This window comes from Vulpes vulpes, unplaced genomic scaffold, assembly GCF_048418805.1.
Source record: "Vulpes vulpes isolate BD-2025 unplaced genomic scaffold, VulVul3 u000000689, whole genome shotgun sequence".
Taxonomy (NCBI): Eukaryota; Metazoa; Chordata; class Mammalia; order Carnivora; family Canidae; genus Vulpes; species Vulpes vulpes.
This window is the reverse complement of record NW_027325772.1, coordinates 5,577-148,473: the sequence shown is the minus strand read 5'-3', so window position 1 is coordinate 148,473 and position 142,897 is coordinate 5,577. Positions and strand designations below refer to the sequence as shown.

Below are 142,897 nucleotides of genomic sequence, written 5' to 3'. Positions count from 1 at the left end.
GCAGAAAGGAGCAACTTCCCAGGCCCCTGGCAGCCCCCATGGCTCTGTGGGGTCCCCTGGGTGATCTCCCCTGAACTTGAGCCTTATGATTCACCTCTCAGTCCCCAGCCCCCCTGAGATGGGTCCACCTGCCTCCCCACTTCCTTCCTGAGCACCAGGGGCCGGCTTCTCACTCAATCTGTTGTCTCTGCCTTTCCTGGAGCTGTCTGTGTCCAGTAGTGGGGAGGGCCAGGCCCAGCTGATGCAAACATAGTCAGGGTTCCAGACTAGAAGGTCAGGGGACAGTTGAGGTTGATTGGCTTTGAGGGAAATGGTGCTGCCGGGGACTGGGTCTGAGGGACATAGGGGTCCTTGCTCAAGTGCAGGAGGTTCTCTTGCCAAATTGAGGAAGGATTGTGGTGTTGAGGGGACTTCCAGTGCAGCTGCTTAGGCACAGCAGGGCCTGAAGGACCCTTCTGCCTAGCCCAGGCCCTGGGCTCCTATAGGTCCTCCGAGTGGAGGTCCACCATGAGGCATTGGGTGAGCAGGGCAGGGGTCCCTCTCAGGGCTTCCATGTCTGTCCTGGGGGCTGAGCCAACTTGGCCTAGGAGAGGAAGCCAGAGGAACCAAGAAAGGTGCCAGAGGGGGGCCTTCCTGCCTCTGCTGCAGGCAACTGGAGTGCTCCTGGAATCTTCTCAACTTGTAAATTACTATCCCTGCCCCCATAAAAATAGCTTAAGGAGGGGCTCTGGGGAGGCTCCCTCAGGTAAGCATCTGCCTTTGGCTCAGATCAGGATCCTAGTGTCCTGGGATCAAGCCCCGCGTGGAGAACTCTACCTCTGCCCCTATCCCCACTCGTGCTCTATCTCTCTGTCTCAAATAAGTAAATAAAGTCTTGTTTAAAAAAATAGATTAACGACATTGCAAATATTTGGCGAATGGGAGCAATCTCACTCTAATGACTATTAGCAGGAATCCCTGGGTGGCTCAGCGGTTTAGTGCCTGCCTTCGGCCTAGGGACGTGATCCTGGAGTCCTGGGATCAAGTCCCAGGTCAGGCTCCCTACATGGAGCCTGCTTCTCCTTCTGCCTGTGTCTCTGCCTCTGTCTCTCTCTCTCTCTCTTTGTCTTTCATTGAATAAATAAATAAAATCTTTAAAAAAATAATAATGACTATTAGCATTTTGGCTTCTTTTCATCCATTCTGCTTTACTCTGTGTGGGAGAGTTTTCACAGACCCCGGGGCATCCCGGTACACTGACAATGGCACTGCGATTTTTCACCTACTGTGTCATGGATTCAGTACATGGCAGGTGCCACTGAGAAACAAGGCATGGTCCCTGCCATCAGGTAGTTTCTGTCCCAGAAGAGAGATGGGCTAGCAGACCCACAGTTAGGATCTGGTGTGGCAGGGGTGCCTGCAGGATGCCGTGGGAGTGCGCTGGAGGAGCTGTCCCCAGAGTCCCCAGAATCCCACCAGTCGCTAGAGAGAAACTTAGGATTGCCTCCTGGCCAAGGAAGGGGGACAGCAGCTGAATCCGAGAGGTTCCTACCATTCAGCCTCCTCCCTGAAACCCTCTGGACCTACCTGGTGTTTTGTTAGGGGCAGACTTTTTTTCTCATCAACGGTAATTTGGGCTTTTCACGTTTTCCACTCCTTCTTGTTCACTTTGGCCATTTTGCCTTTTTCCTAGGAAAGTATTCATTTTTCCTAGATTTGCAAAATCTCCATTTTTAAATTTATCTATGGATTCCTTCGTGACCGAAGAAATAAATGGTTTTTCTAAGTTTTTCATAGTGGAAAAATCGTATATTTTCCATCTAAGGGACATAAGGTCTGGTATATATCAAGCCAAGCTGATCGAGGACATTATTTCCTGTGTTTCCTTTGTAGACTTCGTTTTGTTTTTGTCTTTTACTCCAGTTTCAATAGAGGTTTATTACATCTCTCGCTCAGATTTTCTTTGTAAAGTTCTTGTACTTTTAGCATTTTTGCTTTGCTGCTTTTTTTTAAAGGATTTATTTATTTTTTCATGAGAGACACAGGCAGAGGGAAAAGCAGGCTCCCTGCGGGGAGCCTGAGGCAGGACTCAATCCCTCAATCCCAGGACCCCGGGATCACGCCCTGAGCCAAGGCAGATGCGCAACCACTGAGCCACCCAGGCATCTCAGGTTTTGCTTTTTATATTTAACTACAACTTTGTTGGCAGTGCACACAGATTTTGACTGTCCTGGCATCACAGAGTGTGCCTTTGTCTCATCCCCTGGTGTCCCTCTTTACCCGGTGGGTGGTTTCAACCTGAATCTCCATCTTGCTGTTACAAGCAGGGACACTCTTCTCTTTTATTGGGTTTTATTTTTTGCACTTGCTGGTATCTCTCAGTATCCTTTTATATTCAACATTATCATGTTTTTAAGTCTATTTCATATATATATCCTACCGCTGAATTTGGAAACCCAAACTGACTGTCTTTTTGATGGGATAATGCACTCTTTTCAGAATCTTTAATGGGTTTCATTTCCCCCTTCTATCAGGTTGCTCCTGATTGTCCTGTTCCTCTGCTGTCCTGCTACCCCTTGCATTTCATTCGTGGCTTCTGCTTTTCCCCGCGGCTCCTGATCAAACATCCCCTCTAGGATGTGCAGAAGGGAGGGATGCTTTTTCTCAACACTCCTCCCCCTGGAACTCATAAAACCCCATCAGTCTCCAGATAGCCGTGGGTCTTTTATCAGCTTAGAGAAATCTCTTTGTTGCATGAGTATTGGGGTCTTTGCCTTTTTCTTTCATTTGCACGTTAGCTCTCTTGACTGGCGTCTCCAGCTTTGTAGCTTTGCCCCCTCTATGTCTTGTCTCTGCGTAAATCTGTTCTGAGATAATTCTCCTGCTTTCTTTTCTCTTCCAGGCCACAAATTTGAGTCTGGAGAGGGACTGTCCTCACCTTCAATGAGTAGTACATGATATATTTTAAATTCTAAAGTAGTAGTCTTTTTTTTTCTTTTGTGTCTTACTTGAATCTCCTGAGAATTACCTTTTGTTGTTGTTCCAGTAGTCCCTGTGTTTTCCAGCCCCTCTATCTTGCTAATAGCAAGATTTTTTTAAAAATTAGATAATGTACTTTCACGGTTTTTAAAAATCAAAGCAATAGGATGCCAGGGTGGCTCAGTGATTGAGCGTCTGCCTTTGGCTCAGGTAGTGATCCTGGGATCCTGGGGTACAGTCCCACATCAGGCTCCTCGAAGGAAGCCTGCTTCTCCCTCTGCCTGTGTCTCTTCCTCTCTCTGTGTGTCTCTCATGAATACATAAATGACATCTTTTTTTAAGATTTTATTTATGTATTCATGAGAGACACACAGAAAGAGAGGCAGAGACACAGGCAGAGGGAGAAGCAGACTCCACCCAGGGAGCTCGAAGTGGGACTCGATCTCGGGTCTCCAAGATCACACCCTGGGCTGAAGGCGGCACTAAACCGCTGAGCCACCCGGGCTGCCCTGAAATCTTTAAAACATAAAATAAAAATAAAAGCAATATTAAAAAGTATATAGTAACAATTCCCCCCCACACACCTGCTTCTGTGCCCTGTTCTCTCCATCAGCTCATAAGTCACCACTTTCATTAATTCTTTCTCGATTCTGCCAGAGTTTCTTTATGCAAACACAAACCTGTATGAAAACACATTTGATTACTTGCTTTTCTGTCTCTCTTCCGTAAAGGTAACATGCAGTACACACAACACCACATCTTGCATCTTCTTTGCCTTTTTGATTTAACAATATATCTTGGAGACTGTGCATAGAGAGTTTCAGTCTCCTTCCTTAGAGCTACATGCTTTTCACTGTAAGGATGTATCAGAATTTCTTCAACCAGTCCGCTGGTGATGGGCCCTTGAATCGTTTCCCATCTTTTGCTATTATGCACAATCCTATAATAGATAATCTTTCACCCCACGTGCAGATAAATCAAGGATAAACCCCAGAAGTAGGATTGCTACGTGGAAGGATAAACGATGGATATTTGTTAAATTTTGCCAAATTTCTGTCCCTTTCCTGGGGGCTTATACCAATTTACATTCCCACCAACACAAATGTGAGTGTCTGATCCCCCACAGCCTTGCCAACCAAGTGTCAACAAGATGTCGTTTCCTGCTGATCCAATAGTAAAATATATGATCTTAAGATGGCTTGAATTTGCATTTCTCTTTTCAGTGAGAGTGAGCATCTTCTCATAGATTTAAGGACCGTTTGTTTTCCTTTTTCTGTTAACAACCTGTTCAGAGCCAGTGCTCATTTTTCCATTGACTTATTGGTCTTTTACTTACTGGTTATTAGGAGGTTTTGCCACACGAAGGAAAACAGCCCTCTATCTCTTACAGGAGTTGTAATGTAAGTTTCTCTTCTGACTTTGCTCATGTTATTTTCTGGCCACGCAAATTACTTAAGATGCATTTATGTGGTCAAAGGTATGGCTTTTAGAGTTTGAGTCTGCTTTTTTGTTTGTTTGGTTTGGTTTTGTGTTAAGATTTTATTTATTTATTCATGAGAAACACACAGAGAGAGGCAAAGACAGGCAGAGTGAGCAGCAGGCTCCCTGCAGGGAGAGCCCGATACAGGACTCAGTCCCAGGACCCCGGGATCACTGCCTGAGCCAAAGGCAGATGCCCAACCACTGAACCACCCAGGTGCCCTTCTGCCTCTTTTATTTTTAATATAGAGTTTTGCTTATGTTTTTCTCTTTAAGTATTTTTATGGTTTCGCTTTTTATGTCTGAATCTTTGATCGATTTGGGGGTATATCCGAGTGGACAGAGTAAGATGTCAACCCGCATTCAATTATTTTTCTGGATGGCCATCCAGCTATCCTGCCACCTTTTACTGACAAACTCCTCTTCCCACCCGGATTGGTGATTGGTCTTTAGCACGTCCTGACCCTGCTGTATTAGGGTCTTGCAGCCCGGGTAGATTTGGTTGTTCTCTTTGCTCCACCTCTCTCCAGGCACTGTCCTGTCAGAGGAGTGGGGTTCATGTGTCTGCTCACTGGGGCTGGGATGAGCTGTTGAAGTATCCCCACTAGGCGGGGCCCTAGAGCAGAGGAATGGGGGTCTCTTCTAAGACACCATCAAGAATTCTCCCTGCCTGCTGCCTCCTTGGCATCCCCAGCCTGTTGGGCAGAGAGTGCTGAGCCCACCTGTTTGACTCCCTGTCAGCCCCTAGGGGTCACCCTGCTTTCCTCCTAGGGTCCTATGGTGGCCTGGTCTGCCCCGGGGTCTCCTGGGTTCCAGCTTCTATCTCAGGCCATCTACTCATGCCAGCCAGCCCTGCCCAGCAGCTGGCACAGCCCCTTCCTAGAGGGTAACGTCCGGGAGAAGAGAAGAAGCAGGACATGTTTAAGCTTCCATGTTTCCAGAATTCCTAGCGCCAGAGCTGCGTCATAAAGGAGAGAAATTACTACCAGGGGTAGGGGAGAGCTGGAAGGGATAAGAAACAGTGAACACCTTGGAGTAGTAACCATGAGAATGCAGAAGAGTAAACAAGTTCAAGGGAGGTTTTTTTTTCTCTTTTTATTATGAAATTTTTTTTTAAAGATTTTATAATTTATTCATGAGAGACACACAGAGAGACACACACACAGAGAGAGGCAGAGGGAGAAGCAAGCTCCCTATAGGGAGCCTGATGCGGGACTCGATCCCAGGATCCCAGGATCATGACCTGAGCCAAAGGCAGGTACTCAACCACTGAACCACCCAGGTGTCCCTATTATGAAGACTTTCAAACATACAAAGAAGTGAAAAGAATATTATAATGAATATAATTATACCTATTACTTAGATTTAACACTTCTTGCTGGTCAACTTTGTTCTCTCTCTCACTCTCTTTTTTTTTTTTTTTTTGCTGAGAAATAATAAATTCCAGACTTTATCCTATCTCATCCCTAAAAAACTCAGCCTGTATGTCTTTTTTTAATAAGATTCTATTTATTTATTTATTTATTTATTTATTTATTTATTTATTTAATTGAGAGATGTTGAGTGAGTGAGAGAGAAAACATGAGCAAGGGGAAAGAGGCAGAAGGAGAAGTAGGCTCCCCGCTGAGCAGGGAGCCCTATGTGGGCCGGGGATTCCAGGATCATGAACTGGGCCAAAGGCAGACGCTTAACCAACTGAGCTTCCCAGGTGCCCCAGCCTGTATGTCTTAAAAATGTTTTTTTTGATAATCACAATACTGTACCCATTATTATATCTAACAAAATTAATATTAGTTCCTTCATATCAGCTAAGATGCAGGCCATAGTCAAATGTCCCTCATTGTCCTAAAACAAATCTCTCCTAGTCAGTTTGTTTGAACCAGAATCAGCTCAAGGACCATGCATCTCATTTGTCTCTTAAATCTCTCTTGCTGGTTCCCTCCCTCTTCTCCTGCCTGGACAGGGACCAGAGTGGTTGCCCCATAGGACATCTATTCTAGATTTGAATTTCTGCTTCCTTGTGGTGGGGTTCCCATGTTCCCCTAGCCCCTGTGTTACCTGGGGACTGATAGGTCCAAAAGGCTTAGGCTGGTCCCCAGGCTCGGGGACTCTAGGTCTCTGCTTGAACAACCGAGATGGGGCACCTGGATTGTTCAGTGGTTGAGCGGCTGCCTTTTGCTCGGGTCATGATCCCAGAGTGCTGGGATCAAGTCCCACACTGGGCTCCCTGCAGGGAGCCTGCTTCTCCCTCTGTCTGTGTCTCTGCCTCTCTCTCTGTCTCTCGTGAATAAATAAAATCTTAAAAAAAAAAAAAGAAAAGAAAAAAACAAAAACAAGATGATGCCAAGATGGGAAGGAGGAGGGGAGGAAGGTGAACTTGGTTTTTGGGATATGCAGCTTGTAGTTTGTACCAAGGACCCCCAGGACTCCACTCAGGTTTTTGCTCCTGGAGATGGTCTTGCAGGTAGTTAAGCTACCAGATCCGGCTGGGCTTCCCCGGGACAGGAGAGTGAGAAGCAAATGGGAGACCCAATATCAAGGAGTTAAGCGGAGGAAGAGGAGCATGGCTCACCAGCCCAGGAGGCACCAGAGGGGGAGGAGGGAGAGGCCTGTAAGGACTAAGTCCTGGAGGAGAGTCAGACCCTCCAAGGACCACAGCTGTCATCAAAGGAGTTGTAGGACCCCCGGGCAGTGGGCTGGACATCAGAAGCAGGTCGGCAGACACACACACACCTTCAACAGGTGGGCTCCGGAAAGGAGGCAGGATGAGCTGGCTCCAGGAGCACACATATTCTTTTTAAGATGGAGAGTCCTGGAATTTGCTGCCATGCCAAAGGGCCAGCAGCCATCAAGGGGGAGGGTTAGTTAGAGGTTTGTGGAGAGGCAGCTTCTGAGCAAGAGGCAGTGGGATCCTCAGGGACCCATATTGGGTAGGGGGCCTTGGTATTTGGGGGCAAGCTCAGCCTCTGGTGGGGATGGCCGAGGGCCTCTGGATCAAGGTGCCACCAGTGGGCCTCTGTTCTCTGGCCCTCTCAGGAGCTGGCTGAGCGGAGCTTTGGAGCAGGACATCTCTCAGACTTCGGGGACTCCTCTCTGCTTTCCTCTTCCCTTTGCCAAGGCCATCGCCTGCCTGGGAGGGGCTGCAGGGGGACTCTGAGAGATGGTGATCAGCGCAGGGGGAGAGGCAGGCCTGCCACCTGCTTGTGGGCAAGGGGAGGGCTGTGGGGCTGGGCAGCTGGGTGTGGTGAGAGCCAGAGCCCCTCTTGCCCCAGAGGTAGGAGACCACTTCCCCTTTCCTACTGTTGTCCCCCGTGTCTCTGTTGTGATTGGGACCTGGGCCCCGAGAGCTGTTGGTGCCTAGTCAGGGCCCCATTGATGGGCTGTCACTGGGTGTTGCCTGGACCTCCAGGAGTCGTAGGCAGGGTGGCAGGCCCTGCTCTAACCTGCATGAGCTTCCCCTGGAAGGCTAGAGGGCACAGAGGGACTGGCCCTGCCTGGCTTCCAGTCTGATCCTGGCTTTATCCTAGCACTGGAGGGGCTCTACAGGGAGAAAGTTCTAGAGTTTGAAGGGGCCTCAGGGCCACTGCGTGTGGTCCAGCTCCCACCACAGGGCTGTAGCATCACTGACAGGGGGTTGGACTTTGCCTGCTCACGTCCAGTGAAAGCCCCTTCCTACCTCCTGAAGCAGCCTGTGTCTCTGGGGCAGCCCCTCCCAGGGGCCCTGCCCTGCCCCCATTTGGCCTCTGGTCTGCAGTCTGGAGCCCCACAGTGCGATTCTGCATCTTCTCTTCCTCTGACAGCCCCCTCATGCTGAGAGCCTAAACATCCAGCTCCTAGGTCTCACCTCTGTACCCACTAGGGCTACTTTGTGTGAGATCCCCATCACCCTGGCCAGCCTGGGACTCCCCATGGACTCACAGCCAAGACCAGCAGCCTGCAGGTGGAAATCCCCGCTCCATAGAGCCTGGCTCCTTCCTCAGCTCATCTATGCCCCACATGACCTCCCAGCCCCTGTCCCAAGGAGGGGAGGGCGCCTGCCTCAGCAGGTCCAGCTGGGGCAGGTTCGGGAGATGTGTCTGGTCACCCACCTTCCCCTGTCTACTGCCTCCATCCTGGTCTCCCAAAGAGACTCCTATGCTGAACCCCCACTCCCAGGAAGTCCTTGTCCAAAGCTAACTTGAGTCTCCTGTGGTGTCAGGTGTGTTTGTTTGTTGTTTGCTGCTGAAATGTGGCTTGGAATTGGCTTTTGTACTCAAGCAATAAGTACTTTTGGTGGATTGGCTGTGTGCTTCAGGGCACTGGGCCAGCAGCTAGAGGTCAACTGGGGTCAAGTACATCTTCCTGGGTCCCCCTCTCAAAAAAAAAAACCCTGCCTTTGGGTCAGATGAGGTAGGCAGATGAGTGGACAACTCAAGGCGGAATGCTGCCGGGCCCGAACAGAGGGATGAACAGCATGTCAGTGCGCCAGACGTCTCTCCTGAGGGAGAAGGCCTCTCCGGAGGCTTGGAGCAGAGCACCAGCAGAGGAGCAGGATTTGGGTAGGCAGGTATGAGAGCAGAGAGTTCCAGGCTGAAGGACCCACTGGAGCAAAGGTGCAGAGATAGGAAGGTGGCTTTGTGTTTGGGGGAGGGTCCATGGGCCGGTGTTGGTGGAATATGGGATGGCTGCGGTGGACAGAGAGAAAGGAGAAGTGGGGTGGGGGGTTCCTGTCTCAGCCACACAAGCGCTTGCGGGGTGAGGGAGAGGAGTGAGGATCTGGTGTATCCAGCTCCTCCTGTTCCCTCCATGCCTGGGACCTGCCCCTGATGATCTAAAACTGTACCACTGCTTTTCTGACACTTTGTCTCCTGCCAGCAGTAACGACCACGGACAAGGTGCTGTGCTGTGCATTTCACTTCTCACCCTGCTCATCTCTCTCCCTGCTCCCTGACCAGGGGAGGGAGAGAGGCTCCCCAGGCTGCCCAATAGGGATGTGGGTCCCTTTGTTCACTGCTGCATTCCCCAGTGCCTAGAACAGTGCGTGCACCGGAAGGTGAATCTTTGTGGGACAAATGAATGTGTTTTCAGGTGCCTTCCTAAGGCCCAGGGAGATGCCACCTTGACATGACCGGCTTCCCCTCCTGGGAAGTTTACAGCTTAGTGAAGGCATCACAGGCAGTTCTGTGATTAAAAAAGGCAGGCCGGGGGGGGGGGGTGCTGATTGTACAAAATTTTGAGAAAAGTTAAAAGAATAAATAAATAAATAAATACCCCATCCCTATAACTATACTGCCCGGAGGAGATAACTATCTCTGTTAGCATTTTGGAGGGTTTCTAAAAATACAGATTTGAAACTATATACTTGCTCCCCATGTCGAAGTCTGCATTTCCCTCGTAGCATTAGATCATCCTAGAAACAGTGTTAATCTTCTAGTGCTCTTCTGCTACCTGGGTTTTTTTTTTAATTTTTTATTTATTTATGATAGTCACAGAGAGAGAGAGAGAGGCAGAGACACAGGCAGAGGGAGAAGCAGGCTCCATGCACCGGGAGCCCGATGTGGGATTCGATTCCGGGTCTCCAGGATCGCGCCCTGGGCCAAAGGCAGGCGCCAAACCGCTGTGGCACCCAGGGATCCCCATGCCTGGGGTTTAAGAGTGTCGTTATCTATCCCTCTGGCCAGCTGAGGGTGCTAGGCGGCGGTGGGCACGTGGGCAGAAATCTCACGAAAGGTCTTGAACCTGACACCTGAGTCCTGAAGAAGGAACTGGAGTGGGCCAGGTGAAAAAAGGGGTGGGGATGGGCCTAGGCAGACTCTGAAGGAGCCAGGCCCATAAAAGATATACAGCAGGGAGGGTGGAGCCTCCAGCAGCCCCAGGCTCCTAGAGCATAAAGTTCAAGGCAGGGGGCCAGGAATGGCAGGAAATAAAGAAGACAGACAGGTGACAGGCCCTTCCGGTGCCCTGTTAAAGGCATAGACTTTGCCCCGCAGGCCGCAGGGAGCAGTGCGGTGTTGAGCATGACCAGAGTATGTTGTGTGCGGCCGCACCCTCCAGCCCACCTCGCTTTCCTTTGGAGGGCACGAGGGGCTCATCTTTCCTAGCTCCTCCTTCCTTCCTCCCATCTGGCTTGCCTCTCTCCCTTCTCTGCAGTTGATCCCGAGGTCTGCAGAACCCACATTCAGGAAGTTTCAGTCCCAGATCAGAGGTGGTACTGATTGCAGTCCCAGAGATTTCAGGGACAGGAAGGAAGGAGGGGTGGGGGCTGTAGAGTGCAGCAGGGCCCTGCCCCTCTGTGACCTGAATGGGGAGGAAAAGGAGGAATGGGGCCCATTTCTCTATTCCTGCCCAACCTCTGATTGGCCCCCTGGAGTGCACAGTGAGTGCGCAGCTGGGAGAACTCCAGATATCGATATTTTATTATTGCTAATAAATAATGTAAGTGCCCTAGGCATCTGGGACATTTCATATTTGACGATGCCCCTTCAGGAATATTTCCTCATTCTCTCTTCACTACAATTTCCGGAGCGGGCAGGGCAGACATTGTGCAGCGGCGGAACTGAAGCAGGGGGTACTACTCCAACTTGCCGAAGGTCGCCCAGGTGGGAAGTGGCTGGGTCGGGACTGGGTGACCCCGGAGCTGCCCTGACGGTCACGCCTCCTTCCTCCTCCCACAGGTGGACGACCCCCCAGAGCCCGTGTACGAGAACGTCGAGAGGCAGCCCCTGCCCCCTTCACCCGGCACCGCCTCGGTCCCCCGCCCCCCCGCATGGGAGACGCACACGGACGCGGGCAGCGGGCGCCCCTACTATTACAACCCAGACACGGGCGTGACCACCTGGGAGTCGCCCTTCGAGGCCTCTGAGGGCGCCGCCAGCCCAGCCACCTCTCGGGCCTCGGTGGGCAGCTGCGAGAGCCTCGAGACAGACTGGGGCCAGTATTGGGATGAGGAGAGCCGCAGGGTGTTCTTCTACAACCCGCTGACGGGCGAGGCCGTCTGGGAGGACGAGCCGGAGGATGCGCAGGAGGACGAGCCCGAGGGCGACCTGGAGGACATGCAGCCAGGCCTGAGCCCACTGGACCCCGGGGACCGGAGGGTGAGGGGGCGGGGCCTGGCCCGGGTGGGCGGGGTGACAGGCCTCAGCCCCGCCTCCTGCCCCCGCCCCCGGGAATGAGGGGGAGGGCGGCCGGGCCGGGTGGGCGGAGTAACAGGCCTCAGACCCCGCCTCCTGCCCCCGACCCCTGGATGAGGGAGAGGGGCGGGGCCTAGCCAGGGGGCGGGGTGACTGAGGCCTCAGGCCCCGCCTCCTGCACCCCGCAGTCCCCTGGACTGCTAATGCGGGGCGTGGCCTGGTATGAAAGGGCGGGGCCCAGGGTCCCTACTGGCTAGGAGAGCCTCTGACTCCCTCTCCTGCTCCTTGCAGCCCCTAACCCTGAAGCGGACTACCCCGAGTCGCTGACCAGTTACCCCGAGGAGGACTATTCCCCCGTGGGCTCTTTGAGTGAGCCTCGGCCCACCTCTCCGTTGGCCGCGCCCCCCGGCTGGTCTTGCCACGTGAGCCCCGAGGGCCAGACACTCTACACCAACCACTACACCCAAGAGCAGGTATGGGCAGCGGGCAGATGTGCCCGGACAGACCCCCGGTCGCTCCTCCACCTCGTCCTCACTAGTAGTTCCCCTTAACACCATAAACCGCAGCTCCTGGGCCAGTAGCCTGCACCTGACCCTCCAAACTCCTTGGGGCTGAATTGGGCTCTGGTACAGGGAAACTTTGCCTGCCTCCCATGAGGTGGGCTGAGAGCCCTGACCATCCTTCTTCCCACAGTGGGTGCGGTTGGAGGACCAACATGGGAAGCCCTACTTCTACAACCCAGAAGACACCTCAGTTCAGTGGGAGCTGCCCCAGGTAACCAGCTGGGATAGGGAGAGCCTTGGGGAGAGAGGAGGGGATTATATATGACGTCGTCTCTCTCCTCAGGTTCCTGTCCTTGCCTCTCGAAGCATCTGCAAATCCAACCAGGACAGTGAGACCCCAGCCCAGGCCAGCCCCCCTGAGGAGAAGGGAAGGGAAGGAGCTCCTAGGCCCTGGCAGGACCCCCACAGAAGACACAGGGGCTTCCTGAAGGTTGTGGGGGCCGGGACAGACTTGGGCATGTCTCCCCCACAGGCCCCAGCAACTAGCCTGGGCCTGGGTCTGGGTCATCCCCCACCCCCCAGGGATGGGTGAGGTGGGAACTGGGAGAAAATCTCTCCTCCTGGGCTGAGAACTGGCACCCCACCTGCACCAGCGGCAAGGAGGGTTCAGTGGTGACTCAGGCCCAGCCTGTAAGGAGTTGCTGGCTGTGGAGGAGACTAGCCTCTGCCCTCTTGTGGCCCAGCCCCTTAACTGCCTCCTCTTTCCCCTTGGCTTTCTAAGATCAAGACTCTGGACAAGGCCATGTGCTTCATTGCACCAAGACGGTGGACAAGGGGAAGCGGCTCCGGTAAGAGGTGGCTGCACCCAGACCACGGCAGAGTGGGCCTTAACGATGACATTTACCGAGCGCCTCCCGGCTCTTGTTAATCCTTATAGCAACTTGCTAAGAAGTCCCATGAGGACACTGAGGCACCTAGAGGTAGTAACTTGCCCAGGGTCCCTTGGCTACCAAGTGTTAGAATTGGGAGTCCAGCCCTCACCGTTGGATGGCCCAAGTTGAGCTGTGTTCTTAAGCTCTGTGCCCTGCTCCTGGAGGTGGAAGGGGCCTCAGCTCAGTGCCAAATGCAAGCCCAGCCACCCCCCACTTCCCCACCTCCACCTAGGGAGAAGCACTGGAGTGCCTCCTGGACGGTGCTGGAGGGTGGCGTCCTGACATTCTTCAAAGACTCGAGGGCTGTGCCTTTCCCTTTTCCTCTCCTGGATGGGCAGGCAGCAAAGGACCTGTGAAACCAGGACCACTGGGTTCCAGGAACCCTTGGATGCCCCTTTCCCATTCTGGCCCTTGAGCCAAGGGAGCCTGGTGGATTGGAGGCAGGGGCTGTGGCAGGCCTGTCTGAACTGAGGGCTCCCTGTAACTCTGCTTCCCCCAACTCTTCTCCCACAGAGGCAGCCTCCCAAGCTCTCTACCCCTGAGTACACAGTGGAGTTGAGGGGGCCCTCTCTCTCCTGGGCCCCCAACAAGAAATCTAGCAGGAAGAATGTGCTGGAGGTGAGTGGTGGGGGTTGGGAGGAGAGGGGGCTTACTGGTAGCTTGAGATCCTCACTAGGCGAGCCCCAAGAAGGGGAACCTGGGGAAAGAGGAACTGGAATTCCCAAGACTCAAAGCCAAAGTTGTGCCCACCTTGGGGATCTGTCCACAGTGTTTCTGGCATCATGGATTCTGCAGTTCTGTCTCCAGGAACCCAGTTTCAATCACCAGAAGATGACCAACAATCCAGGGATGAAGGGGGCGAGACTACAAAAATGGGAGGTGTTTTGAGTGTGTCACCATATCTGCGAGTTCTTTCCTTGTGGCCTATGGGATGTGGGTCTTGTTAGCGAGGCATTTGTTGCCTTTATACTGTCTTCTTCTACTTATATTTGTTGTAATTTATATTGTTTAACCTGTATAAAATCTGTTTTCTTTTTAGGTATGGTTGAGGTAGGGGATCTAACATTTTCCCCCTACAGAAAGATCCAGTTACTTTAAAATCTTTTATTGAATGGTTCATTCTTTCTTAACAGATCTAAAATACTATTTTTTTTGTAAGATTTTATTTATTCATGAGACACACACATACAGAGGCAGAGACACAGGCAGAGAGAAAAGCAGGCTCGTCTCAGGCAGCCCAATGTGGGACTTGATAGCCAGACCCGGGTTCACCCTGTGAGTCAAAGGCAGATGCTCTACCACTCAGCCACCAGGGCGTCTCTAAAATACTTTTCTTATCGGTCCAGTTTCCTTTCCCATATCACACAATATACTTAGTTCCAATTGCTTTATAATAACCTATTTTGATGTCTGGTAGAGTTAAGCTCCTGCTCTTTGACCTCCTTTTTCATACATTTCATAGCTAGACTTGCATATCCCTTTACCATATGTAGCTGGCCAGTTTTTATTAAAAAAAAAAACTATATTGGGATTTCAATAGGATTGCATTGAGTTTGATGAGAATTGACATGTTTGCAATATTCTAGGAACACGGTATCATCATATATTCATTTCTTAATGTCCTTCAGAAGAGTTTTAATTTTTTCATCTCAAAGGTCTTCCGCATTCTTTGCTGTAAGTTTATTCCTAGGTACTTTATGCTTTTTATTGATATTTTTAAATCTTTTTTTAAAGATTTTATTTATTTATTCATGAGACACACACAGAAAGAGGCAGAGACACAGGCAGAGGGAGAAGCAGGCTCCATGCTGGGAGCCCGATGTGGGAGTCGATCCCAGTTTCCAGGATCACACCCTGGGCTGAAGGCAGGCGCTAAACCATTGAGCCACCGAGGTGTCCTTCCTTTTATTGATATTATAAATGGAACCATTCTTCCATTTGTTAATTAGTTATTTGTGGAACATGAAGAAAGCTACTGCATTTTTTGGGTTGAGCTCTTGATTTTGTGTCTAGCCATCTTACTGAATTTTCATATCACTTCCAGTAAAATTTATTTTTTTATTTTTTAAAGATTTTATTTATTCATGAGAGATACAGAGAGAGAAGCAGAGACACAGGCAGAGGGAGAAACAGGGTCCATTCAGGGACCCTGATGTGGGAATCGAGGGATTCCTGGGATCATGCCCTGAGCCAGGGCAGGCGCTCAACTGCTGAGCCACCCAGGCATCCCACTTCCAGTAAAACTTAAGTTGATTCTCTTGGGCCTTTGAGGTTGTCCATAAATTCATATGCAAATATGTTTTGTTTCCTCCTTTCCAATATTTAATTTTTCCTATTGCATTGAGATGCCTGGAATCTTTAAAAGAAGTTTTTTCCTATTGCATTGATTAGGACCTCTTCAACGTGATGAATAGTAACAGGAATAATAGGCATTCTACTCTTGTCCTTGACTTTAAAACAATGTTGCTATTTAGGTTTCTGGTAGATACTTTTCTTTTCCTATTTCTAAGAATTTTTATTAGGAATTACCTGTTGGATGTCATCTAAAACAGTCAATAAAATGTATTGCCAGCTGCACACAAGATCCCAACTTGGGACTATGGAAGAGTCAAAGGACAACTAAACAAATAGAATTCCTGCCCTCAAAAAAGGCTGAATAAGACTCAAAATACAAAGGAATGAATACAGATTTGGAGGCTTGGTCATTGAGAAGGGTAACTGTGATATGTTTTCTTCCAAAACAGATTTATTCTCATAGAGCAGCAACAGTGGAAGACAAAGAAGGAGGCTCAAGGTAAATTGGCAATTATTAAAGCAGAATTTCAGAACTAGATTTTAGAACTCCTATTTCACTCCCCTTGTTTTACACCCAGGAAACTACCAAAGGCAGAAAGAATATTGATTTGGTCTAATGCTTTGCCTGGATCCAGCCAAATTAGTTTCCCAGACAAATCTGAGTTAAAATGGAACTGACACAGAGCATCTACTGTCACTACTCCTTTAAAGAAAAAGGGTGGAGAGGGGTGGGGTGCACCTGTTCCTGCTGGTAGTGACCATCAGGCCTGGCTACAGAGTCTTGGGCTAAGAGGGCTAGTCTTCAAGGCTGATGGAAGGCAGAAAAATAGGACTCCTTCGTGTAAAGTGGCAGGAAAACTTCCCTCCTCCTCCTAGTTTTTGATCCACCACTCTCCATTCCCTTTGCCCAGACTCCAGAGACTGTTAACTGGGAGAGGCCTTAGGTAACAGTTTGTCTCTTCCTTTTATACTAAAGAAATGGAGAAGAAAGGGAAGGTAAATTGCCCCATGGGCATACTGCTACTGAGTGTCAGAAGATGGTTCCTTTCCAGAGGGGCACTTCTCCTCTGATTATACTGTTCTTGGGCTGCGAGCTACATTTTATGTCACAACTCCGTACATACATACTGTCAAGACATAAGCAGGTTTTTAAAAATATTTTTTAATTTCTTCATGAGAGACGCAGAGAGAGAAGCAGAGAGATAGAGGGAAAAGCAGGCTCCTTTCATGGAGCCTAATGTGGAATCGATCCCACGCATGCCCTGAGCCAAAGGCGATACTCAACTGCTGAACCACCTGGGCGACCCAACATAAGCAGTTTCTAAGACAAACTTACTATACACTCTGACTTTTTCTATGTTGTTTGTATTCAAAAATAATATTTTAAGTTACTGCTGGCTGTGACCTTTAAGCTGATTTCACGACTCACTAACTCATTAGCCACAGCCTGCAGTGAGAAAGTCAGGGAGTTAGGTAACTTTGTTGGTTGGACTCGTGCATTTATTTGGTGTGAATCAACTTGTAGGATAGAGCAGCTAGGAAAATAGAAACACCTCTCTCTCCTCCTCCCCAGCAAATGATGCCTATGAGACAAAGTCCAAAGGGGAGCAAAGTAAACTGCTTCTGGAGAGAGTAAGGTGCTTCTGTGTTATACTTGCACAGTTTGTTCACTGCACGAGGGCACTTGGCCAAGGGCCCAGGTGAGCTGGATGAAAATCTTGCTTATACTCAATGCCAACCCACATTTAACAAAGGCCTCCCCAGAGAAATTGTGGGGCCATTATGGACAGACATGGGAAAATTCTGGAAGTCTAGCATGCATGAGATTATTTTCAGGATCCCGGGTCTGTAGTGATTTTGCTTCCTGTGATTATGGACTGAGATGTCCTAATAGTACCAGAGATACACATTGTGAGAGGCATGGGAAATGGCGTGAATCACTAATTGTCTGCATATGTGTTTCCTCCAAGGCTCTTCTTTCATTCTCTGCTGCATAAGAGATGTTCAATCCAACGTGAGAGTCAGGTAAATCTGAGGAAGATAACGTCCCGTGGCTGGAGAGAGCAGGGGAAATGCAGAATTAACAATCTCCTTTCTGTTTTCTAGGAGGGCTTTTTCTGGAGAAGGTGGCCACTTTGGTTTTGGGACATGTACAGACCTCTCAATGCCACACAGAAGAAAAACATGGCACAGAAGCTACACGACAGGGATTCTTCTGATGAGGATGAGATTTTCAACAAGGAACCAGGGTACCTGATTGGGGACAATTTATAATTCTTTTCTAAAATGAGTTAATTATGAAAAAGTTTAATTGCTCCTTTACAGAGCGCTCAAACTCATGCACAAAATATATGCCCTGTCTTGGCATAGGGGGTTTTTCATTCTTACAAGCTATAGATAATTCATATTGGGGTATTTTGTTTCTTTTCTTAAAAAAAAATCCCAACCCTTGGATAGCTAGCAGGGAGGGGTTGGAGGGCTAGGGTAAAGAAAAATGTGTGAGGGTGGTAATTACCCAAGACTGCCCACATCAGTCCTTTATTTCAGAAAGTATATTTGTGGTGCCACTTACCCATTCTCATGGACCACCCTACTGGCCTCTCCTAACTCCACTAAGGGTCAGATGTGTGCTACCAGGCTCTCTCCCAACGCCACCCACCACCAAACCTACTACTGCCTTCCTCAACCAACACAGATAAAGAAGCACAGGGATAATGAAGCGCAATCTGTGGAAGAAGCAAAACTCCCTCCACTTCTGGGATGCCAGGGTGGCTCAGATGGTTAAGCATCCAGCCCTTGGTATCAGCTCCGGTCATAATGTCTTACAAGGAATGGATGCTCACCACTGTGGGGCTAGAAGTGGTGAGCGTCAGGTTACTTTACCACAGCTGCTTTCCATACATTCAAAGCTGCTGCTGCCACTCAAACGTCAGTACACTTCGGGAACCCACTGCTGAAGTCCCTGCAGCCCTCCATTGTCCCAAGCCTGTGACTGGCAACATGGAGTCCCAACATGTAGCCTGCACATCTGCTACTGCAGAGGAGGAAAGAATGGTTTCCACCTCCTTTTCACCTCCTAGATTTCACACAGGTACATTTTATTGGCAGAAGTCTGCTGTCAAGGGAATCTGTGAAATGTGGTTTGTGGCTTCTAGCACCTTCAAAGAAGGGGATAGATGTGGGTAGCAAGAGCCAACCAATACTATCTAACAAATGGGTGGGTGATAAAGTCTTTCTAAAACGAAGGTGTTGTCTCCATGGAGTAGTAACATGGTGGAGAGCTAGCTATGTCAGAAACACAAAAGGTGTCCTTCTAGCTGGGCAGCAGGTTAAGGTACCAGATACTGGATGCCAATCACATGCAGTCATCCCCAGAAGTGATTGGAGAAGCACATGGAGTTGATTCTTAGCTTGGCCTCCAGAATGTTCTCACTGGAATGAAAGCTGCATGGACTAATGGCAGTGAGGTATCTGAGAAAACATAGCCCCCATTCTAAAGGGCTGCCAGAGGAAACGGTGCCCATAGGGAAACAGAGTTTCTGAAAATGTGGCCTTGTGGGGATCCCTGGGTGGCTCAGTGGTTGAGCGCCTGTCTTGGGCCCAGGGCATGATCCTGGAGTCCTGGGATGGAGTCCCGCATCGGGCGCCCTGCATGAAGCCAGCTTCTTCCTCTGCCTGTGTCTCTGTGTCTGTCTGTGTGTGTCTCATGAATAAATAAAAAAAAATCTTTAAAAAAAATGTGGCCTTTGGACCTCTAAACTCAAACATCCTTGGGATGCTTATATAAAAGGCTGATCCCGAAAAATAAGCAAATTAATTTTAAAAGCTGATCCTGAACATCTCCCCTGTCAAAAACAAACCAAACAAGGCACTACTTAAAGTGGTCCAGACAGATTTCCATAGTAACAGAATATTGCCCTGGCACAGGGAAAAGGGTTCATCGTGAACGGGACTCAACTGGGGCAAGTGCAGAGGTGACTGAGTATTGCACAGGGAGATTGAGGGACTAGGGAAGGGAATGAGTAGGGGCTCCATAGAAGTGAAAGATTACAACAGGCAGGAAGGGGCAGGAAGGGGGTTAGCCCAGATGGAACCATCTGGATTTGCTAACTGACACTCACCAGGCTAGACTCCTACTCTCTCACAGAAGCTGGGACACAGGGGCCCTATCTTCAGGTGGTGGCTGCAATAAGCAGCAAATTCTTTAGACAGCCTTGAGTTTCAGGGGCAGGCACTTTAGGGGACACTGGGGTCTTACTAGGGCAGGGCTCAAGAGCTGCTCAAAACTCTGTTAGCCTTTGCTCCAGGCTTCCCGGGCTTCAGGAACGTTGGCCCCGCCCCGCGGCTCCTCCCGCCCCGCCATTGGCTCCGCGGGCCGGGGGCGGGGCCGAGCGCCCACCCGCGGGGATGGCGTCAGGCGCCCCGAGCGCAGTTTCCGGGTGTCGGTGGCGGAGAGGCCGGCGCGTCGGGTCAGAGGCGCAGAGGCTGCAGCGGCCAGGAGCGACCCCCGCCCCCTCCCCGCTCCCTCTGGTGAGTCCGGGGGCGGGGGGTCGGGGGGGAGGGGCGGCGGGGTCGAGATGCGAACGGGCGGCGGGCGCGGTCCGTGGTCCCAGCCCCCTGGTTCCTTTGCGCCGTCCCGCTTCAGGACCCTTTGCCTTCCCCGTTCCAGCCCCGCACCCTGCCCCCTCGGAGCCGAGCCTTCAGCCCGCACAGCCCCTGCTGACCGCCCCCTCCATCTTCTCCCGACGGGGACCCGCGCCCAGCACGTACCCCCACCCCTCACCTCTGGTGTTGCTGCTGCAGCCACACCCTTGAGCCCTGGTAGTCCAGTTCCAACCCCCAGCGCAGACACATCCTCCTCCGCCATCTGAAGCATCACGTCCTCACCCCTCAGCCCCTGTGGCAATCCCGGTGCTCCACGCCAACCTCCTCTGAGCCCCACCGCCTTGGCTTTCCCCTTTTCTGACTCAGCTTTCTTATCCCAGTCCCCCAAGGTCTGCTCAGCCCTAACACCCCACCTCCACCCCCCCTTATTCAATGCCTGCCATCCAAGCGGATGCCCTGCTGAGCTCACCCCTTCTTGATAGCTCTGATCTCAGCCCTATCCCAAGTCTTCGATGCATCTTCTTGTCCACACGGACTCAACCCCTCACTTCCCAGCCCACCACATACTTTCTTTCCACCTGCAGCCATCCTGAGAACACTTCATCTTTACAAAACTGTCCCTGACTCTTGCAGCCCCAGTTCCTACCACCCCAACCCAATCTTCTTAAAATGAGGCCTCCATGCCCCCATCTCTTCCACTCAGCTCTGTGCCCATTCTTCCCTTAATGCGGTCCCCATGTGATCTGAAAACTTAGTGCAGTCTCTTGCCAGCCCCACCTGCTGCCCCCCAACAGCCAATCCAGGTGTTTTTTCAGAGCCGGATAGTTACTGAGTAGCTCGATTGGTACAGGGCCTCAGATGGTAAGTAATTGTGGAGGAGTAGAGATCTATGTCCCGTGGGTCAAGAGGTTTTCCTGAATGTCTGGTCTCCTGTACCTGTCCTCAAGGATTGTGTTTCTAGCATTCATATTATGTTACTTCTGTTGGCTGCTGCAATGGTACCTTATCATCCAAATACCTGGAAGGTGAGGGATGGCTACTCATTCAGCCTGGGACAGTGGAAGCTTATCACTTCCTTTTGGACTGTAATCTGTAGAAACTCAGGGGGTTGCACTCTGTGGGGTTGGCTGTGGTCACAGACCCATGCCCATGAAGGTTTTCCTGTCATTTAGAAACGACCCTCCCCCCGGGGCTCCTCCCAGCCAGAGCTGATTGCAAGTTAGTCCCAGTACTGAACACAGGGAACACAGTACTAGACGTGATGTTACATGTTGTGAAGAGTGTAGGTGAGTGGATCCTGGGGAAGCTGATGGGTAGGTGGCTTTGGAGGCTTTTGAATTGCTTCCTCTTTTTGTAGGTGCTGGATCCTTGAGTTTTGACCATTTTGATTGCCCTTGAACTGAGAGAACCAAGTTCCCCCAGAGTAGCTAGACATTCTTGAGGCACCCAGGCCCATTTCTTTACATTTATAATTTATAATTTCCTGGGCTTTTTGGATACACATCCCCTCTAAGTTCTGGTGATCAGGCCCCAAGGGATTGGCTGTTTGACAGTAATTGTAAAGGGCCCCAAAGAGGACCCATTGTCTTTGCTTGCCATTTATAGTCTCACTTCTTTGAAAATTGAATGCCTGTCTACCTTCAGTATCCCTCCGTAAAGGTGTCTATCCTCTTCCCTTTCTTCTGCTTCCTGATCTCCCTCTGTCCTCCATCTCCCTCCTCCTTCAGCTCAACCCCCCCCCCCCAAAAAAAAAAACCTCTTCTAAAAACCTAAAAAGCTAAAACCCTCTTCTTCCTGTTTGAAGGGCTATGTCTGGCTTTTGTGGAAAGCAGATTCAACATATCGAAGGGACATGAATACACAGACGGCAGCTTCGACTACGGCATCTTCCAGATCTACAGGCATTTCTGCTGCAAGGATTACCGGAGTCACTCAGAAAACATTTGCCACGAGGACTGTCAAGGTCTGGCCAGGGCCCCAGGGTGGGAAAGCTCTACTCACAGAACTTCTCTTCCTATTCAAGGCCTGGGAATGTCCCCAGAGGGACTGCCCATGGAGTCCAAGAATGTTTTTGCTGAGCAGAGGACTTGACAAGTGGCTGTAGTGCCCATCCACTTAGCAGATTCTTTGGTGTACAGGATCTAGAAACGCTCTGCATAGTTAATAGCAGAGCAGGAGCAACAGCAGCAGCCAATATTTTTGAGAGTGTGTCATATACTAAGCACTTTACCTGCAGAGCCCATCTCACCCAGCGTGTCATGTGATGGAAACTATTATGATGCCCGCTTTACAGATGAGCAAACTGAGGCTCATAGAACCAGTGCCGAAAAGCAGGCTGGTGGCCCTGAAGGCTCCACTCTAACCATCAGGTAATAACTTTGGCCAATGTCTGATTAAAGGCCAAGTGCAAACTGCCCACCTCAGAGCCGCTCCAGGAGGCTCCATAGGTCCATGACTTGGACCTTCTCTCCTCTTTCATACTCTGATTCATATCCCTAGACTCTTCATCTGAAGAGCCTCCCTGATCAGGCAAGATTTACCTTGGTCTCTATGCTGCCTGTTTTGACATCTCCTTTCCCTAGAAACCCTCAAACGTGGCATGAACTACCATCTACCCTGACTAGGAAGTATGGGGGTAAACAGTTGTCCTGTCCCTCCTGGCCTCACCCCCAGCCACTCCCTGTCGCCATTGTGGGGATGTCTAAATAGGCCTCTGGGAGGGAGGCTTTGCCTAATCTGGAAATACTCAGCCCCTGGGGGTTACATGCCAGGGCAGGGGCAAGCCGAGCGAGCTGGAGCAAGCCTTGTCTGCCTCAGTCTTAGTCCTCTGTTCTCACAGGTGCTCTCTCTCTCTCTCTCTCTCCCTTCCAGACATACTGAGCCCCAATCTTCTCTCAGCCATCAGCTGTGCAAAAAAGATTGTGTCTGGAGCAGGGGGTATGAAGAACTGGTGGGGAGGACACTGTGGGGCTAAGGTAGCAGCCAGAGCCCTGGGAAGGTTGTAGTGACAGAGAAAGGCACAGTAGGCAAGGACTAGACCCTTTTATAGCCTAGAAAAATGTGGGAGAGTAGCAGGGCTTGGAACTCTGACTTACAATACCCAGGACCTGGGTCTTTTTCTGATGTACTAAAATTATTTTAGAAGGGGGTGTCTGGGTGGCTCAGTCAGTTGAGTGTCCAACTCTTGATTTCCACTCAGGTCATGATCTGACAGTCATGGATTAAGCCCCGAGTCAGGCTCCACACTCAGCACAGAGTGTGCTTGGGATTTCCCCTCTCCCTCTGACCCTCACCCGTTACAGCTGTGTCATTCTCTCTCTCTCTCTCTCAAAATAAATAAATAAATAAATATTTGGGCACCTGGATGGCTCAGTGGTCGATCATCTGGCTTCAGCTCAGGTGGTGATCCCCAGGGCCTGGGATGGAATCCCACATCAGGGAGCCTGCTTCTCCCTCTGACCATGTCTCTGTCTCTCTCTGTGTGTCTCACATGAATAAATAAAATCTTAGGAAAAAAATAGATCCTTAAAAAAATAAATCAATAAATAAAACTCTTCTGGATGCAGTAACAAAGTAACTCAAGTGAGTTGAGGGAGCTGTTTCCTGAGGGCACAAGGTGTCTCACTGAGCTTACACAGGTGCAGCTAGACCTCAGAAGGTAGTGGAAGCAGAGCTGGAAAGTGTCAGCCAGCTTTTCCTGGCAAGTTTCTGCCTCCTGGTGCATTTGCTTCACTACTTTCTTGGTAGAAAGCAGCATTCTCTGCTCCACATTCCACAGCACACACTCTGGCTGCCACAAGTGGATGGGCTGAGCAGCAACAGAGACTGCCTAGGCTTAGTCCCTGTCCAAGTGCCTGGGATAAAGAACCTGATTGGTTCAGTTTGGATGCAGATCCCTGCTTGGTTCCATCAGCTGGAGGCCTGGGTGAAATTGAGCTATACCGTCACGGTTGCCACAGGGTCCCCTCTCGCTAATTGGCAGCAACATTTTCTGTAAATGTAAATATTCCTGTCAGCATTTGTCCAGGATGGTGGATTTTAGGATGTTTACTTTACTTTTCTGTACTTCAAACCGGATATACACAGAATACAACTGGCTGTATATACAACTGGCCAGTTGACTACAACTGGCCACCAGGCGTCTGTGAGGATGGAGGGAGTTAAGTGCCTTGCCTACTCTAGAAACACCATGCAGAAGGGACACTGATGGCTATTAGGGCTGACCTGTTCTGGAGGGAGAGTCAATGGTTGCACCTGAGATTGATTATTTATTTATTTACCTTTTAATTTATTTAGAAACTCTCAGCCTTCTACAATGGTGTTCTCATACTTCAGAGGAAGAGAAGGACTTGAAAATGTGGAAGCATATCGGTTGGGGAAAGTAGAGGACAAAGACTACAGATAGGGGAAATTTAAGGGACGAAGCAGAGGGCCAGGGGGGTCAAAGCAGAGAGCTAGTAATGAAGGGGATTCTGAGCACTGCTCTAAGATCTGGGTCATGTAGGTGCAGAAGGAGGTTACTGGGTAGTAAAAACAAGAACCAATCTGTTTTCTCTCCACAGGGTAACATGGAATTTGCACTGTGCAGGCCGGCCACTCTCCTACTGGATGACAGGATGTTTCTTGGGATGAGACAGGACACAGGGCTGTGGTAGAGTCATTCCAGAGCTCCTCTTCTCACTCAGGAATTCATTTCTCCTTCCTCTTGCCTCCGCTTCACGTTATTTTCTTTCCTTCCCATTTAGGAATAAACCTGACCGGATCCCCCAGGAATAAATGGTTGTCTCGGGCTTCCTCCTTGTACCTGTCTGGACCCAGGCCTCTGGTTCTGACTCTCATTTGCAAACCAAGAGGACCACAATGAAGAAGTTGTTATATTTGGATAATTATTAAAGCATTCCTTGTGCAAAGGATGTGTTGATTTATTCATTTTTAATTCTAGGTATATTCCAGTAGCTAATCTAAGAGTGTGGCAGGCACTCGAAGAAGGAAAATAAACCACAACTATTGTTCTTGAGGTGTTTATAAGCTACCCAGAGAAGCGGAGACATACTCAACTAATGGGTATAATAATTGAGTGGATATGTACAATGAATACAATGGATAATGAGATGGGTAATAAAATCTACAATTTTTGGTTTAAAACAGTATCAGGATCCTGGTTATTCCTCCAAAGCCAACTATTTTCAGAGTAAAAGAAGATTCCGAAGAAGATAATGTTTGGGGCTAAAGGTCTTGTATATTGAGCTGGAGAAAGTAGTGCTGGCTGGGGTCAAGAGATGGTGCCAGGTGCCAATGATTTAGGGGTGCTTTCAGAGAATGGGCTAAAATCTAGATGTTTAAGAAAATAAAGGCATGTTTATTTGGGATCTGAATGTGCTAATGCGGAGAAAAACGTGCATAAGGGCAATGCAAAGACAGAAAACAGGCCGTTGGAGGATTGTCCTGCACATAGCTAACAACACTGTTTGACTAAACTGTCCCACTTGGGCCACTGATATCCCTACTTCTGGGCCTTCACTTGGACTTCACAGACCAGTAAAACATCAACAAAGTTAAGGCGGGGTTAAGATTTCCAACTTTTTATTTTAAAGCTCAAGTAAAAGCACTCATTAAAACTATCCTCTAGGGATCCCTGGTTGGCTCAGGGGTTTGGCGCCTGCCTTTGGCCTAGGGCGTGATCCTGGAGTCCTGGGATCCAGTCCCCTGTCGGGCTCCCGGCATGGGGCCTGCTTCTGCCTCCTCCTGTGTCTCTGCCTCTCTCTCTCTATGTCTATCATAAATACATAAATAAATCTTTAAAAATAAATAAATAAATAAATTAAAAATAAATAAATAAATAAAATTATCCTCTATCAGCAACGCCTCATAAAACAATTTTGTAGCATGAAAAATGAAGGTCATTTTTTTAGGATAATAGATTTTGTTTTATATATATATAAATTTATTTTCTCTCTCTCTCTCTATATATATACCCTGATTATATGGTCCTTTTCTTGTTTTGCCAAGGACTGGTGAAAACTTCATCAAAGACCAGCTCCATTCTAAAAACCACTGTTTAGAAATCCCAGGACATTTTTTTTTTAAAGATTTTAAGAATTTATTTATTCATGAGATACACACAGAGAGAGGCAGAGTGACAGGCAGAGGGAGAAACAGGCTCCCTGCAAGGAGCCTGATGTGAGACTCAATCCTGCACCCCAGGATCACACCCTGAGCCGATGGCAGATGCTCAACCATTGAGCCACCCAGGCGTCCCTCATGGAAGCACTAAGCCAAAGTATTCTATCTTTAGTGATCATTTCCCACACGGAGTTGAGAAATCTAAAAAAAATTTTAAAGATTTTATTTATTGATTCATCAGAGACACACAGAGAGAGGCAGAGACATAGGCAGAGGGAGAAGCAGGCTCCCCCAGGGGAGCCCGAGGTGGGACGGATCCTGGCATCCCGGGATCACGCCCTAGCCCTAGCGGAAGGAAACCCCCAACCACTGAGCCAGCCAGGCGACAGGAGCAATCTAAATGTTTAAAGGTCGGTAGGTAACCACTAACTGCCTAGTACTCTAAATCTTCTCTGGCAGTGCCGCTGACGCCAGTCGCTGTAGAGATGACCGTACCCTGGGATCCTGGAAGCTCACCCTTTGGACTCTACCCTAAAAATACACTTGAAGAGAAGAAGGAAACTCTAGGACTCTGGCGCGGTGGGGCTGCGGGAGGGAAGTCGAGTTAGAGACCCGCCCAGAGTGGGGGGCCAGGGCGGGCGGGGGCGGGGCGGTCCCCTCCCCACTCCCGCCGAGCCGGCCCCGCCCCCCGGCCCCGCCTCTCTTGAAGAAGCGCGGGGGCACCTTGGAGCAGTGACTGGAGGGTGGCGGAGTCGGTCTCTTGCGCTTCCCACCGACAGTGATAAAACCTTGCTGGTGTGGGAGCTAAGTTCCGGACCCTTGGCCGGCCGAGGCCTTGCCCGTGAGCCGAGCCAGGATGGAGCGGGGAGGGAGAAGGCCGCCCCCTCGGTGACCCGGAGCCCTGGAGACTGGCCTTAGCCGCTCAGGCGCTTTGTAGGCTCCGCTGAGAGGCACCCGGGTTCTAGAGGGGACCTCGGCGGTCTCCCAGCCCCAGGAGATGTTTGAGGGGCAGCGCTCCACAGCCAGCGCCTGTTGCCTTCTAATGCTTTTGGAATCTTAGGGTTGCAGAGGAAAACCTGTTCGTGAAGTGAGAAGTGCAGAGGCTTTAGGGAATATGAGGGAACTGGCAGTTTTGGTTTCTGGGCGTGAAATTTCATGTGCCTATTTGGTGTGGGACCACCCCGCAGCGCTCTGTTCACAGCATTCTCCCAGCTCGGCCTTCTGTATTCCGGAGGAGTCTTCCCAAACGCGGCCGTGGCCCGCCCTGGTTTCTGTGCCATCATCAAGCTTTATTCAGCAAGGGATGCTCACAGAGCACAACAGGCATGTCAGGAGAAGCATCTGTTTCAGAATTCTCCAGTGAAGGTGGGTCAAGTAGGAAATTCCTAACTCCGCTGGTACAAAGTGCTGAATTCTGTGATAACAGACTAGCACTCACAGAGCACTCCTGATTTACAGGATGCTTCCAGGTGCATTGCTACATCGATCCTCTGGTTTCCTTGGGGGGACGTGTTGTTTTTGTGTTTTTGTTTTACTTGTTTTCCTTTTTTTAGATGAAGAAACTCGAACTCAGGATAGTTAAGTGGCTTACTTAGGGTTCATGACAACAACTGGAAGCGAGAGATCAAACCCCAATTGATGTTAAATCTGGTGTCGGGGATCCCTGGGTGGCTCAGCGGTTTAGCACCTGCCTTGTCCCAGGGGGTGATCCTGGAGTCCCACATCGGGCTCCCTGCATGGAGCCTGCTTCTCCTTCTGCTTGTGTCTGCTTTTCTCTCTTTGTCTCTCTCATGAATAAATAAATAAAATCCTTTTTTAAAAAAAATAATGAATCACATGTCATTTTATGCTGCCTCTTAATTTAGGAAATCTTCACAAGAAGAGTGTTGCTTGTATTTACTATTATGTGAAATTTTTTGTTAATTTTATTTATTCATTTGAAAGAGAATGATACCATGAGAGGGAGCAGACTCTCTGCTGAGGAGGGAGCCTGATGCAGGCAGGACTTGATCCCAAGACCCTGGGATCACAACCTGAGCAGAAGACAGGTGCCCAACCCTCTGAGCCATCCAGGCACCCTCTTTATTTATTTAACACAGGGCCTTGGGTTATTACTCCTGCTTTCCAGAACTGTTATCCAGTTTACTTATGTGTTCTTTAATACTTTGACAACTACACATAGTTCCTGCTTGGGCTTTTGTTGTTGTTTTTTGCCTTTTATAAATACAGAAAAAAGAATAATGTCTGAAATCAAATAAATCAAGGAAAGGTCTAAGGCACCTGAGAACGTTTTTCAGTAGCATGAAGAAAATTGGTTGGCAAGCTTATCCAAGGTGACAGCTATCTCTCCAACTCGGGGGCTCAGGGCCCTACTGAAGCTTCCTTGTTGTCCAGAACAGCTCCACCATGCCTCACTATTAGCCTCCCCTGCAGCTCTCAACATTTAAAAGTTTGTCTTCATTTTTCCTTCCCAGCAGGCAGCTTCAGCTAGAGAACGTAGTTTTATTTTCTTATCACTCATTCTTTCATTCATTTGCTCTATCAACAACAGAATGTACTTGGTTCTAGGAATGAGAACAGAATAAGATATGGTTCCTTCAAGCACTTAAGGAGCTTATAAACTAGTGATAGAGAAGGATGCAGGAACAAACAGTGAAGAATTAATAGGGCAGCCCTGGTGGCTTCCTGGTTTAGTGCCGCCCACATGAAGCTCCCTGCATGGAGCCTGCTCCTCCCTCTGTCTCTCTCTGTCTCTGTCTCTCTCTGTGTCTCTAATAAATAAATAAACAAACTTAAAAAAAAGAATTAACAGTGCTGGGACACCTAGGTGGCTCAGTGGTTAAGCTCAGGGCGTGGTCCTGGGGTTGTGGGATCCAGTGCTTCATCGGGCTCCCCAAGGGAGCCTGCTTCTCCCTCTGCTTATGTCTCTACCTCTCTCTGTGTGTCTCTCATGAATAAATAAAACTTTAAAAAAATTAAAAAACAATAGTGCTATGACTTTATTTGCATTATTTAAATATTTATGAATAGGTCAATATACTACATCCTGCCTAAAGTTGACATAGGCATTTAAGACGAAACTAGTGGATGTAAGAAATTCACCGCAGAGTGTAAGTTATTTAGAGAGTTAACACTGGAGGAATTTGCCTTCTCAAAGGAGCTATTTAATGCAAATAACCTCTAAGTGTTTCATTGCTTATAAAATTTATACAAGTATGTATATTCCTTGTTCTAACAGGTTAGTAACTTGGGGGGAGGAGTGTTGCAGATTAAGGTCCTTTGTCCGTGTTAGGTCCATCTTGTCTGCTCTTCAGGTTGTGTTCTCAGACAGGAGCTACAGGATGGGACAACAAAAACAATTTACTTCCTTTGCTCACCTATAACCCTATCATTTGCTTCTGGAGGGCTTCCTTGCTTTCACCATCACTCTCACCACTAGAGGTGAAGGAAATCTTCCAATTAATCAGAGGCCCTAGAAATGATGCAGAAAAGTTCTGTAGCTTAAAAATGATAAATAACATTCATTTAGGGCTTACTATGAGCTCATTGCTTACAATGTTGTAGCCTATTTAATCTTTACAATCAGTTCATGAAATAGGTATTGATAACTCTCGGGTGTATCCAAAACTAGCCTATGTGGCAGGTTGTGACACTTGTCGGTCTCTCTCTCCTGTCTTTAGCTTCATCTTGGCACCAAACATAAAGCGGTTCAACATCAGGCCCTGGCCCTAAACAGCTCCCAATGCCAAGAATTGGCAAATTATTATTTTGGTTTCAATGGATGGTCAAAAAGGATCATCAAGGCAAACTTTATAGATTTTCTTTGACTAATCAGACTCACTTCAACATTGAAATATTGGACATTAGAGAAGAGAGAACTGGGAGTGGGGAGATGTGAGAGTCCTCTAAGTGGAAGGACCTGAACATTGGCCTGCCACCTAAAATTAATAATACTCTCAATGATTTGGGTGGCGGTGTCCATAATTTTCACCAATATTTGTAGGGTGTAGAATAAAAAACAATTGTCTATATCTAATAGTTCATTTGCAAGTCTTACTTGATTTTGAAGCTATAGGATACTTCAACTGTTAGCTAGGTTTGCTGGAGTTTAGTTTTTATTTCTAATAACAAAACATCTTGAGATCCTAGGAAGGACCTTTAACTGAAAATCCCAACAGCTTCAGGATCTTTCTGACCTTGAAGAAAGGGAAAATGAAGATACCACGGAACCCCTTCAGAAGCAGAGCCTGAAATTCTTCTGTGCTTTAGAGGTGGTGTTGCCATCCTTTGAGGGCAAGAGTCTTGGAGTTGGCATGGTCGAGGAGCCTTTGGATAAGCTGCAGGAAGGTCTGTTTACAGTGGAGGTAGAGTGGAGTGGAGGTAGAATCTTTCTAAAACTCATCTTTTCAGATATATCATCAAGTCTTTCCCCTTGCTGAGCTACTAAAGCCCTGGGTGGAGTTTTTCTGTCCTACAATACAGTTCTTTTGTTTTGTTTTGTTTTTATCATAGGCAATACCTGAAAGAACCTTTAGCTTTAAAATTCAAAAGCTGATTTTCTGCCACGAAGTCTAGGAAGAGGGAAGTAATATTTTTCCTATTTGTGGTTAAGAATTTGCCTTGTGCTAAAATAGTCCTAGTCCTTCAGGGATCCCTGGGTGGCGCAGCGGTTTGGCGCCTGCCTTTGGCCCAGGGCGCAGCGGTTTGGCGCCTGCCTTTGGCCCAGGGCGCCATCCTGGAGACTCGGGATCGAGTCCCACGTCGGGCTCCCGGTGCATGGAGCCTGCTTCCTCCTCTGCCTATGTCTCCTATGCCTATGAAGGATGGGTCCTTCAAATACAGATCTCTTGTAGCCTTCAATTATGCCAGCAAAATTATCAACTAGAGATTTAAATAAACTCTTGTGTAATGTTCAGTCCTTTCCCTCCTATAAAAGGGCTGCTGTGTAAAGAAACAAATACAGAATCCTAGAAAAGGTATTCCGATTGATACTGTTTTTTTTCCAGAGTTCATAGCACTTAAGCTCTGGGTTGTTTGTTTCTTTGTTTGTTTGTTTTTGATGATTTTATTTATTTATTCATGAGAGACACACACACATACAGAGGGCAGAGACATAGGCAGAGGGAGAAGCAGGCTTCCTGCAAGGAGCCCAATGTGCGAGTAGATCCCGGGGACCCCAGGATCATGCCCTGGGCTGAAGGCAGACACTCAACCGCTGAGCCGCCCAGGTGTCCCTAGGCTTAGTGTTTTAAGGCAGGGACAGGGCTATTAGCAAATAGGCTCCTGTGGGTGATGCTTAGGAAGAGACCCGGTCATGTGCACTAACACCAAATGTTCCTTGCTGTGTGATTCCAGCCCTTGATGCACAGGAGAGTAGGTAGGCTCTGTAGAAGTAGAGTTTCAACTTGTCCATTTGAAATCTGTGATGTGAGATTTGTGCCACCTTTTTGGCTTGCACCTCCCTTCTGGTACTTCAGGAACTTCTGGGAGAGATCAGGGCAGTAAGAATGTGCCCTTCCAGGATACGCCTACAGCAGAGCCATTCCACCAAACTCTCGTGTTATGCCTGCCCTTAGTTGCTAGGATAATGATCTAAGAATCATGGATGCACTTTCCTTTTAAACATACAACAATAAAAATTAGTTATCTTTCAGCTATAAATTTTAAGTTCATTTTTTTTTTTGGATTTAGGGCCATTATCATTTCTGATGAAAAGGAAAACAACCCAGAAGCTTCCTATAAAGAAGGCTATGTCTGATGCATTCCAGAAACTCTTGGTTGTGGTTTTAGGTAAGACTTGCTTGATTGTTGTTTTGTTTTGTTTTGTTTTTGCTTTTTTTTTTTTTTTTTTGGTCCTTAAAGTACTTCATGTTCCTTGAGCATATAAACTCATTTTGAAAAGTTAGTTGGATGAAAACACTTCATATTCTTTTATTCACCAAATGCTTCCAAAGCGGCAGTCTCAAATTTTTCCTTTTTGTATGTGTGAGACAAATGACAGCAAATATTTTTGTCCCCAGTGTATAGATATACAGTGACTTGCCTCCACATAGGAAGTGTTTGATCCTATCTTCATTCTTGATTGCTTGCCCATAACACAAAGTAGTGATACAGTGATTAGAAGCTTTGGGTATCTGTTGTCCATGTCTGTCTCTTGATTTCTTATGCAATTTTAGGTTTTAGAGTCAAATTTGTAGGTATTTATTCTCTCTAGGCTGCTATTTATCTGCAAAGTAAGGTAATTCAACTTACATCATGGGGGATATTGTAAGAGTAAATGAGATGACGAATATAAAAAGGTTAGAACTATCCCTGGAACATGGTAAGCAGACAAAACATGTCAACTTCTTACCATTATTGTTTTCCTCTTGGATAATTTATTAGATTATATTTCTTGAATCAGTTCAGTTTCAGTTTTTATTTCTGGCACTGACATATTCAGTAAATATGATTCTGATGTAATGATCAACTATGTTTTTGTGAACCTTCAAAGTGGTCATCCTATTGAATAGTGTTGATTGTATTCCCTATTGAGTTCTACTTACAGTGTTATGAATGTGCTCAAAGGAAATTTTATTTTTTAAATATTATTTTATTTATTTATTTTCTTAGAGAGGGAGGCAGGGGAGGAGTCGAGGGAGAGGAAGAGAGAGCTAATCTTAAGCAGGCTCTACGTCCACCATGGACTCCAATGTGGGGTTTAGTCTCACAACCCTGAGATCATGACCTGAGCCAAATCAAGAATCAGAGACTCAACAGACTAAGCTACCCAGGAGCCCTTTTTTTTGTTTTGTTTGTTTTTTATGGGTTTTTTTTTCTTGCCAATTTCATAATTAGTAGAGAGTCCCCAAGTTGCTCCACTGCTTCAGAGCCTTGAGTGTTAAAGACTAAGAAATCCAGGCAGCCCTGGTGGCTCACCCATTTGGCGCCACCTTCTGCCCAGAGCCTGATCCTGGAGACCTGAGATCCAGGCCCAGGTCCAGCTCCCTGAATGGCGCCTGCTTCTCCCTCTTCCTGTGTCGCTGCCTTTCTCTCTCTCTCTCTCTCTCTCTCTCTCTCTCTCATAAATAAAATCTTAGAAAAAAAAAGACTAAGAAATCCTAGCTAAGTATTAGAAGCTTTGTTTGCTTGTAAGAATTCACCCTGACCCTGGATTGGTCACAGGTTTCCAGCTTGGGCAGCTCTTCCAGTGAAGATTGACTTCCGCGCTCATCAGATGGAATCTCCATTAGCTGTCAACTCTGACTGACAACCTTTAAGAACCAAACTAAACGTTTGGGTTGTTGGCCTCACCCTAATATGCCGACCCTCGCCCTAATATGCTGTGGTATCCATATACACATTCAAAACTCCTTAGGCTAAAAAGTCTTGTAGCTCTACTTTGCCTTAAGGGAAATTGTATTGTCTATAAGGTACATAGGCCTGTTTCTGCCAATAAAGTGTTCAGATGCATGCCCGCCCCCTCTCCAAAGTATTGTATATTGTATCTGCAAGGAGAGGAAAACTGGACTCAGCTGGATTGAAAGCAGCAGGGAAGGGATCATCTCAATAGGCTTCCAGAATAGAACAATGGTGGGTGGGATGGGGAGTTATTGTCGAATGGATACAGAGTCTCTGTTCGGGCACATGAAAATGTTCTGGAAATGGTTGCACAACAATGTGAATGTACTTAATGCCACTGAACTATACCCTTAAAAATAGCTATTACGAGAGACAGGGTCACAGATTTAGAAAGATACTTAATCCAGCCTCAAGATTGGTGTTGAATTAGGTAACATCTAGAAATCTCTTGAAGATACGTACATTTATGTCTGTATCTGCATATCTATGTAGGTAGGTAGGTAGATTATAGGTAAATAGAGACATGTTTTGGTGAGGGGGAAGATATGCTTTGGGGAGGGGATCTGGACAAACTGCTTTTATATGTATTCTGGAGAAAGATCTAAGGATATACAAGAATCTTTAGTATAAAAAAAAGGAAGGGTAATGAGAGAGAATAGAGCTATCAGATATTCAAGCATACGGTGCAGCATAATTTTTTTTAAGTGTGATTGATTTATCAGTAAATGAGATGGAGGGACCTGTGGGTGGCTAGATGGGTCCGACATTGGACCTTTGATTTTGGCTTAGGTCACGATCTCAGGGTCCTAGATCGATCCCTGAATTGGGGGTTCCACACTTAGCAGGGAATCTGCTTGGGATTCTCTCCCTCTCCTTCTGCCCCTCCCTCTACCAGTGCCCTCACATACATTCTCTCTCTCTCTCTGTCTCTGTCTCTCTCTCTCTCTCTCTCTCTCTCTCTCTCTCACACACACACACACACACACACACACACACACACATCTTTTTAAAAACTGAGATGGAGGACTGCCTTGGTGGCTCAGTGAGTTAAGTGTCTGCCTTTGGTTCAAGTCATGATCCCAGGGTCCTGGGATCAAGCCCCACAGTCAGACTCCCTTGTTCAGTGGGGAGTCTGCTTTATCTCTCCCTCTGCCCCTCCCCCCTGCTTATGTGCTCTCTCTCTCTCTCTCAAATAAAGTCTTTAAAAATAGTTATGATAAAAACAGAAGTGTGAGATGACAAAACTTCTAGGAAAATGCTTTTATTTTCTGCTTTTAAATTTCAAAAGAATGTCTAATGATGGGTTCTATTATTGTATGCAGCAAATTTTATTTTTATTTTTTTATTGGAGTTCAATTTGCCAACATATAGCATAACACCCAGTACAGCACATTTTAGAACAAGAAAAACTCTGAATTGATCCTCGTTAGCTTTATTACAGAAAGTGGTAAAATACCTGTGGAATGCAGACCCTGTGAAGAGATTACAGATGCCCGAACCCATCGGAGCTACATGATTTAATTCAAGCACCTGGCTATTAAAGCTCAAGGGTTCCACAGCCACTATAACCATAATTTAAAGCAACTGACAGGATTTGGAAGACTATGGTTACCTCTGTCATCTTTTGGGAAATGTGAAACCCTGAAACTGCTTTTGAGTGCAGGGAATTTCTGGGGCTTTTCTTGAAGCCTTCGCGCTTGGCTCTGACCCCTTATTTGAAATTTGGAGAGCTCATTGCATCAGAGTGCTCCTAGAATTGTGGACATAGAAGAGGACACAGCCTTTTAGATCTCCCCTCAAACAGAATCTCAGGGACTTGGGAACAGAGTAACTATGGCCTTAAGTGAGATGATGCTACAGCATTTGAAAACCTTTATGCACATTGGGACACCTGAGTGACTCAGTGGTTGAGCATCTGCCTTGGGTTTGGGACCTGATCCCAGGGTCCTGAGATGGAGTCCCACATCCCTCCCCTCAAGGAGCCTGCTTTTCCCTCTGCCTATGTCTCTGCTTCTCCCTGTGTGGCTCTCATGAATAAATAAAATATTTTTAAATTGTCTTTCAAATAAGGTATATTACCCAGATATAAGTATCTCAACACATCTCGTATGAAATATTTTGTTGAAGAACTTTTCTGTAACCCGAACCCTGAATTAGGGATTAAGTTGACAAAATAAAATGCCAATGTTCTATATATTGAATGTTAAAAAAATAATAAAAGGAGCAAAGAATGTGTTTCATGTCATTAAGAACTTAATTTGGAGCTAGAATTCTGATTATTTAACCCTGAAGTTGCAGCCTTTGTTATGAAGGGAAGAGAGTAGAGAAAGAAAAGATGGTTAGTTTCTGAAAAAGTATTTGACGTTTTGCCTGTGCAAAAATTCTTCTAATTCAATTTAAATCAAGCCAGTCAAGGAAATTTCAGACTTATCCAAGTTTACACTTTAAGAAGTCTAGCTTCCTGTGAACTGTGAGAGAAAGAGATTCAGTACTGATGCTATAGATTTCAGAAACCTGACTCTAACAACAGATCCATTCGTAAATAAGACCAGTTTTGGAATTAGTTCCATTTAAAACCATAACTATGTGCTAGACACTGGGAATAGGATAAAATCCGTTCTCTAGGGCAGCCCAGGTGGCACAGCGGGTTTGTGCCCCCTGCAGCCTGGGATGGGATCATGGAGACCCGGATCCACTCCCGCATCTGGCTGGATGCATGGAGCCTGCTTCTCCCTCAGCCTGTGTCTCTCTGACTCTGTCTCTCTGAATAAATAAATCTTTAAAAAAAAGAAAAAAAAAGGACGTTCTCCAGAGCTTGTGCCAGACCATAAACACGGACCAAAATGAAACAGATTATAGAAAGGACAGTGAAGGAAGTAAACGGGGTGCTAGTTACAGTGTTTCCAGAAAGTTTAACATGCTGACCTCAACATTTTAAGTGCCTTCTCCAGGCGTGCACACGGGGCAGACCTCTGAGAAATGGTGGTACTTGTTCTAGATTGACAGGTGTGTTGAGTGTAGGTGGGACGGGGAAGTTTTCCATACTAATGTAAGCTGAGGGCTAGTCCCTTGGTTTCAGACTCTCATTCCCAGAATGAATTGCTCACCTCTCCCCTACCCCATGCCCCCAAGCCCCTCCCACAGGAATTTGGAGCCACCACTGATTCAGTGGTAGGTGGCCTCCTCCTAACACAGTAGTGAATTAAAAATCAGACATGCGTATTGAGAACTTAGGGGAAATGGCAGCATTTCAGAGTAACTGTAAAGTGCGCGCCCCTCCCCACTGTCCCCGCGCTTATTCTTCACGTCAGCCTCTTTTCTTAGAAGCAGCATAGCCAGGGGGAGGAGGAATGTGTCTGGGATTTAAGCTTTGAAGAGGACAAGTTCGATCCGCCAGAATTGGACTAGCATTTTGAATCTCCCGGGACGCCAGGTCTTCTGCTTCCTTGGGAAACTGCTCCACACCCCGACCCTTACAGCTCAGAGCGCTGGAGTCTGGGTCCATGCAGACTCCAGCAGCCCAAATGCTTCCCCTTAGCTCAGCGGGAGGTAGTGGTGGCCTTTGCAGGGGAAGGGAGGCTTGGCCTGGGGATTCTGGGGAAAAGGCTTGAAGGAGGGGCCTCAGGGCCAGCCGCACCCCAGCTGTGCCAAGCTACTAAAGGTGTCATAAATAAAGGGTGGGACGTAGGCGGGGGAGGGGCGCGCAGTTGCTAACAATGGGGGCGTCGCTGGGCTCCCTGAACACTTCCGTTTCTCTGGGAGACCGAGCGCCCCACTGGCTTGGGTCTCTGCTCCCCAGAGTCTCCTAGTATCATGTCCAGGCTTTGCTTCTGCGTTTTGTTACTTCTCTATACCTGGCAACCATTGTGGTTGTTGGGCCAGGCAGCTCCCCTTCGGGAGTGGGCCCGTCGGACCTCCATCCATCGGAGATCCCAGGAACCCTGGTCTTCCCACTCCTCTGACCTCCTGCATGAAGCACTCCAGGAACTTACCCCCCCCCCCCCCGCAGAGCCGGGGGCTTTAATAACTTGAGGTCCTCTGCTCCAGCCCAGATATCGGCCCCGCCTAAGCAGTTGACTGAGACTTTGGTTCCATTCCTGGACACGGATTCAAATGGTGAGTTGCCCCCAGACACAGATCAGTATCTGAATGACAAGCCAACCCTGCCCGAGTGGCTCTTACAAGTGGTTCCAACTTTAGGTGATGAGAATCAGACCATAGTTCTGCCTCCTCCACTCAAAAGTAAGATGAAAACTGGAGATGAGCCAGAGGACCACCAGTCATTGGAAGTACTTACTCCACCTCTGGACACTCAGAGTTTAAACCAAAGAAAGTTTTTTGTTTCATCCCCAAACCTGGAAAGATCTAGTTCAGCATCGAAGGCTTGCCAAAGTTGTTATTGGAACTCCAATCCAATTTGCAAATAAAGAGCTCCTAGAACAACTGCAGGACGATTATTCAGATTCTGGTACGGATATCATATATCCTGAGGAAAACCGACCAATGGATTTCCCAGGGGGACCAGATCAACCCCCAAAGCTCCCTGAGGAGCTTGAAATTTCTTCACTCCTGCAGGAGACCCCTGCAGGACCTCTGCAGTCCACTTTAGAGGAACCTGAACCTTTTCTGCCTGGGGTGGAGGCCCAGGCCAAGCATCCAGAGTCCCCTGAAGAGACAGAAACACCTCCACTTCTTCAGGACGCTCTATCTCAGCCTCCAGAGATCCTTAAGGAAGCTGGACATTCTGTAGGCCCACAGGAGGCCCCAGGTGAACCTTCAAGTACCCCTGAAGTCCAACAGGAAGCCTCAGCTCAACCTACAGAGGCACCTGAGGAAGTAGAACCTTCGACCCCTCAGGAGGCCCCTGCTCAGCCACCAGAGGAGGAGGTACCACCTCAGGAGGTAAATGTGCCATCTCTGAGTCAGAATGAAGCTCAGCGGCCAAAATTACACAATGTCACTGTTAAACCTGTATATTTGGCACTTACTGTAACTGTGACTCAGCCTCCACAGCACCCCGAGAAGGCTGAGCCTTCTCCAGTCCCACAGGAGGTCCCAGCTCAGCCTGTAGAGCTCCCCGAGGGGGCTGGGCCTACTCTAGTCACACAGGAGGCCCCAGAACAGGCTGTAGAGCTCCCTGAGGAGGCTGGGCCTACTCTACTCACACAGGAGGCCCCAGAACAGGCGGCAGAGCTCCCAGAGGAGGCTGGGCCTACAGTAGTCACACAGGAGGTCCCAGCTCAGCCTGCAGAGCTCCCCGAGGACTCTGGGCCTACTCTAGTCACACAGGAGGCCCCAGCTGGGCCTGTAGAGCTCCCTGAGGAGGCTGGGCCTACTCTTGTCCAGGAGGAGGCCCAACTGTAGTTTCAGAGTTTCCCATCGAGTATCTACTTCAAAATCTACCTCAGAATGATGAGCTAATCGCTCCATTTAGAGTTCAGTATACAACTTACTTAAATTTGCCCAGTGTTACATATAAATCTGTGGGTGTGGAATTTACCCTAACTCGGGAGCCTACAAAACATCTTGAATCTCCTACAGTCCAGCAGGGGGCCCCACTTCAGCCTCTTGAGCAAACTGAGAAAGCAGAACCTTCTTCACCCCAGCAAGAGACCTCAGCTAAGCCTCCAGAGGAGGTTGAGCCTTCAAGTGAGCCGGAGCAACCAGCTCAGCCTTTGGAGCCTCCTGGGGGGATTGAACCTTCCCTAATTCAGCAGGACACCCCAGTTCAGCCTAATCTAAGCGAACGGGAACCACCAGCTCAGCTTTCTGAGCCTACTAGGGAAGTTGAAGCTTCTGTGACTCAGCAGGAGACCCCAGCTCAGCCCCCTGAGAATCCTGAAGAGGTAAAACCTTCCCCACAAGAAGAGGCCTCAGCTGAGCCTGCAGAGCTCCCGAATGAGGGAGAATCTTTAACCCAGCAGGAAACCCCAGGTCAATCTCCAGGGGAGATAGAATCTTCTGCAACCCTGCAAGAACAAGCAGCTCAGCCACCAGAGCTGCCTTTGGGGGAAGTTGAACCTATTCCAACCCAGCAGGAGCACCCAGCTCAACCTCTAGAGCATCATGAGGTGACAGTTGCACCTCCAGGTCACCATCAGGTTCAACATTTAAACCTGCCCCATATCACTGTGAAACCTGCAGACGTGCAGGTTACTGTAACACCAGAACCCACTACAGAGGCAGGACCTTTGCCAGTTCAGCATGAGTCTGTCGCTCAGCCCTCTGTGCCCCTTGATGTGGAACCTTTTGCAACCCAGCATGAAGTCCCAACTCTGCCTCCACAGTCCCCTGAGGAGATTGAACATTTGCCATTTCAACAGGAGACTCCGAGTCCCCAGAATCTCCCACGCAGGAGAAACCTCCAACACAGCAGGAGACCCCTGTTCAGACCCCTGGAGAGGTTAAACCTTCCACAACCCAGCAGGACACCTTGGCTCAGGATTCACAGGCCCCTGAGGAGGGTGAATCACCTTCAACTCAGGAGGAAGCCCTGGCTCCACTTCCAGGGACTCAGGAAGAGAAGGAACCTTCTCCACCCCAGCAGGAGGCCCCTGCTGAGCTTCCACAAGTCCCTGAGGAGGGTGAACCTTCCTCGATACAGGAGGAGAGCCAGGGTCATCATGCACAGACTCCTGAGAAAGCTAAACCTTCTTCCACCCAGCAGGAGGTCACAGCTCACTCTCCAGAGCATCATGTGGTAACAGTTTCTCCTCTAGGTCAGAGTGAAGCTGAGCTTTTACTCTTCCCCAAAGTCACTGTTAAACCTGTGGATCTGACACTTATCATAACTCCAGAGTCCACTAATGAAGTTGAAACTTCTCTACCCCAACAAGAGGCCTCAGCTCAGTCTGCTGTGTCCCGGGAACAGCTGGAATCTTCTGCAATCCAGCAGGAGTTTCCAGAACAACATCCAGCCCCTGCTGAAAATGTTGAACCTTCTCCAGTCCAGCAGGGAGTCCCAACACAGACTGGAGATCTTCCAGAGGAAACTGAACTTTCTCCAAGCCAGCAGTGGAGCTCATCTCTGCCTCAGATGCCTGTTGTAGGTGTAGAACCTTCTCCAGTCCAGCCTGAGCACCAGGCTCAGCCTCCAGAGTCCTCTACAGATATTATAGCTCAGCCTCCAGTACATCATGAGGTGATATTCTCACCTCTAGGTCCTGGTGAAGCTCAGCATCCAATGTTGCCCAATATCACAGCAAAACCTGTAGATCTGGAGGTTTTCATAACTCCAGTGCCCACTATGTTTGAACATTATCCAGGGCAGCAGGAGGCCCCTGCTCAAGCTCCAGTTCCCCCTGAGCAGGTTGAATTTCCTCCAGCCCAGTCCAAGCTTCTTTTCCAGTCTCCAGAGACCCCTGAAGATGAATTTCCTCCAGGACAACAAGAACTCATAGTTCAGACTCAAGACCCTCCTAAGGAGATGGAAACTACTTCAGCCCAACAGGAGGTCCCAGCTGAGCCATCAGAGCCCCCTAAGGAGATTGAAACATCTGCAAATGAGTAGACAGTCTCAGCACATTCTCCAGGGCCAACTGAAGACGTCAAACCTCCAGCCCAACCAGAGGTTCCAGCTCAGCCTCCTGTTCCCCAGCAGGTCCCAGCTATATCTCCTGAGCCCCCTCAGGAGGCAGAGCCTTCTCCCACACAACAGGAATCCCCAGCCCAGTCTTTAGAACTTGCTGACAAAGTGGAACCTCTTCCAGTCTCTCAAGAGACCCCTTCTCAGCTTCTACAGTTTCCGGAGAAGGTGGAATTCTCTCCAGTCCTGCAAGAAGCTCCATCTCTACCTCTAGAGCCCCTTAAGGAGGTAGAACTTTCTCCAGCCCAACAGGTGGCACAGACTCAGCCTTCAGAGCTCCCTGAGAAGCTAGAGTCATTTCCAATTCTGCAGCAGTCTTCAACTCAGGCCCCAGAACCCCGTCAAGAGGCAGAACCTTCTCCAGCTCAGACTCCAGAGCAATCCAAGGAGGTTGAACCACAACTTCCAGTCAATAAGGAGGTGACAGTTCCACCTCAAGGACAAGATCAAGCTCAGCATTCAAGCTTGCCCAGTGTCACTGCTAAACCTGTTGACCTGGAGCTTACTGTACCTCCAGAGCCTTCTACAACCCTGCAGCAGACTCCAGCTCCTCCAGAGGATCCAGAGTTGATACTTGCACATCCAGAACATGTTGAGGCTCAGAGTCCAAATTTGTCTGAAGCCAGAGTTCAACCTTTAGATCTGGAGCTTACCATAACACCAGAACCCATTACAGAGGTTGAAACTTCAACCATGCAAGAGACTCCAGGTCCTCCTTTAGAGCCACCTGAGGAGTTTGTAGTTCAGCCTCCCATGTATCGGGAGGTGACAGTTCCAACTCCAGGTCAGGATCAAGCTCGGCATCTATTGTTACCCAATGTAACGGTTCAGCCTTTGGACTTGGAGCTTACCATGACTCCAGAACCCCCCACGAAAGTTGAACATTCTACAACCGTGAAAAAAACTACTGCTCCTCCAAAGGACCTGGAAGTGACATTTGCACATCAAGAGCAGGTTCAAGCTCAACATCCAATCTTGACTGAAGTCACAGTTCAGCCGTTGGACCTGGGGCTTACTATAACTTCAGAATTCACTAAGGAGATTGAACTTCCTCAACCTATGCAGGAGACTCCAATCCAGCTTCCAGAGCCACGTAAGGAGGTTACTGTAGCTCAATCTCCAGTATATCAGGAGGAGACCATTCCAACACCAGGTTGGGATCAAACTCAGCATCCATCATCACCCAATGTAACAGTTCAACCTTTGGACCTGGAGCTTACTGTAAGTCCAGAACCCACTACAGAAGTTGAACATTGTACAGCCTTGAAAAAGACTACAGCTCCTCCAAACGACGTGGAGGTGACATTTGCACATCTCGTGCAGGTTCAGTCTCACCGTCCAAACCTGAGTAAGGTCACAGTTCAACCCTTGGACCTGGAACTTACCATAACTCCAGAATCCACTACAGAGATTGAACCTTCTGCAGCCATGCGTCTAGAGCTGCCTATGGAACTTGTAGCTCAACCTTCCATATATCAAGAGGCAGCAGTTCCAACGTCAGCTCAGGATCAAGCTCAGTACCTGTGGTCACCAAATGTGACAATACAACCTTTGGCCCTGGAGCTTACCACAACTCCAAATCCCACTACAGGGGTTGAAGAGTCTACAACCCTACATCAGTCTGCAGCTCCTCCAAAGGACCTTGAGGTGACATTTCCACCATCAGAGCAGGTTCAGGTTCAGCATTCAACCTTAAATAAAGTCACAGTTCAACCTTTGGACTTGGGGCTTACCATTACTCCAGAACCTACTACAGAGACCACACCTTCTCCAACCATGCAAGAGACCCCAACTCAACCTCCAGAGCCACCTAAGGAGGTTGTAGTTCAATATCCATTTCATCAGGAAGTGATGATTCCAACTCCAAGTTAGGGTGAAGGCCAGCATCCAGAATCACCCAGCATCACATTTCATCATGTGGGCATGGGGCTTACCATTACTCCAGAACCTATTACAGAGGCTAAACATTCTGCAACCACGAAGAAGACTACAGCTCCTTCTCCAGCGGGCCCTGAGGTGACACTTGCACATCCAGAGCGTGTTCAGAGTCAACAGCCAAACCTGACTGAAGTCACTGTTCCACCTATGGACTTGGAAATTACTGTAAGTCACCAACCAGAGTCATCTGAGTCGGTTCTCCCCCCAACGACTCAGCACTCAGTGGTGCATTTTGCAAAATACTCCCCAGAAAAGGCATATACAACTTTAACTGAGCAGCCGGAACAGAACGTTACCACAAACGTCAACATATGTGAGCTCTGTACCTGCAAAGATGAGACGCTGTCGTGTAGTGGTTTCAGCCCAAAGCAGAGGCTCCGCAGAGTGCGTGTGCCAGAGCCCAACACGGACAACAACACCTTCACCATCTTGTAAGAATTGCCTTTTCTCATTTGCTCCCTGCCTCCTGCTTGACACAGCAGCCTTTCTTTGAGGTCTTCCTGGGCCTTTGTCATCTCCCCAACCATGTTGACTGACTCTCTCTTTTTACCTTTTCTTTGTCAACTCTCCTTATCTTCATTTCCTGTTTGCTGTGGTTCCCACGTCTGCACTCGTTTACTTGTAATTGTCCTTATTCTTTATCCAGTTTTTTTAGCCCCATGATTTCATCCCTTAACCTCTACTCTCCCATCTTTATAGCAACATGTCCCTCTTTCCATCTCCTTGGTGATATACAAAAATGTGGTTAAGAGTAGAGATTCTGGAATTAGACTGCCTGGGTTTGAATTGAGTTCTGTCACTTATTAACTTTTGATTCAATTTCCTTATCTATAAAATGGGATAATAGTTACTACCTTGTGGGACTATTGTGAGATTTGGTGAGTTAATATATATAAAACACGTTTTCAGTGCCTCACATATATGTGAGTGTTAGCTATTATTTGATTATACAGCTATGTTTAGAACTCATCTTTGTACCTTGGTTTTCTATTTACAGCCCCCATTTTGTGCCCAGCCCAGGACTCAGTACTGTGGCAGCTATGCAAGTATGGCATTGTCTTTAGAATATGAAATAATAGGTGGGAAGAAAGGAAATAGGCATAGAAAGACAGGTGACCTATGATTAAGTACAGACTATAGGTGCTATAAGGCATCAGAATCTGTAATCAATGGGTGTAGGGGTCAGAGAAAGCTGCATGGATAAGCTAAAACTTAGCTGAGATTTAGAGTGGCTATGATTTGTTAAATACAGCAAGAATAGGGAGTATGGTCTACGAAAAGGCACAGCTGAAAGAATGATCAGGAATGAAGAATTAGCTTAGGAGGGCAGCCCCAGTGGCTCAGCGATTTAACGCCGTGTTCAGCCCAAGGTGTGATCCTGGAGACCCGGGATTGAGTCTCAAATATGGAACCTGCTTCTCCCTCTGCCTGTGTCTCTGCCTTTCTCTCTCTCTGACTGCCATGAATAAATAAATGAAATCTGAAAAAAATAGCGTTAGCTTAGGAAACAGTGAAAGATACGATTATGAAAACCCTTGACTATCAGCTAGAAGGGTTTGAAAGTTATGCTGAGATATAGAGAGTCATTGAAAGTTTTCCAGAAAGACATATGTATCACCAGAACAAGAGGATTGTTTTCTATTCCCTATGTACAGAGATCTAAAGAGGAAAGCTTGATCCAGGGAAACCAGAAAGAATGGTCTAGCAAAAGCTGGGAGTAAAGTGACAAGGGGCCAGATCAGAATGACTGTGATAGGAGTAGAAAGAAAATCCTGAGAGCACCACAGAGGAGAAGCAACAGGCCTGCGTAACTGCTGAGGGGAGTAGTGGGTAGGGTGCATCCAGACAAGAGAAAAATCAACTATAACTCTCAGAAATTTCTGTCCCGGATGAGCAGGTGGAAATACAGCAGTTGGGAAGGACAGCCAGGTGGAGGGAGATACATTCAGGTTTAGGCATCTTTTATCAGGGAACATAAAGCAACCAGAAGGCTTTTTGGTTGACTGGAAATGGCCACTAGGCAGATGGGCAGATGGCTATCTGTTTGGCCTTATTTCTGGCTCCCCTGAAAAAAATGTGTATGTAAACGGAATAGGGGGGGATTCCTGGGTGGCTCAGCGGTTTGGTGCCTGCCTTCGTCCCGGGGCGTGATCCTGGAGTCCAGGGATTGAGTCCCGCGTCGGGCTCCCTGCCTGGAGCCTGCTTCTCCCTCTGCCTGTGTCTCTGCCGCTCTCTCTCTCTCTCTCTCTCTCTCTGTCTCTCATGAATAAATAACACCTTAAAAAATGAATAGGTAAGTTGTTGCTGAGGGAAGAAGATAAGTTAAAGGTAAGATTCAGTCATATACGGAATTAGTGATTAAAACTGAACTCAGGCATTTCATAGCTTCTTTGAAATACTTGCAATTCATGGATACATTCTCATTTTTTTTTAATGTCACAAGTATATAGGATAAAATGTGAAAATCCCACCAGACCCCCCCTACCACCCATAAGATAACTCCTGTTACCATTTTGGTGTCTGTCCTCCCCATCACTTTCCTTTGCAATTTTTCCCCTAATCAGGTAATACTTTTTATTCCTTGCTCAGTGATTTGTTGCTTTTCCCTGTGTAACATATCTAAGAAATCTCTCCATATTAGTTCCTCTCATTTCTAACTTCTCCTAACAGCTGGAGAGATTTCAAAAGAAGTCACTGGGCCAAACCTTTGGTGTTCCTGGCATAGGATTTCTTTACCTTTGTTTCCTGGCATAGGATTTCTTTACCTTTGTTTTATACTTTCTTTTTTTGCCATTTTTCTGTTGAATTATTTTCTCATTGATTTAGAGAAAGAACCATTTTAGACACATAGAGGTGATTTGGAGAAAAATACCTATATTCATAAAGTAATTAACTGGCATTATCTATCCAAGAAATTAGACAGATAGGAAGTTCCGGTTCTAAGGAGATGGCTTGTTTACACCAATGGCCCCACATTTCCTTATTAATTGTGCAAACTGGGATGCTGATAGCTATGGATATTAAGAAGCTGGTATTTTCTGCATTTTGAATATTCCCCCAAGGCTGCCAATGATTCTTTTACTTATTCTGTTCATTCTTTCCTAACTAGTCAAGGATGTGAACTGTGTTTCTTCACAGAAATTTCCAAGGAAACTCTATTTCTTACATTGAGGAAAATACATGGAAGCCATACCGTTGGACTGAGAAATTGTGAGTATATTTTCTCCAAATACGAATACAAAAAACTGCGTCCTAAGATCCTTCTTAGTCAAGAATTTTGAAGTCAGTATCTTGGAGGAAAGGTATTTCCCCCTCCATATCCCAAATCAACCTCTTTTGATGGCAATTCTATTTTTATCTTGAAAATTGAATTTGACAGGCTCTCTTTAAAATTTAGAGTCAATCTAAACTTATTTTCCATTATATAGGAATACATGATGATATCCTCAATATATCAAAATGAAAGAATAGATAAAGTGAACATCTTCTTTGTCTTCTGATCCCCTACCACTGGGATAGCCACTACTCTGGATTTAGTATATATCCTTCCAGATCTCTTTCCATGCATTTGTCTACATACATATTTATAGACAACAAAATAGGTTTGTTGTGGGATTTTCTTACCTTGTTTTTGTTTTTTGTTTTTACATAAATGATAACTTCCTACAACTTGATTCTTTTGCTTATGCTTATGCTTATAAAAGAATCTTTTGATTCTTTTATGTTATGTCTTAGATTTCTTTTCTTTTAGTACATAGATAGGGGGTTACCCCATTCATGTATATGCCTGTGTAATATATTTGAAGTATGAATGTATATAGTAATTCTCCTATTGATGAATGTTTAGACTGTGTCCCATTTTCTTGTCACATGCGCTGCTGTAGTGAACTGCCTCAACCATGCATCTGTGTGTATGTGGGCAGGTATTTCTGTAGAATAGATATCTAGAAATGGAATTGTTTGACTAAAGACTACGTAGATGTAAAACTTTAATTGCCCTCAAAAAAGTTGTGCCAACTTAAACTCCAACCCATAGACCATGACAGCATTCACATCCTCATACCAGCCACTACTGGATATTCTCCATTTCTTGGCTGATCTGATGGGTGAATAAAAGGGGTCCCATGTGAATTTGAAGTTTTCTGATTACTTGTAAATTTAAATACCTATGTTTACTGAACATTTGTATTTCTTGAGTGAATTTTCTGTCCTTTGCCAATTTTCTGTTATCTTTTTAAAAAATTGATCTGTAGAAAAAGTCAATGTAGACACAAGTGTTTTTAGAAATAAAATATTACAATCAAAGCAATTAACAGGTGTTTTAATGAGAGTTTTGTGTCATATCATTAGTGCAACTTGAGCAGAGAAGTCACAAATGACTCCTGAATTAACAATAAAAGACATAGTAATCATAGCAGTCTAAAAGTAGGGATTATGATCCCTCTAAAGTAGATTTCGCCCCTCAGTCTGATATCTTATTGGTAAGGGAGAAATGCTAGAACTAGGCATTTGTTTTTTATTTTGTGAATTTCTTAAATACTATGTGTAGTTTATATTTCTCCATGATAGTGTCTGACTGGGAGATTTTATTTCCCAAACTTATAAGAAAACTGAAAATAATTGTCACAAGAAATAAATAACGTTAGTTTTCTTTAGGGAATGGAGGGGAATGGGTGGGCTGAGGACAAGGGTAGGAGAAAAACTTTGCGTTGTGTACTATATACCTTTGGAATTTTGGGCCATGTGAATATATACTACATATTTTTAAAAAATGAATTGAAATTAAAAAATTAATTTTTAAAAAGCATGTGTTTGGGAATTTATATACTAGACCACGAATGTGGTAAGTCCTGCAGATGTCTGGTTCAGCTTGAGGGTTATACCTTGTAAACAGAGGTTCCTAACTATGGATCACTGCTCTCCTGGGGCAGGATTTTAACCTTTGTTTCTATATATATAATATATATATATATATATATATATATATATATATATATATATTTATATATATCTATTGGATGATATCTGCCAACAGTAGAATGAATAAAGTGTGGTATAGTCATAAAATGGAACACTATTTGTTTGAACCATAAAGCCACATAAGTAATCTCAAATTTTCTGATAGCCACTTAAAAATTAAAAGTAAAAAGAAAGAGATGACATAAATGTTAATATATTTTGTCTCGCTCTTATATCCAAAATATTATTTTGACATATAATTATTATACCCATTATTAGTAAGATAGTCTACGTTTTATACTGTCTTCAAAATATCCAATATCATTTCTACATGTAATCAGTATAAAAATTATTGAGAGTTTATGTTCTTTTTTCCATAGTAACTCTTTGAAATCTCAATTTGATTGCTAATCTTTTATCAAGAATACTTGATCTGTATTTAGATTTCATAAAAATTACAGTTGAAAAAGTGATATCACATACCTACATTGTTGCAAACATATTTAAACATTTTCTAATAACTGTTGAGTATCAGTTTTTTCATTTGTATTTTAAAGTAAATAAAATTAATTAAATTAAAAATTCAGCTCCTCAGTCACCCTAGCCACACCCAAGTATTCAGTAGCCACATGTAGCTAGACATGCAATACTAGGTATTGAAATGAACCAACCTCAGCTACATGCAACAACATAATGAATTTATAAGATAATATTGAGTGAAAGAAGCAACATAGAAAATAACACCTGTGATTCCATTTATATAAAGTTCAAGAAGTGACAAAACTAAATTATGTTGTTTATGGCTGACATATGATAGGTAAAACTACATTTAAAAAAGCAAGGGGGGATCCCTGGGTGGCGCAGCGGTTTGGCGCCTGCCTTTGGCCCAGGGTGCGATCCTGGAGACCCGGGATCGAATCCCACGTCGGGCTCCCGGTGCATGGAGCCTGCTTCTCCCTCTGCCTGTGTCTCTGCCTCTCTCTATCTCTCTGTGACTATCATAAATAAATAAAAAAAAATTTAAAAAATAAAAAAATTAAAAAAAATTAAAAAGCAAGGAAATTAGAGGTCCCTGGGTGGTTCAGTCAGTTAAGTGTCCAACTCTTGACTGGGCTCAGCTCATGATCTCAGGGTCATGGGATAGGCCTCCACACTCAGCCAGGAGTCTGCTGGAGATTCTTTCTCTCCCTTTGCCCCTCTCCCATCAATTAATCTTTTTTAAAAATTAAAAAAGGCAAAGAAATTATTAAAGTCAGGATAATGGTTACTTCTGGGGAATCAGAGAGAGGGTGGTGATTGGAAGGGGCACACTGAAGCCTTCTGGGATGCTGGCAGGGCTTTTTCTTGATACAAGTGGTGTTTCATGAATATTTGCTTTATAATTATTAAACTGAATATTTATGTTATGTACACTTGATGTGCATTTTTTTAGTTCTCAAAAACTTTTTTTTTTTTTGGTTGGGGAAAAAAAATCAAATGACTTTACCTATTGTGCTGCTCTATTTGTGTATGCGGCTTCCAACATAGAATTTAGAAAAAGAGAAGAGGAAATGTCAGTTCTGCCAGTATTGTTGTCATCTAAACCAGGGTTCTAGCAGAGACTTTGTGATCCAGAGAGTAGACATTAAATATGCATTTTGGTTCAGATAGTGGATGGCTGTGTGTGTGTGTGTGCGTGTGTGTGTGTGTGTGTGTGTGTGTGTGTGAGAGAGAGAGAGAGAGAGAGAGAGAGAGAGAGAAATAAAGAAAAAAAAAGGATTTGAGTGGAAACAGCGCAGAGCTCAGTACTCCTAAATTAAAGAAGAATTAGAATATTTAGGTGGCACCATTACACAGGTTTCCCTCCCAGATGGGAGTTAGTCCTGTGTAGTAAATAGTTGTAGTTGTTTTGCATTTTGATGCAGAAATAACCTTTTCATTTTTCAGAATTCTCAGTGAAAATTATTTGACTGAATTACATAAGGACTCATTTGAAGGCCTGCTATCTCTACAGTATTTGTAAGTTAATTAATCACTTATTATGAGTTTTTAGTTATATTATCTGTAAAATAAATATGGGGTTCAAATTAGATAATCACTACAATTTCTTCTAACAATAAAATTCCATCTCTAGCATTAAATATCTCATATGCATTTTCAGTTTTTTAATTCTATAGACAAGACAAAGATAGAAAAAGACCCTTCAGTTATACAGCAAAAGGGGTAATTAGGTCTGAGCAATTATGGATGCACATATGAACCTGTCTTGTAAGCGTTCATATACCGTGTGCTTACATTTATACTTAGTTTATGGCTCATGGATCAAATCATGCTCAGGTCTGTCTTTACACAGCCTATGAGTTAAGAATGATTTTTATATTCTTAAAGGGCTGTAAAAGAGAAAAGAAGAGAAAGAGAAGAATATATGACAGAGACCATAGATGGCCTGCAAAGCCCAAAATGTTTACTATGTGGCCTTTACAGAAAAGGTTTCAAAAAGTTGGTTTAGTAAAATGAGAGGAATTAAAATTAACCTCAAATTGTCACCTACAGGACAAGAAAATATAGAACACTTACATATTTTGAATGCCATTAACCCAGAATGTTTTTAGTAACTTAATCTAAATTAAACATTTAAATATTAAATATTTAAGCAGGTGAATTATGTAAGCAGTATTATCAAGTACCTATTAAGTTACCAAGAGAGCAGATTAAGGATTTCAGTGGGAATTCTAGCACCAGTATTACAAATAGATGTTTAAAATGATGGTTAAGGGGTACCTGGCTGGCTCAGTTGATAGAGCAAGTGACTTTGGATCTTGAGGTTGTGGGTTTGAAACCCACATTGGGTATAGAGATTACTTAAGGAAAAAAAATCTTTAAAGTAAAATAAAATGATGGTTAAGTGGTATGTTTAGAAATGTTTACATTAAGCAAACATATCAGAAATGCCCCTAATGTCACTAATTATAAAATAAAATCTCCCCAGCCTCATTGTCAAGGAGGAAATGCTTCTTTAGTATTTCTAGGTTTACATGCAGAGATACCATGTTCCTTGCTATAAAGGTTCAATATTTATCTTTGTCTGTGGCATCCAGAGCTGTGTAAGTCATTAATCCCTATTAATGATGCTCTTGAGCAAATAGAGTCTTCTTGCAAATGTAGAAGGTTTAAGGATAGTGGGTAAAAAAGAGCATGATATGACACTAAGAATAGTCCTTTAAGTTATCAAACCTTCCAAGTCTTAGGGGACAACCACTCTTGTATTGGTTTTCTTGGCTACTTCTGCCATGTGGACACTAAACTTTACAAACACCGTTTGGAGAAAGTCAAATGAGATAAACTGCTCAAAGGATTAGGCACTTCATTACTACTACCATGAAATACTTTGTAAGCCAATTATTTTATGTTAGCTGAAGTGTTCTAATTCATTTAAGAAAAAAAAAAAAAAAAGGTCAATCCAAAGCTAATATGACAGGCACTATGCCCAGTATCATAGGCTCTCAGATGATTAAGACAGGCTTCCTACCCCTGTAGGAACTCATGATCTCACAAGGAAAATAAACAGAAGCTCAAACCATAATGCATAAAGCACTAAGTGGATGACAAAGTGCTGAAGAGGTGCAGAAGAGGGAGCCATAAAGTCATAAAACCACATTTCTTTTTACACAGTCATTTTGTTTCTGCTATTCACTACCCAGCTCTTTATATTTATTTTCTAAATATTTGAGTTTGTTTCATGTCCGTGTGTCAATTTTATTTTATTTTTTTAATAATAAATTTATTTTTTATTGTTCAATTTGCCAACATACAGAATAACACCCAGTGCTCATCCCGTCAAGTGCCCCCCTCACTGCCCATCACCCATTCACCCCCAACCCCCGCCCTTCTCCCCTTCCACCACCCCTAGTTCGTTTCCCAGAGTTAGGAGTCTTCCATGTTCTGACTCCCTTTCTGATATTTCCTACCCATTTCTTCTCCCTTCCCTTCTATTCCCTTTCACTATTATTCATATTCCCCAAATGAATGAGGACATATAATGTTTGTCCTTCTCCGATTGACCCATTTCACTCAGCATAATACCCTCCAGTTCCATCCACGTCGAAGCAAATGGTGGGTATTTTTCATTTCTAATGGCTGAGTAATATTCCATTGTATACATAAACCACATCTTCTTTATCCATTCATCTTTCGATGGGCACCGAGGCTCCTTCCACAGTTTGACTATTGTGGACATTGGTGCTAGAAACTTCGGGGTGCAGGCATCCCGGCATTTCATTGCATCTGTATCCTTGGGGTAAATCCCCAACAGTGCAATTGCTGGGTCGTAGGGAAGGTCTATTTTTAACTCTTTGAGGAACCTCCACACAGTTTTCCAGAGTGGCTGCACTAGTTCACTTTCCCACCAACAATGTAAGAGGGTTCCCTTTTCTCCGCATCCTCTCCAGCATTTGTGGTTTCCTGCCTTGTTAATTTTCCCCATTCTCACTGGTGTGAGGTGGTATCTCATTGTGGTTTTGATTTGTATTTCCCTGATGGCAAGTGATGCAGAGCATTTTCTCATGTGCGTGTTGGCCATGTCTATGTCTTCCTCTGTGAGATTTCTGTTCATGTCTTTTGCCCATTTCATGATTTGATTGTTTGTTTCTTTGGTGCAAATGACATATCAGATAAAGGGCTAGTTTCCAAGATCTATAAAGAACTTATTAAACTCAACACCAAAGAAACATGTGTCAATTTTAAACATGGTCGACAACGCAGATGAACACAACTAGTCCACACTTTCAAGCATTTTATGCTCAGAGTAAAAAGGATGCAAAAATAACTATATTAAAAATAAATTGGAATGCCTGGCTGGCTGAGTTGGTAGAGCATGTGGCTCTTGATCTCGGGGTCATGAGTTCAAGCCCCAGGCTGGGCGTGAAGCCTACTTCAAATTTTTTTACAATAGAAGAAGAAGAAATGGATATGGGCAATGAGAGGTATAAATTGGTTTTGGAATACAGATGAGGGAGAAAAGACTTCGCATTGGATCAAGGAAACTATTAGAGCAATGCTTTTTCAACATGACCTTTAAGAGCTATTGGGTATCATCAGAAAGACATTTTAGGGAGAATAAGCTTACAAAGGAGACCGGGAGAAAGGCAAAAAACAGGAAAAATATCTTGAGTACCTGTAGAGTAGGAGATTAGAGCTAGTCTTCTAGGATTTTGAAGGCCATGGATTAACATGCCACGCTACTGGATTATCACGGCAGTGCTCCAGGACAAGCTTTAAACTGCAACGGAAAAAGAAAGAAAGAAAGAAAGAAACTGCAACAGAGTCATTTGGAGGGCGTGTCAGAAAACAAGCTCCACCTCCACAGTTACTGATTCCATCAGTCTATAGAGTAAGGCTGAGAATTTGCATCTTGAGTAAGTGCCCAAGTGATGCTGGCATTTGAGAACCGCTTGTGGAGAATTAGTCTGGTGACTGTGTGCAGCATGGATTAGAAAGGGAGAGACTAGAGATGGCAATGCCAGTCTGAGGAGTAGGTGGAAAATGAGGGACTAAGGTGGAATCAATGGAAGCATGAGGGTCAACTATTATCAAGAATGGGTGTTTTCAAATAAAAATCCAGTACTATGTGGTGTTTTTTGTTGTCTCACCACTTGCAACTGAAACAATTAATAAATTCATGGAATATTAAGGCAAATGTACAACCAAAAATGAATTTCTATTAACATGATGATATGATTCTGAGTTAGTTCAAATTTATGTATTGATTAGAGGAGTAACTTCCTTTCAATTTAAATGAAAGGATATCTTTTATTTTTTCTGGTATTGAATTGGCCTAGAAAAATAGAACTAAACCAAGGAGGTGTTCCAAAATGAGAATATCCCTTTTAATATTAGAAATTATAATTATAGGGGCACCCGGTTGGTGCAGTTGGCTGAGCATCTGACTCTTGGTTCTGGCTCAGGTCACAATCTCTGGATCCTGAAATGGAGCCCCCTGTTGGGCTCTGCACTCAGTGAGGAGTCTGCTTGGGATTCTCTCTCCCTCTCCCTCTGCTCCTCCCACTTGTGCATGTGCACAAACACACACTCTCTAATAAATAAATATTTTTTAAAAAGAAATTATAGGGGCAGCCTGAGTGGCTCACCGGTTTAGCGCCACCTTCAGCCCAGGGTGTGATCCTGGGGACCCTGGATCCAGTGTCACGTAGGGCTCCCTGCATGGAGCCTGCTTCTCCCTCTGCCTGTGTCTCTGCCCATCATTCTGTGTGTCTATATGAATAAATAAATAAAATCTTTTAAAAAATAAAGAAAGAAATTCTATGTGGAGGTCAAAACTTTGAGCTCATAATCTAGAAATTGATGAGGCCTCAAATGTCCTCTAATCAATTCTTCTGCTCTCAGGAAAGATTACTTCCAGAATCTATCAAGAGCTGTAGTTACTTGTTTCATTTATGAAAGTGAGACTCTTTTAAGAGAGATGAGGAGAGTTAGGGGCTCTGGAAGGTTCAAATAACCATTCCTAAGGTTCAGAGTTTAGGCAAAAGCTACTTATTCAATACTATAGGCCTACTAATTAGGTATCTAATGGCTAATTGAGGCAATATTTTCCTTTTACTTTTCCTAGAGATTTATCCTGCAATAAGATACAATCTATTGAAAGACGTACATTTGAAGCACTACCTTTTTTGCAGTTTATGTAAGTTACAAATATAATTTCATTATATTTGGAATTTTTGTTAAACTTAATTGTAAACCTCTTTGTTACAATCATTTTGAAATATGATTGTAATTTTATTAGTAGAAAGCTACTAAAATTATGTAGCGAACCTTTTTTGTCTGTAGCAAAGAGTAGTGTAAGAATTATTACACTGATCAGACTGAATCATTCTAGAGCAGTGGTTCTCAACTACGGTGATTTTGCACCCAGGTGACATTTGGAAGTGTCTGGAGACATTTTTGGTTGTCAGACTGTAGATGTGCTACTGGCATCTAGTGGGCAGAGGCCAGAGATGCTGCTAAACACCCTATAATGCACAGGACAGCCCCTCCTAACAAAGAGGATCCAACCATAAATGTCAATAGTACTGATGTGAAATATTTTTCTAGAGAAATAAAGATTACCTAACACAAGTATTTATGGAGCACTTGCTGATTTGTATCTAATGCAACACATGTAGAAACATGAAAATATAAATCTTTCATGCAAAATTTTTTAATTTAAATTTTAAAAAAAATTTAAAAAGCATATCTTCCATTGTGAGATATTTTCAGGATATGGAGAGGTATTGAGATTATGTTTCAAAAAAAAAAAGAGGTTACGTTTCATCCTATATAAATTGGAATCACTGCCAAAGGATAAATGTTCTGAAAGAATATCTTTTTTTTTTTCCTCTTTTGCTTGTGTCTTTTTTTGTAGAAATCTTCGTTGCAATTTACTCACAGAACTGAGCTTTGGAACATTTCAGGCCTGGCATGGAATGCAGTTTTTACATAAGCTGTAAGTGAAATAGAAAATGAATACATGTAAAAAATAAACAGACAAACAATATGTAAAAACATCATACATTTATAGGTTCAGTGGATGTAATAAGCCCAGTATGAACTCTGAAAAGTATGTCTTAAAATCCATTCTTTTTTTTTTTCAAATGAGGAAACGGAGGTACAAAGAGGCCAAGAGGCTTGTCTATCTCATAAATGGCACTCTCAGCTTCCCCTGTACTCAGCTTTGGTATGGGCAATAAAAGGCCCCAAGCAAATAACACCCAAATCAACATTATCCTGGGAATCCATGACAATGATGCTTCACCAATAGGGGCATGGTCCTTGAAATTCCACTTTTGAATTTAACTTTGATTCCTGCTAATGTGCAAAGTTCCTAACTGCTTCAATGCGTGCAAAATAAAGCTTCAAAGAACTATGTGTAGGGGAATTCTCCAGGGAGCAAAAGTGTGGGTGCTTCCTCAGCCATCAGCTTCTTTTAAATGGTAAAGCAGAAAGAACTGCTGAGAACCTGCCACAGGGCACTTCTCTCACCAGTTACCCAGAACATTATTTTTCAAAAAATGTATACCTCTGAGTAAATCATCTGGGGGCCATAAGAACCTTTGAGGTATGGTAAAAGATATTGTTTGTGTTAAGTTGTGTGAAAAATGTTCATGAAATACATTGCTGTAGCATAATTCCATGTGGCTATTTCCTGACTCTTCTTCAATAAGAAGTGTGTTATTCCCTTTCGGCTGGAAAATTCTGTGATTTCCTGGTGATATAAACAAATCATAGTGGGGGATGTTCAATGGCCTCAGGGGGATTTTAGACTCAAGGTGAAGATCTTCCTCTAAACCTGACTTTGGAAATGATTATCTTACCTGTCCTGTAGTTCAGAAATATTATTTCACACAGTTTATTTTAGGATAGATGAAGGTGTTGAGGGTGTGTCTGGAGCTAGAGGGACAGTTCCTGCAGATGCCTATCTGTTGAAGGCTCCTCTCTCCTCCCATTAATTTGCTGGTGCCTAACTTGGAAAAAGAATACAGAGGGTCAGTTTTTTGCTTGCGAAATCCTGGAGAAAAGGCTCATTGGGTTTCTGCACCAAGAGGTTTTGGTGCATCAATATAGTGCCTTAAACTCACCATCTTTATTTCTAAGCATGCTTTCATACCAAGAGCCTCTTAGAAGATTCTGAATTTCCAAAAATAAATAAATAAATAAATAAATAAATAAATAAATAAAGAATCTGACTTTCATTAAAGTTATATGGGCAACACAGGAAAGAATATGGGGGAATCAGTTGATAAAAATCAATGAATTCATTGAAAAACATTCAGTGAAAAACATGGCACTGAATTGCCATGTCCAATACATGTCTACACTGTACTAAGTACTGCTGGTACAAAGAATAAGACAGAACTGTCCCCAAGAAACTTTCATACTGGAAGGAGAAAGATGCTGATGGGAAAACACACGGGAGCCGTGCTGGCATCCATGCAGCAGGGTAACAAGGTAGGGGGTTGACAAAGTAGTGAACAGGTTGTGGGATAGAAAAGACTCTTAATGGATGAGGCAACAGCTTGTTTGTGTTGAGTTTCTGTGTGCATCTTAAATAACAGAAAAAGGTAATTAAAGAGCCAGAGCTAGCCAGTGTTGATAATAAATTAATACTCATGTCATGGGACTTGAATAGAGCTTCGAAAACTAATTCACGGTTCCTTCTGAAAGATTATCACAATACCGTAAGTGTGTACTGGGGGTTAGGCTCCGTTTTTGTTTGGGGCCAAATTTTTCTAATAGACAAAGCTAGTCTGCTTTAGGAAATCTCTGCCATAGTGAAATATAAACTTCATTGCATTTCTCTCCAAAGGCAAGTTGCCAAGGGAAGATGCCACCCCTTGGTTAGTCATGTTATTACCTGTGTGACGTGTTACCAAGGTGTTTATAAGTTGAAACAATATTTTCTCTGGCATTAAAGAAGTCTGTAAAATTTATAGGCCCTAGCTGAGGTGGATTTATTTTGAACTGACCAAAGTTTGAACTTCAGGGTACCTCACTTCCCCTTCCAAGGTCTTGAGAGGAGTCCTAGCAATTTTTATACTCATACTGTTGCATGTTTTTATTAGACAGGATTTCCCAAAGTGGATGAGGTTCAGGCCCCACAAGACCTTGATTCACACTGGGTTTCAGGTAATTATAACTCAGTAAGCTTCTTGAATGAAGCCTCTAAGTTATTGATAAATACCGAGTGAACAAGTTAGCAGTGTAGTAAAGTCTATTTTGAATCTGAAATCCACCTCAAAGACATGCCAAGAGCTTATTAATAAGGTACCACCTTTGGGGGTTTTTGTTTTATTTGGCTTTACTAAGGTACCACTTTTTGAATGGTAGTAATAATCATATCTCTTTCAGATAAAATCAGGGAAGAAATAGATTATGGAAAACCAGCAGTGGTTGATAATCCAAAATGTTAAGTATACTTTTTTCTTTTCTGACTTTAAAGTGCTTCTTCTTCATTCACCTACACAGGTCCAGACTGATGGTTTATTTTTAAAAATTCTTTTAGTCACTTCATCGATTCTAACAATACAAGCTCCATGATTTTAGAAACTGAAGGACTCTACCATGTAGAAGGGCTATATCTTATGCACGTAGAGTCCATTCACATGCTGGCTTGTCTGCGGTACCTCAGTGTTGTGCTAAGAACATAAGCACTAAGAGAGAATAAGGAGATTCTAAGCCTTATCCCTATTGAATTATTTACCTCAATGTTGAGAATACCAATGAGGCAGGTGTGGCCATACTATGAAGGCAAATTGAGCTGCAGTCACAGAGACACCCTAATGCTTCCCCAGTCATCCAGCATTGGTTTCCTTTAGATAGCTGTGTGCACACACAAGTTTATACACTTCAGGGTATTGTCATCACTTTTTGGTATGTACTGGAAATCCTGGAAGCTTCTTCTTCAGATTCAGAAAGGCATAAACATTAAGGGTGAAAATAATAACTCGGTCTGTCCTTTGGGAGGACTCAGGGTGGGTGTTTATTATTTTCTATTTGTAATAGTTTAAAAGGTTTGAGACAGTCATACCCAGCAACCACTATACTTTCCTTCTCCCAACTGCATCTTATTCTTCCCATGCATGTTATTGACGTGTCTTCTTTCTCTCGGAACCATAGCAGTTCCTCTTCTGCCCCATAATATTTCTTTAATACCTACCTCTATTAGGTGCTTACTGTGCTCCAGGCACTATACTAAGGACTTTTATGTATTGTACAAGCAAGATAGTGTGACTAAAACTCTTAGATAGTGCCTGACACATGGAAAATACTCAATACATGCTCTCTGACACTGTATCTCAGTTTTGTTTTTCCAACAGCTCTTGTGATGTAGATATTGTTATCCCCACTTTGGGGACAAGGAAATCGAAACTCAGAGACATTGGGTAACTTGCCTAGGTTCACATTGTTAATAAGTGGCAAAACCACTTACAAGATTTGCAAGTAATAGAGCTCCGCTTTCCCTCGTACTAGGAGCTGAATGATGACTATTTGGCTTTTGGTGCATTGTCTCTTGGAGTTGGTTTCTAACTGGAATAAGAGCTTTAGACCAGAGAACTCCTTTTCCCTATGACAATCCCATGCTTCTGGAGCTCCTGGCCATGCCACCTATGGGTATCCCCAGGCTTTCTGCTCACTGCCCCAGGGCAAATGTAACACCATTACTACTAGGCACCTACTCTATGCTCAGCCTTATGCAAGATGCTTTGCATATGGTCTTTCATTTAATCCCCAAATCGCCTTATCAGGTAAATGGTACTAAGTAAGACTCAGAGATGTTTGTTATTTAAGTCACTTCACCAGGAAGTGACAGCCAGAATTCAAGCCTAGGTCTGCCTGGTCCCAAGGGCCCTTGCTTCTTCTGCTGTTCCTCACTGCCAGGAACTCTTCTCTAAAACTATTCTCAGAACTTTGATTAAGATATAGGCTTACCATTTCAGATTCTTTAGATTTGACCCCTCCCCTACCCCTGTGAAAGAATTTATGTGATAAAGTTAGTTAGAAGTCTTGTATTGAGGAGCTTCACGTGGGGAGGCATGTTCTTGTGGCTCATGGACATATGTAGATGAATAAAGGAAAGGGGTTACTCCATCCCCAAGTACTTCAAACATACTGGAACAGGGTCTAGGTCACTCTACTTATTTCTTCGACTGTCTTCCTCCCAGGAGCCAGTTTTCCTGCTTGTCTTGGGATTCTAGCATAGATAGTTTGGAGTTTGTCCTATTTTAAATGTATTTTCACTGCCTACTTTGGATAGTTTTTCAGCTAAAGCTGTTAGGATTTCAGTACATTCGGGACAGTGAAGACATGCTTCAGTCCTCAATTCTTCTGTCTCCTTAGTTAATAGAAAGGAAACATAGTCCGTCTGTCTGGACCCGTATAGGAGAATTTGGAGAAAAAAATAAAAACAGGTAAGACGTGCTCCCTTATTTTGTGACCTACCTTTAATCCGTCCCATTGTTCTACAGCAAAAAGCTTTTCCAAAAATGCTTGAGTTTTCCTCTTCAAATAAGGTATAGTTTTCAAAAAAAAAATCATTTAGAAAAATATCTCTTCACCTTTGATGACAAGACAGCCTTTAAAGCGAATAAAAACTGTTGTTTTATTTTACTTCCGTAAAGATAACCCTGTGAATGTCAAAAAGCCAGTGGACTAGGGGTCAGCACATTTTTATCTGCAAAATGAAGGAATTGACCCGAAAGGAAAATGGTCCTTATTGTGATGTCCTCAGTGAATCTAAACCACTCATATTGTGGTTTGTAGAAAAGCAGTTGCTATGGAGTACTCCACTGTAAACTTTTGGGTCAGTTCTCATTCTGTCCTTCCTCCAGGCACAGCCTTCATGAGGAAAAGACAGCACTAAAGACAGGAGGAAGCACAAGGATAATTTAGAGTGGCCCCATATTTTGGTTTCACTAGTGATAAAAGCAGGATGTTAACCTCAGTAGGACAAGGGCTGTCTGGTTAAGAGGAAACACTGAGCTGATGGGTACAAGACCATGGGTGAACACCCAGGAAAGAGTGGACAGTTAGAGAACTGAGACAATTTGGGGGAAGGATAACAAACTGTTAAAACAAATTGTTTTGGCTACATAATGGTTTATAGTCATTGTTTTAAAACGCTTCAAAGTTTTTCCATGTCATAGCATATATACCAGCACTTCATTTTTTTGAAGGCTGTATAATATACCCTTACATAGACACATCACCTTTTGTTCATCTGTTCCTCAGTTATTGGACATTTCAGTTGTTTCCACTTTTGACTATTATTAATAATGCTGCTATGAGTATTCACATACATGGTTTTGTGTGGACATATGTTTTTAATTCTCTTGGATACATACCGAGGAGTGGAATTGCAGAGTCACGTAGTAACTCCATGTCTAACCCTTTTGAGGAACTGCCAAACTGTGTTCCACACGTAACTATGCCATTTTATGTTCTCACCAATGTATGAAGATTCCAGTTTCTCCATAATCTTGCTACCACTTATCATTCTCCATCTGATTACAGCCATCTTAGTGAGTATAAAGTAGTATCTTATTATAGCTTTGATTCGTATTTCCCTAACGACTTAAGACATTGAACATCTTTTCATGTGCTTATTGGCCATTTGTATATTTTCTTTGGAGAAATGTCTCTCTAAATCCTTTGCCCATTTAAAAGTTCAATTATTAGTCATTTTATTGATTTGTAAGAGTTCTTTATGTGTTCTGGATATTCTGGATACTAGACTTTTATCAGACATATGATTTGCAAATATTTTCTCCCATTCTGTGAGTTGTCTTTTGCTTTCTTGATAATGTCCTTTGAAGCACCAAAATCTGTTTAATTTTTTATAAAGTCCAATTTGTCTATTTTTCCTTTTATTATTTGTGCTTTTGGTGTCATGTCTAAGAAACTCTTGCCTAATCCAAGGTCATAAAGATTTCTAAGAGTTTTTATAGCTTGAGCACTTCCATTTAGGTAGTTGATCCGTTTTGAGTTAATTTTTATATATAAAATGAAGTGTAGGAATCCTTATTTTGTATATGAATATATAGTTGTCCCAGCTCCATTTGAAGACTAGTCTTCCCACTTTGAATTGCCTTGGCACTCTTGTTGAAAAATCAGTAAACTATAAATGTGAGGATTTATTCCTGGACTGTCAGTTCTGTTCCATTGGTTTATATGTCTATCCTTTGTTTTTTTTTAATCTTCAGCCTCAGTTTATTCACTTTTAATTTATAGAACATCAGAGATTTACATTTCTTTCCAGTGTTAGCATTTTTATTTTTATTTTTTTAATAATAAATTTATTTTTTTATTGGTGTTCAATTTGCCAAGATACAGAATAACACCCAGTGCTCATCCCGTCAAGTGCCCCACTCAGCGCCCGTCACCCATTCACCCCCACCCCCCGCCCTCCTCCCCTTCCACCACCCCTAGTTCATTTCCCAGAGTTAGGAGTCTTAATGTTCTGTCTCCCTTTCTGATATTTCCTACCCATTTCTTCTCCCTTCCCTTCTATTCCCTTTCACTATTATTTATATTCCCCAAATGAATGAGACCATATAATGTTTGCCCTTCTCCGATTGTGTATGTCTATCCTTATGCCAGTGCCACACTACGATTACTGTAGCTTTGAATTGGGTTTGGAAACCAGAGCATGTGAATCTTCCCACCTTTTTGGTCTTTATCTAGATTTTTTTTTCTTCGCTATTCTGGGTCCCTTGAATTGACATAAGAATTTTAGAATTAGCCTGGAAAGAAGTCAGCTGTGATCTTGATAAGGGTTGTGCTGAAGCCATACTTCAAGTTGGGGCATAGTGCCATTTTAACAATATTTTCTTCTGGTCCATGACCATGGCATTTTTTCCATTTTTTTCAATCTTCTTTAATTTCAACAATGTTTTGTGTTTTCAGTGTATGAGTCTTATACTTCTTTGGTTAAATTTTTTCCTAAGTATTTTATTCTTTTTAATATTGTTATACATGGAATTTTTTTCTTAATATCATTTTAGATTACTCATTGCTAGTACATAGAAATACAGCCAACTTTTACATATTGATCTTGTATCCTGCAACCTTGCTGAACCCATTTGTTAGTGCTAAGGTTTTTTTCTACATTCCTAGGAATATGTCTTGTGGTCTTCTACTTTCCCAGGAATATGTTGGAGCATTTCAAACTCTCAGTGGATATCTCATTTCTCAGCTTTTTCTTTTAAACTTTTAGATTAGGCTTTTTTTTTTTTTTTTTTTTTTTTGGTCTCAACTGTTATCCATTGCCTTACACAGCTGCCAGTTTAAAACATTTACCTGTAAGTGTTTTTTAAAATGCTCCTTCGGATATCTGGGTGACTCAGCGGTTGGGTGTCTGCCTTCCTCTCTAGGCATGATCCTGGAGTTCTGGGATCCGGTCTCACATCCAGATCCCCATAGGGAGTCCACTTCTCCCTCTGCCTATGTCTCTGCCTCTCACTGTCTCCCTTTGCCTGTGTCTCTGCCTGTCTCTCTCTCTCTCTCTCTCTCTCTCTCTCACTCTCTCACTCCCTCTCTCTGTCTCTCTCATGAATAAATAAATGAATATATTTTTTAAATGCCCCTTGAGAAGAAGAGGCTTTTAGTATTGTGCAGTTCTCAGTGAGGTCAAGGACAAGCTTCTCAATTGAGGTCTTCCAGGAAACTAAGTAGACAGGTAAAACAATGACAGTTCTTTGGGAAGGAGGCTTTAAGGAACTCCAGCTCCATTTTGCTCCCCTGGGATGTGGGCTATTTTTCAAGGCTACCATCAGGATACAGAGCAGACGTCTAGAACAAGTTAAAACAACAGATCTCACTGTTCTTATAGTAATCAATACATTTTCCCTTAATGAATGCTCTCTGGGTTGCTGTTGGCCCATTGGTTAATTTTTCCAAAATGATGAAAACATTGATTCTATGTTTGCCAGTTTTTGTCATTGTCGTTGCTTTTATGGAGGGATGAATTTTCAAATGTCCTCACTTTCCCATTTTCACTGATTCGCCTATAACATGGTTTAAAATCCCTAAAGTCTCAATGACCATCAGCTAATTGAATACCTCATTGAAAAAGAAAAAAAAACCCTCATCGAGAGAGATGATTAGAGAAAAGGAATAAAAATAGAAAATGTAATTCTCAGAGGAGCTCTCCCAGATGGAGCGATGAAGTTCAACATGGATACAGTTTCTATATTTAGTGCTCTCAAAGTTCATGGTAACAGGTGTTTTATAAACCCCCTTTTCTTCATGTGAGTTAAACACAGGCTTTGGAGTCAGAACTCAGTTCAAATTCCAGCTCTGCTTCTGACTGGCTTGACAACCTCGGACAAATTATGTAACCTCTCTGTACCTCAGTTTCCTCATTTGTAAAATGAGGTGATGATAGTATCTATCACATAAGGTTATTGTGACGATTAAATGTGAAATGCTGATCACAGATGCCTTACAGCCCAATAATAGTATTGGTTATGAAGATTATCTTTCTAATACTTGGTAAAAGTATAGCTAATGATTCTTGAGTAGAGTCAACCTCAAAGCAGATTGTCTTTTCTTTTCTTCCTATTTCTTTTACCTTTTTTCGTTTTAAAGAGTTGGGAAGAAGGTCCAGCATTTTGGAGTAAAAGCTTGTGTCAAAAAATGACAAGATGTCCTTTATTCAACAAACATTAAATAGTCAATAACAAGCACTATACTATGTCAGGCACAGGGACAACATGACAATCAAGTATGGTCCCTGCCTTCCAGGCGCCGAGAATCCAGGAGATTGATAAGGAAACAGGTGATACATGCCATGACAAAGGCTGTAATGCAAGAATACACACAGGCTATGTGGTGGGAATATAGCTTTCACCGGCTGCTCATAGATTTAGCCCTTCTTGTTTGGCTCCAAAACTGAGGAATTGGTTTTTTGTCTTTCACTGGGTGGTTTAAACTGTAGGATTTTTTTAAACTTTCTAGAGATAAAAGAAAAGCACTTTGAATTATGGAGGACACTAGAAATAGTATTTCCTACAGAAATTACTTCCTACTGGTATAGTCACTTCTGAGGTTTTCAACCTGAAACGTTCTTTGGCATATTTTTTCTTTGCCATCCACTTAAAAAATTTTTTTTTCTCTTTCTCTTCCCACTTTATCATTCAGAGACCTCGGTAGTGCCCAAAGGAAGAATGTTTTACAGATTCTAAGGGTGATTTATAGGCAAAGGCAGAAAATGATTGCTTTTAAACTTCAAGTTCCATACCAAAAAAAAGGAACATAAATTTTCATGGTAGTTACTGAAAATGCAGATAATTTTAATTCCACTGCATTTTTCAGAATTCTCAGTCGTAACCCTCTGACAACTGTTGAAGATTCATAGCTTTTTAAATTGCCAGCATTAAAATATTTGTAAGTATTACAACAATCTCATGGCACATGAGATGATTTCTGCTCTTTTTCTACTTTTGTCAAAGATTAAATCTTTTGCATTTTGAATAAAAAGTCATAATTTAAATTTTAGCTGGACTATTGCAATAAGAATTATTGGCAAAGAAAGAATGTATATGGACAAGACAGCCTGTAGTAGAAGAGAGCAGTATTGAAGAACACATAGAGATATGGAACATGCAGGTGTATATGGAAATATTTACCACATATGTAGAAATATCATTTATCTCAAAAAGCAAACGGGAATAAGGTATACATTATTTAAAACAAAAGACAAATCAAGAAAGGTGGATGCAACTGAGAATGAGTAGAAAAAGGGTAAAAAGAGATTGTACTGTTTAGCACCAAGGTGATCATGTTCGTAATGCACATAAATTTTAATTTCTTCAATAAGAATGTTCTGAAATTATCTTCCACAGCAAGTAAACTCTAGAGCTAGCTTGACAGAGAAGCCAGAATTTAAATAATCACATACTATTAAGTACCTTTTTGTACTTGGTGTGGAATTTTAGTCTTTGCTATCATGCATGTTTGGGCTTTCTCTTTCAGAGACATGGGAACAACACAGGTGTCACTTTCAACAATTGAGAGCATTCTCATGAAGACCCTTGAATTGGAAAAACTGTAAGTTGATTTTTCTTATGTTTATTATCACTTCGTTGTGTATTTAGGTTTGTTTTATTTTTAAGTCAGATTTATTGAGGCATAATTTTCAGTTAATATGTACTGTTTTTAAGTATATGCAGTTTTTAATGAGCTTTGGCAAATCTATAGTTGTGTAACCACCACCACGTTTGAGATACAGAACATTTCTGTTTGTAGTTAATCCCCTGTTCCCACCATCAGCCCCTGACAGCCACCAACCTCATTTTTGTCCCTATAGTTTTTTTTCCACCATGTCTTTTTTTTTTTAAGATTTTATTTATTTATTCATGAGAGACAAAGAAAGAGAGAATGAGAGGTCAGAGGGAGAAACAGGCTCCATACAAGGAATCTGATGTGGGACTTTATCGCAGGACTCCAGGATCACTCCCTGAGCCAAAGGCAGACGCTCAACCCCTGAGCCACCCAGGTGCCCCTCCACCGTGTCTTATAAATGAAATCATACAGTATGCAGTCTTGTGTGATTGGCTCCTTTGACTCAGCATAATCCTTTTGAGATTCATCCTTGTGAGTGCATCAACCCGTAATTCACTCCTTTTTATTACTGAGTAGTGTTACAGTTGTGTGGATATATCAGTTTGTTTATGCATTCATCACTTAATGGACATTTGAGTTGTTCTGATTTTCCTTTTGGCTATGATGAATAAAGCTGCTAAAAGCAGTCACGTGCAGGCCTTTGTGTGAGCATATGCTTTCATTCCGGGGGAGGTGAAATACTTAATGGTAGGATTACTACATCATGTGCTAAGTGTATATTTAACTTTTTAAGAAACTGCTTCCTAGGGGTACCTGGGGCGTTAATCAGTTAAGTGTCCAACTGTTGATTGTTGATTTTGGCTTAGGTCATAATCTCAGGGTTGTGAGATCAAGCCTCCAATGGGGCTCCATGCTGAATGTGGAGCATGCTTAAGATTCTTTCTCTCCTTTTCTCTCTGCCCCTCCTCCCCACCCCATTCATACACATGTGCTTGCCCTCTCTCTCTCTCAAAAACAAAAACAAAAACAAAACACCTGCTTACCTCTTTTCTAAAGTGGATGTAGGGCAGCCCAGTTTAGCGCCACCTTCAGACCAGGGCGTGATCCTGGAGACCCAGGATGGAGTCCCACGTCGGGCTCCCTGCATGGAGCCTGCTTTTCCGTCTGCCTGTGTCTCTGCCTCTCTCTCCCTCTCTCAGTGTCTCTCATAATAAATGAATAAAATCTTTAAAAAAATAAAGTGGATGTACCATTTTGCATTCCAACCAGCAGTGTATGACATCTTTATATTTCAGCTAAAAAATTTTTTTTAGACTTTGTATCTTTAATTTGCATTTCTCTAATAGCTCATGATGTTGAGTGTCTATTCATGTACCAGTATCTTTTTAAATGATGTGTCTATTCAAATCTCTTTTCCTTTTCCTTTTATTTTTTTTCTTAAATATTTATTTATCTCAGACAGAGAGAGAGAGAGAGAGACCAAATGTGGTGGGGGATGGGGGGTAAAGGCAGTCAGAGAGGGAGAGAGGGAATCTCAGATTCCTCACCAAGCTTGGAGCCTGATTTGGGGCTCAATCCCACAACCCTGAGACCATAACCTGAGCCAAAATCAAGAGTCAGACATGCAGCCAACTGAGCCACCCTGGTGCCCCCAAATCCATCTTTCGGTTGGATACACACTACTGAGTTTTAAGAGTATATTATATATTCTGGAAAAAGTCTTTTCTCTCAGGTGTTTAGCAAATTTCTCCCAGGCTGTGGCTTGTCTTCATTCTGTTCTATCTCTGAAGACCAGAATTCTTAATTTTTAAATGTTGATGAACTCACCTATTTCACCCATCAATCCACCCCTTGTCCCCTCTGGGGGCAACTATAGTTTGTTCCCTATAATAAATGTCTGTTTCTTGACTTTCTCTCTCTCTCTCTCTCTCTCTCTCTCTCTCCCTTTGCTCATTTTTTTTGTTTGTTTCTTAAATTCCACATATAAGTGAAATCACCTGGTATTTGTCTTTCACTGGCTGACTTTGCTTAGCATTATACTCTAATGTTGTTGCAGGTGGCAGGATTTCGTTCTTTTTTATGGTTGAATAATATCCCATTGTTTATATATACCACATATATTTTATCCATCCATCTATCAATGGACTGGTAGGTTGCTTTCCATAACTTGGCTATGGTAAATAATGCTACATAGAGGTGCATATATCCCTTTGAATTAGTATTTTTGTATTTTCTGGTTAAATAACCAGAAGTGCAATTACTGGATCATAGGGTAGTTTTATTTTTAATTTTTGAGGAACCTGCATACCATTTTCCTCAGTGGCTGTACCAGTTTGCATTCCCGCCAGCGGTGCATAAGTTCTTATGTCTCCATATCCTCACTAAAATTTGTTGTTTCTTGTGTTTTTTATTTTAGCCATTCTGACAGGTGTGAAGTGATATCTCATCATGGTTTTTATTTGCATTTCCCTGATGATACTGAGCATTTTTTCATGTGTCTGTTGGCCATATGCATGTCTTCTTTTTTTTATTTTATTTTATTTATTTATTTGAGAGAGAGAGAATAACATGAGCAGGAGGAGGGGAAGAGATAGAGGGATAGAGAGAGAATCCCAAGCAGATTCCCCTCTGAGTACTTAGCCTTACTCAGGGCTTGATCCCAGGACCCTGAGATCATGACCTAAGCTGAAGGCAGACACTTAACCAACTGAGCCACTCAGACACCCCTGTCCATCTTCTTTGGAGAAATGTCTGTTTGTGTCTTCCACTCAGTTTTTAAGTGGATTATTTGAGGGTTTTTGTTGTTGATCTGTAGACATTCTTTTTTATTTTGGATACTAAACCTATATTGAATATGTCACTTGCAAATATCTTCTCCTATTTGATAGGTAGTCTTTTTTTTTTTTTTGGGTTGTTTCCTTTACTATACAGAAACTTCATATATTGTTTGATATGGTGAAACATTGTTTAGAATTTTGCATCTGTGTTCATGAGAGATATTAGTCTATTGTTTTCTTTTCTTGTACTGTCTTTGCCTACTTATGATAAGGGAAAAGCTCGCCTTAAAAATGAGTTGGGAAATATTCTTTTCTCTTCAACTTTCTGGTAGAGTTTGTGTAGAATTGGCATTATTTCTTCCTTAAATGTTTGGTAGAATCACTCGTGAAGCCCTGTGGATTTGAAGCTTTCTTTGTGAGAAAGTTGTAAATTACACACTCTATTTCTTTAATAGTGATATTTAAGTTACATATTTATTTTTGAGTAGTTTACATCTTTTATGATCTGTTCATTTCACCTTGAATTGACAAATTATTTTATAATATTCCCTTCTTATCCTTTTAATATCTGTAGGGATGCCTGGGTGGCTCAGTGGTTGAGCATCTGCCTTTGGCTCAGCTCATGACCCTGGGATTCTGAGATTGAATCCCACATGAGGCTCCCTGCAGGGAGCCTGCTTCTCCCTCTGCCTCTGCCTCTGCCTCTCTCTGTGTCTCTCATGAATAAATAAAAATAAAATCTTAAAAAAAAAAAAAAGAAAAGAAACAAGGGACATGTCACCCATTGTTTCTTTTTTTTTTTTTTAGATTTTATTTATTCATGAGAGACACAAACACAGAGGGGGGGGGGAGAGACAGAGGCAGAGATACAGGCAGAGGGAGAAGCAGGCTCCATGCTGGGAGCCTGATGTGGGACTTGATCCCGGGACTCCAGGATCAGGCTTTGGGTTGATGGCAGGCGCTCAACTGCTGAGCCACCCAGGGATCCCTGACCCCTCTCATTTCTGATACTGATAATTTATGTCTTCTCTTGTCTTGTCTGGTCTTAATCAGTCTGCCTAGAGGTTTATCAGTTTTATTTATCTTCTCCAAAACCCGTCTTTTGGGGCACCTGCGTGGCTCAGTGGTTGAGCATCTGCCTTTGGCTCAGGTCGTGATCCTGGGGTCCTAGAATCGAGTCCCTCTTCAAGCTCCCCACAGGGAGCCTGCTTCTCCCTCTGCCTATGTCTCTGCCCCTCTCTCTGTGTCTCTCATGAATAAATAAATACAATCTTTAAAAATAAATAAATAAAAACTGTCTTTTCATTTCACTGGCCTCTCTATTTTTGTTTTCTGTTTTCTTTATTTGTGCCTTGATCTCTATTATGCTATTTCTTCTCCTTATTCAATGATTGATTTTATTTTCTTTTTTTGTGTCTTAAACGTGGATACTGGGGAAGCTGAACACCGCATTAGCAACATCCCATATGTTGACATGGTTTCAGTTTTAGTACGAAATAGTCCTTAATTTCCCTTTTGTATCTTTGACTGGCAGGGTTACTAAGAAGTATGTTGTTTAGTTTCTAAATAAATTGGAGACTTTTCAAATCTGTTAATTTCTAACTTAATTCCATTGTAGCACAGAACATATGTTGAATGACTGAAATCCTTTTAAATTTATTGAGGCTTGTTTTATACCCATGAATTCTGGTATTAGATGAGCCTATGATCTATTTTGGTAATTATTATGTATCTACTTGAAAAAATGTGTACTCTGATTTTGGGTGGAGCATTCTATAATGTCAGTTAGGTCAAGTATGTTGATAGTGTTATTCAAATCTGCTATATCTCTACTGATTTTCTGTCAATTATTTAGAAAGCGATATTGAAATCTCCAACTATAATTGTGTATTTATTTGTCTCTCTTTGCCATTCTCCTTCATATATTTTGAATTTCTGTTATCAGATGCATACATTTTTAGGTTATGTCTTTTTTATTAGTCGAAATTCCTATAATGATGGAATAACCTCCTTTATCCTTGGTAATATTTTTTTACTTTGAAATTGACTTTGTCTTACAGTAATGTAGTCACCCAAGGTTTCTTTTGATTACTGTTAGCATAGCACAATTTTTTCTATACTTTTAACCTACTTGTATATTTCTATTGAAGATGATTCTTCATTCTTCATCTATAGACAGCATATAGTTGGCTTTTGCTTTTATATATTTTAATTAGGGTGATTATACCATTACACCTAATGTAATTATTAACATGACTACATTTAAAGCTACTAAAATCTCTATGTGTCCCATCTGTTCTTTGTTTTGCTATTGTTTTTTCTTTTTCTTCCTACTTTTGGATGACTGAGTACACGTTTAAATTAAATTAAATTAAATTAAATTAAATTAAATAAATTAAATTTTATTTGTTAGCTAGTTAATTACAAATCAGGTTTTGTTAGTTTAGTAGTAGTTTAATGGTTTGTAGTGTTCATCTTTAACTTTTCAGTCTATCTTCAAATAACATATGATTTCATGATTGCTATAAGAACCTTACAATATATAGTGTACTTCATTTCTCCCTTACTGGCCTGTGTGCTGATGTCTTCATACACTTTGCTTTTACTTCTAAACAGCACACTATATTATTATTTTTTTGTTTAAACAATAAGTTAACTCCTTTAGGAAGTATAGTTGATGTATATTAAATTAGTTTCATATGTACAACATAGTGATTGAACAATTAATACCACAATAACTGTATTACGGTATTATTAACTATATTCCCTACATTGTACTTTTCATCTGGAGACTTATTTTATAACTAGAAGTTTGTACTTCTTACGTCTTTTCACTCATTTTGACCATATCCCCGCCCTCTACTTTAACAGCCACCAGTTTGTTCTCCATATTCATGAATCTGTTTCTCTTTTTTTGTTGTCATTTTTCATTTGTTTAAGACTCTACATATAAGTTAAATCATATTGTATTCGGATATTTAAATAGTAAGAAGAACCTTATGTATTTACCTTTGGAGTTACCAGTTCTAATGTTCTTCTTTCTTTTGTGTGGATGCACATTTCTATCGCTATCATTTTCCTTCTGCTTGAAAATACTTTCTTTAGCTTTTCTACAGTGTAAATCTACTAATGATGAGTTCTTTCAGCTTTTGTATGTCTCAGTCTTTTGTTTTGCTTTTATTTTTGAAAGATCTGGATATAGAATTCTAGTTTGATAGTTGTTGGTCCCCTCTCCTCTTCTCTGCTTTAAAGATGTTGCTCTACTGAGTTCCATTAATTCCAACAAGAAATATGTTATCATTGTTATCTCTATTTCCCTATATGTTGTGTGGAGGATTTTCCTTTGGCTTATTTTTAACAATTTCTCTTATTGATGGTTTGAGAAGTTTGATTATGATGTGCTTTGGCATAGTTTTGTCCATATTTCTTGTGCTTAGAGTTCATTGACCTTCTTGGATTTGTGGGTTTATTAGGGTTACCTGTTTGGACATTGGGGGCTATTATTTTTCAAATTATATCTCTTCTCCCTTGTAGACTCTACATATGCATATATTAGGCCACTTGAAGTTGTTGTATAACTCACTGAGTTAAGTAGAGACATGGGTTTCTTAGTCTGAGATTGGTTTTTTTTAAAGATTTTATTTATTTGACACAGAGAGAGAGAGCACAAGCAGGGGGAGCAGAGGAGAAGGAGAAGTAGGCTCTCTGCTGAGGAGGGAAACTGATGTGGAGCTCAATCTTGGGACCCTGGGATCATGACCTGAGCCGAAGGCGGACATTTAACTGATTGAGCCACCCTGGTGCCTCATCAGTCTGGTTTTCTTTAACATATGAAATATTGTTATAACTTTTTAAATAAAGATTTTGTAATTTATTTAAGAGAGAGAAAGAAGAGAGCACACGTGGGTGGGGCAGAGGGAGAGAGAATCTCAAGCAGACTTACGGTGATCTAGGAGCCCAGTGAGGGGCTTGATCTTGTGAGCCTGAGATCATGACCTGAGTTGAAACCAAGAGTCAGATGCTTAACCAACAGTGGCACCCAGGCACCCCAGTTATAATAACTTTTTAAACATCCTTGTCTGCTAGTTGTAACACCTGTGTAGATTATGGGTTAGTTTTGATTGGTTGCTTTCTATCCTTGATGTGGGCCATATTTTAGACTTATTCAGACTCTTCTTAGAAGTCTACCCTCTTCCTGTATGCTCTTAACCCAAAGTGAGACTTTTGGGTTAGAAGGAGATACTTCTGAACTAAACTACTGATCAATGTCACCCAGTTCTTATCTCTGTCTTATTCTAGGTATATCATACCCCCTACCATCCTTACCTATTTGTTGAGCACCTCTGTCCTTCTCTTTATTTACAATATTCATGAGCAACAATTGGCCAACTGGTCCCTACCCAACCCTACCCAACCATCATATGCCTCAAGAATTCCTTTTTGCAGAACCCTGTGAAGACCTTGGCCTGAATCTTCTACTAAAGTAACTCCTTTACCACTAATATAATTCTCTGTGTCTCCATTTATAGGATTTTACCTAACCTCATGTCCTGTTGTCCTTGCCGATTCAAAAATAATATTGAGGTTGTTTGCAAGATAGTCAAGCTGCATTGTGATGGTGAATGTCTGACAAATGCCACACATTGCGGTGAGTTCAAGTTGCCTCATGATTATATATATATATATATATATATATATATATATATATATATATATAAAAGATTTTATTTATGAGAGAGAGAGAGAGAGGCAGAGAGAGAAGCTGGTTCCATGCAGGGAGCCTGATGTGGGACTTGATCCCAGGACTCCAGGATCACGCCCTAGGCTGAAGGCAGGTGCTAAACCGCTAAGCCACCTGGGAATCACATCATGATATATTTTAAATTTTTTTTATATTTTAAATTTTTAAATTTTATTTATGTTTTAATTTTTATTTTTAATCAACAATGATAAATTTTTAACTAATGATGTCACTACATTATTTTTATACTCTCTGTGTTCAAACCTCTAAATTTCTTTCTTTTCAAAGATTTATTTGAAAGAGAGAGAGATGTGAGTCGAAGGAGGGGCAGAGGGAGAGAATCTCAAACAGATTCCCCGCTGAGTGTGGAGCCCCATGCAGGGCTCAATCCTGTGACCTTGAAATCATGACCTGAGCTGAAACCAAGTTTGTATGCTTAACCCAGTGAGCCACACAGGCACCCTTCAGATCCCTAAATTTTTAATAACTATTCCTTTTTTATAAGTCAGATTCTCAGTTACATTATTAAATTAATTACTCCCAAATTAAAACATGTTCATATGCATCATAGTTTGTAAACTGATTTCATATGTATCAGATCTCAGGTCCCCATTTTCTTATATGACACGTGGAGATACATTTTTGTTTCTTCTGTTTGTTTTTACAAGTTATTAGGAGTAAAAGTGATGCTGATTTATAGATAAAGTTTATTCAGAGCCTGAGAGTTCCTGTTCCCTAACCAGAAGCTGCTGCCTTCTTATGGATAGAGAGCACTCTTCTATTCTTGGACTGTCCAACTCTGAACTTGTTCTGAATCCTAAGCTTTTCTGTCCAAAAACACTCAGATACTTTTAAGTATTTTTCTGTATACTATGTTTTATTGGCACTAACTTCATGACTTCCAAAATGTGCTTCTGCACCCAGATAGCTTGAATATGGTTCCCTATCAATGATCTAGGGTACATCATAAATAACACTTTGCTACCTCTGTAAATACAGTGTTGCTTATTTTTCAAAACAATTTTTTACTAATTACTTCCTTATCTCTTAGAGGTGGGCAGAATAGGCATGTTTAACCTCCTTTTACAGGTAAGAAAAAATGAGATCAGAGGTGTTAAGTACTGTTTCCTAGCACTCAAGTGTCCCGTTGAGGGCTCTCTACAAGCCCGTTGCTCCTCCTTTCTTGTGACCTTCATTACCTCCTCCTCTGACTCTCATCAACACAGCTGAAAATACTTCTAATTCTTCTGGAAAATAAACTCGGTTGGATAATACTGTGCATGTACACAAGCCATACGCTGACTTTCATGTAGTGGGAAGCTCTGGATGGTACCGTAATAAATAAAGCTAGAAATATTAGAAATGAAAGTCAAGTATATTTCCTCACATTCTGACAAAAAATTTCTTTATCCCTTCTGCATTTTAAAACCTCAAGTATTATTCCATTGATTTATCGAACATTCCACATTGGCATATCTCTCATACCTGGAAAATCTCTTAGCCTACACTTGTTCCCTGCCCAATTTAAGCAAAGAGCCAGGGTGGACTTAGTGCTTTTTTTCTGTCTGGAGCTTATGTTTTGTGTGAACTGCAATATATGGGAGCAGGACCAAGCATGGTAATTGATGCGTAGATGGAGAGGGCATGTCCAGATGAGGCCCTACTTGCAGTGAGTGTTTTCATGGGCATCGGTGATAGTAGCAAGAAAACAAGCACACTGTAGACATAGAAGGAGGAAACTCCCTGCTCCCACTACATCTGAAGCATTACAGGACAGGGTATATGAATACCAGGAGTCACAGTATATTTGCAGACAGTTTAGCTGAGTGTCTTCCAGAGTTGGCTTTTCCTCAGTACTAGATAATTGGCCCTTGGAGACCTAGGATTATGGAATAATCCTAAATGTATTGATTCACGTTGTGGAAGGTTCTGAGGAAATAGCCATTTAAAAAAAAATACCCTTTTCTCCTTTTGTTGTTGCCAATATAGGTTCAAGTTTGAGTTTGTGTCCTTGATAATGGTACTCAGATATTTGCTGGTTCTTAATTTATATGACTGGGATGTATGACTGCGGACTGACAAAAAGCTGTGCTATCAGCCTTTCATTATCAAAACTAGTCTCTTCTTTTTCGGACAGATGAAGAAGTATGTATAAGGAATGCAGAAGGATCATTCATGAAGGTATTTAAAGCCCGGAAGAAGAGTACCAGTACTGAGCTGACAATTGAGCCAGAGAAGGCATCCTCAGACAAAAATGCCATCGGTCTGTCAGCCTTTATGAATGGGCAGCTAAACTTTAATGATGAAACTGATGTTATTAGTGCGCTGAATTACATATTACCTTATTTCTCAGACGGAAATATAGAAGATGTAGAATCAACATTATTACCATTCATTAAAATTCTGTTTTCAAATGTCCAAGATGGAGACAAGTCTGTGGGTTACTTGACAAACAACACAAAGAGCCCTTCCCTTGAACCTGGACCCAACAACTCAACTTACAAAAATAAACTGAGGAAAGTCTCTTTCCTGGAAAATTTGTTAGATGCAGAAATTCAAGGAAAAAATGATGAGGTAAAGAAAGAGAAAACTGCCATGCTTATACCTCTCAGGCTTTTAGGTCCCAAATTTAAATGCCAAATCTTTCCAAAGAAATTGGAAACTGCCCAAGGACAGGAAAAGAGCCTTCCCAAGGCTAAGAATGTGCGGAAGAGGCGGTTTAGAATAAACAGGGTTCTCAAGGCCCCCAAGGACCTACAGAAAAGGCACTACGAGGAAGTGGACGTTCAGAGCACCCGAGGGAAACAGAGTGCCCAGTCATTTGTGAAGAACATGGCCAAAGAAAGAAGGCACAGTAGACCATCCCCCAGGGAGCTGGAGGAGCTTCACATGGCCCAGAGGCCCAGGAAATTAGTGGGAAACTCCGTCCACACAGAGCCTTCATTCATAAAGGAGCACAAGGCAGCAGCCTCTTCTTTCCCGAAGCAACACATAATGGGCGGCCCTTCTGCCTCCACTGCTCCAAAATCCCTACCTAAGGTGAGAAACAACTCAAAAGACTTAACCTACCCCATTGTTGTTTTAGAAGATGAGAATGCTAGAGTTAGGGAAATGGAGGCTTCCAGACCAGTCTCACATTCTGGGAAAAAGTATATTTTCCATAAAATTCGCTCACGTATAGTCCGAAGAACACCCAAGACCAAACAAAATCAAAAGTTCAGCAAGAAAAACTCACTCTCGAATATATTGATGCCTGCACAGAGGCCTCCATTGCCTGCAGTCAGGAGCCTCACAGATTCCCCTTCACGGGAGGATATTTCATCTTCAGGAGAATGGACTCAGGAAAATCCTTTTCCAGAATTATTGACTCTTTCAGAGCCTTCGAAAGAAAACAGTACTGTAGAAAACACTACTGCACAGAATGTTTCTGAAGAAATTATTTCTCCAGGAAGCACTACTGTATCAGAACAAACTCCCCCTGAATTCACAAACCGTAGGAATCTTCCCACTACATAATCTACTACCACCAGAGACCACTTTGTGCCGACTGTTAAACAAACCAATGAAACACAATGGGAATACCACAACTTGGTCACTGACTTGCCCCCAAGGCCCACAGGCTTCAGTGTTGCAAAGCTCTCATCCGCAGGTGATCTTTATGAAATTCAGCTAAACCAGCAGCTACGGTCCATCATCCCTAATAATGATGTGAGAAGGCTCATTTCTCATGTTATCCGGACTTTGAAAATGGAATGCTCTGAGACCAGTGCAACTGGCCTGTGCCAAGCTTATCTCCAGAACAGGCCTCCTGATGAAGCTTCTCAGCGAGCAGCAGGAAGTAAAGGTGTCCAAGGCACAGTGGGATACAGACCAATGGAAGATTGAGAACTATATCAATGAGAGCACAGAAGCCCAGAGTGAACAGAAAGGGCAGGAGTCAAGGGAGGTGAGGATAACTCCTGAACCATGGGGTCTGAACTTTTAGTCAGTTTAGGACATGCAATTAAAGCACCCATGCACAAGGACCGGGGCCTCCTAGTCTGGGTCTTGTCTTAGCCATTAACATTTGCTGAGACAGTGATGTGCCACTTTGCTCATTTAGAGAATGGTGCCACTCTTCCCAGGTAGATGAGAAGAGGACTTCACATACAAGATAAATAGATTATTGAAGAAAGGGCTAATGATAAAATTATATAACACATTAGATTTGGTATATTTCTTAAGAACCTGTAAGCCACTCCTCTTAAAGAATGAGGTTTTAGAGTAGCTTAAGAATAGTTAGCTTTCATCCTGTTTCTTTGATTTCTAAAAAATTGTTCTTTGTTTTTTGGGGTTTTTTTAGCTCACAAAAGAAGTTCCAGGTTATGGCTATAACAACAAACTCATCTTGGCAATATCTGTGACTGTAGTAGTAATGATTTTGATTATAGTTTTCTGTCTCGTTGAGGTAAGAACAACCATTAATTCAGATTTCCAGAAAATCTTTTGTCTTTATAATAGATTCAGAATTTACAAACTTAAAATCAAAGCCACTTTCTCACTTACTACTACTTGGCATTCCTCTTCTGTCTGACAGGCTGACATGTACTTCGTTCTTTTATTGCAAAGTATATTCTGGGGATTTTTATTTTTTTTTATTTTATTTTTTTAAAGAGAAGCAATTCTTTTTTTTTTAAGATTTTATTTATTCATGAGAGAGACAGAGGCACAGGGAGAGGGAGAAGCAGGCTCCATGCAAGGAGCCTGATGTGGGACTTGATCCTGGGTACCCAGGATCACACCCTGGGCTGCAGGCAGTGCTAAACCACTGCGCCACCGGGGCTGCCCTATTCTGGGGATTTTTAAAGGAACTTTCCTTTGCCAGGAGATTTATGGATTATAAACAAGGCAACAAGCCATTAGACTGTTTTGGGACATTAGGTTTAAGAAGGCCAAGTTAACATGATAGTAACATTTCTTCAACTCAAAATTCTGTTGGTTAGATGTACTCACCAGTCACTTTCAGACTACCACTGATTTCTTTCCTTGGCTGAAATGATGAGAGATAGTATCCACCCTCATGGAGCTATATCAGTCATCCTGGAAAAAAGGACATGGCTTAAAGATAAAAATATCATCTTGTTGATTAATTAGATTTACTCAGCAGCTTTTTCCACACACTGAATTATGTGAGTAGTTTTGGTTAAACCACTGTAGCTAAAATCCTGCATCAGGCTACTCCAAAGCATGTCATGTTTATAGTCACCTGTTCCTGGAGGTTGCCTGTTTACCTTTTCTTCAATTCCATAATGACTTGGCACTGGTTTTTGCCAAGCATAGGAAGAAGAATTTTCCCTATCCAATGACATGCCCACAACCCTGGGAGGACAATATTACCATCCCTCTTTCATACATAAAAGGGGATCAGCTTAAGGCTCCAGTGGCAAAACCCAAAGCAGAACCCAGTTTCACTTAACTGCAAATCCTGTGCTCTTATTCCACTGTTCTGTCTCCTTAAAGATGAAAACACTGGCCAGCATTTGAAACACTGAAATTCAGTGGAAGCCACTGAAAGGATTAATATATTCAATATGAAAAGAGTTTTATCAGTCACCAGAAGATGACCAACAATCCAAGGGTGAAGGGGGTGAGACTACAAGAAATGGGAGATGTTTTGACTCTGTCACCATATATGCGAGTTCTTTCCTTGTGGCCTATGCGATGTGGGTCTTGTTAGCGAGGCCTTTGTTGCCTTTATACTGTCTTCTTCTATACTTATATTTGTTATAAGTTATATTTTTCAACCTGTATAGAATCTGTTTTGTTTTTAGGTATGGTTGACGTAGGGGATCTAACATTTTCCCCCTACAGAAAGATCCAGTTACTTTAAAGTCTTTTACTGAATGGTTCATTCTTTCTGAACAGATCTAAAATACTATTCTTTTTTTTTGTAAGATTTTTTTTATTCATGAGACACACACACACAGAGACAGAGACACAGGCAGAGAGAAAAGCAGGCTCGTCTCAGGGAGCCCAATGTGGGACTTGATCCCCAGACCCGGGTTCACCCTGTGAGTCAAAGGCAGATGCTCTACCACTCAGCCACCCAGGCATCTCTAAAATATTTTACTTATCTGGACTCTATCAGTCCAGTTTCCTTTCCCATATCACACTATATACTTAATTCCAATTGCTTTATAATAACCTATTTTGATGTCTGGTAGAGTTAAGCTCATGCTCTTTGACCTCCTTTTTCATACATTTCATAGCTAGACTTGCATATCCCTTTACCAAATGTCAGCTGGCCAGTTTTTATTTTAAAAAAAGAAAAACTATCTTAGGATTTGAATAGGATTGCATTGAGTTTGAGGAGAATTGACATCTTTGCAATATTCTAGGAACATGGTATCATCATGTATTCATTTCTTAAAGTCCTTCAGAAGAGTTTTAATATTTTCATCTCAAAGGTCTTCCCCATTCTTCACTCTAAGTTTATTCCTAGGTACTTTATGTCTTTTATTGATATTTTTAAATATTTTTTAAAGATTTTATTAATTTATTCATGAGACACACAGAGAGAGAGGCAGAGACACAGGCAGAGGGAGAAGCAGGCTCCATGCTGGGAGCCCGATGTGGGAGTCGATCCCAGGATCCAGGATCACACCCTGGGCTGAAGGCAGGCGCTAAACCATTGAGTCACCGAGGTGTCCTTCCTTTTATTGATATTATAAATGGAACCATTCTTCCATTGTTAATTATTTGTGGAACGTAAGAAATCTACTGCATTTTGCATGTTGAGCTCTTGATTTTGTGTCTAGCCATCTTACTGAATTCTCACAGCACTTCCAGTAAAATTTATTTTTCGATTTTTTTAAAGACTTTATTTATTCATGAGAGACACAGAGAGAGAAGCAGAGACACAGGCAGAGGAAGAAGCAGGGCCCATTTAGGGACCCTGATGTGGGACCCTGGGCAGAGGCAGGCACTCAACTGCTGAGCCACCCAGGCATCCCACTACAGTAAAATTTAAGTTGACTCTCTTGGGCCTTTTAGGTTGTCCATAATTTCATATGCAAATATGTTTTGTTTCTTCCTTTCCAATACTTAATTTTTCCTATTGCATTGAGATGCCTGGAATCTTTAAAAGAAGTTTTTTCCTATTGCTTTGATTAGGACCTCTTCAACGTGATGAATAGTAACAGGAATAATAGGCATTCTACTCTTGTCCTTGACTTTATTTTTTTTTAATTTTTTTTGTTAACTTTTATTTATTTATGATAGTCACAGAGAGAGAGAGAGAGAGGCAGAGACACAGGCAGAGGGAGAAGCAGGCTCCATGCACTGGGAGCCCGACGTGGGACTCGATCCCGGGTCTCCAGGATCGCGCCCTGGGCCAGAGGCAGGCGCTAAACCACTGCGCCACCCAGGGATCCCTTGTCCTTGACTTTAAAACAATGTTGCTATTTACGTTTCTGGTAGATACTTTTCTTACTTCTAAGAAGTTTTATTAGGAATTACCTGTTGGATGTCATCTAAAACAGTCAATAAAAAAAAAAACAATAAAAAAAATAAAATAAAACAGTCAATAAAATGTATTGCCAGCTGCACACAAGATCCCAAGTGGACTATGGAAGAGTCAAAGGACTACTAAAGAAATAGAATTCATGCCCTCAAAAAAGGCTGAATAAGACTTAAATTACAAAGGAATGAATACAGATTTGGAGGCATGGTCATTGAGATGGGTACCTGTGATATGTTTTGTTCCAAAACAGATTTATTCTCATAGAGCAGCACCAGTGGAAGATGAAGAAGGAGGCTCAAGGTAAATTGGCAATTATTAAAGCAGAATTTCAGAACTAGATTTTAGAACTCCTATTTCACTCCCCTTGTTTTACACCCAGGAAACTCCCAAGGCAGAAAGAATATTGATTTGGTCTAATGCTTTGCCTGGATCCAGCCAAATTAGCTTCCCAGACAAATCTGAGTTAGAATGGAACTGACACAGAGCATCTACTGTCACTACTCCTTTAAAGAAAAAGGGCGGAGAGGGGTTGTGGATGCACCTGTTCCTGCTGGTAGTGACCATCAGGCCTGGCTACAGAGTCTTGGGCTAAGAGGGCAAGTCTTCAAGGCTGATGGAAGGCAGAAAAATAGGACTCCTTCCTGTAAAGTGGCAGGAAAACTTCCCTCCTCCTCCTGGTTTTTGATCCACCACTCTCTATTCCCTTTGTCCAGACTCCACAGACTGTTAACTGGGAGAGCCCTTAGGTAATAGTTTGTCTCTTCCTTTTATAATAAGGAAATGGAGAAGAAAGGGAAGGTAAATTGCCCCATGGGCATACACTGCTACTGAGTGTCAGAAGATGGTTCCTTTCCAGAGGGGCACTTCTCCTCTGATTATACTGTTCTTGGGCTGCGAGCTACATTTTATGTCACAACTCCGTACATACATACTGTCAAGACATAAGCAGGCTTTTAAAAATATTTTTTAATTTCTTCATGAGAGACGCAGAGAGAGAAGCAGAGAGATAGAGGGATAAGCAGGCTCCTCTCACGGAGCCTAATGTGGAGTCGATCCCCAGACCAGAACCACGCACGCCCAGAGCCAAAGGCATTACTCAACTGCTGAGCCACCTGGGCGTGCCAACATAAGCAGTTTCTAAGACAAACTTACTATACACTCTGATTTTTTGTATGTTGTTTGTATTCAAAATAATATTTTGTGTTTTAGCGCTGGCTGTGACCTTCCTCACTCACTCATTAGCCACAGCCTGCAGTGAGAAAGTCAGGGAGTTAGGTAACTTTGTTGGTTGGCCTTGTGCATTTATTTGGTGTGAATCAACTTGTAGGATAAAGCAGCTAGGAAAATAGAAACACCTCTCTCTCCTCCTCCCCAGCAAATGATGCCTATGAGACAAAGTCCAAAGGGGACCAAAGTAAACTGCTTCTGGAGAGAGTAAGGTGCTTCTGTGTTAGAGTTGCACAGTTTGTTCACTCCACGAGGGCACTCGGCCAAGGGCCCAGGTGAGCAGGATGAAAATCTTGCTTATACTCAATGCCAACCCACATACAAAGGCCCCCCCAGAGAAATTGTGGGGCCATTATGGACAGACATGGGAAAATTCTGGAAGTGTAGTGGAGAGCATGCATGGATTATTTTCAGGATCCCAGGTCTGTAGTGATTTTGCTTCCTGTGTTTATGGACTGAGATGTCCTAATAGGACCAGAGATACACAATTGTGACAGGTATGGGAAATGGCGTGAGTCACTAATTGTCTGCATATGTGTTTCCTACAAGGCTCTTCTTTAATTCTCTGCTGCATAAGAGATGTTCAATCGAACGTGAGAGTCAGGTAAGTCTGAGGAAAATAAATTCCCATGGCTGGAGAAAGCAGGGAAATGCAGAACTAACACTGTCATTTCTGTTTTCTAGGAGGGTTTTTTCTGGAGAAGGTGGCCACTTTGGCTTCGGGACATGTACAGACCTCTCAATGCCACACGGAAGAAAAACATGGCACAGAAGCTACACGACAGGGATTCTTCTGATGAGGATGAGATTTTCAACAAGGAACCAGGGTACTTGATTGGGGACAATTTATACTTCTTTTCTAAAATGAGTTAATTAGAAAAGTTTAATTGTTCCTTTACAGAGTTAAAGGCATTCTTCTTCCTTTTTGCAGAGAGAAAGGTGATACCCCAGCAGAGAAGCCTCAGGCTGCAGATTCAGCTGTGGGAGACCTGGGTGAGGAGAGTGACAGTGAACTCCACACTGTCATTGTCCTCAAGTGACCTTGTACTGCCTCAGGCTGTCTATAAAGCTTATTTTCTTTTTCTTTTTATTAAAAAATTATTTTTCATTGGTGTTCAATTTGCCAACATATAGAATAACACCCAGGGCTCATCCCATCAAGTGCCCCCATCAGTTCCCATCACCCCCCGCCCCCTCCCCTTCCACTACTCCTAGTTCTTTTCCCAGAGTTAGGAGTCTCTTATGTTCTGTATCCCTTTCTGATATTTCCCACTCATTTTTTCTCCTTTCCCCTTTATTCCCTTTCACTATTTTTTGTATTCCCCAAATGAATGAGACCATATAATGTTTGTGCTTTCCGATTGACTTATTTCGCTCCCCTTAATACCCTCCAGTTCCATGCATGTCGGAGCAAATGGTAGGTATTTGTCGTTTCTAATGGCTGAGTAATATTCCATTGTATACATAGACCACATCTTCTTTATCCATTCAAATTTTGATGGACAAGGTTCCTTCCACACTTTGGCTATTGTGGACATTGCTGCTATAAACATCAGGGTGCAGGTGTCCTGGCGTTTCATTGCATCTGTATCTTTGGGGTAAATCCCCAGCAGTGCAATTGCTGCGTCGTAGGGCAGATCTATTTTTAACTCTTTGAGGATCCTCCACACAGTTTTCCAGAGTGTCTGTACTAGTTCATATTCCCACCATAAAATTTATTTTCTGATATTGGCTTCTCAGCACTGCTTGTAAAATACCTATTTTTCTCATTTAAAAATGTATAAATTAATAACCAATTCTAGCCATGTGGTAAGGAATTAAAATGGAAATAAACATGTATATACAGGTAACAGGGGCCATTGGTGAGAGGAACAGGCCTGATGCTAGAATCCCTTGTGGGAGACTGTACTTCCACAAGAGGCAGTCCACGTAAGAAAGGATAAATAGGGGTGTCTTCCCCTTATTTCCCCAATAATCAGTGTCTGAAAACTAGAAAACGTAGCTCCAGGTGTACAGACTATTAAATCAATTGGCAGTTTATTCTGGTGCTCTCTCCCCTGGTTCACCAAATACAAGTTATTCACAACATGCTTGACCTGCCCATAGAAGATCATCTCTTTCTGGCCCCCTTGTAAGATTTTGAGCGTTAACAGAATATTTGGATCATTGAGCCTAGGTCCACAGTAGGGCTAAGGCCTCTTTTTCTTCCCAAACGCTCAAACTCATGCACAAAATATGTGCCCCGTCTTGGCATAGGGGGTTCTTCATTCTAACAAGCTATAGATAATTCACATTGGGGTATTTTGTTTCTTTTCTTAAAAAAAAAAATCCCAACACTTGGATAGCTAGCACGGAGGGGCTGGAGGGCTAGGGTAAAGAAAAATGTGTGAGGGTGGTAATTACCCAAGACTGCCCTCCTCACTCCTTTATTTCAGAAAATATATTGGTGGTGCCACTTACCCATTCTCATGGACCACCCCACTAGCCTCTCCTGACTCCACTGAGGGTCCGATGTGTGCTACCAGGCTCTCTCCCAACGCCACCCACCACCAAACCTACTACTGCCTTCCTCAATCAACACAGATAATGAAGCACAGGGATAATGAAGCGCAATCTGTGGAAGAAGCACAACTCCCTCCACTTCTGGGATGCCGGGGTGGCTCAGATGGTTAAGCATCCATCCCTTGGTATCAGCTCTGGTCATAATGTCTTACAAGGAATGGCTGCTCACCACTGTGGGGCTAGCAGTGGTGAATGTCAGGTTACTCTACCACAGCTGCTTTCCATACATTCAAAGCTGTTCCTGCCACTCAAAAGTCAGTACACTTCGGGAACCCACTGCTGAAGTCCCTGCAGCCCTCCATGATCCCAAACCTGTGACTGGCAACAAGGAGCCCCAACATGCAGCCTGCCCATCTGCTACTGCAGAGGAGGAAAGAATGGTTTCCACCTCCTTTTCACCTCCTAGATTTCACACAGGTACGTTTTATTGGCAGAACTCTGCTGTCAAGGGAATCTGTGAAATGTGGTTTGTGGGCTTCTAGCACCTGCAGAGAAAGGGATAGAAGTGGGTAGCAAGAGCCAACCAATACTATCTGACAAATGGGTGGGTGTTCAAGTCTTTCTAAAACGAAGGTGTTGTCTCCATGGAGTAGTAACATGGTGGAGAGCTGGCTAAGTCAGAAACACAAAAGGTGTCCTTCTAGCTGGGCAGTAGGTTAAGGTACCAGATACTGGATGCCAATCACATGCAGTCATCTCCAGAAGTGACTGGAGAAGCACTTGGAGTTGATTCTTAGCTTGGCCTCCAGAACGTTCTCACTGGAATGAAAGCTGCATGGACTAATGGCAATGAGGTATCTGAGAAAACATAGCCTCCATTCAAAAGGGCTGCCAGAGGAAACGGTGCCCATAGGGAAACAGTTTCTAAAAATGTGGCCTCGTGGGGATCCCTGGGTGGCTCAGTGGTTGAGCGCCTGCCTTGGGCCCAGGGCATGATCCTGGAGTCCTGGGATCGAGTCCCGCATCAGGCTCCCTGCATGAAGCCAGCTTCTCCCTCTGCCTGTGTCTCTGCCTCTCTCTGTGTGTGTCTCATGAATAAATAAAATCTTTTTTAAAAAATGTGGCCTTTGGACCTCTAAACTTAAACATCCTTGGGATGATTATTTCAAAGGCTGATCCTGAAAAATAAGCAAATTAATTTTAAAAGCTGATCCTGAACATCTCCCCTGTCAAAAACAAACCAAACCAGGTACTCCTTAAAGTGGTCCAGACAGATTTCCATAGTAATAGAATATTGCTGTGGCACAGGGAAAAGGGTTCATCGTGAACGGAACTCAACTGGGGCAAGTGCAGAGGTGACTGAGTATTGCACAGGGAGATTGAGGGACTAGGGAAGGGAATAAGTAGGGGCTTCATAGTCAGAAGTGAGAGATTACAGAAGGCAGGAAAGGGGGTTAGCCCATATGGAACCATCTGGATTTGCTAACTGGCACTCACCAAGGCTAGACTCCTTCTCTCTCACAGAAGCTGGGACACAGGGGCCCTATCTTCAGGTGGTGGCTGCAATAAGCAGCAAATTCTTTAGACAGCCTTGAGTTTCAGGGGCAGGCACTTAGGGGACACTGGGGTCTTACTAGGGCAGGGCTCAGGAGCTGCTCAAAACTCTGTTAGCCTTTGTTCAAGGCTTCCCGGGCTTCAGGAACGTGGGCCCCGCCCCGCGGCTCCTCCCGCCCCGCCATTGGCTCCGCGGGCCGGGGGCGGGGCCGAGCGCCCACCCGCGGGGATGGCTTCAGGCGCCCCGAGCGCAGTTTCCGGGTGTCGGTGGCGGAGAGGCCGGCGCGTCGGGTCAGAGGCGCAGAGGCTGCAGCGGCCAGGAGCGACCCCCGCCCCCTCCCCGCTCCCTCTGGTGACCCCGGGGTCAGGGGGCGGGGGGGAGGGGCGGCGGGGTTGAGATGCGAAAGGGCAGCGGGCGCAGTCCCTGGTCCCAGCCCCCTGGTTCCTTTGCGCCGTCCTGCTTCAGGACCCTTTGCCTTCCCCGTTCCAGCCCCGCACCCTGCCCCCTCGGAGCCGAGCCTTCAGCCCGCACAGCCCCTGCTGACCGCCCCCTCCATCTTCTCCCGACGGGGACCCGCGCCCAGCATGTACCCCCACCCCTCACCTCTGGTGTTGCTGCTGCAGCCACACTCTTGAGCCCTGGTAGTCCAGTTCCAACCCCGAGCGCAGACACATCCTCCTCCGCCCTCTGAAGCATCACGTCCTCACCCCTCAGCCCCTGTGGCAATCCCGGTGCTCCACGCCAACCTCCTCTGAGCCCCACCGCCTTGGCTTTCCCCTTTTCTGACTCAGCTTTCTTATCCCAGTCCCCCAAGGTCTGCTCAGCCCTAACACCCCACCTCCACCCACCCTTATTCAATGCCTGCCATCCAAGCGGATGCCCTGCTGAGCTCACCCCTTCTTGATAGCTCTGATCTCAGCCCTATCCCAAGTCTTCGATGCATCTTCTTGTCCACACGGACTCAACCCCTCACTTCCCAGCCCACCACATACTTTCTTTCCACCTCCAACCATCCTTCATCTTTGCTAAACTGCCCCTGACTCTTGCCGCCCCAGTTCCTACCACCCCAACCCAATCTTCTTAAAATGAGGCCTCCTTGCCCCCATCTCTTCCTCTCAGCTCTGTGCCCATTCTTCCCTTAATGCGGTCCCCATGTGATCTGAACACTTAGTGCAGTCTCTTGAGAGCCCCACCTGCTGCCCCCCAACAGCCAATCCAGGTGCTTTTTCAGAGCCGGATAGTTACTGAGTAGCTCGATTGGTACAGGGCCTCAGATGGTAAGTAAGTGTGGAGGAGTAGAGATCTATGTCCCGTGGGTCAAGAGGTTTTCCTGAATGTCTGGTCTCCTGCACCTGTCCTCAAGGATTGGGTTTCTAGCATTCATATTATGTTACTTGTGTTGGCTGCTGCAATGGTACCTTATCATCCAAATACCTGGAAGGTGAGGGATGGCTACTCATTCAGCCTGGGACAGTGGAAGCTTATCGCTTCCTTTTGGACTGTAACCTGTAGAACCTCAGGGGGTTGCACTATGTGGGGTTGGCTGTGGTCACAGACCCATGCCCATGGAGGTTTTCCTGGCATTTTGAGACGACCCTTCCCCGGGGCTCCTTCCAGCCAGAGCTGATTGCAAGTTAGTCCCAGTACTGAACACAGGGAACACAGTACTAGACATGATGTTACATGTTGTGAAGAGTGTAGGTGAGTGGATCCTGGGGAAGCTGATGGGTAGGTGGCTGTGGAGGCTTTTGAATTGCTTCCTCTTTTTGTAGGTGCTGGATCGTTGAGTTTTGACCATTTTGATTGCCCTTGAACTGAGAGAGCCAAGTTCCCCCAGAGTAGCTAGACATTCTTGAGGCACCCAGGCCCATTTCTTTACATTTATAATTTATAATTTCCTGGGCTTTTTGGATACACATCCCCTCTAAGTTCTGGTGATCAGGCCCCAAGGGATTGGTTGTTTGACAGTAACTGTAAAGGGCCCCAAAGAGGACCCATTGTCTTTGCTTGCCATTTATAGTCTCACTTCTTTGAAAATTGAATGCCTGTCTACCTTCAGTATCCATCCGTAAAGGTGTCTATCCTCTTGCCTTTCTTCTGCTTCCTGATCTCCCTCTCTCCTCCATCACCCTCCTCCTTCAGCTCAAAAACCCTAAAAAAAAAAAAAACCCTCTTCTAAAAACCTAAAAACCTAAAACCCTCTTCTCCCTATTTGAAGGGCTATGTCTGGCTTTTGTGGAAAGCAGATTCAACATATCGAAGGGAAATGAAAACGCAGATGGCAGCTTCGACTACGGCATCTTCCAGATCTACAGGCATTTCTGCTGCAAGGATTACCGGAGTCACTCAGAAAACATTTGCCACGAGGACTGTAAAGGTCTGGCCAGTGTCTCAGGGTGGAAAAGCTCTACTCACAGGACTTCTCTTCCTATTCGACGTCTGGGAGTGTCCCCAGAGGGACTGCCCATGGAGTCCAGAAATGTTTTTGCTGAGCAGAGGACTTGACAAGTGGCTGTAGTGCCCATCCACTTAACAGATTCTTTGGTGTACAGGATCTAGAAAAGCTCTGCATAGTTAATAGCAGAGCAGGAGCAACAGCAGCAACCAACATTTCTTGAGAGTGTGTCATATACTAAGCACTTTACCTGCAGAGCCCATTTCACCCACCGTTTCATGTGATGGAAACTATTATGATGCCCACTTTACAGATGAGCAAACTGAGGCTCATAGAACCAGTGCCGAATACCAGGCTGGTGGCCCTGAAGGCTCCACTCTAACCATCAAGTAATAACTTTGGCCAATGTCTGATTAAAGGCCAAGTGCAAACTGCCCACCTCAGAGCCTCTCCAGGAGGCTCCATAGGTCCATGACATGGACCTTCTGTCCTCTTTCATACTCTGATTCATATCCCGAGACTCTTCATCTGAAGAGCCTCCCTGATCAGGCAAGATTTACCCTGGTCTCTATGCTGCCTGTTTTGACATCTCCTTTCCCTATAAACCCTCAATCTTGGCATGAACTACCATCTGCTCTGACTAGGAAGTATGGGGGTAAACAGTTGTCCTGTCCCTCCTGGCCCACCCCCGGCCACTCCCTGTCGCGATTGTGGGGATGTCTAAATAGGCCTCTGGGAGGGAGGCTTTGCCTAATCTGGAAATACTCAGCCCCTGGGGGGTACATGCCAGCGCAGGAGCAAGCCTTCTCTGCCTCACTCTTAGTCCTCTGTTCTCACAGGTGCTCTCTCTCTCTCTCTCTCTCTCTCTCTCTCTCTTCCTTCCAAACATACTGAGCCCCAATCTTCTCTCAGCCATCAGCTGTGCAAAAAAGATTGTGTCTGGTGCAGGGGGTATGAAGAACTGGTGGGGAGGACACTGTGGGACTAAGGTAGCAGCCAGAGCCCTGGGAAAGTTGTAGTGACAGAGAAAGGCACAGTAGGCAAGGACTAGACCCTTTTATAGCTTTGAAAAATGTGGGAGAGTGGCAGGGCTTGGAACTCTGACTTACAATACCCAGGACCTGGGTCTTTTTCTGATGTACTAAAATTATTTTCGAAGGGGGCGTCTGGGTGGCTCAGTCAGTTGAGCGTCCAACTCTTGATTTCCACTCAGGTCATGATCTCACAGTCATGGACCAAGTCCCGAGTCAGGCTCCACACTCAGCACAGAGTGTGCTTGGGATTTCCCCTCTCCCTCTGACCCTCACCCGTTAGGGCTGTGTCATTCTCTCTCTCTCTCTCTCAAAATAAATAAATAAACAAATAAATATTTGGGCGCCTGGGTGGCTCAGTGGTTGATCATCTGCCTTCAGCTCAGGTGGTGATCCCCAGGGCCTGGGATCGAATCCCACATCAGGGAGCCTGCTTCTCCCTCTGACCATGTCTCTGTCTCTCTCTGTGTGTCTCACATGAATAAATTAAATCTTAAAAAAAATAGATCTTTAAAAAATAAATAAATAAATAAAACTCTTTGGATGCAGTAACAAAGTAATTCAAGTGAGTTGAGGGAGCTGTTTCCTGAGGGCACAAGGTGTCTCACTGAGCTTACACAGGTGCAGCTAGATCTCAGAAGGTAGTGGAAGCAGAGCTGGAAAGTGTCAGCCAGCTTTTCCTGGCAAGTTTCTGCCTCCTGGTGCATTTGCTTCAGTACTTTCTTGGTAGAGAGCAGCATTCTCTGCTCCACATTCCACAGCACACACTCTGGCTGCCCCAAGTGGATGGGCTAATGTCCTGAGCAGCAACAGAGACTGCCTAGGCTTAGTCCCTGTCCAAGTACCTGGGATAAAGAACCTGATTGGTTCAGTTTGGAGGCAGATCCCTGCTTGGTTCCATCAGCTGGAGGCCTAGGAGCAATTGAGCTATACTGTCATGGTTGCCACAGGGTCCCCTCTCGCTAATTGGCAGCAACATTTTCTGTAAATGTAAATGCTCCTGTCAGCATTTGTCCACGATGGTGGACATTAGGATGTTTACTTTTCTGAGCTTCAAACTGGATATACACAGAATACAACTGGCTGTATGTACAACTGGCCAGTTGACTACAACTGGCCTCCAGGCGTCTGTGAAGATGGAGGGAGTTAAGTGCCTTGCCTACTCTAGAAACACCACGCAGAAGGGACATTGATGGCTATTAGGGCTGACCTGTTCTGGAGGGAGAGTCACTGGTTGCACCTGAGATTGATTATTTATTTATTTACCTTTTATTTATTTAGAAACTCTCAGCCTTATACAATGGTGCTCTCCTACATCAGAGGAAGAGAAGGATTTGAAAATGCTGAAGCATATCGGGTGGGGGAAGTAGAGGACAAAGACCAGAGATAGGAGAAATTTAAGGGACGAAGCAGAGGGCCGGGGGGACAAAGCAGAGAGCTAGGAATGAAGGGGATTCTGAGCACTGCTCTAAGATCTGGGTCATGTAGCTGCAGAAGGAGGTTACTGAGTAGTAAAAACAAGAACCAATCTGTTTTCTCTCCACAGGGTAGCATGGAGGTTGCACTGTGCAGGCCGGCCACTCTCCTACTGGATGACAGGATGTTTCTTGGGATGAGACAGGACACAGGGCTGTGGTAGAGTCATTCCAGAGCTCCTCTTCTCACTCAGGAATTCATTTCTCCTTCCTCTTGCCTCTGCTTCATGTTATTTTCTTTCCTTCTCTTTTAGGAATAATCCTGACCGGATCCCCCAGGAATAAATGATTGTCTCGGGCTTCCTCCTTGTACCTGTCTGGACCCAGGCCTCTGGTTCTGACTCTCATTTGCAAACCAAGAGGACCACAATGAAGAAGTTGTTATATTTGGATAATTATTAAAGCATTCCTTGTGCAAAGGATGTGTTGATTTATTCACTTTTAATTCTAGATATATTCCAGTACCTAATCGTAGAGTGTGGCAGGCACTCGAAGAAGGAAAATAAACCACAACTATTGTTCTTGAGGTGTTTATAAGCTACCCAGAGAAGCGGAGACATACTCAACTAATGGGTATAATACAATTAATACAATGGATAATGAGATGGGTAATAGAAATCTACAATTTTTGGTTTAAAACAGTATCAGGATCCCGGTTATTCCTCCAAAGCCAACTATTTTCAAAGTAAAAGAAGATTCCCAAGAAGATAATGGGTGGGCTACGGGTCTTGTATATTGAGGTGGAGAAAGTCGTGCTGGCTGGGGTCAGGAGATGGTGCCAGGTGCCAATGCTTTGGGTGTGCTTTCAGAGAATGGGCTAAAATCTAGATGTTTAAGAAAATAAAGGCATCTTTCTTTGGGATCTGAATGTGCTAATGTGGAGTAAAACGTGCATAAGGACAATGCAAAGACAGAAAAGGAGCCATTGGAGGATTGTCCTGCACATAGCTAACAACACTGACTTAACTGTCCCACTTGGGCCACTGATATCGCTACTTCTGGGCCTTCACTTGGATTTCACAGACCAGTAAAACATCAACAAAGTTGGAAAAAATTCCAACTTTTTATTTTAAAGCTCAGGTAAAAGCACTCATTAAAACTATCCTCTATCAGCAAGTCTTCATAAAACATTATTGTAGCATGAAAAATAAAGGTCATATTTTTAGGATAAAAAAATGGGATAGATTTTGTTTTATATATATATGTGTGTGTGTGTGTGTGTGTGTGTGTGTGTGTGTGTGTAAATCCTGATTATATGGTCCTTTTCTTGTTTTGCAAAGCCGTGAAGACTTCATTAAAGGCCAGCTCCAGTCTGAAAACCACTGTTTAGAAACCCCAGGACATTTTTTTTTTAAGATTTTAAGAATTTATTTATTCATGAGAGACACACAGAGAGAGGCAGAGAGACAGGCAGAGGGAGAAACAGGCTCCCTGCAAGGAGCCTGATGTGGGACTCAATCCTGCACCCCAGGATCACACCCTGAGCCTAGGGCAGATGTTCAACCATTGAGCCACCCAGGCGTCCCTCATGAAAGCACTAAGCCAAAGTATTGTCTTTTTAGTGATCATTGCCCACAGGGAGTTGAGAAATCTAAAAAATTTTTTAAGGATTTTATTTATTGATTCATCAGAGACACACAGAGAGAGGCAGAGACATAGGCAGAGGGAGAAGCAGGCTCCCCCAGGGGAGCCCGAGGTGGGATGGATCCTGGCATCCCGGGATCACGCCCTAGCCCTAGCGGAAGGAAACCCCCAACCACTGAGCCAGCCAGGCCACAGGAGCAATCTAAATGTTTAAAGGTCAGTAGGTAACCACTAACTGCTTAGTACTCTAAATCTTCTCTGGCAGTGCCGCTGACGCCAGTCGCTGTAGAGATGACCGTACCCTGGGATCCTGGAAGCTCACCCTTTGGACTCTACCCTAAAAATACACTTGAAGAGAAGAAGGAAACTCTAGGACTCTGGCGCGGTGGGGCTGCGGGAGGGAAGTCGAGTTAGAGACCCGCCCAGAGTGGGGGGCCAGGGCGGGCGGGGGCGGGGCGGTCCCCTCCCCACTCCCGCCGAGCCGGCCCCGCCCCCCGGCCCCGCCTCTCTTGAAGAAGCGCGGGGGCACCTTGGAGCAGTGACCGGAGGGTGGCGGAGTCGGTCTCTTGCGCTTCCCACCGACAGTGATAAAACCTTGCTGGTGTGGGAGCTAAGTTCCGGACCCTTGGCCGGCCGAGGCCTTGCCCGTGAGCCGAGCCAGGATGGAGCGGGGAGGGAGAAGGCCGCCCCCTCGGTGACCCGGAGCCCTGGAGACTGGCCTTAGCCGCTCAGGCGCTTTGTAGGCTCCGCTGAGAGGCACCCGGGCTCTAGAGGGGACCTCGGCGGTCTCCCAGCCCCAGGAGATGTTTGAGGGGCAGCGCTCCACAGCCAGCGCCTGTTGCCTTCTAATGCTTTTCGAATCTTAGGGTTCCAGAGGAAAACCTGTTCGTGAAGTGAGAAGTGCAGAGGCTTTAGGGAATATGAGGGAACGGGCAGTTTTGGCTTCTGGGCGTGAAATTTCTTGTGCGTATTTGGTGTGGGACCACCCCGCAGTGCTCTGTTCACAGCATTCTCCCAGCTCTGCCTTCTGTATTCCGGAGGAGTCTTTCCAAAGGCGGCCGTGGCCCGCCCTGGTTTCTGTGCCATCATCAAGCTTTATTCAGCAAGGGATGCTCACAGAGCACAACAGGCATGTCAGGAGAAGCATCTGTTTCAGAATTCTCCAGTGAAGGTGGGTCAAGTAGGAAATTCCTAACTCCGCTGGTACAAAGTGCTGAATTCTGTGATAACAGACTAGCACTCACAGAGCACTCCTGATTTACAGGATGCTTCCAGGTGCATTGCTACATCGATCCTCTGGTTTCCTTGGGAGGCTGTGGTGGTTTTGTGTTACTTGTTTTCCTTTTTTTTTAGACGAAGAAACTCGAACTCAGGATAGTTAAGTGACTTACTTAGGGTTCATGACAACAACTGGAAGCTAGAGATCAAACCCCAATTGATGTTAAATCCCTGTGTCCGGGATCCCCGGGTGGCTCAGCGGTTTAGCGCCTGCGTTGTCCCAGGGCGTGATCCTGGAGTCCCACATCGGGCGCCCTGCATGGAGCCTGCTTCTCCCTCTGCTTGTGTCTGTTTTTCTCTCTTTGTCTCTCTCATGAATAAATAAATAAAATCCTTTCTTAAAAAAAATAATGAATCCCGTGTCATTTTCTGCTGCCTCTTAATTTAGGAAATCTTCACAAGAAGAGTGTTGCTTATATTTACTATTATGTGAATTTATTTTTTTTTATTTTATTTATTCATTTGAAAGAGAATGAGACCATGAGAGGGAGAAGCAGACTCTCTGCTGAGGAGGGAGCCTGATGCAGGCAGGACTTGATCCCAAGACCCTGGGATCACAACCTGAGCCGAAGGCAGGTGCCCAACCCTCTGAGCCATCCAGGCACCCTCTTTATTTATTTAACACAGAGCCGTGGGTTATTACTCCTGCTTTCCAGAACTGTTATCCAGTTTACTTATGTGTTCTTTAATACTTTGGCAACTACACATAGTTCCTGGTTGGGCTTTTTGTTGTTGTTTTTTGCCTTTTATAAATACAGAAAAAAGAATAATGTCTTAAATAAAATAAATCAAGGAAAGGTCTAAGACACCTGAGAACGTTTTTCAGTAGCATGAAGAAAATTGGTTGGCAAGCTTATCCAAGGTGACAGCTATCTCTCCAACTCGGGGGCTCAGGGCCCTTCTGAAGCTTCCTTGTTGTCCAGAACAGCTCCACTATGCCTCACTATTAGCCTCCCCAGCAGCTCTCAACATTTAAAAGTTTGTCTTCATTTTTCCTTCCCAGCAGGCAGCTTCAGCTAGAGAAAGTAGTTTCATTTTCTTATCACTCATTCTTTCATTCACTCCCTCAATCAACAACAGAATGTACTTGGTTCTAGGAATGAGAAAAGAATAAGATATGGTTCCGTCAAGCACTTAAGGAGCTTATAAACTAGTGATAGAGAAGGATGCAGGAACAAACAGTGAAGAATTAATAGGGCAGCCCTGGTGGCTTAGTGGCTTAGCGCCACCAGCATGAAGCTCCCTGCATGGAGCCTGCTTCTCCCTCTGTCTCTCTCTGTGTCTCTAAGAAATAAATAAATAAACTTTAAAAAAAAGAATTAATAGTGCTGGGACACGTAGGTGGCTCAGTGGTTAAGCTTAGGGCGTGATCTGGTGGTTGTGGGATCCAGTGCTTCATCGGGCTCCCCAAGGGAGCCTGCTTCTCCCTCTGCTTATGTCTCTTCCTCTCTCTGTGTGTCTCTCATGAATAAATAAAACTTTAAAAAAATTAAAAAACAATAGTGCTATGACTTTATTTGCATTATTTAAATATTTATGAATGTGTTAATATACTACATCCTGCCTAAAGTTGACATAGGCATTAAGACAAAACTAGTGGATATAAGAAATTCACCGCAGAATGTAAGTTATTTAGAGAGTTAACACTGGAGGCATTTGCCTTCTCAAAGGAGCTATTTAATGCAAATAACCTCTAATTGTTTCATTGCTTATAAAATTTATACAAGTATGTATATTCCTTGTTCTAACAGGTTGCTAACTTGGGGAGAGGAGTGTTGCAGATTAAGGTCCTTTGTCCGTGTTAGGTCCATCTTGTCTGCTCTTCAGGTTGTGTTCTCAGACAGGAGCTACAGGATGGGACAACAAAAACAATTTACTTCCTTTGCTCACCTACAACCCTATCATTTGCTTCTGGAGGGCTTCCTTGCTTTCATCATCACTCTCACCACTAGAGGTGAAGGAAATCTTCCAATTAATCAGAGGCCCTAGAAATGATGCAGAAAAGTACTGTAGCTTAAAAATGATAAATAACATTCATTTAGGGCTTACTATGAGCTCATTGCTTACAATGTTGTTCCCTATTCAATCTTCACAATCAGTTCATGAAATAGGTATTGATAACTCTCGGGTGTATCCAAAACTAGCCTATGTGGCAGGTTGTGACACTTGTCGGTCTCTCTCTCCTGTCTTTAGCTTCATCTTGGCACCAAACATAAAGCGGTTCAACATCAGGCCCTGGCCCTAAACAGCTCCCAATGCCAAGAATTGGCAAATTATTATTTTGGTTTCAATGGATGGTCAAAAAGGATCACCAAGGCAAACTTTATAGATTTTCTTTGACTAATCCGACTCACTTCAACACTGAAATATTGGACATTAGAGAAGAGAGAACTGGGAGTGGGGAGATGTGAGAGTCCTCCAAGTGGAAGGACCTGAACATTGGCCTGCCACCTAAAATTAATAATACTCTCAATGATTTGGGTGGTGGTGTCCATAATTTTCACCAATATTTCTAGGGTGTAGAATAAAAAGCAATTGTCTATATCTAATAGTTCATTTGCAAGTCTTACTTGATTTTGAAGCTATAGGATACTTCAACTGTTAGCTAGGTTTGCTGGAGTTTAGTTTTTATTTCTAATAACAAAACATCTTGAGATCCTAGGAAGGACCTTTAATTGAAAATCCCAACAGCTTCAGGATCTTTCTGACCTTGAAGAAAGGGAAAATGAAGATACCATGGAACCCCTTCAGAAGGAGAGCCTGAAATTCTTCTGTGCTTTAGAGGTGGTGTTGCCATCCTTTGAGGGCAAGAGTCTTGGAGTTGGCATGGTCGAGGAGCCTTTGGGTAAGCTGCAGGAAGGTCTGTTTACAGTGGAGGTAGAGTGGAGTGGAGGTAGAATCTTTCTAAAACTCATCTTTTCAGATATATCATCAAGTCTTTCCCCTTGCTGAGCTACTAAAGCCTTGGGTGGAGTGGAGTTTTTCTGTCCTACAATACAGTTGTTTTGTTTTGTTTTGTTTTTTTTTCATAGGCAATACCTGAAAGAACCTTTAGGTTTAAAATTCAAACCTGACTTTCTGCCAAGAAGTCTAGGAAGAGGGAAGTAATATTTTTCCTATTTGTGGTAAAGAATTTGCCTTGTGCTAAAATAGTCTTAGTCCTTCAGGTGATCCCTGGGTGGCACAGCGGTTTGGCGCCTGCCTTTGGCCCAGGGCGCGATCATGGAGACCCGGGATCGAGTCCCACATCAGGCTCCCGGTGCATGGAGCCTGCTTCTCCCTCTGCCTATGTCTCTGCCTCTCTCACTCTCTCTCTCTCTCTGTGACTATCATAAAAAAATTAAAAAAAAATAGTCCTAGTCCTTCAAATACAGATCTCTTGTAGCCTTCAATTATGCCAGCAAAATTATCAACTAAAGATTTAAATAAACTCTTGTGTAAATATTCATTCCTTTGCCTCCTATAAAAGGGCTGCTGTGTAAAGAAACAAATACAGAATCCTAGAAAAGGTATTCCGATTGATACTGTTTTTTTCCCAGAGTTCATAGCACTTCAGCTCTGGGTTGTTTGTCTTTGAAGATTTTATTTATTTATTTATTTATTTATTTATTTATTTATTTATTTATGAGAGACACACACACACAGAGGGCAGAGACATAGGCAGAGGGAGAAGCAGGCTTCATGCAAGGAGCCCAATGTCGGAGTAGATCCCGGGGATCCCAGGATCATGCCCTGGGCTGAAGGCAGACACTTAACGCCTGAGCCACCCAGGTGTCCCTAGGCTTAGGGTTTTAAGGCAGGGACAGGGCTGTTACAAATAGGGTCCTGTGGATGATGCTTAGGAAGAGACCAGGTCATGTGCACTAACACCCAATGTTCCTTACTGTGTGATTCCAGCCCTTGATGCACAGGAGAGTAGGTAGGCTCTGTAGAAGTAGAGTTTCAACTTGTCCATTTGAAATCTGTGATGTGAGATTTGTGCCACCTTTTTGGCTTGCATCTCCCTTTTGGTACTTCAGGAACTTCTGGGAGAGATCAGGGCAGTAAGAATGTGCCCTTCCAGGGTACACCTACAGCAGAGCCATTCCACCAAACTCTTGTGTTATGCCTGCCCTTAGTTGCTAGGATAATGATCTAAGAATCATGGATGCACTTTCCTTTTAAAACATACAACAAAAAAAAATCAGTTATCTTTCAGCTATAAATTTAAGTTCATTTGTTTTGTTTGGATTTACAGCCTTTATCATTTCTGATGAAAAGGAAAACAACCCAGAAGCTTCCTATAAAGAAGGCTATGTCTGATGCATTCCAGAAACTGTTGGTTGCGGTTTTAGGTAAGACTTGCTTGATTGTTCTTTTTTTCTTTTTCTTTTTTTTTTTTTTTTGTCCTTAAAGTACTTCATGTTCCTTGAGCAAATTAACTCATTTTGAAAAGTTAGTTGATGAAAACACTTCATTTTCTTTTATTCACCAAATGCTTCCAAAGCGGCAGTCTCAAATTTGTTCTTTGTTGTATGTGTGAGACAAATGACAGAAAATATTTTTGTCCCAGTGTAGAGATATACAGTGACTTGCCTCCACATAGGAAGTGTTTGACCCAATCTTCTTTCTTGTTTGCTTGCCCATAACACAAAGTAGTGATATAGTGATTAGAAGCTTTGGGTATCTGTTGTCCATGTCTGTCTCTAGATTTATTATGCAATTTTGGGTTTTAGAGTCAAATTCGTAGGTATTTATTCTTGCTAGGCTGCTATTTCTTTATCTGCAAAGTAAGATAATGCAACTTACATCATGGGGAAGATTGTAAGAGTAAAGGAGGTGAATATAAAAAGGTTAGAACTATCCCTGGAACATGGTAAGCAGACAAAACATGTCAACTTCTTATCATTATTGTTTTCCTCTTGGAGAATTTATCAGATTAAGTTTTTTGAATCAGTTCGGTTTCAGTTTTTGTTTCTGGCACTGACATATTGAGTAAATATGATTTTGATGTAATGATCAACCATGTTTTTGTGAACCTTGAAAGTGGTCATCCTATTGAATAGTGTTGATTGTATTCCCTATTGAGTTCTACAGTGCTGTGAATCTTACAGGCTGTGCTCAAAGGAAATTTTACTTTTTTAATATTATTTTATTTATTTATTTTCTTAGAGAAGGAGGCAGGGGAGGAGTCGAGGGAGAGGAAGAGAGAGCTAATCTTCAGCAGGCTCCACGTCCAGCATGGACTCCAATGTGGGGCTTAGTCTTACAATCCTGAGATCATGACCTAAGCTACCCAGGAGCCCTTTTTTTTGTTTTCTCTTTTTTTTTTTGTGGGTTTTTTTTGCCAATTTTATAATTAGTAGAGAGTCCCCAAATAGTTGCTCCCCTGCTTCAGAGCTCTGAGTCTTCAATACTAAGAAATCCGAGCAGCCCTGGTGGCTCAGAAGTTTGGTGCCACCTTCTGCCCAGAGCCTGATCCTGGAGACCTGAGAACCAGTCCCAGGTCGAGCTCCCTGAATGGCACCTGCTTCTCCATCTACCTGTGTCGCTGCCTCTGTCTCTCTCTCTCCTCTCTCTCTCTCTCTCTCTCTCTCAAATAAATAAAATCTTTTAAAAAAAGACTAAGAAATCCTAGCTAAGTATTAGAAGCTTTATTTGCTTGTAAGAATTGACCCTGACCCTGTATTAGTCAACGGTTTCCAGCTTGGGCAGGTCTTCCAGTGAAGACTGACTTCCGTAGTCATCAGATGGAATCTCCATTAGCTGTCAACTCTGACTGACAACCTTTAAGAACCAAACTAAACGTCTGGGTTGTTGGCCTCACCCTAATATGCCAACCCTCGCCCTAATATGCTGTGGTATCCTTAGACACATTCAAAACTCCTTAGGCTAAAAAGTCTTGTAGCTCTACTTTGCCTTAAGGGAAATTGTATTGTCTATAAGGTACATAGGCCTGTTTCTGCCAGTAAAGTGTTCAGATGCATGCCCGCCCCCTCTCCAAAGTATTCTATATTGTATCTGCAAGGAGAGGAAAACTCCAGCTGGATTGAAAGCAGCAGGGAAGCGATCATTTCAAAAGGTTTCCAGAATAGAAGAATGGTGGTTGCCAGGGGCTGGGCTGTGGGTGGGATGGGGAGTTATTGTCGAATGGACACAGAGTCTCAGTTTGGGTTCATGAAAGGAAAAATGTTCTGGAAATGGTTGCACAACAATGTGAATGTACTTAATGCCACTGAACTATACCCTTAAAAATAGTTATTACGAGAGACAGGGTCACAGATTTAGAAAGATACTTAATCCAGCCTCAAGATTGGTGTTGAATTAGGTAACACCTAGAAATCTCTTGAAGATACGTACATTTATGTTTGTATCTGCACATCTATCTGTATCTTTGTAGGTAGATAGGTAAATAGAGACATGTTTTGGTGGGGAGGGGAAGATATGCTTTGGAGAGGGGATCTGGACAAACTGCTTTTATTATTTATTTTTTTTTTAAATTTTTATTTATTTATGATAGTCACAGAGAGGGAGGCAGAGACTCAGGCAGAGGGAGAAGCAGGCTCCATGCACCGGGAGCCCGATGTGGGACTCGATCCCGGGTCTCCAGGATCGCGCCCTGGGCCAAAGGCAGGCGCCAAACCGCTGCGCCACCCAGGGATGCCCGACAAACTGCTTTTAAATGTATTCTGGAAAAAAATCTAAGGATATATAGGAATCTTTAGTATAAAAAAAAAGGAAGGGTAATGAGAGAGAATAGAGCTATCAGATATTCAAGCATATGGTGCAGCATAATGATTTTTAAAGTGCGATTGGTTTCTCAGTATATGAGATGGAGGGACTTGTGGGTGGCTAGATGGGTCCAACATTGGACCTCTGATTTTGGCTTAGGTCATGATCTCAGGGTCCTAGATCTATCCCTGAATTGGGGGTTCCACACTTAGCAGGGGATCTGCTTGGGATTCTCTCCCTCTCCTTCTGCCCTTCCCCCTACCCATGCCCTCACATACATTCTCTCTCTCTCTCTCTCTCTCTCTCTCTCACACACACACACACACACACACAAACACACACACACACACACACACACACACACATCTTTTAAAAAACTGAGATGGAGGAGTGCCTTGGTGGCTCAGTGAGTTAAGTGTCTGCCTTTAGTTCAGGTCATGATCCCAGGGTCCTGGGATCAAGCCCCACAGTCAGACTCCCTTATTCAGTGGGGAGTCTGCTTTTATCTCTCCCTCTGCCCCTCCCCCCTGCTTATGCACTCTCTCTCTCTCTCTCTCTCTCTCTCAAGTAAAGTCTTTAAAAAAATAGTTATGATAAAAACAGAAGTGTGAGATGACAAAACTTCTAGGAAAATGCTTTTATTTTCTGCTTTTAAATTTCAAAAGAATGTCTAATGATGGGATCTATTATTGTATACAGCAATCTCATTTTTATTTCTTTATTGGAGTTCAATTTGCCAACATATAGCATAACACCCAGTACAGCACATTTTAGAATAAGAAAAACTCTGAATTGGTCCTCATTAACTTTATTACAGAACGTGGTGAAATAGCTGTGGAATACAAACCCTGTGAAGAGATTACAGATGCCAGAACCCAAGAGGAGCTACAGGATTTATTTCAACCACCTGGTTATTAAAGATCAAGGGTTCCACAGCCACTATAACCATAATTTAAAGCAACTGACAGGATTTGGAAGACTATGGTTAGCTCTGTCATCTTTTGGGAAATGTGTAACTCTGAAACTGCTTTTGAGTGCGGGGAATTTCTGGGGCTTTTCCTGAAGTCTTGGCCCTTGGCTCTGACCCCTTATTTGAACTTTAGAGAGCCAATTATATCAGAGTGCTCCTAGAGTTGTGGACATAGAAGAGGACACAGCCTTTTAAAGCTCCCTTCAAACAGAATCTCAGGGACTTCAGAACAGAGTAACTATGGCCGTAAGTGAGATGATGCTACAGCATTTGAAAACCTTTATGTGCATAGGGACACCTGAGTGACTCAGTGGTTGAGCATCTGCCTTGGGTTTGGGGCCTGATCCCCTCAGGGAGCCTGCTTTTCCCTCTGCCTATGTCTCTGCTTCTCCCTGAGTGGCTCTCATGAATAAATAAAATATTTTTTTAAAAATTATCTTTCAAATAAGGTATATTACCCAAATATCAGTATCTCATACACATCTTGTATGAAATATTTTGTAGAAGAACTTTTCTGTAACCCTAACCTTGAATTAGGGATTAAGTTGACAAAGTAATTTCTAAAATAAAATGCCAATGTTCTATATATTGAATGTGAAAAAAAATAAAAGGAGCAAAGAATGTGTTTCATGTCTTTAAAAACGTAATGTGGGTCTACAATTCTGATTTTTAACTAACTCCGAAGTTGCAACATTTGTTTTGAAGGGAAGAGAATAGAGAAAGAAAAGATGGTTACTTTCTGAAAAAGTATTTGAACCCGTTGGAGCCCTGTGAGTGCTGAGCTGGGGCTTCTTGTTGGATTGGAGAAGGTGCAACCTCCACAGAGGTCTGTCGATGCTGACCCTGGCTTTCCTCCTGGGTTAATGATTCACTCTTCTCAGACATCTGTGGAATTAAGTGGGAGCTTCTTCCTGAGCTGGAGATGGTTCTTCCTCCTAGGAGGCCTGTGGATACTGGGTTGGGGCCTCCTGCTGGGTTGAAGAAAGTTTAGCTTTCTCAGGAGTCTGTGCATGATGCCCCTGCTCTCCTCCTGTATTGAGGAAGGTTCACCCTCCTCAGGGATTTGTGGAAGCTCAGCAGGGGCCTCCTGCTGGGGTGGAGAAGGTTCCTTCTCTTCCTGAGTCCTTGGAAGTTGAGCCAGGGCCTCCTCCTGGATTGAAGGTGATTCACCCTCCTCAGGAGCCTGTGAATCCTGAGCCAGGGTGTCCTGCTGGGTTGTGGAAGGTTTAACCTCTCCAGGGGTCTGAACAGGGGTCTCCTGCTGTGTTGGAGGTTTCTCCTGCGTGGGAGATTCTGGGGACTTAGTTGGAGTCTCCTGTTGAAATGGCAAAAGTTCAATCTCCTCAGGGGACTGTGGAGGCAGAGTTGGGACTTCATGGTGGGTTGCAAAAGGTTCCACATTAATGGGCACAGAGGGCTGAGTGACAGACTCATGCTGAACTGGCAAAGATCCCACCTCTGTAGTGGGTTCTGGTGTTACAGTAACCTGCACGTCTGCAGGTTTCACAGTGATATGGGGCAGGTTTAAATGTTGAACCTGATGGTGACCTGGAGGTGCAACTGTCACCTCATGATGGTCTAGGGGTTGAGCTGGGTGCTCCTGCTGGGTTGGAATAGATTGTACCTCCTCCAAAGACAGCTCTGGTGGCTGAGATCATTGTTCTTGCAGGGTTGCAGAAGATTCTATCTCCCCTGGAGATTGACCTGGTGTCTCTTGCTGGGTTGAAGATTCTGCCTCATTAGGGAGCTCTGCAGGCTCATCTGAGGCCTCCTCTTGGGGGGAAGGTTTTATCTCTTCAGGATTTTCGGGGGGGGGCGGCTGAGCTGGGGTCTCCTGCTGAGTCACTGAAGGTTCAACTTCCCCAGTAGGCTCAGAAAGCTGAGCTGGTGGTTCCTGTTCGCTTGGAATAGGCTGAGCTGGGGTGTCCTGCTGAATTAGGGAAGATTCAATCCCCGCAGGAGGCTCCAAAGTTTGAGCTGGTTGCTCCTGCTCACTTGAAGGCTCAACCTCCTCTGGAGGTTTAGCTGAGGCCTTTGCTGGGGTGAAGAAGGATCTGCCTCCTCAGTATGCTCAAGAGGCTGAACTGGGGCCTCCTGCTGGGCTGTAGCAGACTCAATATCCTTTGTAGGCTCCAGAGTTAGGGTAAATTCCACAACCACGGATTTATATGTAACACTGGGCAACTTTAAGTAAGTTGTATACTGAACCATAAAATGGGAGTGATTAGCTCATCATTTTGAGGCAGATTTAGAAGTGGATACTCTATAGGAAACTCAGAAACTACAGTTGGAGCCTCCTCCTGGACAGGAGTAGGTCCAGCCTACTCGGGGAGCTCTGCAGGCTGAGCTGAGGCTTCCTGTGCAACGAGAGTAGGCCCAGCCTCCTCGGGTTGATCTGGGGCCTCCTGTGGGCCTAGAGAAGGCTCAGCCTTCTTGGGGTGCTGTGCAGGCTGAGTCACAGTTACAGTAAGTGCCAAATCTACAGGTTAACAGTGACATTGTGTAATTTCGGCCACTGAGCTTCATTCTGACTCAGACATGGCACATTTACCTCCTGAGGTGGTACCTCCTCCTCCGTTGGCTGAGCTCAGGCCTCGTGAGGGGTCGAAGGTTCTACTTCCTCAGTTGCCTCTGTAGGTTGAGCTGAGGCTTCCTGTTGGACTTCAGGGGTACCTGAAGGTACAGCTGGGGCCCTCGGTGGGCTTACAGGATTTCCAGCTTCCTTAAGCATCTCTGGAGGCTGAGATAGAGCGTCCTGAAGAAGTGGAGGTGTTTCTGTCTCTTCGGGGGACTCTGGATGCTTGGCCTGGACCTCCACCCCAGGCAAGAAAGGTTCAGGTTTCTCTACAGTGGACTGGAGAGGTCCTGCAGGTGTCTCCTGTGGGAGCGAAGAAATTTCAGGATCCTCGGGGAGCTTTGGGGGTTGATCTGGTCCCCTTAGGAAACACATTGGCTGGTTTTCCACAGGATGTATTATATTCGTACCAGAATCTGAATAATCATCCAGCAGTTGTTCTAGGAGCTCTTTATTTTCAAATTGGTTTGGAGTTCCAATAACAACTTTGGTGAGCCTTCGATGCTGAACTAGATCTTTCTCTAGGTTTCAGGATGAAACAAAAACCTTGGTTGGTTTTAAACTCTTACTGTCCAGAGGTGGAGCAAGGATTTCAAATGACTGGTGGGTGATCTTCTGGCTCATCTCCAGTTTTCATCTTACTTTTGAGTGGAGGAGGCAGAACTATGGTCTGATTCTCATCCCAACCCAACGTGGGAACCACTTGTAAAAGCCTCTCATGCAGGGTTGGCTTGTCATTCAGATACTGATCTGTCTCTGGGGGCAGCTCACCATTTGAATCCTTGTCGAGGAATGGAACCAAAGTCTCAGTCAACTGCTTAGGAGGGCCTAAATCTGGGCTGGAGCAGAGGATCTCAAGTTACACTCCCCGCCCCCGGCTCTGCTGATGGGGTAAGTGCCTGGGGCAATTCAAGCAGGAGTTCAGAAGAGTGCCAAGACCAGGGTTCCGGGGATCCCCGAAGGCGGGGGGTCAGACGGGCAGGGTCCGGACCAGGGCAAGGTCTCCTCCTGATATACTGGACATTGAGCTACAGTAACCACCTTAGGTGGCCCTGGAAGCTGGATTGGAATCTCCTGCATAGGTTGATGATGTTCAATCTCCTTAGTGAATTCTAGAGTCATAGGAAGCCCCAGATCCAAAGGCTGAACTGTGACCTCAGTCAAGATTGGATGCTGAGTTTGAACCTGCTCTTGATGTGCAAATGTCACTTCCAGGTCCTTTGGAGGAGCAGTAGTTTATTTCACGGTTGTAGAATGTTCAACTTACATGGGGGGTTCTGGAGTCATGGTAAGCACCAAGTCCAAAGGCTGAACCGTTACAATGGATAACAATAGATGCTGAGCTTGATCCTGACCTGGAGTTGGAACTGTCACCTCCCGATACATGGGAGGCTGAACTACAAACTCCCCAGGTGGCTCTAAAGGAGGACCTGGAGTCTCTTGCATGGTTGAAGTTTCAACCTCTGTAATGGGTTCTGGTGTTAGGGTAAGCTCCAGATTAAAGGTTGAACTGTGACTTCAGACAAACTTGGACTCTGAGCCCCAACATGTTCTAGATGTGGAAGTGTCACCTCTGGATCCTCTGGAGGAGCTGGAGTCTGCTACAGGGTTGTAGAAGGCTCTGGAGGTACAGTAAGCTCCAGGTCAACAGGTTTAGCAGTGACACGGGGCAAGCTTGAATGCTGAGCTTGATCTTGTCCTTGAGGTGGAACTGTCACCTCCTTATGGACTGGAAGTTGTGGTTCAACCTCCTTAGATGGCTCTGGAGGCTGAACTGGAGAAGGTTCTGCCTCTTGATGGGGTTCTGGGGACTGAGTTGAAGCCTGCTGCAGAATTGGAAATGACTCTAGCTTCTCAGGGAGCTCTGAAGGCTGAGTCTGTGCCACCTGTTGGGCTGGAGAAAGTTCTACCTCCTTAAGGGGCTCTAGAGGTAGAGATGGAGCTTTTTGCAGGAATGGAGAGGATTCCACCTTCTCAGGAAACTGCAGAAGCTGAGAAGGGGTCTCTTGAGAGACCGGAAGAGGTTCCACTTTGTTAGCAAGTTCTAAAGACTGGGCTGGGGATTCCTGTTGTGTGGGAGAAGGCTCTGCCTCCTGAGGGGGCTCAGGAGATATCGCTGGGACCTGCTGGGGAACAGGAGGCTGAGATGGAACTTCTGGTTGGGTGGAGGTTTGCCGTCTTCAGTGGGCCCTGGAGAATGAGCTGAGACTGCATACTCATTTGCAGATGGTTCAATCTCCTTAGGGGGCTCTGATGGCTCAGCTGGGACCTCCTGTTGCGCTGAAGTAGGTTCCATCTCCTTAGGAGGGTCTCGAGTCTGTAGTATGAGTTCTTGTTGGCCTGGAGGAAATTCATCTTCAGGGGTCTCTGGAGACTGAAAAAGAAGCTTGGACTGGGCTGGAGAAAATTCAACCTGCTCAGGGGGAACTGGAGCTTGAACAGTGGCCTCCTCCTGCCCAGGAGAATGTGCAAACTTAGTGGGCACTGGAGTTATGAAAACCTCCAGGTCTACACGTTTTACTGTGATATTGGGCAACATTGGATGCTGAGCTTCACCAGGACCGAGAGGTAGAATGTCACCTCATGATGTACTGGAACTGAGCGTGGTGCTCAGGCTGACTGGAGAAGGTTCTACAGCTACAACAGGCATCGGAGGCAGAGATGAGCTCCACTGCTGGCTTGGAGAAAGTTCAGTTTCCTCAGGAAGATCTCCAGTCTGCATTGGGACTCCCTGCTGTACTGGAGAAGGTTCGACATTTTCCACAAGGGCTGATAGTTGTTCTGGAAACTCCTGCTGGATTGCAGAAGGTTCTAACTGCTCCAGGGACACAGCAGCTCATCAGACTCTATGGGTGGTAGGGAGGGTTGCATAGGATTTTCACATTTTATCCTATATGTTTGTGACATTAAAAAAAAGAGGAGAATGTATCCATGAATTGCAAGTATTTCAAAGAAGCTATGAAATGCCCGAGTTCAGTTTTAATCACTAATTCTGTATATGACTGAATCTCCACCTTTAACTTTGTCTTCTTCCCTCAGCAACAACTTACCTATTCATTTTTCAGGTGTTATTTATTCAAGAGACACACACACAAAGAGAGAGAGAGAGAGAGAGAGAGAGAGAGAGAGAGAGAGCGGCAGAGACACAGGCAGAGGGAGAAGCAGGCTCCAGGCAGGGAGCCCGATGCGGGACTCAATCCCTGGACTCCAGGATCATGCCCCGGGCCGAAGGCAGGCACCAAACCGCTGAGCCACCCAGGAATCCCCCCCTATTCCGTTTATATACACATTTTTTTTTCAGGGCAGTCAGAAATAAGGCCAAACAGATAGCCATCTGCTCATCTGCCTACTGGCCATTTCCAGTCAACCAAAAAGCCTTCTGGTTGCTTTATGTTCCCTGATAAAAGAGGCGTAAACCTGAATTTATCTCCCTCCACCTGGCTGTCCTTCCCAACTGCTGTATTTCCACCTGCTCATCCGGGACAGAAATTTCTGAGGGTTATAGTTGATTTTTCTCTTGTCTGGATGCATCCTACCCACTACTCCCCTCAGCAGTTACGCAGTCTTTTGCTTCTTCCTTGGGGTTGTCTCAGGATTTTCTTTCTACTCCTATCACAGCCATTCTGATCTGGCCACTTGTCACTTTACTCCCAGCTTTTGCTAGACCATTCTTTCTGGTTTCCCTGGATCAAGCTTTCCTCTTTAGATCTCTGTACATAGGGAATAGAAAACAATCCTCTTGTTCTGGTGATACATATGTCTTTCTGGAAAACTTTCAATGGCTCTCTATATCTCCGCATAACTTTCAGACCCTTCTAGCTGATAGTTAAGGGTTTTCATAATCATATCTTTCACTGTTTCCTAAGCTAATTCGACTTTTTTTTTCAGATTTTATTTATTTATTCATGACAGACACAGAGAGAGAAAGAGCCAGAGACACAGGCATAGGGAGAAGCAGGCTCCATGCAGGGAGCCCGATGTGGGACTCAATCACGGGTCTCCAGGATCATGCCTTGGGCTGAACGTGGTGTTAAATCGCTGGGCCACTGGGGCTGCCCTCCTAAGCTAATTCTTAATGCCTGATCATTCTTGCAGCTGTGCCTTGCTTAGACTATACTCCCTATTCTTGCTGTATTTAACAAATCATAGCCACTCTAAGTCTCAGCTAAAGTTTTAGCTTATCCATGCCGCTTTCTCTGACCCCTACACTCCAGTGATTACAGATTCTGGTGACGTACAGCACCTATAGTCTGTACTTAACTATAGTTCACCTGTCTTTCTATGCCTATTTGCTTTCTTCCCACCTATTATTTCATATTCTAATGACAATGCCATGCTTGCATAGCTGCCACAGTACTGAGTCCTGGGCTGGGCACAAATGAGTGCTGTATATAGAAAGCCAAGGGACAAAGATGAGTTCTGAACATAACTGAGGAATCAAATAATAGCTAACACTCATATATATGTGAGGCACTGAAATGCGTGTTCTATATATATATTAACTCACCAAATCTCACAATACTCCCACAAGGTAGTAACTATTATCACATTTTACAGATAAGGAAATTCGATCAAAAGCTAATAAGTGACAGAACTCAATTCAAACCCAGGCAGTCTAGTTCCGGAATCTCTACTCTTAACCACTTTTTTGTATATCACCAAGGAGATGGAAAGAGGGACATGTTGGTATAAAGGTGGAGCAAAAATGGGAGAATAGAGGTTAAGGGAGGAAATCATGGGGCTAAAAAAACTGGATAAAGAATAAGGACAATTACAAGTAAACGAGTGCAAATGAGAGAACCACAGCAAACAGGAAAATGAAGATAAGGACAATTGACAAAGAAAAGGTAAAAAGAGTCAGTCAACATGGTTGGGGGGATGACAAAGGCCCAGGAAGACCTCGAAGAAAGGCTGCTGTGTCAAGCAGGAGGCAGGGAACAAATGAGAAAAGGCAATTCTTACAAGATGGTGAAGGTGTTGTTGTCCGTGTTGGGCTCTGGCACACGCACTCTGCGGAGCCTCTGCTTTGGGCTGAAACCACTACACGACAGCATCTCATCTTTGCAGGTACAGAGCTCACATATGTTGACGTTTGTGGTAACATTCTGTTCTGGCTGCTCAGTTAAAGATGTATATGCCTTTTCTGGGGAGTATTTTGCAAAATGCACCACTGAGTGCTGAGTCGTTGGGGGGAGAACCGACTCAGATGACTCTGGTTGGTGACTTACAGTAATTTCCAAGTCCATAGGTGGAACAGTGACTTCAGTCACGTTTAGCTATTGACTCTGAACATGCTCTGGATGTGCAAGTGTCACCTCAAGGTCCGTTGGAGAAGGAGCTGTAGTCTTCGTGGTTGCAGAATGTTTACCCTCTGTAATAGGTTCTGGAGTAATGGTAAGCCCCAAGCCCACATGATGAAATGTGATGCTGGGTGATTCTGGATGCTGACCTATACCCTTATTTAGAGTTGGAATTGTCACTTCCTGCTGAAATAGATACTGAACTACAACCTCCTTAGGTGGCTCTGGAGGCTGAGCTGGGGTCTCTTGCATGGCTGGAGAAGGTTCAACTTCCATATTGGATCCTGCAGTTACAGTAATTTCTAGGACCATAGGTGGAACAGTGACTTCAGTCAGATTTGGATGTTGACTCTGAATCTCCTCTGGATGCGCAAGCGTCATCTCAAGGACCTTTGGAGGAGGAGTTGTAGTCTTCGTGGTTGTAGAACGTTCAACCTGGGTAGTAGGTTCTGGAGTTATGGTAAGTCCCATGTGCACAGGATGAGCTGTAACACTGGGTAAAGTTGGATACTGACTTAGGGTTGGAACTGTCTCTTCCTGATGGAATGGATATTGAACTCCAACCTCATTAGGTGGCTCTGGAGGTTGAGTTGGGGACTCTTGCATGGTTGGAGAAGGTGTGGTCTCTGTAGTAGGTTCTGGAGTAATGGTAAGCCCCAAGTCCAAAGGTTGAACTGTGAATTTATTTAAGGTTGAATGCTGAACCTGAACCTGCTCTGATGGTGGAAATGTCACCTCAAGGTCCTTTGGAGGAGCTGCAGTCTGATGTAGGGTTGTAGACTCTTCAACCCCTGTAGTGGGATTTGGAGTTGTGGTAAGCTCCAGGGCCAAAGTTTGTGTTGTCACATTTGGTGACCACAGGTACTGAGCTTGATCCTGAGCTGACGTTGGAACTGCTGCCTCTTGATATATGGAAGGTTGAGCTACAAGTTCCTTAGGCAGCTCTAGACGCATGGCTGGAGAAGGTTCAATCTCTGTAGTGGATTCTGGAGTTATGGTAAGTTCCAGGTCCAAGGGTTGAACTGTGACCTTACTCAGGTTTGGACGGTGAGACTGAACCTGCACGAGATGTGCAAATGTCACCTCCACGTCGTTTGGAGGAGCTGTAGTCTTTTTCAGGGCTGTAGAATGTTCAACTTCTGTAGTGGGTTCTGAATTTACAGTAAGCTCCAGGTCCAAAGGTTGAACTGTTACATTGGGTGATGATGGATGCTGAGTTTGCTCCCAACCTGGTGTTAGAATGGTCTCCTCCTGATACACTGGAGATTGAGCTACAATAACCTCCTTAGGTGGCTCTGGAAGCTGGATTAGAGTCTCTAGCATAGGTTGAGGAAGTTCAATCTCCTTAGTGAATTCTGGAGTCATGGTAAGCCCCAGGTCCAAAGGCTGAACTGTGATTTCAGTCAAGATTGGATGCTGAGCTTGAACCTACTCTTGATGTGCAAATGTCACTTCCAGGTCCTTTGGAGGAGCAGTAATTTTTTTCACGGTTGTAGAATGTTCAATTTTGTGGTGGGTTCTGGAGTTATGGTAAGCTCCAAGTCCAAAGGCTGAACCATTACATTGGGTAACAATAGATGCCGATCTTGATCTTGACCCGGAGTTGGAACTGTCACCTCCTGATACATGGGAGGCAGAACTACAAACTCCTTAGGTGTCTCTAAAGGATGACCTGGAGTCTCTTGCATGGTTGAAGTTTCAACCTCTGTAATGGGTTCTGGTGTTATGGTAAGCTCCAGATCTAAAGGTTGAACTGTGACTTCAGACAGAGTTGAGCCAGGGCCTCCTCCTGGGTTGAAGGTGATTCACCCTCCTCAGGGGCCTGTGATTGCTGAGCCAGGGTGTCCTGCGGGGTTGTGCAAGGTTTATCCTCTCCAGAGGTGTGAACAGGGGTCTCCTGCTGTGTTGGAGGTTTCTCCTGCGTGGGAGATGCTGGGGACTCAGTTGGGAGTCTCCTGTGGAAATGGCAAAAGTTCAATCTCCTCAGGGGACTGTGGAGGCAGAGTTGGGGCTTCATGCTGGGTTGCAAAAGGTTCCACATTAAGGGGCACAGAGGGCTGAGCGACAGACTCAGGCTGAACTGGCAAAGATCCCACCTCTGTAGTGGGTTCTGATGTTACAGTAACCTGCACGTCTGCAGGGTTCACAGTGATATTGGGCAGATTTAAATGTTGAACCTGATGGTGACCTGGAGGTGCAACTGTCACCTCATGATGCTCTAGAGGTTCAGCTGGGTGCTCCTGCTGGGTTGGAATAGGTTCCACCTCCCTTGAAGACACCTCTGGTGGCTTTTCTTAAATACTAGGCAATTGGCCCCTGGAGACCAAGGATGATGGAATAATCCTAAATGTAGTTATTCACTTTGTGGAAGGTTCTGATGAAATAGCTATTTAAAAAATATACCATTTTCTGCTTTGTTGTTGCCATTCTACATTCAAGTTTGAGTTTATGTCCTTGACAAATGGCACGCAGATATTTGCTGATTCTTAATTTATATGACTGGGATGTATGACTGCGGAGAGACACAAAGCTGTGCTATCAGCCTTTCATTATCAAAACTAGTCTCTCCTTTTTCTGACAGAAGAAAAAGTCTCTAAAAGGAATGCAGAAGGATCAGTCATGAAGGTATTAAAAGCCCGGAAGAAGAGTACCAGTACTGAGCTGACAATTGAGCCAGAGAAGGCATCCTCAGGCAAAACTGGCATCGGTCTGTCAGCCTTTATGAACAAGCAGCTAGACTTTAATGATGAAAGAGACGGTATTAGTGCGCTGAATTACATATTACCTTATTTGTCAGAGGGAAATCTAGAAGATGTAGAATCAACGTTATTACCATTCATTAAAATTCTGTTTTGAAAAGTCCAAGATGGAGACAAGTCTGTGGGTTACTTGACAACACAAAGAGCCCTTCTCTTGAACCTGGACCCAACAATTCAACTTACAAAAATAAACTGAGGAAAGTCTCTTTCCTGGAAAATTTGTTAGATGCAGAAATTCAAGAAAAAAATGCTGAGTAAAAAAGAAAGAGAAAACTGCCATGCTTGTACCTCCCAGGCTTTTCGGTGTCAAATTTAAATGCCAAATCTTTCCAAAGAAATTGGAAACTGCCCAAGGACAGGAAAAGAGCCTTCCCAAGGCTAAGAATGTACGGAAGAGGCGGTTTAGAAAAAACAGGGTCCTCAAGGGCCCCAAGGACCTACAGAAAAGGCACTACAAGGAAGTGAACGTTCAGAGCACCCGAGGGAAACAGAGTGCCCAGTCATTTGTGAAGAACATGGTCAAAGAAAGAAGGCTCAGTAGACCATCCCCAAGGGAGCTGGAGCAGCTACGCATGGCCCAGAGGCCCAGGAAATTAGTGGGAAACTCCGTCCACACAGAGCCTTCATTCATAAAGGAGCACAAGGCAGCAGCCTCTTCTTTCCTGAAGCAATACATAATGGGCAGCCCTTCTGCCTCCACTGCTCCAAAATCCCTACCTAAGGTGAGAAACAAATCAAAAGGCTTAACCTACCCCATTGTTGTTTTAGAATATGCGAATGCTAGAGTTAGGGAAATGGAGGCTTCCAGACCAGTCTCACATTCTGGGAAAAAGTATATTTTCCATAAAATTCGCTCACGTATAGTCCGAAGAACACCCAAGACCAAACAAAGTCAAAAGTTCAGCAAGAAAAACTCACTCTCGAATATATTGATGCCTGCACAGAGGCCTCCATTGCCTGCAGTCAGGAGCCTCATAGATTCCCCTTCATGGGAGGCTATTTCATCTTCAGAAGAATGGACTCAGGAAAATCCTTTTCCAGAATTATTTACTCTTTCAGAACCTTCTCAAGAAAACACTACTGTAGTAAACACTACGACTGCACAGAATGTTTCTGAAGAAATTATTTCTCCAGGAAGCACTACTGTATCAGAACAAACTGTCCCTGAATTCACAAACCGTAGGAATCTTCTCACTAAATATTCTACTACCGCCAGAGACAACTTTGTGCTGACTGTTAAACAAACCAATGAAACACAATGGGAATACCACAACTTGTTCACTGACTTGCCCCCAAAGCCCACAGGCTTCAGTGTTGCAAAGCTCTCATCCGCAGGTGATCTTTATAAAATTCACCTAAACCAGCAGCTACGGTGCCTCATCCCGAATAATGACGTGAGAGGCTCATTTCTCATGTTATCCGGACTTTCAAAATAGACTGCTCTGAGACCAATGTGCAACTGGCCTGTGCCAAGCTTATCTCCAGAACAGGCCTCGTGATGAAGCTTCTCAGTGAGCAGCAGGAAGCAAAGGTGTCCAAGGCAGAGTGGGATACAGACCAATGGAAGACTGAGAACTATATCAATGAAAGCACAGAAGCCCAGAGTGAACAGAAAGGGCAGGAGTCAAGGGAGGTGAGGATAACTCCTGAACTATAGGGTCTGAACTTTTAGTCAGTTTAGCACATGCAATTAAAGCACCCACGCACAAGGACCGGGGCCTCCCAGTCTGGGTCTTGTCTTAGCCATTAACATTGGCTGAGACAGTGATGTGCCACTTTGCGCATTTAGGGAATGGTGCCACTATTCCCAGGTAGATGAGGACTTCACATACAAGAAAAATATATAATTGAAGAAAGGGCTAATGATAAAATTACGTAACACATTAGATTTGGTATATTTCTTAAGAACCTATAAGCCACTCCTCTGAAAGAATGAGGTTTTAGAGTAGCTTAAGAATAGTTAGCTTTCATCCTGTTTCTTTGATTTCTAAAAAATTCTTCTTTGTTTTTAGGGTTTTTTTTTTTAGCTCACAAAAGAAGTTCCAGGTTATGGCTATAACAGCAAACTCATCTTGGCAATATCTGTGACTGTAGTAGTAAGGATTTTGATTATGGTTTTCTGTCTCATTGAGGTAAGGACAACCATTAATTCAGATTTCCAGAAAATCTTTTGTCTTTATAATAGATTCAGAATTTACAAACTTAAAATCAAAGCCACTTTCTCATTTACTACTACTTGGTATTCCTCTTCTGTCTCACAGACTGACATGTACTTCGTTCTTATATTGCAAAATATATTCTGGGGTTTTTTAAAGGAACTTTCCATTGCCAAGAGATTTATGGATTGTAAACAAGGCAACAAGCCATTAGACTGTTTTGGGAGATTAGGTTTAAGAAGGCCAAGTTAACATGATAGTAACATTTCTTCAACTCAAAATTCTGTTGGTTAGATGTACTCACCAGTCACTTTCAGACTATCAGTGATTTCTTTCCTTGGCTGAAATGATGAGAGATAGTATCCACCCTCATGGAGCTATATCAGTCATCCTGGAAAAAAGGACATGGCTTAAAGATAAAAATATCATCTTGTTGATTAATTAGATTTACTCAGCAGCTTTTTCCACACACTGCATTATGTGAATAGATTTGGTTAAAACACTGCAGCTAAATCCTGCATCAGGCTACTCCAAAGCATGTCATGTCTATAGTCACCTGTTCCTGAAGGTTTCCTGTTTACCTTTTCTTCAATTCCATAATGACTTGGCACTGGTTTATGCCAAGCATAGGAAGGAGAATTTTCCCTATCCAATTTCATGCCCACAACCATGGGAGGACAATATTACCATCCCTCTTTCATACATAAAAGGGGATCAGCTTAAGGCTCCAGTGGCAAAACCCAAAGCAGAACCCAGTTTCACTTAACTGCAAATCCTGTGCTCTTATTCCACTGTTCTAACCCCTTAAAGATGAAAACACTGGCCAGCATTTGAAACACTGAAATTCAGTGGAAGCCACTGAAAGGATTAATATATTTAATATGAAAAGAGTTTTATCAGTCACCAGAAGATGACCAACAATCCAAGGGTGAAGGGGGCAAGACCACAAGAAATGGGAGGTGTTTTGAGTCTGTCACCGTATCTGCGAGTTCTTTCCTTGTGGCCTATGGGATGTGGGTCTTGTTAGCGAGGCCTTTGTTGCCTTTATACTGTCTTCCTCTATACTTATATTTGTTGTAATTTATATTTTATAACCTGTATAGAATCTGTTTTGTTTTTTTGGTATGGTTCAGGTAGGGGATCTAACATTTTCCCCCTACAGAAAGATCCAGTTACTTTAAAATCTTTTATTGAATGGTTCATTCTTTCTTAACAGATCTAAAATACTATTCTTTTTTTTTTTGTAAGATTTTACTTATTCATGAGACACACACACAGAGAGGCAGAGACATAGGCAGAGGGAAAAGCAGGCTTGTCTCAGGGAGCCCAATGTGGGATTTGATCCCCAGACCCGGGTTCACCCTGTGAGTCAAAGGCAGATGCTCTACCACTCAGCCACCCAGGCATATCTAAAATACTATTCTTATCTGGACTCTTATCAGTCCGGTTTCCTTTCCCATATCACACTATATACTTAATTCCAATTGCTTTATAATAACCTATTTTGATGTCTGGTAGAGTTAAGCTCCTGCTCTTTGACCTCCTTTTTCATACATTTCATAGCTAGACTTGCATATCCCTTTACGAAATGTCAGCTAGCCAATTTTTATTTTAAAAAAATATCTTGGGATTTGAATAGGATTGCATTGAGTTTGAGGAGAATTGACATCTTTGCAATATTCTAGGACCATGGTATCATCATGTATTCATTTCTTAATGTCCTTCAGAAGAGTTTTAATGTTTTCATCTCAAAGGTCTTCCCCATTCTTTGCTGTAAGTTTATTCCTAGGTACTTTATGCTTTTTATTGATATTTTTAAATCTTCTTTTAAGATTTTATTTATTTATTCATGAGACACACACAGAGAGAGGCAGAGACACAGGCAGAGGGAGAAGCAGGCTCCATGCAGGGAGCCCGATGTGGGACTCGATCCCGGGACTCCAGGATCACACCCTGGGCTGAAGGCAGGCGCTAAACCATTGAGCCACCGAGGTGTCCTTCCTTTTATTGATATTATAAATGGAACCATTCTTCCATTTGTTAATTAGTTATTTGTGGAACGTAAGAAATCTATTGCGTTTTGCATGTTGAGCTCTTGATTTTGTGTCCAACCATCTTACTGAATTCCCATATCACTTCCAGTAAAATTTATTTTTTTATTTTTTAAAGGATTTTATTTATTCATGAGAGACACAAAGAGAGAAGCAGAGACACAGGCAGAGGGAGAAGCAGGGTCCATTCAGGGACCCTGATGTGGAACTCGATCCCAGGACCCTGGGATCATGCCCTGCCTGAGCCAGAGGCAGGCGCTCAACTGCTGAGCCACCCAGGCATCCCACTTCCAGTAAAATTTATGTTGATTCTCTTGGGCCTTTAGGTTGTCCATAATTTCATATGCGGATATGTTTTGTTTCATCCTTTCCAATACTTAATTTTTCCTATTACATTGAGATGCCTGGAATCTTTAAGAGAATTTTTTTTTTTTTCCGATTGCATTGATTAGGACCTCTTCAACGTGATGAATAGTAACAGGAATAATAGGCATTCTACTCTTGTCCTTGACTTTAAAACGATCTTGCTATTTAGGTTTCTGGTAGATACTTTTCTTTTCTCATTTCTAAGAATTTTTATTAGGAATTACCTGTTAGATGTCATCTAAAACAGTCAATAAAATGTATTGCCAGTTGCACACAAGGTCCCAAGTTGGGACTATGGAAGAGTCAAAGGACTACTAACAAATAGAATTCCTGCCCTCAAAGAAGGCTGAATAAAACTTAAAATACAAAGGAATGACTACAGATTTGGAGGCATGGTCATTGAGATGGGTACCTGTGATATATTTCTTCCAAAACAGATTTATTCCCATAGAGCAGCACCAGTGGAAGATGAAGAAGGAGGCTCAAGGTAATTTGGCAATTATTAAAGCAGAATTTCAGAACTAGATTTTAGAACTCCTATTTATTTCACTCCCCTTGTTTTACACCCAGGAAACTACCAAAGGCAGAAAGAATATTGATTTGGTCTAATGCTTTGCCTGGATCCAGCCAAATTAGCTTCCCAGACAAATCTGAGTTAGAATGGAACTGACACAGAGCATCTACTGTCACTACTCCTTTAACGAAAAAGGGTGGAGAGGGGTTGGGTGCACCTGTTCCTGCTGGTACTGACCATCAGGCTTGGCTACAGAGTCTTGGGCTAAGAGGGCTAGTCTTCAAGGCTGATGGAAGGCAGAAAAATAGGACTCCTTCCTGTAAAGTGGCAGGAAAACTTCCCTCCTCCTCCTAGTTTTTTTTTTTTAATTTTTTTTTAAATTTTTTATTTATTTCCGATAGTCACACAGAGAGAGAGAGAGAGGCAGAGACACAGGCAGAGGGAGAAGCAGGCTCCATGCAGGGAGCCCGACATGGGACTCGACCCGGGTCTCCAGGATCACGCCCTGGGCCAAAGGCAGGCGCTAAACCGCTCCGCCACCCAGGGATCCTCTCCTCCTAGTTTTTGATCCACCACTCTCCATTCCCTTTGTCCAGACTCCAGAGACTGTTAACTGGGAGAGGCCTGAGGTAATAGTTTGTCTCTTCCTTTTATAGTAAGGAAATGGAGAAGAAAGGGAAGGTAAATTGCCCCATGGGCATACTGCTACTGAGTGTCAGAAGATGGTTCCTTTCCAGAGGGGCACTTCTCCTCTGATTTTACTGTTCTTGGGCTACGAGCTACATTTTATGTCACAACTCAGTACATACATACTGTCAAGACATAAGCAGGTTTTTAAAAATATTTTTTAATTTATTCGTGAGAGACGCAGAGAGAGAAGCAGTGAGATAGAGGGATAAGCAGGCTCCTCTCATGGAGCCTAATGTGGAGTCGATCCCACGCACACCCTGAGCCAAACACCCAACTGCTGAGCCACCTGGGCGACCCAACATAAGCAGTTTCTAAGACAAACTTACTATACACTCTGACTTTTTCTATGTTGTTTGTATTCAAAAATAATATTTTAAGTTTTACTGCTGGCTGTGACCTTTAAGCTGATTTCACGACTCACTAACTCATTAGCCACAGCCTGCAGTGAGAAAGTCAGGGAGTTAGGTAACTTTGTTGGTTGGACTCGTGCATTTATTTGGTGTGAATCAACTTGTAGGATAGAGCAGCTAGGAAAATAGAAACACCTCTCTCTCCTCCTCCCCAGCAAATGATGCCTATGAGACAAAGTCCAAAGGGGAGCAAAGTAAACTGCTTCTGGAGAGAGTAAGGTGCTTCTGTGTTATACTTGCACAGTTTGTTCACTGCACGAGGGCACTTGGCCAAGGGCCCAGGTGAGCAGGATGGAAATCTTGCTTCTACTCAATGCCAAGCCACATACAAAGGCCACTCCAGAGAAATTGTGGAGCCATTATAGACAGACATGGGAAAATTCTGGAAGTCTAGAATGCATGGGATTATTTTCAGGATCCAGGGTCTGTAGTGATTTTGCTTCCTGTGATTATGGACTGAGATGTCCTAATAGGACCAGAGATACACATTGTGAGAGGCATGGGAAATGGCGTGAATCACTAATTGTCTGCATATGTGTTTCCTCCAAGGCTCTTCTTTTATTCTCTGCTGCATAAGAGATGTTCAATCCAACGTGAGACTCAGGTAAGTCTGAGGAAGATAAAGTCCCATGGCTGGAGAGAGCAGGGGAAATGCAGAATTAACAATGTCCTTTCTGTTTTCTAGGAGGGCTTTTTTTGGAGATGGCGGCCACTTTGGCTTAGGGACATGTACAGAGCTCTCAATGCCACACGGAAGAAAAATATGGCACAGAAGCTACAGGACAGGGATTCTTCTGATGAGGATGAGATTTTCATCAAGGAACCAGGGTACCTGATTGGGAACAATTTATAATTCTTTTCTAAAATGAGTTAATTATGAAAAGTTTGTTCCTTTACATTGTTAAAGGCATTCTTTTTTGCAGAGAGAAATGTGATGCCCCAGCAGAGATGCCTCAGGCTGTCTATAAAGTGTATTTTCTTTTTATTTTTATTAATAAATTTACTTTTTATTGGTGTTCAATTTGCAAGCATATAGAATAACACCCAGTGCGCATCCCTTCAACTGCCCCCATCAGTGCCCATCACCCAGTCACCCCCACCCCCTGCCCTCCTGTTCTTCCACCACCCCTAGTTCGTTTCCCAGAGTTAGGAGTCTCTTATGTTCTTTTTTTTTTTTTTTTTTTTTTTTTTTGAGTCTCTTATGTTCTGTCTCCCTTTCTGATATTTCCCACTCATTTTTCCTCCTTTCCCTTTATTCCATTTCACTATCCTTTATATTCCCCAAATGAATGAGACCATATACTGTTTGTTTTTCTCCGATCGACTTATTTCACTCAGCATGATACCCTCCAGTTCGATCCACGTCGAAGCAAATGGTGGGTATTTGTCGTTTCTTTTTTTTTAATTAATTTTTATTGGTGTTCAATTTACCAACATACAGAAAAACACCCAGTGCTCATCCCGTCAAGTGTCCACCTCAGTGCCCGTCACCCATTCCCCTCCAACACCCGCCCTCCTCCCCTTCCACCACCCCTAGTTTGTTTCCCCGAGTTAGGAGTCTTTATGTTCTGTCTCCCTTCCTGATATTTCCCAACATTTCTTTTCCCTTCCTTTATATTCCCTTTCACTATTATTTATATTCCCCAAATATTTGTCGTTTCTAACGGCTGAGTAATATTCCATTGTATACATATACCACCTCTTCTTTATCCATTCATCTTCGGACACCGAGGCTCCCCCTCCTCAACTATTAACCATACTGAATGCTCTCAGCCTCATCTAGTCTAAAACCGAGAAGTGGGGGATCCCTGGGTGGCGCAGCGGTTTGGCGCCTGCCTTTGGCCCAGGGCGCGATCCTGGAGACCCGGGATCAAATCCCCCGTCGGGCTCCCGGTGTATGGAGCCTGCTTCTCCCTCTGCCTGTGTCTCTGCCTCTGTCTCTCTCTGTATGACTATCATAAATAAATAATTTAAAAAAAAATTTAAAACCGAGAAGTGGTTCTCACTCCCGGAGAGATTATTACCAGGGAAGCTGCCCCCACACACTCAGGTGCCACATCTCCACCAGCCATTTTTTATAAACGGCAACGGGCACTGAACCCGAACCTTCCCAGAAACGGCCACAGAACCGCTGGCCCAGGTCAGTGGAGCTTGCTTCCAAGAGCTCCCTGTTCCCAGGCCAGCCCTATAAATACTCCCAAAGTCCCCCTGGACCTGCAGTTAGTAGTACCTCTGCCGCCGGGCACTGCCCCACACTCAGGCCCCAGGCTCCCCGCTGGACCAAAGCCTGCAGGTGAGAAGCGACCAAAGCAGACATCCCCCCTCCCACACACTTTGGACCCTTTGTTCTGAGTCCACCTGCAAAAGAAACGGCAACTCTACCGAGGAGAGCAAACACACAAGTACCTGGCGAGATGAGAAGAAGCAGATCCTGGAGCTTCCTGCCTCAGGGGCTGATGGGCGGGTACAGCAGAAAGTCGAGGAGGAGGGAGCGGGGAGCTAAAGACGCCCTGTTGGTATAAGATATGGTCAAAACACGTACACTTTTGTTCCTCAGAGCGCCCGGGCTGGAAGCACCACCAGCGCCCATGCCCTCAGGGAGGCAAAAATAGCGTAGGCGTCACTGGTCTGCTTTTACCAGGGGGAACCTACCCTCAGGAGGCCAAGGTTACGCGGATGGGGCTGCGGCCAGGCGAGATCAGGAACCCAGAAGCCGGGATCTAGGTGACGCAGACACTGCGAGAGGCGGGCGTTAGGCCAAGCTCCGCTTACGCCCTCATCGGTGACCTCGCTTAGTTGCCTCACCTCAGCAGGCGGATCTCCCTCTCCCTAGTGGAGTCGCGGGCCTCCCATCCTGACCTTAGGTGAAAGCAGAGCAGCTGCTTAGCTGCCTGAGCCACCCTGGTGTCCCCATCTATACACTTCTGATGTTCAATCACCTTTGCTTTCCCGGGACAAACTGAACTTAGTCCTGGTCTAGTGTCTTCTTCTATGTCCTGTTGGATTTGGTGTGAGAATTCCTGGTTCAGCATTATTGACCCTCTGTTCATGAGGATGGCGGGCACCTTAGTTTTCTCCTACTTTTGTTGTTGGTCCTATTTCAACGGAAAGTTTAACCCCAGAATGAGTTGGGGGATATTCCCTCCCTGGGCTATGGGTGAATTCGTATGATTTTGAGGCAATTTGTCTTGAAAGTTCTGTGGAACTGACTAATAAAACTTCCTAGCTGGTAAAAGAAAGAAAGAAAGAAAGAAAGAAAGAAAGAAAGAAAGAAAGAAAGAAAGAAAGAAAGAAAGAAAGAAAGAAAGAAAAAAGAGCGTCACCTCTGCAGGCGGATCTCCCTCTCCCTAGTGGAGATTTGAGCCTCCCAGATCGCTCCCCCGCTGGCCCTTTGCCAACTCGGGGTCGGGAACGTTGGCCCCGCCCCGCGGCTCCTCCCGCCCCGCCATTGGCTCCGCGGGCCGGGGGCGGGGCCGAGCGCCCACCCGCCGGGATCGCGTCAGGCGCCGCGAGCGCAGTTTCCGGGTGTCCGTGGCGGAGAGGCCGGCGCGTCGGGTCAGAGGCGCAGAGGCTGCAGCGGCCAGGAGCGACCCCCGCCCCCTCCCCGCTCCCTCTGGTGAGTCCGTGGTCAGGGGAGGGGGGGAGGGGCGGCGGGGTCGAGATGCGAACGGGCGGCGGGCACGGTCCGTGGTCCCAGCCCCCTGGTTCCTTTGCGCCGTCCTGCTTCAGGACCCTTTGCCTTCCCTGTTCCAGCCCCGCACCCTGCCCCCTCGGAGCCGAGCCTTCAGCCCGCACAGCCCCTGCTGACCGCCCCCTCCATCTTCTCCCGACGGGGACCCGCGCCCAGCACGTACCCCCACCCCTCACCTCTGGTGTTGCTGCTGCAGCCACACCCTTGAGCCCTGGTAGTCCAGTTCCAACCCCGAGCGCAGACACATCCTCCTCCGCCCTCTGAAGCATCACGTCCTCACCCCTCAGCCCCTGTGGCAATCCCGGTGCTCCACGCCAACCTCCTCTGAGCCCCACCGCCTTGGCTTTCCCCTTTTCTGACTCAGCTTTCTTATCCCAGTCCCCCAAGGTCTGCTCAGCCCTAACACCCCACCTCCACCCACCCTTATTCAATGCCTGCCACCCAAGCGGATGCCCTGCTGAGCTCACCCCTTCTTGATAGCTCTGATCTCAGCCCTATCCCAAGTCTTCGATGCATCTTCTTGTCCACACGGACTCAACCCTCACTTCCCAGCCCACTACATACTTTCTTTCCATCTCCAACCATCCTTCATCTTTGCTAAACTGCCCCCGACTCTTCCGCCCCAGTTCCTACCACCTCAACCCAAATGAGGTCTCCATGCCCCCATCTCTTCCTCTCAGCTCTGTGCCCATTCTTCCCTTAATGCGGTCCCCATCTGATTGAAAACTTAGTGCAGTCTCTTCTCAGCCTCACCTGCTGCCCCCCAACAGGCAATCCAGGTGCTTTTTCAGAGCCGGATAGTTACTGAGTAGCTCGATTGGTACAGGGCCTCAGATGGTAAGTAAATGAATGAGAACATACAATGTTTGTCCTTCTCCAATTGACTTACTTCACTGAGCATAATACCCTCCAGATCTATCCACGTCGAAGCAAATGGTGGGTATTTGTCATTTCCAATGGCTGAGTAATATTCCATTGTATACATACACCACATCTTCTTTACCCATTCATCTTTTGATGGACACCGAGGCTCCTTCCACAGTTTGGCTATTGTGGACATTGCTGCTAGAAACATCGGGGTGCAGGTGTCCCGGCGTTTCATTGCATCTGAATCTTCGGGGTAAATCCCCAACAGTGCAATTGCTGGGTCGTAGGGCAGGTCTATTTTTAACTCTTTGAGGAACCTCCACACAGTTTTCCAGAGTGGCTGCACCAGTTCACATTCCCACCAACAGTGTAAGAGGCTTCCGTTTTCTCCGCATCCTCTCCAACATTTGTGGTTTCCTGCCTTGTTAATTTTCCCCATTCTCACTGGTGTGAGGTGGTATCTCATTGTGGTTTTGATTTGTATTTCCCTGATGGCAAGTGATGCAGAGCATTTTCTCATGTGCATGTTGGCCATGTCCATGTCTTCCTCTGTGAGATTTCTCTTCATGTCTTTTTTTTTTTTAAATTTTTTTTTTTAATTTCTATTTATTTATGATAGTCACAGAGAGAGAGAGAGGCAGAGACATAGGCAGAGGGAGAAGCAGGCTCCATGCACCGGGAGCCCGACGTGGGATTCGATCCCGGGTCTCCAGGATCACGCCCTGGGCCAAAGGCAGGCGCCAAACCGCTGCGCCACCCAGGGATCCCGGCCACCCAGGGATCCCTCTCTTCATGTCTTTTGCCCATTTCATGATTGGATTGTTTGTTTCTTTGCTGTTGAGTTTAATAAGTTCTTTATAGATTTTGGAAACTAGCCCTTTATCTGATATATCATTTGCAAATATCTTCTCCCATTCTGTAGGTTGTCTTTTAGTTTTGTTGACTGTATCCTTTCCTGTGCAGAAGCTTCTTATCTTGATGAAGTCCCAATAGTTCATTTTTGCTTTTGTTTCTTTTGCCTTTGTGGATTTATCTTGCAAGAAGTTACTGTGGCCGAGTTAAAAAGGGTGTTGCCTGTGTTCTCCTCTAGGATTTTGATGGAATCTTGTCTCACATTTAGATCTCTCATCCATTTTGAGTTTATCTTAGTGTATGGTGAAAGAGTGGTCCAGTTTCATTCTTCTGCATGTGGATGTCCAATTTTCCCAGCACCATTTATTGAAGAGACTGTCTTTCTTCCAATGGATAGTCTTTCCTCCTTTATCAAATATTAGTTGACCATAAAGTTCAGGGTCCACTTCTGGGTTCTCTATTCTGTTCCATTGATCTATATGTCTGTTTTTGTGCCAGTACCACACTGTCTTGATGACTACAGCTTTGTAGTACAACCTGAAATCTGGCATTGTGCTGCCTCCAGCTATGGTTTTCTTTTTTTAAATTCCCCTGGCTATTCCAGGTCTTTTCTGATTCCACACAAATCTTAAAATAATTTGTTCCAACTCTCTGAAGAAAGTCCATGGTATTTTGATAGGGATTGCATTAAACGTGTAAATTGCCCTGGGTAATATTCACATTTTCACAATATTAATTCTGCCAATCCATGAGCATGGAATCTTTTTCCATCTCTTTGTGTCTTCCTCAATTTCTTTCAGAAGTGTTCAATAGTTTTTAGGGTATAGATCCTTTACATCTTTTGTTAGGTTTATTCCTAGGTGTCTTATGCTGTTGGGTGCAATTGTAAATGGGATTGACTCCTTAATTTCTCTTTCTTCAGTTTCATTGTTAGTGTATAGAAATGCCATTGATTTCTGGGCATTGATTTTGTATCCTCCCATGCTGCCAAATTGCTGTATGAGTTCTAGCAATCTTGGGGTGGAGGCTTTTGTGTTTTCTATGTAGAGTATCATGTCATCGGCGAAGAGGGAGAGTTTGAGTTCTTCTTTGCCAATTTGAATGCCTTTAATGTCTTTTGTTGTCTGATTGCTGAGGCTAGGACTTCTAGTACTGAGTTGAATAGCAGTGGTGAGAGTGGACATCCCTGTCTTGCTCCTGATCTTAGGGGAAAGGCTCCCAGTGCTTCCCCATTAAGAATGATATTGGCTGTGGGCTTTTCGTAGATGGCTTTTAAGATGTCGAGGAAAGTTCCCTCTATCCCAACACTCTGAAGTGTTTTGATCAGGAATGGATGCTGTATTTTGTCAAATGCTTCTCTGCATCTAATGAGAGGATCATGTGGTTCTTGGTTTTTCTCTTGCTGATATGATGAATCACATTGTTTTACAAGTGTTGAACCAGCCTTGTGTCCCGGGGATGAATCCTACTTGGTCATGGTGAATAATTTTCTTAATGTGTTGTTGGATCCTTTAGCTAGTATCTTGTTGAGAATTTGTGCATCCATGTCCATCAGGGATATTGGTCTGTAATTCTCCTTTTTGGTGGGGTCTTTGTCTGGTTTCACAATTAAGGTGATGCTGGCCTCATAGAACGAATTTGGAAGTACTCCATCTCTTTCTATCTTTCCAAACAGCTTTAGTAGAATAGGTATGATTTCTTCTTTAAACGTTTGATAGAATTCCCCTGGGAAGCCATCTGGCCCTGGACTCCTGTGTCTTGGGAGGTTTTTGATGACTGTTTCAATTTCCTCCCTGGTTATTGGCCTGTTCAGGTTTTCTATTTCTTCCTGCTCCAGTTTTGGTAGTTTGTGGCTTTCCAGGAATGCATCCATTTCTTCTAGATTGCCTAATTTATTGGCGTAGAGCTGTTCATAATATGTTTTTAAAATAGTTTGTATTTCCTTGGTGTTGGTAGTGATCTCTCCTTTCTCATTCACGATTTTATTAATTTGAGTCTTCTCTCTCTTCTTTTTAATAAGGTTGGCTAATGGTTTATCTATCTTATTAATTCTTTCAAAGAACCAACTCCTGGTTCTGTTGATCTGTTCCACAGTTCTTTTGGTCTCAATTTCATTTAGTTCTGCTTGAATTTTAATTAACTCTCTTCTTCTGCTGGGCGTGGGGTCCATTAGCTGCTTTTTCTCTAGCTCCTTTACGTGTAAGGTGAGCTTTTGTATTTGAGTTCTTTCCAGTTTTTGAATGGATGCTTGTATTGCGATGTAGTTTCCCCTCAGGACTGCTTTTGCTGCGTCCCAAAGATTTTGAATGGTTGTATCTTCATTCTCATTCGTTTCCATGAATCTTTTTAATTCTTCCTTAATTTCCTGGTTGACCTTTTCATCTTTTAGCAGGATGGTCCTTAACCTCCACGTGTTTGTGGTCCTTCCAAACTTCTTGTTGTGATTAAGTTCTAATTTCAAGGCATTATGGTCTGAGAATATACAGGGGACTATCCCGATCTTTTGGTATCGGTTCAGACCCGATTTGTGACCCAGTATGTGATCTATTCTGGAGAGAGTTCCATGTGCACTTGAGAAGAATGTGTATTCAGTTGAGTTTGGATAAAGTTTGGATAAAGTTTGTATTCAGTTGAGTTTGGATAAAGTTCTGTAGATATCTGTGAAATCCATCTGGTCCAGTGTATCATTTAAAGCTCTCATTTTTTTTTGGAGATGTTGTGCTTAGAAGACCTACCGAGGGTAGAAAGCGCTAGATTGAAGTCACCAAGTATAAGTGTATTATTATCAAAGTATTTCTTCAGATTGGTTATTAATTGGTTTAAATATTTGGCAGCTCCCACATTCGGGGCATATATGTTGAGGATTGTTAAGTCCTCTTGTTGGATAGATCCTTTGAGTATGAGATAGTGTCCATCTTCATCTCTCACTATAGTCTTCGGGGTAAATTTTAATTTATCTGATATGAGGATGGCTACCCCTGCTTTCTTTTGAGGACCATTTGAATGGTAAATGGTTCTCCAACCTTTTATTTTCAGGTTGTAGGTGTCCTTCTGTCTAAAATGAGTCTTTTGTAGACAGCAAATAGATGGGTCCTGCTTTTTTATCCAGTCTGAAACCCTGCGCCTTTTGATGGGGTCATTAAGCCCATTCACGTTCAGAGTTACTATTGACAGATATGAGTTTAGTGTCATCATGATATCTATTCAGTCCTTGTTTTTGTGGATTGTTCCACTGAACTTCTTCTTAAAGGGGAATTTTAAGAGTCCCCCTTAAAATTTCTTGCAGAGCTGGTTTGGAGGTCACATATTCTTTCAGTTCCTGCCTGTCTTGGAAGCTCTTTATCTCTCCTTCCATTTTGAATGAGAGCCTTGCTGGATAAAGTATTCTTGGTTGCATGTTCTTCTCATTTAGAACCCTGAATATATCCTGCCAGCCCTTTCTGGCCTGCCAGGTCTCTGTGGAGGGGTCTGCTGTTACCCTAATACTCCTCCCCATAAAAGTCAGGGACTTTTTTCTCTTGCTGCTTTAAGGATCTTCTCCTTATCTTTGGAATTTGCAAGCTTCACTATTAAATGTCGAGGTGTTGAACGGTTTTTATTGATTTTAGGGGGGGATCTCTCTATTTCCTGGATCTGAATGCCTGTTTCCCTTCCCAGATTAGGAGCGTTTTCAGCTATGATTTGTTCAAATACATATTCTGGCCCTCTGTCCCTTTCAGCGCCCTCAGGAACCCCAATTAAACGTAGGCTTTTCTTCCTCAGGCTGTCACTTATTTCTCTTAATGTATCCTCATGATCTTCTAATTGTCTGTCTCTTTTTTCCTCAGTTTCCCTCTTTGCCATCAACTTGTCTTCTCTGTCACTCACTCATTCTTCCACCTCGTTAAGCCTCGTCGTTAGGACTTCTAGCTTGGATTGCATCTCATTCAATTGATTTTTAATTTGTGCCTGATTGGATCTAAATTCTGCAGTCATGAATTCTCTTGAGTCCTTTATGCTTTTTTCTAGAGCCACCAGTAGCTGTATAATAGTGCTTCTGAATTGGCTTTCTGACATTGAATTGTAATCCAGATTTTGTAACTCTGTGGAAGAGAGGACTGTTTCTGATTCTTTCTTTTGAGGTGAGATTTTCCTTCTACTCATTTTGCTCAGTGCAGAGTGGCCAAAAACAAGTTGTATTGGGAAAAGGAGAAAAAGAGAGAGAGAGAAGGAAAGAAAAGAGAAAAAGAAAAAAAGAGAAAGAAGAAAAAAGGGAAAAAAGAGAAGAAAAAGAGAAAGAAAAAGAAAGAAAGGTGGAAAAAAGGGGGTGGGGGAAGCAATCAGAAATCAAAAAGAAAGAAAAAAACACAAAACAAAACAAAACAAAACAAAACAAAAAACACGGGGGAGTATCTTCTGATTCTGTATACTTTAAGTCCCTTAACTTCCCGTGGAACTGGTCCATCTAGCTGGTCTTCTGGGGGAGGGGCCTGCTGTGCTGATTTTCAGGTGTTAGCACTTGGGGGAGCTACTCTGCCCCCTGCCTGGTGCAGGGCTCAGTGGGGGTTGTTTACCCCGTGAGGCCCCAGGAGGAACAGCCACAGTGGGGCGGCAGCTCTGGAGCCCTGGATTCAGCGCCCGCAGTAACTCCGGGGCTCTCCCTGTCTGCAGGGCCTGGAAGTTCCCAGGTGGGGCCGCTGATGTGCCCAGCTGGGGCAGGAGCATCCTTGCTGTCCTGGGCCCTCCCGGCCTCTGCCTGTCCCGGGGGGAGGCCGGTTCCTGGGCTGTGTCCCGGCGCCCTGTGCTCCAGGGCCTGCGCTGTTGGATTCGCGCTCCCGCCCCGCAGCCCCCTCCGCGGCGACGCCGCCCGAGCCCCTCCGAGGTGCTCTGGGTCTCGCCCTGTGCGTTGTAGCCCTTCAGGAGCTCCCCGCACTCTCCTGCTTGCGCAGCAGGTGCCTGTTAGTGTCCCAGGGAGCCCGAGAGCATCCCCGCCCTCCTGGGTCCTGCTCTAACTCCCTGCGGGCGCCTTTCCGCGGGCAAGGTTGGTGCAGCTCCTGCTTCTCCGGGATGGGGCTCTCCTGCCCTCGGGGTACTCGCCCCGGCCTCAGCCCCAGGGGCCCCTCCCCCTGGAGGCATTTTGTTTCTTTATTTCTTTTTCCCGGACTTCCTACCTTGATAGAAGTCCGAACTCTTCTCACTGTAGCATTCCAGCTGGTCTCTCTTTAAATCTCAGGCCGAATTCGTAGATTTTCAGGATGATTTGAAGGTTATCTAGGTAATTTGGTGGGGACAGGTGATTTGGGGATCCTACTCTTTCGCCATCTTGCCACTCTAAGACTCCATTTATTTATTTGAGAGAGAGCGAGAGCGAGTATTATCTTTCTATGTGCCTTTTGGCCATTTGTGTATCAGCTTTGGAGAAATATCTATTCAGAACCTTGACCCATTTTTAAATTGAAGTTTTTTGTCCTTTTATTATTGAGTCATAATAGTTCTTTATATATTCTGGTTCTCTACCCTTTTTAGATACATAATTAGGAATTATTTTCTCCCATCCTGTAAGTTGCCTTTTCACTTTATTGGTGGTATCATTTACAGCATTAATGTTTTCAGTTTTGATATAGTCCAATATATCTGGGGTTTTTTTTCTTGTATTATTTGTGCTTTGGGTGTCATATCTATACCCATTTCCTAATTTAAGGTCGCAAAGATCTACTCTTATGTGTTCTTATAAAACTTTTATAATTTTAGCCCTTATATTTAGATCTATGATCCATTTTGAGTTGATTTTTTTCTATGGTATAAGGATGAAGTCCTGCTTGATTCCTCTGCATAGGGATATCCAATTTTACCAGCACCATTTGTTAAAAAGACTATAATTTCCCCCTTTAGAAAGTTTTTGAGAAATGATGTAAAGTGATCCTCAGTACATATCTCAGTGAGTACTTATATACGATTATACTCTGTAACCACCATCCAGATTAAAATATAGACCCTTTCCAGCCCACCACAAGGCTCTCTTATGCCTTCTCCCATTGTTCCCCTCCATAGGAAGTCTCCATTCTGACTTCTAGCACCATAGATCCATTTTTCCTCTTCAGGTACATGGAATCATACAATATGTACTCTTGCCTCTTTCACTGAGCATTATGTCTGTGAGAGTCACCTGTGCATTTTCCATTGTTCTGTAATATTCCATTGTAAGAATATATCCTGATGCATCTATCCATTCTCCTGCCAACAGACATTTGGGTTGTTTCCAGGTTTTGGCTATTATGACGAAAGCTGTTGTGAACATTCTTGCTCTTGCCTTTATACTGTTTTCTGTGGGTATATAATCTAGTAATAAAATTGCCATTGTCGTCGTATAGGCATATGTTTACCTTTAGCAGATAATACCAAGCATTTTCTAACAGTGCTTGTACTGATTTGTACTCAGACTAGCAATATGTGAGTATTTTCGTTGCTCTTTATCCTAGCTGGTGGTGTCATCAGTCTTTTGACTTTTAGCCACCTTAACAGGTGTGCAGTGACGTCTCAGCACGTGTTTTTTTTTTTTTTAAGATTTTATTTATTAGAGAGAAAGCACGTGCGCACATGCAAGTGGTTTTGGGGGCGACAGAGGGAGAGGGAGCGGGAAAGGGAGAGTCTTAAGCAGACCTGGTGCTGAGCAGAGAGCTGGATGCAGGGCTTGATCCCAGGACCCTGAGATCACAACCTGAGCCAAAACTGAGAGTCAGATGCTTAACTGACTGCACCACCCAGGTACCCCTCACTGTGGTTTTAATTTGCATTTCCCTGATGACCAAAAATTTTGATACTATTTCATTTCCTTATTGGCTGATCTTCTTTGGAAGTGTTTAAGTCGTTTCATTCTTTTTTTTTTAAGATTTTATTTATTTGAGAGAAGGAGAGAGTGAGCACGAGCAGGGTAAGTGGCAGATGGAGAAGCAGACTCCCCAATGAGCAGGGAGCCCAATGCGGGGCTCCATCCCAGGACTCCAGGATCATGACCTGAGCTAAAGGCAGATGCTCAACCAGCTGAGCCACCCAGGCACCCCCATTGTTTCATTCTTTTTAAAAAAAATATTTTTTACTTATTTATTCATGAGAGATACAGAGGGAAGGGGCAGAATCACAGGCAGTGGAAGACGCAGGCTCCATGCAAGGAGCCCGATGTGGGACTCGATCCCAGGACTCCAGGATCATGCCCTGGGCCAAAGGCAGGCACCAAACCGCTGAGCCACCCAGGGAGCCCCCCGTTGTTTCATTCTTGAGTTGTATTTTCCTTATTTATTTATAGGGGCTCTTTATGTGTTATGGATATGGTCTTTTACTAGAGAAAAAATACAAAGCATATATACATATGGCACATTTTCTCTTTGAGTCTATGACTTGCCTGTTAAATCTCTTAATGGTATCTTTTGTGGAACAGAATTTCTTGATTTTAATGATCTCTATCAGTCTCTCTCTGTGGTTAATATGTTGTGTGTCTATTTTTTTTAACTCTTTGTCTACTCAAAGCTGCAAGGCTGTGAAAACCTTGTATTTTCATCTAAAAGCTTTAGTGTTTTATCTTTTGCAGTTAAGTTTATGATCCCTCTAGGATTAACTTTTCTGTATGGTGTGAGGTAGGAATCAAAAGTCATGTTTTCCATTATGGATATCTGAATGATCAGCACCATCTATTGACTATGAGTATATGAATCATGCCACTGTATAAGTGAGGGTCACAGTTTCCATTTTTGCTATCCTGCAAATTGCTTCAGAGCCCAGAATGTCACAGGACCCTGAAGGTTATGAGCAGATAACTGTCAGCACTTTCGGAGGGGTGAAGAAGAAAGTCTCCACAGCCCTTGGCTTGAGCTTGAAGCAGAGGGCTGTCCTTAGGGTCGGTGACTGCGTGTACCAGCAGAGCTCCACAGAATGGCATTGACCAAGTCAACTTCGCTCCTGTCCAGTATCTGACTTGTCTTGCATAGGCTCAGACATCTTGTCTTGCCAGGGTCCAAGAGCTGATGGGACAGGGCAGCTTGTCACCCAGGCTCCTCGTCTGCTCACCCAGGCTCCTGCTCTGCTCACCCAGCATGGACCCTCTGGCCCCCTTGCAGCTCCTGACACAACAGACTCCTTTCAGCCCCAGGCCTTTCCATTTGCTGTTGCATCTGCCTGAACCCTTTCCCAGATGGCTCCTTTTCCTCGCCTTTGTCTTTACCTTTCCTGAGCACCCTGTCTCGAAAGCACTGTCCCCAGTGACTCCCCTTCCCATTTGCCTGCTTTAATTTCTTTGTAATACATGTCACTGTGTGAAATCATATCGTCTTTCGATTTGTTTATTTTCTGCCTCTGTTCTCCAATATCAGCTCCGTGTGAAAGAACATGTCTATTGCCTTCTGTAATGTCAGCTCCGAGCACTGTGCCCGGGAGAGTCTAGGCATAATTAGTAGTTTCAAACTCTCAGAGATTTCGAGGTGCCAGCTTGTCAGTTTACACTGAGAAATATACCATCCAGTGCATGGGATGACAGGTTGGTCTGACCAGAGCAGACTATGCATCCCTGCAGGCCTCAGGGGAGTCAGCCTGCTTAGAGTTTACAGGACCCGCTCATCCCTCCACTCAGTAGATAGTTGCTGGGCACCACCATGCAGCGAACCTACTCACACTGGCCTGGTGGACCCCCAGCCTTTGGTAATGGTGGAGCCCTGGCCTATGTGTCACCTCTATAGCTCTCATCTTTCTATGCTTCTGTCACTTAGTCACTGCTATTTATTGACACTTTGGCAGCGTGGGGTGGGCAGTGGAGGCAGTAGAGGGTGGTCACTGTCCAGTTCTGTAACCAGGAGAGCCATTCAGTCTTTCTTTAAAAAAAAACAAAATTATTTTAAATTCATTCAACACAAAGGCCCTGCTCTGGGCCAAGCACCATGCTTGGTATGGTGATGGAACAGGATGAACAAGGACCCCGCTTCTTGGGGGCAGACACTGGATTAGACAAGTCATTACCCACATCAGAATTATACTGGCAACCAGTGCTGGGAAGGAAGGGAGCAAGGAGTAGGGGAACTTTTATTTGTGGAATCTAGGAGGTTTTGAATTGATTTCTCAGATTCATTGCAGGGAACAGTCTGAATTCTAAGACTTCATCCTAATCACTGCCTTCATGGACCACCTGCCTATAGCATGTGGTCCCCTCCTCCAGGCCAGAGTATAGGCAACATTTTTCTGCCTGATATGAGAATAGACTGGACAAAAAGCACTTTTTCTGAAAACAGTCCAGACACCTAGTAGCTCCCTCCTCAGCCCAACTCCCCTCTGAGACCTAAAAGTTGTTTGTTTGCAGCATCCTGTACCTTTAGTAACTCAAGTGGCATTCCTGTGTCTTGGGTACCTAGTGGCAGGCACTGCTTGGGCTTCGACCTTTGGTCAATGGTGGTTTCCCCCACTGTTAAAGGGGCAGGGAACTGGCCAGATGAGGGACCCTGAGTGAGCAGAAGGTATGAAGGTGGCAGGAAGGGGAGAGAGAAGGGCAACCGTGGTGCACTCCACCCTCCCCACTTCATGAGGAAAAAGCCTTGGCTGGGGCACAGCTACAGAGCTGTATTCAGGCCTGTGCACAAAAGCTGCGAGGACCCAGTGTTCCAACTGTTTTTCTCTATTGAACAAAAGATGTTTCCCTGGAGTATCATTTCCTGGTGGCTGAGCTGTGGCCGCTGGACTGTGTCTGAATATTTCCTAGTAGTCAACCTCACCTCCTCAGAGAGAGAAGCCCTCACCAATGAACATACATCACCTCTCAATTCACATTTGGCTCGTTCCTTCCAGTCCCCTCGCCCCACCCTTCTTCTTTTATGCTACAGATGTTTGGATAGTCAAGATTTATTCCCTCATCTGTTATAACTCTGTGCCAGGCAAAAAGAAAAATGAAAACTTGCAAACAGCTTTGTGGGTGCTAGGCTGGGCATGAGCAAAGAATGCCATGGACGCTCAAAGGGGTCCCTGACTCAGGTGGAATGTGGGAGGAGTGTAGACTGGGGAATAGTAAGGAAAGCTTTCAGGAGGAGGTGATAGATAACCCCTGAGCTGAGACTAAAAAATAGTGGTCTCTCCCTTTAGAGCCATCAGCTGGAGCTGGGAGGCCACAAGACTTCCCAGGTATGTGCCCCAGGCTCAGTGAGGTTCCTCCTGCCCATTTTCCTCAGGGACCTCCCCTGGGTCATTCTGGCCTAGGCAGGCTTTGTTCAGAATTGTCTGTTGCAGATGGTCCTCAAGTAGCCACCCTGATTGACACATTATCCTGTCACTGGCAGAAGGAAGCACCTGCTAATTCTGAGGGTTTTCAGAGGAAGCCCTGGAGACCCAGCATTGTGAGGCCCCCATGCTCCAGACTCCGAGCTCTTCACTCTTGGCTTAAGGAGCTATATAGTATCTGAGTGGATTAAACAGTCCAAAACAATCCTTCTAGGGCAGTCTAAGCCCTGCTCCCCTTCCTTGTCTATAGGGCAAGGAGGTCAATCTGATTTAGGGGTTGGAAATAGCAACTTCAGGGTGAGGTTGGTGACACTTAACAAAACAGCTGGGCTGAGCCCACCCCTTGTGTGAGTCATTTCCTCTGTGTAGACAGCCACTTAGGGCAGTCCAACCAGCTTTCTTCTTGCCTCTGCTCATCCATGCTTAGGCACAGAAAGTCAGGGAGTGCCTCAAATAGTGAAAAAAAAAATCCAATCCCACAATCCCCTGACCCTAGACCCATCCCACTTCTCCCAGCCAGTGAACAACTTCAGACTCCACAGCGACAGAAGGGCAGGGGCAGGGCCTGGCTCCCTGGGGCTTCAGGAGCCTGCTCAGAAGTGAGGAGCCCCAGCACAGGTGGTCAGTGAGGACTCTGGGTCCTGCTCACCCATGCGTCCCTCATCTCAAACCTGATAAGCAGGGCTGAAAAATTCTACAGTCCTTCAACAACTGATGCTGGGATAAGGGGATATCCACATGTGAAAGAATAAAGGTGGACCCCTTCCTCGCCCTATACACAAAAATTAATTTAAAATAGATGATAGACCTAAGTGTAAGAGCTAAAACTATAAAGCTTTTAGCATAAGACATAGGAGTGACCTTGGCTTAGGCAATGGCGTCTCACCTCTAACACCAAAGGCAGAGACAAAGAAAAAAAATAGTCCAAAAAAATATGTTGGACTTCAAAAAAGATTTTTAAATTTCATGCCTCGAAAGCACCAGCAAGAAAGTGAACAGACAACCCCCAGAATTGGAAAAATTATTTGCCAACCATAAATATGCTATAAGCCTAGCAACCCATATACCCTAGAATATATAAAGAACCCTTACAACTTGTATTTGTTTCCTAAGGCCTCTGTAATAAAATACCATAAACTAGATGGCTCAAAACAACACAGAAACACGTTCTGTGATAGTTCTGGGAGCTAGAAGTCCAAAATCCAGATGTTGTCAGGGTTGGTTCCATCTGGAGGTTCTGAAAAGGAATATGTTCTGCACCCTTCTCTCAGCTTGGAGTTGCCGGCAATCTTTGATATTAACCCTTGATGTTCCTTGGCTCAGAGACCCATCACTCCAAGCTCTGCCCCTGTCATCACATGGCTTTCTTGTTCTGTGTCTCTGTCTTCTCTTGGGATTCTCCTCTGTGTGTATGTCTTTTCTCCTCTTAAAGAAGACCAATCACATTGGATGAAGGGTTCACCCTCTCCCAGCATGATTTCATCTTAACTAATTACATCTGCAACAACCCTACTTCCAAAAAAGATCACATTCTGAGATACTGGGGCTTAGGATTTTAACATATCTTTGTGGGGGATACAATTCAACCTATAGCACAAGGACCAAAAGACAAACCAATTTAAAAATGGGCAAAGGATTTGAATAGACATTTCTCCAAATAGACAGATCTACCAATGTCCACTAAGCATAAGAAAGATTGCTGTGTCATTAGACATTGGGGAAATTGCAAGCCTAAACCACAAAATGGTACTTTACACCCATCAGGATGGCTATAATCAAATAGAAAACAAAAAAATGGTAGAGAGGATGTGGAGAAATCAAAATCCTCATATGTGGCTGGTGTCATTCTAAAATGGTAGAGCCACTAGGGAAAACAGTTTAAAAATTCCTGAGAAAATGGGATACCTGGGTGGCTCAGCAATTTAGCGCCTGCCTTCAGCCCAGGGGGTGATCCTTGAGTCCCAGGATAGAGTCCCACATCGGGCTCCCTGCGTGGAGCCTGTTTCTCCCTCTGCCTGTGTCTCTGCCTCTCTCTGTGTGTGTCTCTCATGAATGGATAAATAAAATCTTTAAAAAAAAAAAAAGGATCTCAAATCCAGGTTCATTTGTCTCTAAGAGCTGTGTGACCTGAATTCTATAATTAAAAAAAGAAAGAAAAATTCCTCAGAAAGCTGGACACATTTAACCATATGACCCGTCACTTCCACTCACAGGTATGTGCCCAAGGAAATGGGAAAATGTATGTCCACACAAAATCTTGGACATGAATGTTCACAGCAGCAGCATTCATAATCACCACAAAGGGGAAACAACCCTAATGCCCGTCAGCTGGTGAGCAAACAGTGTGGTACATCTGTACCATGGGATACCATTTAGTAATAAAGAGGAATGAAGTACTCACAGCTACTGTAACACAGACAGACCCTGAAAACCTGATGCTGAGGGGAAGAAGGCAGATGCAAAGCCCATGTGTTAGAAGATTCCATTTTTATGAAACATGCAGAATGGACAAATCAGTGGAAACAGAATGTAGATTATTGCTTGCCTAGAACCGGAGCAGTTGAGGGGAAATGGTGAGTGACCACTCATGGGCATGGGCTTTCTTTTTGGAGTAATGAAAGCATCCTCAACTTAGATTGTGGTGATGGTTGCACAACTCTGTGAACACACTGAAACTCTTAAACTGCAAATGTGGCATAGATTAATTTAATGATAGGCAAATTGTGTCTTGATAAAGATGTTCATTGAAAACAACCTCTGTCTTCACTCTTTTCCACTAGAAAAACAAGAGCTGGATCTCAGAGGATGATTTCTACAGGCCTCCTCAAGAGCCTCCCACAGAGAGCCCCTCAGAGTGCTCTGCGGCTCCTTTTGGAGGGTCGCCTGAGTCAAGGCCTAGTCTCCTCAGGCGTTGTTCCCAAGAACCGAGAAAAAGCTTCTCCACAGGATCCTTAGACAAAGCCTGTGTGCCTTCCCCAGGAAGCAGGAGAAGCAAGGCAGCTGCTGCATAGGAGCATAAGAACTTCAGGGTTGTGCACCGCCGGCAGATGGGTAGGTGGCCGCAGGGCTCTGGCGACCTCGCACTGCAGGCATAGGGCCTTCCAGAGAGCAGGGCTAATGGCCCCTTATCCATTACCAGCTGGGGGGTGTCTTCTCCTTACAAGCACAACCTCTTCCCCAAATGTAATATGGAGCACCATGCTGAGTAATTCGGGAAAGCATTTCAGGAGAAGTACTACATTTTCTCATAATATCTCGACAAAAAAATACTCAAAAACCTGTTTCGTATATTGAAATATTGAAACTTTTCCCCTGAAGCCATATGATTATACAAAATTCTGGGTTCTATCTGGAGCCTAGAGCAAACCGTGCCTCCTGATGGCATCTCAATGTCCCTTCCCAAGGCCTTCATCTTAGTTGGCTTGTTTGATGGCTCTGGTGGGGTGTTATCAGCTCTAGTTAGTGTCCTGTATGTGCTGTTTACAGTGATACCCTGTGAAATTCTACAATGCGTTCAATAACCATAACCTAATTTTTCCATAATCCTCATAAACAAAAAAGTATGACCTGGAGTCCTGGAGTCCATCTCTTTCTCGCTTCGTTTTGTGTTTGCAGTGACCCAACAGACAATTCTTGCCAGGTTCCTGGCTTAAGGAGTATGGGTAGAGCCCTGGTCTCCATGCTGGCTTCTTTAGGTTTTTCTTTATGTCCATGTGGTAATTGTAACCATGCCAGAGAATGTGCTTCACACCTAGGCTGTCAGGTTCCCTGAAGGATAGGAAGACCCTATACAATTGTTTGAAATCTCCAAGGCTAGTCCAGGGTGGGAGAGAGAAAACTACGTGTCTTTCGGATCCCCTGTCATAGGCAGACTCCCTATGAAACGGAGCATTTCTACACGTGCTCATTCAGCAGATAGTTGTCTGTGATATGCCAGGCTGCTCTAGGTGCTGGGGACATGCAGGAAGTGAAATAAAGTCTCTGTCTTCATAGACTTCTGTCCTAGTGCAAGAGACAGGAAATAAGGTTCTCTCTTTCCGGACCTGGCTGAGCTGGAGGCGCCATCATGGGAGTCGACATCCACCACAACAAGGACCGAAAGGTTCGGCACAAGGAGCCCAAGAGCCAGGACATCTACCTGAGACTGTTGGTCAAGCTGTACAGGTTTCTGGCCAGACGAACCAACTCTACCTTTAACCAGGTTGTACTGAAGAGGTTGTTCATGAGTCGCACCAACCGGCCACCTCTGTCCCTTTCCCGGATGATCCGGAAGATGAAACTGCCTGGCCGGGAAAACAAAACAGCTGTGGTTGTAGGAACCATAACCGATGACGTGCGTGTCCAGGAGGTGCCCAAGCTGAAGGTGTGTGCACTGCACGTGAGTCGCTGAGCCCGGAGCCGCATCCTCAAAGCTGGAGGCAAGATCCTCACCTTCGATCAGTTGGCCCTGGACTCCCCTAAGGGTTGTGGCACCGTCTTACTCTCTGGTCCACACAAGGGCCGAGAGGTGTACAGACACTTTGGCAAGGCCCCAGGAACCCCACACAGCCACACCAAACCCTACATGAGACCCAAGGGCCGGAAGTTCGAGCGTGCCAGAGGCCACAGGGCCAGCCGAGACTACAAAAACTAACCCCAGATCCTGCCTTGTTATTAAAAAGATTTTGAATGCTAAAAAAAAGAGAGAGAGAGAGAGAGAGAGAGAGAGAGAGAGAGAGACAGGAAATAAGAAAATGAACAGGGAAAGGTACAGTATGGGCTGGTGATAATCATTGCCATGGAGAAGAGTAAACTGGGGAGTTCCAAGATGGGGAGTGTACTGTTTTGTATGGGATGGCCAAGGGGGCCCTCATAAATAAGGTGACATGTGAGGAGATGTGAAGGAAGGGAGGGAAGAAGGCATGGAGCGACCTGTGTGTCTCAAGCAGGGAACAAATGCAAAGCACCTGTGCTGGGCACATGCCCAGGAAACTGAGGAGATGAGGGCGAAGTGACAGAGGGCCTCTCAGGCCACAGAAGGGCCATTAGCTTTTGCTCTGAGGAAGATGGCAGCCATTGCAGGGTTCGGGGCAGAGGGACATGGTCTGACTTCCTTTAAGGGGGGGGGGCATCCTGGCTCTCTCAGGGAGAGAGACCAGTCAGGAGGCTCTCACCATAAGCCAGGCCAGGGGTGATGGCCAGCTGAGCCCGTATGGTAGCGATGGAGGTGGTAAGAAATGGGGTTTCTGGGCTATGCCAGCAGGATTTGCAGATAGACTGGAGATGGGATGTGGAAGAAAGGGAATCAAGGATAACTGCAGGGTTTTTAGCCCAAGCAGCTAGAAGAATACAGTGTGCCATTTATGAGATGAGGAATGTTGGGAGAGAAGTTGGCTTGCAGTGGGAGGGTCAGGAATTCACTTCAGGCGTGTTAACTTTAAGGGGATATTACATACTAGATATTAGACGTACACACAGCAGGTGGAGATCTGAATCTGAGGTTCAAGGGCGAGGTTCAGGCTGGGGATAAAAACCAGGGCATTGTTGGCATAAAGCCCTGAATGTGGGTAAGATCAGGTAGGATGTGGGTATCGCTGAAGAAGAGGCCCAGGGCGGAGCCCTAAGGTGCTCCAATGTTGAGATGTCAGGGAGAGAAGGAAGAGCAAGCCCAGGGGACAGAAGAGTGGCCCGTTAGGGCAGAGGAGGACCCATAGTGGCAGTCCTCAGCCGTCAAGTGAGGGAAGTGTTTCATGAGGGAAGGAGGGCTCAGCTGTGTCCAGTGATGCTGATGGGTCAGGCCAGATGGGGACTAAGGATTAGCCTTTGGATTTGGTGACCAGGAGGGCATGGGGCTTTCCAAGCACAGTTTCAGTGGAAGGAGGGGACAGAAGCCTGACTGGAGCAGATTCAAGATGGAATGGGAATTGGGGAACTTGAGATCGTTGTGATACCTCCTTGGGGGACGAAGGAACAGGGTGGTCATTAGAGATGTGAGGGCCGTCAAGAAGGCTATTTTTAAAGATGGCAGAAATAACAGCGTGTTTGTGTGCTGGTGGGAATGATCCAGGAGGGAGGGGAGAAAACAGTGACACGGGAGAGGGAGGAGGGGTTGATGGAGAGATGCCCTTATCCCTGAATAGGTGGGGGCGGGGGTCCTCTGCTCAAACAGAGGGGTTGGCCTCAGACTGAGCTGTCAGTTCATCCCTGGTGACAAGGGGGATGTCAGAGTGTGGGTACAGATGCTGTAGCAAGGGGTCTGTGGAGGTCATCTTTTGAGTGTTTTTTTAATCTCAGATAAACAATTCAGAAACAAGGTCAACAAGCTGAGGGTGAGGACAGGATGAAAGTGCTCAAATTTATTCTGGTGGCAGCCACTGTCCACACCCGCTGCAGGGCCTCAGAGGTAGAGGGATGGCCCGCTGTCTAAAGTGCCCCTTTCTGCCCCCAGGGCTGTCCAGCCCATTCCGGGGTCTCATGAAGCTGGGCACCGTGGAGCGGCGAGGGGCGACGGGCATTTGGAAGGAGCTCTTCTGCGAGTTCTCCCCTCTGGAGTTCCACCTCTACCTGAACACCGAGGAGCGCACCTGCGTGGAGAACTGCTCACTGCTGCGCTATGAGTCTGTGGGGCCAGCACACAGCGATGGCCACTTTGAGCTGGTCTTCTCTGGCAGGAAGCTGGCACTGCGGCCTCCTCCCAGGATGAAGATGAGGACTGGCTGGCTGGACCGGGTGTGGGATGCCCTGCAGAAGTGCCGGCCCCAGCAGGAGGATGAGTGGGTGAACATCCAGTACCCAGAGCAGCCTGAGGACCCCCCAGCAACCCCGAGGATGGCCTCCCCTCCCACCCAGACCTGCTCACCGAGTCTGAAACCCTCCAGGGCACACAGTTCTGCTGGTCTTCTGCCCAAGTTCCCGAGCCAGATACTATTAAAGAATCCCTTCTGTACCTGTACACTGACAGGACTTGGGTGCCCTATATTTTCTCCCTATCCTTGGAGTCTCTGAAATGCTTCCGAGTGAGAAACAATGAGAGGATGTTAAGTGACAGTCATGGAATTGAGACCATCCGAGATATCCTGCCAGACACGAGCCTTGGGGGCCCATCTTGCTTCAAAATCCTCACGGCCAAGGCTGTCCTGAAGCTGCAGGCTGGGAATGCTGAGGAGGCTGCTCTATGGAGGGTGCTGGTGCGCAAGGTCCTGGCGTCCTACTTGGAGACAGCTGAGGAGGTGGTGACACTGGGAGGCAGTCTGGATGAGAACTGTCAGGAGGTGCTGCAGTTCGCCACGAGGGAGAACGGCTTCCTACTGCAGTGCCTGGTGGCCATCCCCACGGAGAAAGGCCTTGACTCCCAGGGCTGCTTCTGTGCAGGTGCCCGCTTGCCTTCCCACCACCCCCAGTACACTCACCTCCTCTGCCTCGAGTCGGCTTCCTAATTTAGGCGCTCTGCCCTTTCCTGGCTCTCCATCTCTGCCCCCACGCCACCCTTGGGATGTTGCGGCAAATTGCCCCTGCTTCTCCCCGGCACCCACGCAGGCCAGCACCCCTGCCAAGGGTTGGCACCTGTGGGTGGCAGCTCTTCGAAGTGCTGCTCTCTGCCTAGGGAGTTCCATCCAGGGAGCTCTGGTCTCCACCCTTTCATCATCATATTACCATATCGTTAGCTTCTTCTGGAGCAGGGACATGGCATCCTTCCAAATATTTCTGCATGCTTTTGCAAGTGCACACAGTCTTTTTTGGCTACAAAAATGGGCTCATACTACTCTGTTCTGTGCAACAGAACTTCTCTGATGATGAAAATGTTCTAGATCTATGCTGTCCACTATGGTAACTACAAGCCGCATCTGGCTCCTGAATACTTCAAATGTAGCTATTATGATGGAAGGAACTGAATTTTCACTTTAACGTAAAGGTATTTAAACTGAAATGGGCACCTGTGGCTTATGGCCACTGTTTGAGACAGCACAGCTATTTATATTGTTATGCAACTTGTTTTTTTTCTACTTAAGAATACATTATAGATATTATTCTAAGTCAGTACACCTGCTATATTATTGCCATCATTGAATCTGATTCTCCTTTGGGTGCACTGGGCCAGCTGCTTTATTTGGATTGTTTCATTTATTCCTCACAATACCTATCCCATGGTAGAGCCAGATGAGGACCTTGACAGTCCTAGAACCTTGCTCTAGCCAGGCCCCCACAGGGACCCAGACACCCATTTCCATCACCTTGGTTCTCCAGGTGAACCGTGAAAACGTTGCCCTGCTGCAGAGTGCCATAACAGGAGACATGGCTGCGAGCCTTTGAGGCTAGAGTTGGCTAGAGCCTGTGGGACTTGAAAGGAAAGTCGGCTTCGGGCATCCGGAAGGAAGTGGTCGGTTTTCTTCCTGCAGAAAACGTTTTCAAGTCCCAGATCACTCCCTCCCCCTGCGAACCTCTAACACTTGCACTCGGTATCTTCAACCTGTGGGTGTTAGGCTTAGGGTGAAGGCAGGGACCCCATGGCTTATGAGGAGAGTCCCCCAGTGGGTGTGAATGGTGGCAGGGGGCGGCTCTTACTGTGCCTGTCACCTACCAGCTCGTGGGGCGAGACTGAATCTGAGGAGCTGGGCTTCCTTCTTGCTGCAAGCACAGCTCTGTGGCTAAGCAGATACCCACCATTGACATTTGGCTGTATTCATAGTTTGCAAGGCACTTTCAAAATCTCCTCTCATTTAAACTTTGTGATCTCTCCACAGGAAAGCAAGTAACAGTAGACTTTTATAGACACTGAAACAGAACCTTGCAAAAATTCAGTGAAGGGTTAGGGTGAGGCAGCTATTAAACAGAAGAGGTGGCCCTTCTAGTCCCAAGGCTAGACTCTCCCCTGGCCCTGTGGGAGACAGGCATGCACTCAGGATTTGAGCCAGGCCTTTGCTTTACCCCGGACATACCCCACTCTACTTCTCACTGCCCGCTGCTGTGGAAGGACCTCTAGCAGAGGGGCTAAAGCCTGGCTCTGCACCACCATCCTGCGGGGCCAGGCATCTCTGACTCCAGGCTGGCCCCAGGCAATGTCCAGACAGCGCCTGCCTTCTGCTGGCTTCCCCACCCACTCCCTGTGGCCGGCCCCAGGTCCCCAGCTCCCACCCTGCTTACCGAGGCCCAACTTGGTTGCTTTTCTTCTGGGCCTCAGTGGAGGGGCAGACCTACAGAAGGTTGGCACCGGTGAGCAAGCAGTGGAAACACTGAACACAGCTACACAGAAGAGGATGTGGGCTCTAACAGCAACCTAACCCAAATCCAGTGCCC

General features: G+C 44.7%; 5 protein-coding genes and 1 long non-coding RNA gene across 10 annotated transcripts in view; 4 read left to right on the top strand and 2 right to left on the bottom strand.

The window, feature by feature from the left end:
• LOC112913046 (rho GTPase-activating protein 27-like) overlaps positions 1-13,594 on the top strand; it is a 20,235-nt gene extending 6,641 nt beyond the window's left edge. The window contains exons 3-7 of the mRNA XM_072745406.1: positions 11,054-11,510; positions 11,816-12,019; positions 12,240-12,320; positions 12,393-12,897; positions 13,495-13,594. Coding sequence (XP_072601507.1) covers positions 11,054-11,510; positions 11,816-12,019; positions 12,240-12,320; positions 12,393-12,641 — 991 coding nt within the window. The 3' untranslated portion in view covers positions 12,642-12,897; positions 13,495-13,594. The remainder of the gene's footprint in view (positions 1-11,053; positions 11,511-11,815; positions 12,020-12,239; positions 12,321-12,392; positions 12,898-13,494) is intronic.
• Positions 13,595-63,030: 49,436 nt separating this feature from the next.
• Positions 63,031-121,381, bottom strand: LOC112912515 (uncharacterized). Of its 5 annotated transcripts, XR_011999170.1 has the most exons (6): positions 121,352-121,381; positions 120,640-120,833; positions 120,394-120,497; positions 114,261-114,347; positions 108,704-110,996; positions 97,835-98,247 (listed from the first exon to the last, which is right to left on the bottom strand). It is a non-coding gene; the product is annotated as an uncharacterized lncRNA (long non-coding RNA). The 5 variants fall into 5 exon arrangements; XR_011999171.1 differs by lacking the exons at positions 97,835-98,247; positions 108,704-110,996; positions 120,640-120,833; positions 121,352-121,381 and adding exons at positions 63,031-63,145; positions 77,930-78,016 and having other exon boundaries at positions 120,394-120,624; XR_011999168.1 differs by lacking the exons at positions 120,640-120,833; positions 121,352-121,381 and having other exon boundaries at positions 120,394-120,630.
• Positions 100,819-106,280, bottom strand: LOC140597299 (uncharacterized). Its single transcript, XM_072745405.1, has 2 exons — positions 105,958-106,280; positions 100,819-105,919 (listed from the first exon to the last, which is right to left on the bottom strand). Exons 1-2 carry the CDS (start codon positions 106,278-106,280, stop codon positions 105,343-105,345), a joined length of 900 nt encoding a protein of 299 aa, XP_072601506.1. The 3' UTR covers positions 100,819-105,342.
• Positions 112,079-114,208, top strand: LOC140593717 (leucine-rich repeat-containing protein 37A3-like). Its single transcript, XM_072745402.1, has 4 exons — positions 112,079-113,135; positions 113,237-113,433; positions 113,828-113,932; positions 114,062-114,208. The coding sequence occupies exons 1-4, from the start codon at positions 112,079-112,081 to the stop codon at positions 114,206-114,208; spliced, it is 1,506 nt and encodes a 501-aa protein (XP_072601503.1).
• Positions 121,382-133,458: 12,077 nt separating the features above from the next.
• LOC140597297 (putative pleckstrin homology domain-containing family M member 1P) overlaps positions 133,459-142,897 on the top strand; it is a 10,222-nt gene continuing 783 nt past the window's right edge. The window contains 4 exon segments of the mRNA XM_072745403.1: positions 133,459-136,197; positions 136,405-136,675; positions 139,898-140,431; positions 140,434-140,974. Of these exon segments, the coding sequence (XP_072601504.1) occupies positions 140,015-140,431; positions 140,434-140,974 (958 nt within the window). The 5' untranslated portion in view covers positions 133,459-136,197; positions 136,405-136,675; positions 139,898-140,014.
• LOC140597298 (large ribosomal subunit protein eL18-like) lies at positions 137,646-138,307 on the top strand. Its single transcript, XM_072745404.1, has one exon. It carries the CDS (start codon positions 137,691-137,693, stop codon positions 138,012-138,014), a length of 324 nt encoding a protein of 107 aa, XP_072601505.1. The 5' UTR covers positions 137,646-137,690; the 3' UTR covers positions 138,015-138,307.

Bases quoted from the DNA above. Each gene is read 5' to 3' on its own strand.
- LOC140597299 (XM_072745405.1), bottom strand. From the start codon at position 106,280: ATGTTGCCCAATATCACAGTAAAACGTGTAGACCTGGAGGTTTTCATA. The intron at 105,920-105,957 runs GTATGCAGTCTC...GGCCCACTGAAG, and splicing joins ATTGAACCATCTGCAAATGA to ACGGCAAACCTCCACCCAAC.
- LOC140593717 (XM_072745402.1), top strand. From the start codon at position 112,079: ATGCTTGTACCTCCCAGGCTTTTCGGTGTCAAATTTAAATGCCAAATC. The intron at 113,434-113,827 runs GTGAGGATAACT...TTTTTTTTTTAG, and splicing joins AAGGGCAGGAGTCAAGGGAG to CTCACAAAAGAAGTTCCAGG. The intron at 113,933-114,061 runs GTAAGGACAACC...TCTGTCTCACAG, and splicing joins TGGTTTTCTGTCTCATTGAG to ACTGACATGTACTTCGTTCT.
- LOC140597298 (XM_072745404.1), top strand. From the start codon at position 137,691: ATGGGAGTCGACATCCACCACAACAAGGACCGAAAGGTTCGGCACAAG.